We start from the raw sequence: 144,179 nt of genomic DNA, 5'->3' as shown, positions 1-144,179 counted from the left end.
GTACACTTGAAGGCAAGTAATGAGTGATGAAATAATTGTCCATGCACACCTTAAGGGATTGGGAAACTTTATTTGCCCTATCAAGATAGTGATGTGCCTTCTTGCCAATCCTAGAGAACAATAGGATTTGAAAGGCAGTAATCTACATAAAACATAGATTGAAAAAGTTAATGGAGAATACTAAAATACGAACAAACAAGAACATGACAATCATGTAAATAGCCAAATGACATACCTTGACACCAAAGCCAACATTATCCGCAACATCAATGCAATCTCCCGTCTCCACGATCCATCTACATGTACTAACTATAAGATACCAATAGCTGAATGCAATTCACATAAACAGACATTATCAACTGTGATATATTGCTCACCTACAAGAAACCTCTAGTCTCATTTGTCTTGCCAAACGCTCAACGAATGAAGTGGATATAGGTGAACACATCACCAATGTCCATCCATAATCATCCATCACAGATGAAGCAATAGCAAGTGAGCATGAGATATGCTCCTCATTTAGAATGTTCCATCCAGGGATTCCACCCTTGATTCCACTCACTATTGATCCTGTAGGAAGGTCAATCAAGCAAAAATCCACACTCCATGCAGCATTTTTTCCATTGCGTGACTTCTTCATGCCACCAAGTTCATGGTAAAAATTTCTTATGATTTGAAAAGCCCCATCATACTTGTATTGCTTAACTTCTTTTCCAAGTGATACATAATCATACTCCCAAACTTTGTAGTTCTCTTGTGAGATACGAGTTGCAAATGATGAGAAAGTGGACAAAGGAACATAAACCATATCCGTATTACACACTTTCTTGCTAAGAAGAGACTCCTCCTTTCGTGGATCATTGTCTACAATAACAAAGAATCCTAAATTAAATTTGTAGGAAGCTTCTAATCACTTTGAAACATGAAAGAAAGAGTTATAAGAAAATAGACCTGTGTTAGAAGTGCCCGTTGGTTTAGGTCTTCCACCTCGTTTGTTATTTGGAGTCACATGACTTGCCTTTTGCTTTTCTACTATTGCTTTTTGCTCCTCTTCAAGCCTCTTCTTTTGTGCCTCATCCATGTTGCCCGACGAACCCGAGTTTGACTTGCACTCACCTTTTAAATGGCGATCATAAGTTTCCTTCTCTTCCTCGATACATGTTCCAGCCTTCATCTCGATCCACCAAGGGCAGTGCTTCCTTTCCCACTCCGTAAGCAATATATGACCATCCTTATGCTTATTCTCTCTAAAAATATGAGAGGTGTACATGCAGTAAGTAGCAGGTGCAAGCATAGTCCAAGCCTTGCAAATGGATGGTACCACCTTAAGACTCTTATTTGCAGCCAGATAATGGAGATACCTAAATGATTTTTAGGATAATATAAGAGAATGCAAGGTATTACAAAGATATCTTTCAATTGAAAACGAAAGCCAAAACGCACCTGTAAACCAATCGTCTGCTGGCATTTGTAAGATCAACTTGCTTAGATGGAACAACAGCAACTGTCATCAATGAAGCAAAAGGCTCAAACAAAAAAGGCCTGTGTCTCACTATAATGCCATCAAAGTATTCCAGAATAGAAGGACTGTCTGGAAGTGTAGCTGCACCCTCAATGCTTGATGATTTCATCACTTGGTCAAGCAATCGCCCAGCATCTGCCAACACATGGTCCATCCATACTTCTTTTGCAAGCCAAGGTATGAAACCATGGTCAGTCATAGGCATCCCATAACTCTCCTTTAGATTGTCATCTGCACCAAGAAGAGAAAGAATAGATAGTTGCTTTGCCTTGGAACAGGTTGCAATTGATACTTGGTAAAGCTTCTCCAAAGTGATCTTCATTGATGTATCCTCAAATGGTAAATTCCAAAGGATATTAAACCACTCCTTGCCATGGGAAGGATTGACTATTGAAAGCATCTGCCAAATAGTAAAGTTTTAGAAGAGACTTTGATACACACAACAAACCATATATTAAGGTTTTCAAAGTACAAACTAAAAATTTGCAAGTTGTAACTATAGATTTATAATTTTCAAATCATATATTATGGTTTATGAGTTGTAAAATTAGAATTTGAAAACTATAAATTCAAATTTGCAAACTATAAATTCAAATATCTGAGATATAAAACGTAGAATTTTGTGGACTACAAATTCAAATTTGTGATCTATAAATACAAAATTTGGTAAATTGAAAACTTACCCGTGTAATTTTTCTTCGATATGTTGCTCCCACAGTCTTTTTAATCTCATGAATCTTGGACTCTCTCTCATCCTTTGGCATGGAAGAATGCAATTTCTTGCATTGAGCCTCAAAATCTGATTTCCATTTCCCCTTTCAACATAAACAGATAATCTCATCATAATGTTATTGGAACACAAAGCAAAGTCACAAAAAAAGAAAATATATAAACTAAAGAACTAATACTTACAGCAAATACCATCCTCCCAAGAATAGTTTGGGTGAGGGGATACCACACCCTTCGTCCACTTCCAATCTCTTTTTGTCTTGCCAACTCAATAGCTTTTTTCTCCTCCTCACTAAAATCCTGAGTAAAATATTGAGCATCACAAGATACGAGTGTGCTTGTGTGGTACAAATAATCCTTGAGATTAGTAACAACAATTGCATCTTCATTAAGCCTGCAACCATTGACTTAAATGGATCAAAATTGGTTTCATTTACAAGCACTTACCATCTCAATATAGAAAACATAAACAACAAGGCTTACAAGTTAAATCTTTGCAGAGCAGCAACAAGCTTAAGCTCATCCTTTGCTTCCGGTTCAATAACTTGAGCTTGCACTCTAATGTGTCTAGACTTGATATTTGTGTAAAGCTCTTCTATGCTTTCCATCCAAGATGCTGTACGATGATTTCCTTCCCACACGAAGAACATTTTGTTTGATAGAAAGCTCCATGGTGTGCCAATTATCTCTGATTCAAACTCATCATTAACTAAGCTCCAATTCTTGTCCCAACGTTCTCTTGTGACATCATCAACATCCTTCGAAGACCCATCAGGCATTTTGATAGATAGAATAAAAGATCCTTTTGTCGGAATGTATCCCTCTATTTCAAATGCTCTTTTCAAAATGGTCAAATCATTCCTAATTTGGCGCACAACTGGGTTTATGAGACAACGACACAAGGGAATTCGAGGAGGTGGAATTTCTTTAGTTACTGTAAGAAGCTCTAAAATATCTGCACCTGAAGGTCTCTCAACACACTCTGGAATGATATCCTCCACATCATCTTTAACTCCTACTTTGTTGGATGGTTCATCTATAGTTTTATCCTTGTTGTCCTCAGGATCCTCAATATCATTTTCAATGTCAACTTGCTCAAGCTCCTTCAGTTCATTCTTGACCTCTGACTCTTGCTTCTTCCTTTTGCCACCTTTCCTTGTGATAGGACTAGACACATCACGTTTCTTTCTCTACACATTTGAAGAACTCAATTACAAGATTTGCAAAAATGCAAAGGTGAAATGCAACTAGAAAAAGAAAAAGAATCCAAACTTACTGGAGGCATTTGTTGCACAACTTTCAATAAGCTCACCTGCACAAGAAGAAAAGCAAATAAATGACATAGTGAAACCATCTTTGAAATGATTAAATGAAAAATGACAGAGTGTAACCATCTGAAAAATGGCGAGGGCGTAGGCGTTTGCGAAGCGCGAGACCGGAGGAGACGAAGTGATGGAGGGGGGAGTCAAGAATGCAGATGTCGCAGAGACGCGAAAATTTCCTATTTGCGCTGATTCGTGCTGCCAATTCTTCCAAGGCGTCACCAACGGAACTCAAGCGATCCTCGCAGAGCCAAGGAGGCAGCTTGACAGAGACGCAAAAAAAATCCTATCTGTACTGATTTGTGCACCAATTCTTCCAAGGCGTCACCAAAGCAACTCAAGCGATCTTGACAGAGATAAGGAGGCAACGTGACAAAGAGAAAAACAAACCCAAGAATGCACGAGATAACAGCTGCCACAACAACGATGGACGATGATGCTTCGCAACAACTACATTGGCGAGCTTCAACGCCCATGGTAACATATGCAGCCACGGACTACAACAAAGTTAAATGCCCATCAGCACTAGCCTAACAGGTAGTTCTCCTTTTACTTTCAGCTTGAGTGTTCATTTCTTAGTTTCTCCATCTGCTCTCGAGGTTAGGCCTTGTCTTCGGAATTCTCTTTCCGTGAAATTCCTTTCAGATTCGTCTTGCAAAGTACTCAAATTGCAATGAGAATATGGGTGCGGTGCAATTACATCTGTGCAGTTATTCGACGATGCTGGCTTCCCGTGTCCGGCGTTCAGAAATCCCTCCGACCATTATCTATGGGTTATAAATGCTGGGTTTGAAGAGGTGAGTCTGGCTCTGTCTATCGAACGCGCAGCCATGTTTAGCAATATGTGCGAGCTTTTTGGGAGTGTGTTGAGTAGGAAATTCATCATCGAAGTGCCCCTTTTCAGATCTGTGTTAGAGTGCGACTGATTTGGTGAGCATTGCAAATCGACAAATCTTACATGACTTTCTCGCAGGCAGACGTCAATGATGAAGAGTCGGGGATTGCAGCAGGAAATGAGACTGCGTCTCAGAAGATTCAGCGCCTTATCAATGCCTATGGCGAGTCAGAAACAAGGAAAGCTGTGGATTTTAGAATTCGAGAAGCGTCTAAGAAGGTATTGTTACTATTGTATCTCATCCTGAAATGAAAGCTCCATCGGATAGTCTATGGAACAGGACTCAACAGCCAAACTTACAATATCGGTGTTTTTCAGGAAGGCAACCTGCTCAAAGGTTCTGAGAAAGTCAATTTCTTCAAGCAGACATTCTATCTCACTTCGAGATCGTTCGTAAACATGCGACGAGATGTGAGCTACTATTGGTTCCGATTGTTCGTTTACACGATGCTATCAATTTGTGTTGGGACGATCTATTACAAAGTCGGGCTCTCTTACAACGCTATTGAGGCAGGGTTCAGCACAACGGGAGAAAAGGATCTTTCATTGTTTTTTGGAAGTGTTGAGGGAGAAGAATGCAGATGGAAAAAAAACTCCACCCGTGACAAAGAGAAAAACTTGACAGAGAGAAGGGAAGAATTCCTATGAGCGCTGCTTTAGAGAGCCTGCGGATGATGCCCAAAGCTTCCAAAGGCGCGGGCAGCTAGCTGGAAAGGGAAACTATTTCGAGCAAAATCCAGCTAATGGAGAATTAAGCGAGGGAAGGCGGAAGAAGGCAGCCTAGATCTACAAATGCAACAAGGGGGAGGAGGGAGAAGGGAACGATGGAGGAGACAGAAACCATGGGCTCCGTCTAGTCGATCAAGCTGAATCCCATGTCCTCGTCACAATAAGGAAGTCTCCGTAAAGAAAGAGACTATAACTCAGACAAAAATACAGGTCGACCAGGCTTTACCTTTTTCTCTTCAACGGGAGGAGGCGGTGCAGCAGCCGCAGCACCAGAAGGAGCAGCACCTCCGCCGACAGCAACAGCAGCTCCGCCACCACCTGCGATCAAGAAAATAAGGGACCAAATCCCTAGCTCTGAAGCAAATGTCCTTCGCGTAAGGCATGACCAACGATATACTCACCGGAACTGACGTTGGTGATGAGGTCTTCAACACTGTGCTTCTCGAGGAGCTTGGCGAACAAACCAGGCCAGTAGGATTGAAATGCAGCAAAAAAGATGATACTAGGAGGGGATGTGAGGCAAACCGTCGTCGAAGAGGATGAGAGAAGCGTAGGTGCAGGCGAGCTCGCTGATCGACATGGCGAAGGCTGTGTGAGTGCCAAGCTTTGCAAGGGAAGGCGGAAACTAGTGTTCAACAAATGCCAAGCTTTGCAAGGGAAGGCGGAAACTAGTGTGAGTGCCAAGCTTTGCAAGGGAAGGCGGAAACTAGGAGGGAGAAGGGAACGATGGAGGAGACAGAGCTTCACTGAGAACACTAGTGAACACTAGTTTCGCTGGCGAAACTAGTGAACACTAGTCTAGTTTCGCCAGCGAAACTAGTGTTCACTAGTTTCGCTGGCGAAACTAGTTCGCCACTATTTTCAGTGGTGAACTAGTTTCGCCAGCGAAACTAGTGAACACTAGTTTCGCTGGCGAAACTAGACTAGTTTCGCCAGCGAAACTAGTGTTCACTAGTTTCGCTGGCGAAACTAGTTCGCCACTATTTTCAGTGGTGAACTAGTTTCGCCAGCGAAACTAGTGAACACTAGTTTCGCTGGCGAAACTAGTTCGCCACTATTTTCAGTGGTGAACTAGTTTCGCCAGCGAAACTAGTTGTGAACACTAGTTTCGAAACTAGTGTTCACAACTAGTTTTGAGCGAAACTAGTGAAAGGGAAACTATTTCCAGCGAGGGAAGGCGGAAGAAGGCAACAAGGGGGAGGAGGGAGAAGGGAACGATGGAGGAGACAGAGAACACTAGTGAACACTAGTTTCGCTGGCGAAACTAGTGAACACTAGTCTAGTTTCGCCAGCGAAACTAGTGTTCACTAGTTTCGCTGGCGAAACTAGTTCGCCACTATTTTCAGTGGTGAACTAGTTTCGCCAGCGAAACTAGTGAACACTAGTTTCGCCGGCGAAACTAGTCTAGTTTCGCCGGCGAAACTACCGGCGAAACTAGTGTTCACTAGTTTCGCCGGCGAAACTAGTTCACCACTGAAAATAGTGGCGAACTAGTTTCGCCAGCGAAACTAGTGAATACTAGTTTCGAAACTAGTGTTCAGAACTAGTTGTTCAGAACTAGTTTCGCCAGCGAAACTAGTTGTGAACACTAGTTTCGAAACTAGTGTTCACAACTAGTTTTGAGCGAAACTAGTGAAAGGGAAACTATTTCCAGCGAGGGAAGGCGGAAGAAGGCAACAAGGGGGAGGAGGGAGAAGGGAACGATGGAGGAGACAGAGAACACTAGTGAACACTAGTTTCGCTGGCGAAACTAGTGAACACTAGTCTAGTTTCGCCAGCGAAACTAGTGTTCACTAGTTTCGCTGGCGAAACTAGTTCGCCACTATTTTCAGTGGTGAACTAGTTTCGCCAGCGAAACCAGCGAAACTAGTTGTGAACACTAGTTTCGAAACTAGTGTTCACAACTAGTTTTGAGCGAAACTAGTGAACACCAGTTTCGAAACTAGTGTTCACAACTAGTTTCGCTGGCGAAACTAGTTGTGAACTTCACCACTGAAAATAGTGGCGAACTAGTTTCGCCAGCGAAACTAGTGAACACTAGTTTCGCTGGCGAAACTAGTGGCGGAAAATAGTGTTCACTCACTAGTGAACACTAGTTTCTACACTAGTGAACACTAGTTTCCGCCACTAGTTGAAACTAGTGTAGAAACTAGTGTTCACTAGTGAGTGAACACTAGTTTCCGCCACTAGTTTCGCCAGCGAAACTAGTGAAGGCGTAGGCATTGGCCCGAAAAGCATTATGAAAACTAGCATCCCTAAGAATTTGACAACAGACCCGATTTATAAACGTTTTTTGATTACGGGCAAAACCGACCCGCCAAAATATTTATACGTGTAAACATTCTCGCCATTTTCGTTAGTATAGTACATGAGATACATGATTGCAGACTGTTAGAAACAAAACGAAACATATTAGAGATAGCAAACTAGAGAAAACTCAAACTAACGACGGCAGGAAACACAACAGATGCTCCTAACGAAACTAGTGAATACTAGTTTAGCTGGCGAAACTAGTTCGCCACGCCACTAGTTTCGCCAGCGAAACTAGTGAACACTAGTTTCGCTGGCGAAACTAGTTCGCCACGCCACTAGTTTCGCCAGCGAAACTAGTGAACACTAGTTTCGCTGGCGAAACTGGCGAAACTAGTGAACACTAGTTTCGCTGGCTAGTATCGCCAGCAAAACTAGTGAAGGCATAGGCGTAGGCGTGGGCGTAGGCACGTGGGCGTAGGTGTAGGCGTAGGCGTAGGCGTGAGCGTGTTCACCGAAACTAGGCGTGGACGTGGGCGTAGGCGTGGGCGTGGGCGTAGGCGTAGGCGTAGGCGTGTTCACTAGTTTCGCCAGCGAAACTAGTGCCAACGAAACTAGTCTTCTCTGCCTCCCCTTCTCTTTCTCTGAACTAGTTTCTCTTTCTTTGCCTCTGCCTCTTCTTCTTCCTCTCCCTCTCCACCCTCCTTTCTTCCACTTCCGTTTCCCTTCGACCTTCCTCCTTCAATGGATTTTGCAATTGTGTCCAATGACAATAGGTCGAAGACACTGCAAGTTGCAACAACGAATGGTGTTGCACGCATTAGTAGGGAATACCTTCACTTAGCATTTGGACTTTCACCGAGCTCAATCTCTTTGCATCAACTACTTGATAGCAAGTGTGACGACTTGTCCTTTGAGGTTCCCTTTGTAGGTGAGGAGTCCTTGTTTCATCTTGACACTCAGTTTGGAACCACCTTCATTGTTAGAGGTGTAAAGCTTTTGACAGAAATCAGTAAGGAAGTGTCGGATAAAAAACAAGTAGATGAACAATCCGATAAGACCATGAGTTTGGTTCCTCTCTTGAAAAACCTTCCTGCAAGAAGTGCACTCAAAAAAGCTATGGACATTGTAACAACAATACAAGAAGTTGATGCACTTCCAGTAAAGTATGATGGCAATATTTTGTTTGAGCTTCCCGCTTCGGACCTCCCTAACCGTGCTGAGGGGACAGAAACCAAATACGACAGCCATGTTTGGACGGATGATATAACAAGTAATATGACAGGATTTGATGGTTTAGTTAGAATTCGAAGATGTGGTGGGCATCTACAATGCAAAAACATATTTTGTCCTTACTTGGAGAGAACCAAAGAGGCCAATGAGAAGCATTGGCAAGGGAGACTTTCACGAGTGTGTCCTCAAAGATCATATGTTGGCGAAAATAGTACTCTTAAGTGTTTGCATTGTGGTGCTCGTCCTTTCTGCGAGCAAGAGTGCCCATGTAGGCTATTCTTATGTTACCCACACCCCAAGGGTGATACACAATTTAAGAGGTGTGTTATACACTCAGGGTATCATTTGCATCCCGTTGGTGAAGGAAGTTCTAGAGGTGCTGTGAAGGAAGTTAAGGCTAGGTTGACTAAGCTCATACAAATAGATGGGATGGGAAGACCTAAAGCCTTGCAAAAAACATTAGCAAAGAAAATAATATTGGATGCCGTCATTCAAGATGATCCGAAAGCCATGAGTGATGCTGAATTGACATCATTACTAGAGAAGATTACTCCAACTTTGGACAAGAGAAGGTATGTGCATACTTGTCCTTTTAATGTGATTAAAAGTACTCAAGTTTTTTTGAAAAATAAGTAATGGGATTTTGATGCTACATGTTCTTAACTGTAGGCTCGCACGTTGGAAAAGGGAGGCCCAAATTGAAAGTGGATCCTTTGCAGATGGTTATGATGCTCTTTTACAACTGAAAAGAAAGTGTGTATATGATTATTTTCAGAGCATGGTGTTCCCTGGACAACTTGAATTTTCTTCATTTGAAAGATGTCATGTTTTCAAGATGTCTACCAAGGGACATGGTAGTGGTGTTGATCTAGTGAACAAGATGAGGCCAGGTGGAGAGTTAGGATCGTGCTGGGTTTGCTTTGATTTTGTCAAACGTATGCATGATTGGAATACAATGGCATGCCATGTTTACAACCCTTTTGTTCAAGAGCTACAGACTATTGCTATTGGGGATTTCAAGGTTGAGGATACAGAAGCCCAGATCCTTTTTTGGGAAATGTTAAATAGAGTCATGGAGAAGGAGGGATTCCCAAAGCCTCAATTTAAAGGGTTTATGGCTGATGAGGCACAAGCAAATTGGCGTGCAATTAGAATGGTATTCAATGGTGATGCCAATAAGGTGCTCAAAGAAAAAGAGAGATCTTGCTTATTCCATTGGGAGCAAAGCTTGGAAAACCATGCTAAGTTCCTTCCATCATTTGATCGTGAGGAGTTCAAGCTAAGGTGTAGACAGTGGAAGAATGCTCCATCTCAAGAAGCTGCAGACATCGAGTTGAAAAACATCCGTTCGTGGTTCAAGCATCATGCACATAAGAAGGACATCTCCATTTTAGAAACATGGATTGTGTGGTGGCATGCAAGAGTGGCTCATTGGGGAGAATACATTCTCAAGGTAGGTCTATTGTTATTTCATTCACAACTTTATTGTTTTTTGATTATTGGAAACTAATCTATGTTGTGGCACAGGGCATGGAGGGATCTGACCAGTTTTTAGTTCCTAGAGCCAACCTTGCAGAGTCAGTCCATGGAAGTTGGTTGGCATCGAATGACGGAGTGAAATATGTCACACTAAAAAATGCTTGTGAGACAGATATGACGGGTGCTTTGCTGCAAACTGCAAGATACACAGAATATCTAAAGGGACTACACTTGGGTTGTGGACCTAGTTTGGAAAAGCTATCTCGAAGGCACTCTTATGGGGACATAGGGAGCAACTCATGCAAGTTCATTGATCTCAGTAATGAGGTGGCTAGCAAGGTGGATGCAACTATTGGAGGTCAAGATTGTATGGGTGATTTGAAGACTGTGAGAAGGAAGTGGTCAAAATCTTTCTCAGAAGCAGTGTATGCAAATGATTCACATCGTCCAGAATACCAGTATGTAAATCAGCCAAGAAAGAGAAAACAAAATACCACGCCAATCTTGAAAACAAATCAATATGTTGAAGAAGAGGTAGTACACAAGACTATGTGGGCTATAAGAAGAACTAATGCAGGTAGTGAGGTGAGGTGTCAAGGATACTTAGAGGACAAAGGAATCAAATGCCACAAATTGATAGATCACAAGGGTAGGACGGGAAAGAGAGGTGTTCCTGCACCTAGCTTTTTTGGGAGAATCAACACCAAAGCAGGCATTCGAAGGCAATTGATTTGGTTTTGTGGGGATAACATGGACCACACATGGACACCATCAAATTGCATTGAAGGAAAACCACCTGAGGTGCCGAGGGAGTGGCCTATTGAGAAAGGGACAAGCCTGGATGAGGAAGAAATGAGGTTATTAGTAGCTGGAGGATTTAGATTAAAAAAGCAATGCACTAGGGCCAAATCTGCTGATTTAACAAGTAGACCGAGCACAAGGGATGGCATGGTTGTGGAATGGGTAACTGAGGTGACATGTGAAATGAGAACAAGGATAGCTAAGTCTATTTCCTTGGAATGTGTTGTTCACAGTGTTAATATAGTTGTCCCTAGAGAGCATGTGGAGTACCTAGTTTCCACTCCAGGATCACGTAGAAAAGGGAGCAAGTACAATGTTGTGGTTTCAGTGTTTCCATCATGCACATGTCTGGACTTTATGGGCCATTCTCAAGGGCAAAACAGATATATCCCATGCAAACATCTGTATTACATTTATATGCAATACTTGGGTCTAGATGAGAAGATACACATGTTCATTCACCAATCTGCACTAAGTAGGCAAGAACTCTACCAAGCTCTACCTGCTTGCTAAGAAGGGCGTTTATCTCTACTTGTGGTTATATTAAAGGAACTTGCATAGGTGCATACAAATATTGTATGACCATTGTAGCTTGTGTTGACTTTTTGGGTGCATTTTGATAGTCATTTGCTTGACACAATATAGCTATATGTATGTAAACAGTATTTTGTTGCCCACAGCTTCTTTAAGAGTTGTGTATGAACAATGTATTACTCACCACACTATAGTTTTTGGTGACCTTTTGGTGTGTTTGAATGGTCCTTTTATAGAAATCTATCCATGTCTCTCAATTCAATCTTCCTGAGATTCTAGACCATTTGACTATAAATTGTTTGGAAGAAATATTATTTTTACTTTATTTTTTTGCACATGATGTTTATTGAAAAAATATATATATTGAAGGTATCAAATTAGACTTAACTAAAGGTCCACTGCTCAGATCGCTCGTATGTTTTTGCTCGGAAAATGCTCGTCCCCCCTCCACGGATGCGTCAATTTTACGAGCAAAAACCTATGAGCAGGTTTATACGAGCGTGTTTTTCAAGAGATTTTAAAAATAGTATTTCTTTAGGAAACATGGTTTTTACACTTTTATTTTCATTAGAACTAGATCCCTTTATCATAAAAATATACAGACTAGTCACTCATTCATTTTTACATAACATAAATCTTCTTATTCATAGACATCCCTTTGTACCCTTGTTATTACCTTAAAAAAGTATTGAAAAATAATTCATTTAAGAAACGTCCCTCATAATCACTCTCGATATAATAATATTATACATAAATAATTACTTATTAAACACATTTATATCATATGGCAATATCTTTCAAGTGTTTTTATAGTATTAATAACAAGATATTTATGGACATGTTTCTACAGAAGTTTAAATTACTGTAAATAAGTATTAACTTAGGCTTGTATATCACTCTCATAAAATACATGTAATATTTAATACTATATATGCAAGGTTTTCCAAAATATAACCCCATATATGTGCTCGAATGGGGTTTTCCGATCAATTTGAGTGGTTGAATGACTATATTTGGACATTGGATGTGAAAGTTATGTCACTTTTAAAAGTGCTGTCCAAGGTAGTTTCGCCAGCGAAACTACCTTAAAAGACCTTGTTCAAAGGGGTTTCACTGGCGAAACTATCTTGATGGCTTGCTTCAATGAGTTTTCTTTGGAGAAACCCTTTCATGAAGATAGGTTGAGAGAGGTTTTTCAATGTCACCCCCTATTAAGTAAAAAGTTGTAAGAAGGATCATAAGGTAATCTACATGTGGGTTTCTTCAAAAGCCATCCCATTATGTTCTCACCATTCCCAAAGATTCAAATAAATATTCATGTATAAAATAGACATTCCTATAATACTTTTCATATTTCTAAGTGAAACTATGTTTTCTTCTGATCCATTTTTGTCATATTTTTGCATAGTTGGAAGCTTTTTTTTTCCTTCGTTCGGACGCTCGGAAGATTTCGCTCAGAAAATGCTCGTCCCCGGACTCCCCTTTCTTTGGTTATAAAAAGGAAGGACTATTGCTTGATGGGGAGACCTCCTCGCTCATATAGCCACCATGTTGGAAGATTAAGCCATTTCCCTACTCCTATAGTGTGCAAATCACTTCCTCACTCCTTTCCTTCATTCTCCCCCCTTTCTTCCATGATGTTCCTACCATCCCTCTCCCTTCCCCACCTCTTACTTCCCATAGTCTCATGGTGTATATGTTCTCCCCCCAGTCTCCCTCTTCCCTCTCATTTTCCCACATGTCCCTTTTGCTTCCACTTCCCCCTCCCCTTTTCCCCCTATCTCACTTGTGTATTTCCATCTCCCCGATGAGTCATCTCCTCCCTCCTATGCTCTCATCATGAAGTTTGTATGCATGGATGGGCCGTGATTGTGCCATTTTGGAGGTTTTCAAATCCCACAACAGTACCCAAGAACAACAAGTTACGAGTCTATGTGGATTGCCAAATGCTCAACGCCATAAGAGTGGCATACCCCTGTCCTATACCCTTCCTAGATTCCATGCTGGATGCCATAGTTAGCCATGAGATGTACTCTTTCCTTGATGGGTTCATTGGCTACATCCAGCTTTGCATGGCCGAGGAAGATCAAGAGAAAATAGCTTTTATCACCAAATGTGGGGTCTTTGCATCTAGTTTTATGATGTTTGGCCTCAAGAATGCACCAACGGCCTTCTAGTGACTTGTGTAGGAGATCTTTGACGAGTATTTGATGTCCTTCATGTGCATTTTATTAGACAAATTCAACGTTTTTGATGATTAAGAAGAGAAACTCCATCACCTTGATATGTGCCACACTAAATACTGCATGGATCAATTGTCGCTCAATCCGGTTAAGTGCACTTTTGTTATCCAGAGTAGCAGAATGCTATTAAAGACAAGTGCACCCTTGATCCATCCATGGTGGAGCATATTTGTGAGGCCAACCGCCCCACTACTATCAAGCAACTAGCTAGGATTAATTGAGGGTTTAGCTTGCTAGGCACGTGTCCTTTGACCATATGATTCTTCTTCTTTTTTTCATCATGATGGGTGCTTAGCATGAAGTTTAATTTTTTGTCTTTGATCTTTTAATCCTTATATTTATCATTCATGATTCCAATTATAAGGGTCCCACAATGGTACCATATGGTGGCCTAATTATCAATATGATTGTGTCGCTACATTGGATTTCCTCATTAATCTTTCACTTACTAGGTAATAAAATATGCCTTAATCTCAGTTGTCTTTAGTCTTCATTGAATTTGTTGGTTTTGGCAATTTGTTTCCCTCTTGATCTTCAAGAATCACTATCCTATTATCATGATGGTGTTTAATTTTATATGGCGAACCCATAATCAATTAATATTTTCTATCTATAGAGCAATGCCTTCTACAAGTTTTCTCTTTTGGATGTGTTGATCATGCCATGCCTTCCTCTTCCTTTGGATTCATTAGGAAAAGACAGAGCTCATTTTGGGGCCTTTTAAGTTTGATAAAAAATAGAGATCCTCCAATGAGAGAGAGGCCAATGTTACATTGGAAATTTTATTTTTTTTCAAATAAATAGACTTTATCTCTCTAGAGACGCTTGACAAACTGACATTTTGAAGTTCCCACTCTTGTTTTCTAGTGTGTCATAAATGCTACACCAAATCCTGGAATATATAAACTGACATTTTGAAGTTCCTACTGAAGCAATTTTTAGTGTGTCATAAATGTCTTCCTGGAGAGGTCAAAATGACCAAAACAGGCACCTAATAGGAATGTGCTTAAAAGAAAGCGATTTGGGCACTTGGCCTAGGAAGTGATTTGGGCACTTGGCAGAGCAGGAAAACCCCCCCAAAATAACTTTTGAATCAATAAATTTAGCCTCCTGGAGGGGTCAGAATGACCAAAATAGGCACCTAATAGGAATGTGCTTAGGAAAGCAATTTGGGCTTATATTATATCTCTAATTGAATGCTCGACCTTATAAATTTGTGCTTCTCACTTTAGAAATTTTTAATTTTAAGCCAAGAAAATTAAAAAATCATGAATTTCTTATAGGGCCCCAAAATGAGCTCCAATTTTTCCTAATGACACTGCAATTAGGCTACCCTTATGATTAAGAAATGTTGACTATCCTACATGCATGAACATACCATCTCTTGCTATTATGAGGCTGCCGTGACAAATGGAGGAATGAGGATGGCGAATGGATTTTTCGCAACCATGATGACTATCTCTAATTGAATGCTCGACCTTATAAATTTGTGCTTCTCACTCTAGAAATTTTTAATTTTAAGCCAAGAAAATTAGAAAATCATGAATTTCTTATAGGGCCCCAAAATGAGCTCCTATTTTTCCTAATGACATTGCAATTAGGCTACCCTTATGATCAAGAAATGTTGAAGATCCTACATGCACAAACATACCATCTCTTGCTATTATAAGGCTGCCGTGACAAATGGAGGAATGAAGATGGCGAATAGATTTTTCGCAACCATGAAATTTTGCTATTATAAATTTGTGCTTCTCACTCTAGAAATTTTTAATTTTAAGCCAAGAAAATTAGAAAATCATGAATTTCTTATAGGGCCCCAAAATGAGCTCTGATTTTTCCTAATGACATTGCAATTAGGCTACCCTTAGCTATAATTCATCAATATTTTTGTTAATTCATGCAACTTGTTCTTCAAGGCTTCATCCATTTGTATGATGCATTGCTACCCTTAGGCTTGGTACAATAAACTCCACTAGCACTATTGCCACCTAAATGATTTCTAGTATAAAAAGTGTATGCTTTATTGTGACCTTCAATCATGTAGCTAGTGATCCTAATCATTGCAATTTTTGTTCTTCACCTTGTGAAGGATGTTCTTAAGAATTTTTTTCATGGCCTTTGCTTGACCATTAGCCCTTAAATAGTAAGTGGGAGACTTATTATGTGGAATTAGGCACTCCCTCAACATGATTTATATCAACAAATTATTAAAGGGAATAGGGCTAGATATGGCATGATTACAATTGGGAATTTGGACTTGAATATGATATTCATATACAAAATCCTTGATGTGCTTCATGCAATGTTGTTTGGGATTTCAATAAATTTTTCATACTTGCATTAATGTGTCATTCATGGATATCATTTTTGTTCACAAATATTGTGACAATAACATCATGACATTGGTAACCAAGAAAATTATCCCATATTACCAATGCTTTTCAAAATGATGGTAGTATTGTGGTTTGCCGCAATGGTTTGTTTAAATAGTACTTCTAATAATAACAATAATACTATCAATTATGTGAATAATACTAGCAATAGTATGCCTCTTATTAATGGTAATATTTCTTATTTCCTATAAATTTCATGCTCACAAAAGCCTTATGAGATTTGTAAGCGATTTCCTCTCATCAATATTTTCACTACAATTAATTTTTGAGAGAAGAAGGGTGAAGGAGAAAGTGTTTATTATGGTTGCAAAATTGGTTGCCTACTCTAATATCTAGCATATTGGGGTAAGGCTTACCACAACTACAATTGAATGTGATTAAGATTATGGAGAGGATTGAGCTAATGAGATTGTCAAGAAATATTTTTTCCTTTGTATTGGATTCAATTTCTAAAGCCACTTCCACCACTACACTTTATATTTATGTAAGGTGCTAAGTAAGGTGCTACTAGTATTTGGAAAGATTGGATTGATACATGTCTGTGATTTTGTGCATTTTGTTTGAATGGAGACAATAAATAGCCTATGGTTTGCCATGCTCCAAGGGTAGCTACACCCACGTGATGGTTAAAAGACAAATTATAGGAAAGTGGATAAAGGGGGAAAAGAACAGTTTGGGAAGTTATATGTGATAGATTCAATGTACCATCTCCCATCATTCCAACAAATCTCCAATCATTCAACCTCACAAAATTATTGAAGCTATACAAGTTCATGTTATTGGTATTAGTGCTCTCAATCTAGAAATCTATAAATTCCTAGGAGTGGAAGCCTAGAGCATGAGGCAACCATCAATTATAGAGAGTAATCAGATCTTGGCCTTGAATATGGATTAATACATTCTTGATCAATTAAATTATTCATAGAGTATGGTGGACAATGTAGACATGCAAGATGCATGGAATTGCATCACATGATATGGTGTAGCCTTTCAAACCTCCTACTTGTAATGCCTTTTTAGTAGTTGTACTAGATAGAGCATATGCTAAGCTAAAGGATCACACCAACCACTATATCTTTTACTCTCGCATAACACAAGATGCACAATTTTTTTTATGGATGGAAAAATATAAAAAGTTATATGTTACTGAATATGATGAATATATCACTGAGAGGGGAGGCCTTTCATAAGTATGATTCAAAAAATCAAAGACATTTCATGGTTTATATACCAAGTATTTTGACAGGAAACATAAAGGACATAGGCCTAGACAAAGTTTCTTTCTAAAAAAGAAAGAAATTATAAGGTTTACATACCAAATATTTGGCAAAAACCATAAGGGAGATAGGCCTAGACAAAGTTGTGCAAATCATCATGGACAATGTGAAGAGGTATAAAAAGGTTAACTAGAAAGTTTTGACATTTGTATGCATCACCATGCTGTAATCATGCATTACAGATGATGCTGGGAAAATCGTTATATTTTTATGATCATGTCAAAGGCTGAAGTAAATATATTGCTCAAGCATTATGCCCACAAATGCAATTTCACACATGACTTTTTTGATTTTGGCATTCCATTGTGATGTATTTCAAAGATGGATGTCTAAGCCAAGGATTAGAGTGACTGAAAATGAATGCAACGATATGAAAAAAAAAATATGCTACCAACATTATGGAAGTCTTTAGAGGATGTGATGATGATAACAATGCCTATCATGATTTCACCGAGAGCTCTAAACTAAAGGCCCCATGCCACCCATTGGAAAAGATGGATACACTTTTGGAGCATAGAGAAATTGCTTATTGCTAGAAATTTGGTGATACATCTAGATGAGAAAAGTTTTTAAAGGCCCTTAAATGCACCAAAATCCAAGGATTTGTGAAATATCTTTAGAAAGAAAAGGGATAAATCTCAAATTTCACTGCATAGTATTAGGTACCTCCTTGATATGGAATGGCATAACATAGTGCTTGAAGAGGCTCTTGAGTCATAAATGGCTTCCATAATGTGGATGTAGGATGATACATTTACTAAGTTTTGTACCTTCTAATAGTATTATAAATCCTCCCTCATTCTCCTCCCCCTTTGGAATGTCCTTTCCTCTTTAATGCCCTTCATAAGTGGTCCCCCCTCCCCAATCTCACACATCACCTTCCCGCCCCCCTCTTTTATTTAATTCAAGCTCTCCCCCTCCCCACCAAGGTGAGACTAATTATTGCCCCCCCTCCCCCCTTTATGCTTGAATATTTTGCTATCAAATACCACTCCCCTCCCCCAACTAATTAATTAATATGATTTTTTGAATGTTAGGTGTGTTCCAATAAAAGAGCCATCATACATGTTCGCTCAGTGTAATGGAGCCCCAATCATGATGTCTACGTTAGATCTGTCTCTGATTCAAAGTTATCATAGGTTTGGAACATTATCTACACATACCATTGTGTAAGTACCGTATCCACATACACCACCATCATACATACTATCCTTGATTTTGCAGGACATCATGTCAATGCATACCTTAATCCCACCTTAATTCAGCTAATTGCATTATCGAAGATGATCACACAACCATCACTATATGTCATTAAACCTGTGTGTGAGTTTCCTCATAGAGATCAGTGTTAGTTAATTCTTACATACATGATACCCACACACTTTACCTTCATATTTTCAAAATGAGATTACTAGGGTCAGCCCCAACCACATTGCCTTCATCAAAGTACATTATTTGAATTTACCTCTAGAACATCTAATGCACATATCATTGTGCTTGTACCAACATCACATAGTGATCTCTCTCTCTCTCTCTCTCTCTCTCTCTCTCTCCCTCTCTCTCTCTCTCCCTCTCTCTCCCTCTCTCTCTCTCTCTCTCTCTCTCTCTCTCTCTCTCTCTCTCTCTCTCTCTCTCTCTCTCTCTCTCCCTCTCTCTCCCTCTCTCTCCCTCTCTCTCTCTCTCTCTCTCTCTCTCTCTCTCTCTCTCTCTCTCTCACACACCTGCACGTGCATGTGCTAGTTAAGTTATCATTTTATTGGCAATAATACAAGCTTCATGATAGCTTTGTGGATAATATTTTGCTATTATGGAACATGATTTAAGGTTGAGGTAAAACTTTGTAACCATATATCTCATAAACCCTTTTTACATGTGGTTTTTCAAGCTTACTAATTGAGTTTGGTCTTTGGGCCAAAAACAAGCGATATATTTTGACATAACGCCTTGTAAATAAAGGCCATTGATGCTACAAGTGGGACTTGCATGATAATGTGACTTGTAAAGTGACTTTTTCAAGGCTTGAATATGAAGATGAAATGCATGATGAGTGCATGATCTAGCACCACCGACTGCTCAGGTCGAGGCCTTCCATAGTGAATTTTATTAATACTACCATCCGTGAACCGAGTGAACATCAACAAAGGTCACCTCATTTTTCAATTGCCAATCCACTATGTACATTGGCTGCCAAGTTCAAGGTAATGAATGAATCAGCTGGCCTCCAAGAACTATCAAAATGATTCGTGAACTAGAGATGCAGTCCTTTGACTTTATAAACTACCAAAACAACTACTTTCTGGAAGCAGCTTTTGACATCCAGAGAAATAGTATGGTGAGCGACACTGTCTTTTTTCATCGTCAGATATTTAGCTGTGCTTATGGCCATTTAACAATACACATGCATGCACTAGTTAAGTTATCATTTTACTGGCAATAATACAAGCTTTATGATAGCTTTGTGTATCATATCCTGTTATTATGGAACATGATTTAAGGTTGAGGTAAAACTTTGTAACTGTATATCTCATAAACCCTTTTTACATGTGGTTTTTCTAGCTTATTAAATGAGTTTTGTCTTTGGGCCTAAAACAAGGGATATATTTTGACATAACTCCTTGTAAATAAAGGCCATGTCTATCTTTTGATGTTACAAGTGGGACTAGCATGATAATGCGACCTGGTAAACTGACTCTTTGAAAGCTTGAATATGAAGATGAAATGCATGATCTGGCACCAACTGCTCGGGTCGGCCTTCCATAGTGAAGGTTATAAATACTACCATCCATGAACCTGGTGAACATCGACAAAGGTTGCCTCATTTTTTAATTGCCAATCCAGTACGTAGTTTAGGGCAACTACTTTCTAGAAGCAGTTCTAACATTCAGAGAGATAGTATGGTGAGCGATACTATCTTTTTTTCATCGTCAGAGCTTTGGCTGTGCTTATGGCCAGTTATATGTTGCATAAAATGAGGACATTGCATGGGTAGATTACTGATATGATTGCCAGAATAAGTTCATAATAGCCACCCGTCGTGTGTAACTTGTTTCATAGATAGGCAATAGACATCCAAAATTTGCTCAACCCTTCATGTGCAGATAAAGATATTGGCAAGATAAATATCTTCCAAAAGTTGCAAAGTAGCCATCACTATTCTCTCACTATTCTATTCGAAAGTTGTGTAGCCAGCTTTGACTTCTAAATCCAAACTAATGTCGTAGGTTAGTGCTATGTTTTTCTTTTTTCACGAAAGAAATATGGCTGTAATGAAGGTGATGTTGCATAGCATATGATAACAATTGTTCGTCTTCATGGGCTAACCATTTGTATGAACCGAGTGGCTTTATGGCTAAGCATGTTTTTCTTGGCAATCGTATAATAGTTCATACATGTACGTGGATGGCCGACTAATAGCAACATGATGATCATGTTTGTTAGCCTCTTGAGCTTACACTAAGGGCATACAATTGAGATCCAACTGGATGTAGACTACTCTCTACCTATGAGAAGTCCATTATGATTTGGATCAATTACATACAAGGACTAGTATAATTTTTGGGGTATGTGCAATAACCAATTGACATTCGGCTTTACACATGTACACATTACTATAATGTTGATGAGTGGCTCTACATAAGGATGCATTTGATTCTACATATGTTAGCTTTAATGAAGAACAAGGCATGTAGGCAAACTGGGTAAAGACCCAAAAATAAGTAGATACTATCCATTGGTTGAATTGGCATGATATGCACCTGATATGGGAATATCTTATCTTAGCAGTAATAATATAATATTAGATAGCTTGCTTCATAAGCAATGCTTGCTAATGCTTTTCCACAACCCACTATTGATGCATTCCAATGGTAGCAGGAAGTGTGATACATATACATATCAGTTGCTTGAACAGATTTTTGGTCAACTATAGAGATATCAAAGACAATCTAGCTATGATTCTTAACATACTTTATAGGCACAATATGTGTGTGTAACTTAAGGTAACTTATGAATGACTTGTTGCCATGTACATGGCATTTTTGAAATTTCCATGATCCTAATTATTTTAGTGATATGATCTGAGTAAGTACGTGGTCCTATAAAAGAGACAAGTTGACTTCATGTAAAGTAGAAGAAGTTTGCTCTACTGTTAAGTTCTGATTGTGTTTAAAAGCCTATGCACCATGCAAGAGTAAGTGCATGGTCCTATAAAAGAGACAAGTTTATGTCATGTTTCAAAGCAAAAGAAGTTTGCTCTATTGTTAAGGTATGATTATGTTTAAAAGCCTACATACCATGTAAGACATGGATTGACACAGTCCCTCGTGCATGGGTTAACATTGGAAGTCCCTTTCAAAGAGGGTGTGCTAACTAGCACCACACATATGGAGCATCTTGAAGCCTATGAGTCTAGTGTGGAGGTGCCACATGATGCACCACCAACTACAGTTATTGGAATTTGCAAGTACTTGTACGCATTTGACTTTGCGATTATTGTGACATCGATAACAAATGGAGCTATGCCTTGAAGCTTGCAATTCCACACTAGAACATGCTTGTTTTAACATGTATTTTTTGTGGATGGATGCAGGTGAGTGGAGCTCCTTCAACATCATGTGGTATTTGTGCATTTTTTATTACTTTGTTGGACAGTCTTCATCGAAGATATCAAGTGTCTTCCAATCTTGTATTTTCATACCTAGTAAATGATTTGAAAAGATGATGTTGATTTTAAATATCAACGCACACACACATAGTGTGTGTGTGTGTGTGTGCACGCGCATGCGCACACATGCACAAGGACTGCTCAAAGCCACATTGCTAAACTATTATTACAAAATAACATTCAAGGTCAAGCTAGCCTCTATAGTAGCTACACACTGCCCAGCCCCAAAAAGGGTCCATCAATTAGCAAGGGTCCACCAATTAGCAGGCCATCCTTTCTACTAGTCATTGGAACCATTTTCATCTTCGCCATTGTGGCACTTGCCCGTGTGGATTTAAATTGTGAATAAGCTTTTACACGTTATTTGAGATACTAAACTTATATTGACTATTTTTCCAACCTCCATTTTGATGCTTATATCAATGACTATCAAATTTATAAAAAAACATGTCAATAGAAAGCATCATATGAGAATGTTAACCCTGTGGCAACAAGGGCCAGAAGTGCAGTCTAGGACAACAACTATGAGAGCATTGTGTGTGTAGAGTAGCCGGCAAAGCTTCGCTTGTAATATCTTAAGCCTGAAAGATGGTATGATAAATCTTAAAGGATGAGGATAGCCAAAATCCTCTCCAGAAAAGATCCAATCATACTTGCAAAATCAGAATCTAGAGAGAGAAAGACTAAAAGCCTACACTTTCGGAGGTCCCTCCACTTTGTGTAGAGACCCAAAAAGTCCCTCCACTTTGTGTAGAGACCCAAAAGGTCCCCCCTGCTTTGTGTAGAGACCCAAAAGGTCCCCCCCAAAAGTGGAGGGACTCCTGTCCAAAAGGTCTCCTACAAAAGAGGTCCCACCACAGAGGTACCTACGGATTGTGTAGAGACCAACATGTATAAATATCTCTCAATGGAATGAAGCTCCCACTCTTTGGGGTTCAGTGTTCAAGCTCACTACTGTGTTCATGCGATTGATCTCCATTGCATCCATGCTCTCTTACACTATTGTGTTCTAGCATGCCCTTACCCTTGCACTCTCTACCCTTGTCCTCCCTCCTCCCTCCTCCTTCCTCCCTCCTCCTCCCTCCTCCTCCTCCTTCCTCCCTCCTCCTCCTTCTCCTCCTCCTCCTCCTCCTCCTCCTCCCTCTCCCTCTCCCTCCTTCCTCATCCACTCTCCTCCCTCTTCCTCCTCCTTCCTTGTCCCTCCTCCTCAACCCTTATCCCTCAAATCTGCAAAGGAGGCTAGCTCTCCACTCCTCAACCTTGGACTCCTCTTAAACCCTGCAACCCCCTCTAAACCTTGGAACTCCTATAGTTAGCTCTTTCAACCCTGTCCCCCTTTCGAACCCTGAAATCCCCTTCTAAACCCTTGAATTCATGTGGAGGTGAGAGCCTTCATTAATCGTTATAATCAATCCCTTTTTCTCATTCACGCGCATGAGATCTACTTTCCATGCTTTAGCCTACACCTCTCACCAAAACACGACCCGAGGACCTATGCTACACTTATGAACACCTATGCTACAACGAGCAATGACGCGACTGTAGGTGACCAACACCCTTGGAACCTACACATGGGTAAAACAGGGACAACATATGGTGCCGCTGCTGGATAGGTTAGTGCCTGAAGCGAATGTGGAGCACATGCTTGCATGTGTGAAAAAGAACCCCCTTCGAAAAACCATTCAAGATACATCCCTCAAGGCAAAGGAGTAAAAAAATGCTTTCAAATAATTCAAAAGGATAGTGTTGACTTTACAAAATCACATTAATACACTAAACATCCAAAATTAACCCTTAATCCCCCACGTCCTATAAAAGCAACACCAACCCCCCTCATTTCTTTCCCCATACTTTTGATAGCCACTCCCTTCTCCAAATTCCGTTAAGCCTCCATATTTTTTGTCTATCTCTATTTTTCCGTCCAACTTCCGTCCACCATTTCCACCACCACTTTTTTCATCAACCCCCCCTCCACCAGCACTTTTGCCATCAACCCCTCTCCCATCTCCATCTCCACCTCCCATCATCTTCCTCCCCACCACCTCCACTTTTTCTGTCCATCCCCCATCTCCCCCACTCAAGGTAACCATCCTTTTCCTCTCCACCATCTCTCTACCTCTCTCTACACCCCATCCCCCCTTTTTTTCCCCCTCCACCTCCCATCTCCTCCATCCCCTATCTCCACTCCACCATCTCTCTACCTCTCTCTACCCCCATCTCAATCACCCTCCACTCCACCATCTCTCTACCTCTCTCTACCCCCACCTCCTCCATCCCTCATCTCCATCACCCTCCACTCCACTATCTCTCTACCTCTCTCTACATCCCATCTCCCCTTTTCCCCCTCCACCTCCACCACCACCCCCCTTTTCACTTTCCCCCCCATCTCCATCTCCACCTCCACCCCCCATTCCTGTCCCCCCCTCCACCCCCTTCCCTCTTTCCCCTCCATGTCCACCACCACTCCCCCTTTTCCCCTCCCCACCACCCCCCATCTTTTTTCCCCCTCCACCTCCGCCCTTCCTCCCTCTCAACCCCCACCATCTCTCTACCTCTCTCTAAAAACCCCCATCACCCTCCACTCCACCATCTTGCTACCTCTCTCTACATCCCCATCTCCCCTTTCCCGCACCTTCACCTCCACCCCACCTCCACACCCCCCCCTTCCCCCCCCACCCTTTCCAACCCCCCCCCCTTCCTCCTCCCTCCACCCCCTCCTCCCCACCCCTACCCCCACCCCCTCTCCACCTCCACCCCCTCTTCCCCCCTCCACCACCCCCCATCTTTTCCTACCTTCACCTCCACCCCACCTCCCCCTACCTCTCTTCCTCCACCTCCACCTCCCTCCCTTCTCTTTCCTCCACCCCCCTTTCTTCTCTCTCTTTCCCCCCTCTTCTCTCTCTCTCTCTCTCTCTCTCTCTCTCTCTCTCTCTCTCTCTCTCTCTCTCTCTCCTCTTTCCTCCCCCTCTCCCCTCTCTCTCTCTCTCTCTCCCCCCTTTCTTCTCTCTCTTTCCCCCCTCTGTTCTCTCTTTCTCTCTCTCTCTCCTCTTTCCCCCCCTCTCCCCTCTCTCTCTCTCTCTTCCCCCCTTTTCTTCTCTCTCTTTCCCCCCTCTTCTCTCTCTCTCTCTCCCTCTCCCCCCCATTCTCTCTCTCTCTCTCTCTCTCTCTCTCTCTCTCTCTCTCTCTCTCTCTCTTCCTCAACCCCCCCCTCCCCCCTCGCCCTACCTATAAGGCCATAAGGCCTTAAGGGCTTAGCCCACGGGTAGCTAGCCCGCAAGCGCGGAGCCCACGTGCCACGACGGCGGTGACTCCAGTAGCGTGTCTGTCGCCTCCTTCATAATCCGTTCGCCCCACCCCGTCCATTCATAACCCCTCCCCCCTGCAAAACCACCCCTCCCCCCCCCCTCGAAGGACTTATCCCAATGTATGCAAATCAAGTAGGACCCATCACATATCGAACACCCATCAAGTGTTTTGGTCATGGAGAAAACCACCGCATAGCAGAATGCCCACACAACGGTAACCCCATTTCATTCCAACCTATGTGCATGGAATGCGGAGTTGGGCATGCTTGCATGGATTGCCCACTAAGAACAAAGCCTCAACCAACCACAGAAGTAAAACTTGAAGTACCTTTGGGGATGATAAGTGTGGAAAATCATAGTGTGGCAACACAAAGTGTGGCATCATAGCCAGTCTTGATCATAACACGACAACAGAAAGAAGCAGCACGACAAAAACTCCTTTCACTCAAAAAGCAAAGAGCCCTCTGGCAAAACAAGCCATGCCAATCCCACAACAACACAGTGAGACCATGCCTAGCACATCCACAAAAAGTGCCACCCAAGGAGCCAAGGAAGCATACCCCAATGCTGAAACTAAAAAGATGCGCTACCAAGCCTTGAAGCAATGGGTTCAACAAGAACAAGAAAAATTTGAGGCAAACAAGATGGTAGCAATAGAGGTCCGAGCACCATCAGCACCTAGCATTGACACAGTGATTGATCCCAACAACTTCCAAGAGGTAATAGAGCAACATGCAAAACATCCCCAATTGGATGGCACCACACTAGCAAGCTTGATAAGCTGCCCAATCACAATGCCAATTGGGACCTTATTATGAAATTGCCCTACAATGTGGGAAAGTTTCAAGGGATAAATCGAATCTTCACAATACTTCCCCCCACCTGAAGCAGAGGAAAAGGTAATTTTGGTAAAATTTGATGCTCGAGATGACATAAAAAATGTAACCATCCCATTGAAGCATAAAGCCTTTGGTCAATACCCGGCAATAGTGGATGGTGGAGCCGGAGTAAACATTCTGGCAAGAGAGCTATATGAAGAATGGGCCTACCTCCAATGCAGAAGGCCACATTTAACATCCGTTTAGCTGACCACATGAAAATGAAGCCACTGGGTATCATTGACAATGTGTCAACAAAAGTTATTAGAGTAAGATTCACGCTCCAATTTACTATCTTGGATCTTCCCAAGGGCAACATAGCATACCAGATATTGTTGTTGGGAAGACCATGGCTTCAAGAAGCATCGGTACTCCATGATTGGGGCACCGATAGGATCACTATCCAAAATAGAGAAACTGCTGTCAAGATAAACTTGGGAACAGGGGAAATCAAACCCACTATTCCTAGAAATGTTGAAGACACTTCTTCCACTACAGCCACCAGTCATGCATCCCCTGTACCTACTAATGCACTAAAGCCCATAGAGGGGGATACACAAAGTGACATCAATAATTGGATACAAATGTTCGCTACAATAGATAATTGTAAAACAACACATCTAATGTTGCCAGATGTGGATGCCCAAATGATACAACTAGAAGCACCAATCTGGGATGATGAATCAGAAGTAGTGGAAATGCCAGTCTTCATGACAGGCGTCGAATGGGACAGTGACCCTGAAGATTCCATAATAGAAGGCTATGGTGTCGACATAGAGCAGGATCTGGAAACAAAAGCTGATAATGCAACCTTGGAAGGCTAAGTATTTGACAATGACTTGGCAATCCTACAGGAACTGATGGCCATTGAATACCCCAAGATCGACCCTCTAGCACAATCCAATAGCAATCAGTCCAGGAAAAAGAAGAAGGGTGTACAGTGCCAAAAGGCCAAGATAGAGCACTTCAACGAATTCGAAAGAATGTAGACCAGGGTGGTAGAATTGTACTTAACTAAACCCACAAAAGCACCTGAGTCCCCAAATTTTAAATGGGATCCTAAAGGGCTTGAAGGTGTTTGTATGGCCTAAGAACCACTCCTTGGGAGTGAGACTCCTATTGAAAATCCATCACTAGTCTCATAAAGCAAAAAGCTTAGAAAGTTCAAACCCAATGTGAGAATGAAGAGTGAAATGGTGAGTAGTAACAAAAAAGAAGAACAAGGAAACACGGGTGAATTAAACCAAATATATTTTAGTGGAGCTAACAGCCAAGCAAGCACCTCAAAATGCCATAAAGGCCTAAGGAAATTTCCCAACTACTTCGAAAACTACACTAGAGGAGAAGCAACAATAGTAATGCCTAGGCCAGTCAGGGAATCAGAGCTCAAAGAAACAGAGAATATTGAGGATACCCTAGTTTATGAAGGACCAGCCAAGACAAGGAAACTAAATCTTGCCTTGGACGGTGAAGAAGAAAAGCCTATGTACATTGGTGAACAGCTCACTCTAGAAGAAGAAAATGAATTGAAAGCATTGCTAATGGAATATAGAGATTGCATGGCTTGGTCCTACAAATAAAATGAAAGGGATTTCCCCAGAAGTTGCAGTACATACCATACCAATAAGGGAAGGATCCAAACCAAAGGTATGTGGACCTTACAGGACAAATCCCAGGTATGCACCCATGTCTATGAAGAACTAGAAAAACTACTAGAGGCTGGTTTCATTTATGAGATCGAGCATACTGATTGGGTGTCATCAATTGTGATTGTTCCTAAGAAAAACAAGAAGCTCAGAATATGAGTGAATCTCAAGAATGTCAATGCAGCAACAATCAAAGATCATTATCCCCTACCATTGACTGAAACAATTTTAGAAAGGGTAGCAAGATTTGAAGTGTATAGCTTCTTGGATGGGTTCAGCGGGTACAACCAAGTACAAATTGCACCTCAAGATGGGGCAAAGACAGTGTTTGCCATAGAATGGGGCATTTTTGCATACAGAGTCATGCCATTTGGCTTATGCAATGCCCCATCTACTTTTCAAAGAGTAATGTACACGGCCTTCAAGGAATTTCTCAACAAGTTCCTACAAGTCTTCCTCGACGACTTGTGCATACACTCAGGAAAAAAGGATCACTTGAAATGCCTTGAAGAAGTGCTTTAAAAATGCAAGGAGTATGGAATCTCTTTGAATCCTCTAAAATGCCAATTCTTGGTCACACGGAGTAGTCTTGGGACACATAGTCTCTCGACATGGGGTTGCAACAACTAACATGGACAAAATAAAGATCATCATGAAACTCCCCCCCCCCCGCTAAATGCTGCGGGAATTCAAGTCTTCATGGGACATGTTGGATACTATAGAAGATTCATACTGAGGTATGCCATGATTGCAAGGCCCCTATACAAGCTCCTAGTCAACTTCATCTAGACAGACGTCTGCGAACAAGCATTCGAAACCCTCAAGTAGAGATTGATCACAACCCCTGTTCTAATGGCACCAAATTGGGACATAGACTTTCATGTACATACTGATGGTTCCAACTATGTAGTAGGGAGTGTGTTATGTTAACCTGGCAAACACAACAAAGACTACCTAGTATAGTTTGCAAGCAGACAGCTAAATGATGCGGAGGTGAATTACACCACAACAGAAAGAGAAGCCTTGGCAATGATCTACAGCGTGAAGAAATTTCGACACTATCTATTGGCTGTACTAACTTTGGCTTCTACACAGATCATCAAGCCTTATTATATCTTGTGAATCGGCCATGTACCACAGGCCGGATCACTCGATGGCTTCTCCTACTACAAGAATTCAATTTCAAAATCGTGGTGAGAAAAGGAGCTCAACATTTCATTGTCGATCACATGTCACGAGGATAGGACAAGAACCGGGAGGAATAGAAGATGACCTTCCAGATGCTGCATTATTTCAAATAGACGATGTGCCTGATTGGTGTGCAGACATCATTGGGTACTTAATGGTAGGAAGACCACCTCTTGAAATGAAAGCAGTGGATTCTAGAAAACTAATTCTAAAAGCTACAACCTATCAACTCATTGCAAGACAACTATACAAGATGGGCAAGGACTAGGTTTTAAGGAGATGTGTGATGCCACATGAGATCATGCCAATCCTCAACATGAAGGCATTGCAAGTGGACATTTCCAAGGGGAAGCAATAGCAAGAAAAGTCCTTCTTGTAGGATATTGCTGGCCAACACTTTGGTTAGATGCCTATGAATATGTCAAAATCTGTGATGTATGCCAACGAACTTCTAAACCACAATACAAAGACTTCAATCCCCTAACAATAGTCGTTGCACAAAAGCCCTTTGAAAAATGGGGGATTGATTTTGTGGGTCCCCTATCCAGTAGCAAAAGGAACACATGCATGCTACATCATTGTGGCCACAGATTACTTTACTAAGTGGGCTAAAGCTAAAGCCATCAAAAAGGCAGATGCCAAAAGCGCAACAAGGTTCTTGTATGAGAATGTGATCACCCGATTTGGATGTCCCATTGAAATTGTGTCAAATAGAGGCACACATTTTGTTAATGAGGTCATCCAAGAACTCTTCTCTGGCTTTATGGTGATCCATAGAAAGAGCACACCTTACTAACCCCAAGGAAATGGACAAGCCGAATCCACCAACAAAATTCTATGTATTGTCCTCACCCAGGTAGTAGAACCAAAGCGTTTTGATTGGGCAAAGAAACTAAATGCAACCTTATGGGCATTCAAAACCACACTCAAGGTTAGTACAAGAAATACACCTTTTCAATTGGTGTACGGCCTTGAAGCTGTGGTCCCACTGGAATTTGTAATACCTAGTCTACGCATAGCAATACAAGAATGTATGGGAGATCATGCATTGCTGAAAGAAAGACTCTACCAATTAGAGAATCATACAGAGACCAAATTAGTTGCCTACCATGCCATGACAATAGAAGGAAGGCATGGTTTGATAGAAACCTCAAAGGCAAAGACATTAAGGAAGGTGACCTGGTTCTGCTCTACAATACCAAAGTCCATAAGGGCAAGCTCAAATTTCTAGGTCAAGGACCTTATAGAGTCAAAAAAATGAATCCCATCAGAGCTATGTTGCTAGAAACACTGGATGGAGTCTAGTTCATAATAACAATAAACGAGAGTCGACTAAAGCGCTATGACATTAACATGCAAGCCATCCCCGATAATATTGAATATTTGGGGGTCCCAAGTCTTCCATAGTTAGGACTAGATTGTTTCATGAGCACTCACTAGCATATGTACACCTTCGCACATATAGGTAGTTTCAATCGATTTCAACCTAGGGCTCAAAGGTGATGACTGATTCCTAGCTACCCTATGATTCCCTTAGCAAATTAAGCATATAAGAGGAATGCCTACCTCACTAGTCATGCATAGCACACCCACACATTTTGAGCACCACGAATAGATTGCACAAATAAAAGCCCCGAGATACTTGTTTTAAATCCACACACATGACACCCTCATCACAAAAAGAGTAAAATGCATTAGCCACTCACAAAAGAAACATGCACTCTTGGCACATGGCACTATATTGGCACTGTCAAACTGGGACCTGATTCATGTGTGCAATGCTAGGATGAAGACAATCCAATAAGGTGGGGAAAAGGTCTATAACGCCATCGGCAAAGTGACACCATGCCAAATGGCCTGAGCCTCGACCTCAACAGTCATCCTCAAATCACCAACCTGAAGAAGGACAGTCCAGAATCACCATCCCAAAGGTCAGTACCAAAACGACCATGACTAGTGGTTCTGGACAGTGATACTGATGAAATGCAACATCCCAAGAAGAAATGCCATAGAACTAGGGGATACTAGAGGCAGGAGAAATTGGGCCATAGCAATTGACTATGCAAGATGCACGTGCAGAACACCTTGAGGACCAGACCAACAAAGAGCTAGCAATAGATGGAACAATACAGCTTGTATGGCCACGAGTCTCAATGTTCACCATGTCACCCAATGCTTACTTCTTACAGTCAAAGGGACTAGGTAGTCTTTTTGAGAAGCTAAAATCCTTCCCACCAACACCTACTATGACAGAATACATTTGTCAATTCATAACATCATATAAAAGCAAAGAGTTGGAGAAAGATAAGTATGGAACAGTAACATGTAAAGAAAAGACCTTACAGATCTACCTCAGTAGATCCACTATGCAGGAGGCTTTCTCATTTCCAGATGCACAAGAAGAATATCCAAAGAATTTGGATGCAACATTCTCTAAAATTCAGGATTTATTCCCACCTAACACAAAGTCACAAAGCGGGGAAATATGCCATGATATGATTCTAGACCCCATATGCAAAGAGGCAGCTAAGTTTTTGGCTGACATTTTCAATCATTCAAGAGTGAGAAAAAACTATATGTCAGTAAAAAATCTTACACTCCTTGGTAGAGCAAAACTACAAGATTGGGCTCAACACATATCCTTGCTACTGTTGCTAACCAATTATGTATCCACTACCCATAATGGCAAAAGATACATTGCCCATCTATTGGCCATAATAATTGAGTTTGCAATAGAGCAAGAGGATGACTCTACACCCCTCTCAACACAAGATATAGAGGACTTTAAAACATTAATATTATTGCCAGAATGGGAATTAGACCCTCCACCTACTCTCAATGAGGATAGCATGGAAGGGCAACAATCCGAACAAACTCCAAAGAATGACAATGTGGAACTTTGCCAAAGAATACTACAACTCATTTCAGTCTTGCTCCCACAACAAAAGGACTCGAGCATGGAAATCCAAGAGGATACCGTTCCACATAATGACTTTTCAAGAGAGCCAAATAGCATACCTCTCTAGGAATCACAAGTCACCAATGTTGATGACTCCACGACTCTAGAGTCACAACCCCCAAATGTCTCTAGTGGCACCATACAACAGATGGCTGTTCAAGACATAGATCAAAATTCCACATGAGCACATGAGAATCAACTGAATGTCCAATAAAAGCAAGGCCATAGCACATTCCAGATCATACAATATCATAGCCAACAGTTACAACAATGGTCTCAATTATTTGCTACCATGGTGTCAGATGAGCAAGAAAGGGAAATGGAAAGACAGATGCTCCCCTCACTCCAATCCAAGTTGCAAAGTGTCAAGACTGAAATTATGAAGCTCAAGGAAAGCATGGCAAAACAAATGCAGTAACAACTCCTTGCACACAATGCTCTAGCAAAAAGTAGAAAGGATGTGCTACAAGCCACAGTTTCTCTCCAAGATAAACACCTACAGCTATCTGATGCCTTGAACCAAAAGTAAAAGGTTGATTTATCCCTCTCCCATATGCAAGACACTTGTGATGATATCAAGAAGGAATTGGTGCAATTAAATGAAAGATTACTACTTAAAGAGGATCAGCTCCATGCCACATTAGACACAAACAGTGAGTTGCAAAACAGCCTCAAAGAGGGTGAACATCGAATTTAAGCACTAGAGAAGGAAGGCATGGCATCAAGGGAGATACTTGTGCACACCAAAGCAGAACTAGATGCACAAGAACAAGAGATACTCCAACTCCACGCGCTTAATGATCAATTTCCAACGCATCCAAAAGCAGCTCAACAATTCAATAGTCTAAAGCTTGCATCCTCCACTTTGTGTAGAGACCCAAAAGGTCCCCCCACTTTGTGTAGGAACCCAAAAGGTCCCCCCCAAAAGTGGAGGGACGCTTGCCCAAAAGGTCTCCTACAAAAGAGGTCCCCCCACGGAGGTACCTACAGATTGTGTAGAGACCAACATGTATAAATATCTCTCAATGGAATGAAGCTCCCACTCTTTGGGGTTCAGTGTTCAAGCTCACTATTGTGTTCATGCGATTGATCTTCATTGCGTCCATGCTCTCTTACACTATCGTGTTCTAGCATGCCCTTACCCTTGCACTCTCTACCCTTGTCCTCCCTCTTCCTCCTCCTCCTCCCTCCTCCTCCTCCTCCTCCCTCCTCCTTCCTCCCTCCTCCTCCTCCTTCCTCCTCCTTCCTCCCTCCTCCTCCCTCCTCCTCCTCCTCGTCCCTCTCCCTGTCCTTCTCCCTTCCTCCTCCTCCACTCTCCTCCCTCTTCCTCCTCCTTCCTTGTCCCTCCTCCTCAACTCTTATCCCTCGAATCCGCGAAGGAGACTAGCTCTCCACTCCTCAACCTTGAGACTCCTCCTAAACCTTGCAACCCCCTCTAAACCCTAGAACTCCTAGTTAGCTCTCTCAACCCTATCCCCCTTTCGAGCCCTGAAATCCCTTTCTAAACCCTTGAACTCCCGTGAAGGTGAGAGCCTCCATTAATCATTTATAATCAATCCCTCTTTCTCATTCACGCACGCATGAGATCTTCTTTCCACACTGGGTCCACGCTTTAGCCTACACCTCTCACCAGAACATGACCCGAGGACCTATGCTATACTTGTGAACACCTATGCTACAATGAGCAATGACACGATTGTAGGTGATCAACACCCTCGGAACCTACGGATGGGTAAAACAGGGACAACCGAGAATAAGTGTGTACTAGTGATAATGGGTAGTAGAATGGCCAAGCAATGAACAAGTAGAAAGTAGCAAAGCAAGGAGTAGTTGCAATAGGGAATAGAGTACCAACACACTAGGAGAGAGAGAGAGAGGGGGGGGGGGAGGGGCAGAGGGAGGGAGGGGAAGGGGGGGAGAGAGAGAGAGAAAGAGAGAGAGAGAGAGGGGGGGGGGCGAGGGGAGGGAGGGAGGGGAGGAGGGGGGGGGAGGGAGAGAGAGAGAGAGAGAGAGAGAGAGAGAGGGAGGGAGAGAGAGTGAGAGAGAGAGAGAGAGGGGGGGGAGAGAGAGAGAGAGAGAGAGAGAGAGAGAGAGAGAGAGAGAGAGAGAGAGAGAGAGAGCTAATGGTCTTAGGTCTAGAACAATTGTAATTTTACATCATGGTTTATCATTATTGGAGATAAAATTTAATTAAAAATCATGCTTAGGATCAAAATTTTTAAAAACATAGTATAAAGAGAGAGAGAGAGAGAGAGAGAGAGAGAGAGAGAGAGAGAGAGAATGGTCTTAGGTCTAGAATGATTGTAATTTGACATCATGGTTTATCATTATTGGAGATAAAATTCCAATTAAAAATCATGCTTAGGATCAAAATTTTAAAAAACATAGTATAAAAAGCAATGCATTACTAGCATGCAATCTGCACACACCCACACTCTCAACTATCACCTTCTTCATAATTACTTGCTAGATATCATTAGGTTGTTGGTTTGAATAACATTTGAATTTTTCTTTATCTCTAATTATAAGGAGACATGGTGATAGCCCAAAGAGACTATACATAAGTCAAAGAATGTTGATAGCAAAATGTACCATCGAGGAATGGCACCACCTCATGCTTTGCAAAAGCCTATGGTCCTCAAAAGCAAGTAGACATGCCCAAACATGGAAATTCAAATAGTAGTAGGATGGCTTTTGTAGCAAATAGAATCACATATTGCTAAGTACAGGATGAAGCTCATGAGTCACTAATTAGAGAAGCAGGAGGGAGATTTGTAGATTTGGTGTGGCCACTTGCATAATTATAAAGCACGAGAGACACTCTATGATTTAGTTCAATTCTTGCATTTGGGATGCTATAATCGCCAATCAAATAGCTATGCATAATATCCTAGCACTGACATATTTTCCTACCACTTTGGGTCCATTTAAATAACTATTAGATAAAATTTTCAAAGGGACCAATTGAAGCCTTTAAGAATATGCTAGAGCCAACCACCTTATAAATAAGCCCATTTGTTGGTTGATATCATTACCCTCTTGGAGATTCATATCATTACCAAGAAATTAAATTTTGGAGCCTGTAAGAGTATGCACCTTGTACTGAGTTAGTTTATTTACTGGGCTTATTAGCTTCTATAAGAGGTTTACGATAGAGTCAGCAATTCGATGTGTTCAAGGCTCAAGATTTACAATTCCACAAACTACAATAGGTGAGGAAAAGCTGTGATAAACTCCATGTGTATACTAATGCATCCAAGGATAATACTCATCAAACTAGAACAAATACTTCATTACCTAATATACTACTCTAGAAGGATGACAAGCCTCCCTATATCAATTCATGAAGAGGGGACACTTAATATAGATTTTAATGTATAAAATGTTAGAGAAAACAAATTGCATTATGTCAGTGCATGATCTAGAGAGGACCCTAATCGCTTGTAGGGACCTAGCCTTACCACATATAAAAGGGTGGTTGTCTCATTGTTTATCCTCAAGCTAATAGGATGATAGGGAAGTTAAATGTGTAGCTAGTCATATTTGCATCTCTCTTGGTTCGTGTGTCTTATGCTCTCTCCTCGCATCCTCTTCTCTTAGATCCATCATCCTACTCTCTTAGATCCTCCAACAAACTAACACTTTTGTACTTCCATCGCCCTCACATAGTTGAGGTTGTTTCACTACTCTTGTTGTAGCTCATAGATGCCTTGTGAAGCTTTTCATTTGCTACTCCTATGCAACACATCATTTTAATTATGCCTCTCCAAACATCTCTTCTTCAATGTTGTGAAACTTAGGAAATCCTCTTTATAAATTTCATGCATTTTTAAAGCTTTATGAGATTCATTCGAAGTAGATAGAGCACTCTTGGAGCAACAAGTCTTTTGGAGGGAACTCCATGTTTTTAAGCTCAAGGAATTTCTCTTTTGGTTTTAGTCAAGGATCCAAATCTAGAAATCATTTGTGTTTACCACTGGTTTGGTAGCTGGACATTCATCTATCCTCATACATAAAAATGCCCTACAATATAACCATGTTTGAGGAAATTTCACAAGCTACATATGAAGAATTTCATATGCTATCTTCATCATGACACTTCTTGTGATCAAAATTTCATTAAAAAAATATTCTATGGTAGAACGGTGTGTCCTAGGATTAAAATTTGTAAAGTTTTGTACATGCTGAAATAATAGTGCTCAAAATAGCACCCAAAAATAATAGCTTTAGGTTTTGGTTGAAAGTGGTCTTACAAGGACATAATGCATAATCTTTTGATCTATCAAGATAGCAAACATACAACTATGGTGGCAAAGAAAATGGAGGCTTTGTCGTAGTGTTTTGTCTATAAAATTATTTTTCCCATGGCCTTGAATAAGTTGATAATATACATCTTAATGGGTACTTACATTGAATACTTACATCTTAATAGGCACTTACATTGAATAGAGGTTAAAAGCACAAAAAGCTGATTTTTGGACTCCTAAAAAAGAGGTTGTGTTGTCCCGTTGAGTTACCAAACTATAAGCAATTGACAAGTGCTCGTTTCCTACAGTTACTAGCCTTTAATCATCAACAAGACTAGTTGGCCACTTGCAAGTGCACGAGTCTCAAGACCTTACAATATAACCTTGTGGAGAGCCATATGCTATTAAATCAAGCCATCATAGCTAATTTGCAACACAACCAAGAACATGTATTTGAACTATTGTACTTGGCAAGAGCTCAAAAGCCCACAAAAATTATCACTATGATCTAAGTGGAGCTTAGGGAGCAAACACTCAATGCAAACCTATGTATACACTCCTAAATGCCATCTTTAGCCTAGCTATTTGGGCCCTCAAGAATTGGGAAAAAATAATGTCCATAGTTTTTCATCATAAGCATACTAGACCTCCATAATGCATGGTTTGGAGAACTCTATCTTGTACATGATTCATCATGACAAAGAAATCCACACAAAGATCCAAATCATTCTTGGAGTGTTGACACATAAATCTTCTTCACAGATACACGATTTGTCAAATGTTGATGTTAACTATTTTAAATCTCTCGATTTCTTAACCTTAATTATTCATAACCCACAGGAGTATTTGTTAGTTGGAAGCCCCTTGTGTTGTATTTGGAAGCTCTCTTTTAAGTCTTCAATATGGCTTAACTAAGTAAGAAGTGTTAATTGTTTACGTCAATGTTCAAAGAAACAAATTTAGTAATCATAACAACAATACTATGAGCTCTTGATATTAGGCATTGGTTTGTCGAAGCTTGTGTCTTGAGTTATATTTCTCATCTACCCATAGGCTACATTGGAACCCAATAAGATTTAGATCATGGAGTAAACACCAAGTAGATGAGTCCACCAAAGGGTCCCTCTTCAGAACAATTGAGGCCATGTTAAACAAGATGATTGGCCCCATAAAGGATCACCTAAACTCTCACTCCAACACCCAAGTTATTATGAACACATTTGCTTATTTCTTGCCTTCCAAACTGACAGAAACATAGCCACCCTCAAGTAGGGCCAATAGCCCATCCAAGTAGAAGGCAGCCACTCGAAATCCCTAGTAGGATGGATTTTCAGTTCAGTCGAAACTAGGTTGCAAACCCACACTCCTTACCACCATTTGCAATCTTAGCTGCACTTTCCTAACAACCTGGCATTCCAAAAAAAGATGTGATCACAAAGAACACATATTGGAGAAATATTCATCCAATTGGTCAATCTACCTTGAATTGGGAACCAATATGAAGAATCTTCCAAAGTAAGAAACTGGTTATCCTCGGCATCCTAGCCATCCAGATCTCCCTGCATCTCCTCTCCAACCACGTTGGGCTTCTTCTTAAATTCCATTTACCATTTAGTTTACCCAAAAGCTCATGATTAGTTGCCAATTGATGATAGACAGCTTTGGCTCATATCTTTCAAAGATTAACCCCTCCCACAACCCATTGATTATGTACCCAAGTTGGGGAAGGGAAGGCCTTGGATGGCCACTCCTGAGGGATATCCCCCCACCAATCTAGCAAGAAGTTTAGCCTCGTCACTAGTGAGCTCATAACACTCTTTAACCTCAACAATAGGTTTCCAAAAACCTGAGTTGACATCCCAAAGGTTGAGCCAACAATGTACCCCCTTCCTTTGTAGAGATCTCGCCTTGTTCAAGTCACGAACAACCACCATCTTATCCCCAACCAACCTAGCCCATCACCACCAAATTTTTTGTAGCAGATTGGCATCCCCCCATAATCTCGGCTGGTCCTTCCAAACCACAATATCACCCAATTTCTTCCATGCATCAATCAACCCTGCAACTAAATCCGAGCCTCTGATTTCAAGTGGGAACTGCCTGACAACATCTTATCTTACCAAGTAAGGCCCTTCAGCTTAGACACCTTTAGCTGATCCTAAGGAATATAGTGGAGCTTGCAAGAGCTTCCTTCTTCTATCCAATAAAAAACTCTAAAGAGCTTCTCTATCTCCTGCCAATGGGTTTTTTTAAAATTCCACACTAAAGCCACATAATTGGCAGGAGTCAAAAGAACATGCTTGATGACCAACAATCAGGCATTCCATCCAAGACTCAGACCATGCCAAGTTCTCACCTTCTTGGCTATTTTGTATTTGGACCAAGCAAATCTTTGCCTTAAGGCATGCCCCAAACCCAAAGCCCCCCCCATATACCAAATAATATCACCACGTTGAAGCCATATAACTGATACTCTGTCAACCCAATCTGGCCTTGTATCCAAATAGGTTCTTACCTTGCATAGGAAGGCCACATTATGACAATCTTCTTGCACCGTTGTCATCACTATATCAGCAAACAACTGATATAGCATATGATTCCCTAAAGGGAGGATTACCCCTTTAACTAGACCCTTTTGCACACCATCGTTCAAGAGACCCATCAATGAAACCATGCACATAGCAAACAATAAAGGAGCCAATGGGCAACCTTGCCTAATAGATCTTGGAAGATCAAAACAACCAACAACCATCCCCCCATTAAGGCATAGAATGGCTGAGGCATTGCCAAATAATGCCCTGACCATCTTAGCAAGACCCACCCAAAGCCCATATGAATCAAGACAACATCAATAAAGTCCCATAGGATATAATCATATGCTTCATCTAGATTCAAGCCAAACAAGATGCAACTCTGGTCAAAGGAACATGCATAATCCAGGATCGAAGATACATTCAGAATATTTTCAAAGATGGCTCTCCCTTTGATGAAACCGTTTTGCTCCCTATCAACCAACAACTGCATACAATTCCTTTGTATTCTAAGGGAAAGCACTTTGGCAATAGTTTTATACAACAACATTATAATGGGATGACAATCTCCTACTCTTAGCCGATTCTGCCTTTTAGGAAACAGTTTCATAAGATCAACATTAACATCTGCAAATAGGCACCCAAGAGCGAGCATTAACATTAGTAGATAGGCAAACACTGCATTAGCCATATTAACCAAATCAATCTTACTATGATCCCAAAAGACACGGTAAAATTCCACAGTAAACCCATCAGATTCTAGAGATCTATCATTCTCCATCATAGAAAGGGTGTCCCATAATTCCTAAATGGTGAGTCTCTGAGACAACTTCATTTTGTCCTCCTCTATAACCTGCACCTTAATCAGCTCCAACACTTTTTGAACATTAGAGTCCCACTCCTCATTCTGAAAAGTAGGCATACCCACAATAACATTCGACTAATTCGTGAACACATCAGTTATGTGCCAAAAGTCAACAACCACATTCCCTTGAGCATCATGAACACGATCCACACTACTTCTTAATTATGTTTTCTCCTCACAAATTGAAAGAACACCTTCAAAGGGGCATCTCCAACTTCCAGTCATAATTGTTGACTCAAAACTCTGGCATATTCAACCCTACATAGATGAGAGATTAATAGCTCATATTGTTGGGCTCTAGTAAGTCTTACTTGCTTATCCCAATCACGGGCTGCCAAATGAACCACTCTAATCCTCGTGTCCTAGCGTAGACATGGGTCTTCCACCAACATAGTACTCTCTTTCCACTTAGCTTCCACAAAAGCACAAAAAATCCAATTAAACATATGAGCCTTGTCAAAGTTAAAAGGCTTGTCAAAAGATTGACCCACCATTTTTGGAGTTGAGAAAATCCATTCAATGGGAACATGATCTGAGACACTCATCTAGATCCACAAACCACCCTTCAAAGGAGAATGCATATACCATCCTCATTTGAGGCATAGAACATATCTAGTATACAAGCACAAAAATCATCCCCCTTTCTTCGGTTATTCCAAGTAAAACTCTCTAGCCCCTGAGCATTGAGCTCAAGATAGTCCAAAAGACCCCAACCGAGCATTAAATCCTCCCAGAGATCTTTTCCCACTCCAATAATACCCCTCCCCGTAGAGGATCTATCAACCCCATGAACCATCATATTCCAGTCCCCACCAAGCAACCATTTAGAGCTAGACATATTAGTACTTAGGTCTCTCCAACAGACTCTCTTGCCACCCCCACCATTAGGAGCATAAACAATCACAACATGAAAAGTAAAACCATCAATAGAGACCCTCTCTCAGTCCATGCTGACCACTAACTAGAATAGTAATACCTCCCCTCCCATGAATAGGACAATTTACTATAACAGTAACCAACCTGCTTAGAGGAATACCACAAGGAATCAACATCCCCACATTTCAACTCTTGAAGAAGGACCACATCAGGATGTCTATGATTCACCAAACTCACACAACTTTGTTTCATAAGGCAACAAAACCACACAAATTCCAAGAGACCACCAAACCTAGTGTAAGCTCCCTACTCCCTTCAGGGACAAAGCTAATGTGGGAACTCCACCCAAGCTAGACACTCATGAAAAATGAATTTATTCACACTAAAAGAGGGACTCCAAGGAATAACCAACACCACCACACTAAGATCGACCAACAAGCTCATTTCGCATAGCTTCCAACACACATCTATGGAGAAAGGAATCTTTACCAACATATCTTGCAGAATACCCAGATGACGGAATATCACACCCATTATGAGAAACTGCTCCAACTTCCCCATAAACGGCACCCTCCCCTTGTAAAGAATAAGTAAACCCCTCCTCTTGATAGCCTCTCCAACTTCGGTTTGACAACCTACAAAGGTGTTTCATGAATGTTTCTTACCACCACAGCTCGCCAAACCCTTTCTCTCCGCTTCCATGGCTTTTTTTAAGCATTGCTCAAGCTTCGTCATTTGACAAGGCTAAAAACCCACTCAAAAGCTTGTGCGAGAAGTCATGTCTGTATACGAGAGTGAAACATCATACTCCTTCCCACTCTTTTTAGCACTTAGATCAACCCCAACCTTAAAACCCTCATTGACATCTCCTGATCCTTTTGCCTTTGAACCCTCACAACCCCCCCTTCACCACTCACCTTACCTTTCATCAGATCCTCGTGATGACACTTCACACCCCTCTCAAGCGTCACACCTCCATCACCTCTCTGTGTGGTTACCATGCACAAAGCCTAAGGGCACCCAATTTATTCATTTTTAAAGACGCTCTTTGAACTTTACTCTGGAAAGCAAAGTACTCTTGGAGGAGTGTGGAGTAATTTACACCTAGGTATCCATAAGAAAAGTAAATATGGCAATTCACACTTGCATACGCATGCACATGTACATGCACATGCACACTATGCATGTGTACATATGCGCATGCACTAATGCTCCCTCCCCCCGCCGTTCTCTCTCTCTCTCTCTCTCTCTCCCCCCCCCCCAGCATGAGTGCACAATCTAATCTTAATTTTTGTTGTATTCAAAATCTATTTGGTGAAGTTCATACGAGAAAACATATTTCTCAAGGCCAATAGACCAAAACCGAAGAGTACTTGTGGCTATAAAAAAAAAACACACACCCACACCATACTCACACACCCATGGGGTTCATAAACTAAAGAGTACCTGTGGGGTTAACAAGGTGAATGATATATATCTATCATTCATTAGGCCTGCCCGTGGGTGAGTGAAATGCTTAAGAGAGCATAAAATTGGAGGCATGAAAAGGAAAGAGTGTACAAAGAGTAGTACATGCAAATGGTCCAATAGTCAACAAGATGAATTTGAGAGAGAGAGAGAGAGAGAGAGAGGATGAAGTCACTAAATGCATGCATTAAAGTCTCTTACAAGGAGCATACTTGGACCAATCACCTTTGTACCAAAGTCATAAATACCATCCTGCCAAAGTTGCTAGCAACCAATAGGAAATTCTCACCCCAATAAATAGAAATAATCAGGATTTTTAGCTTTGAAAACTCGAACTGTTGCTAAGGCTACCCAGAGGGCAGTCCAAAAAGCAAAGAAAAAGAAAATGGTGTGGAGGAAGACTTTAGGAGATAAATGTGGGGGTTAAAGGTCACTGTGCCTTTACCCCGGTTATGTACAATACTCAAACACATATATAAATGAATGAAAAAGAAGATTAGGGTGGTTTTGCACCCACCAAAAATTGTGTGGCTCTCTCTGTCTCTCTCTCTCTCTCTCCTTCTTCCATTCTTGCTTCCGTTGAGAGCACTCTCAACTGGTATCGGAGCCCGGGTGATCTAGCTGAGCGTGCGTGAATGCTTGAAGCTCAACAGCTCTGTGGGAGGAAGGAGAAGCTCTGTGGGAAGCTTTGTGGGTGACTTTACTTGCATCCGAGTATGTAGAGACCTTGGAGGAACCTTTGGAAAAGCCACTTTGGTTTTGCAAAGTGGTTTTGAGAGCCTGTTAAGAGTTTTCAAAAAAAAAAAGTCGTTTTTTGAGCTTTTCCCTGTTCCGTTTGATGACAGAGACTCCATATTGACTTGTAGAGGCAATTATTGCTTGCTTTTGGTGTCCACTTCACTTCAAGAGCTTGGAAACACCTTCATTCTTGAATCTGGGATCATTTCATTGGATTTCTGACTCACTGTGTTAGTTTCTGCGTTTTTTGCCCAGGTGCTGGAACTCAAGTTTGAAGCAACCATTTGCAGATCTGTCGGTTCCGGTGGACTCAGGAGGTCCTAAAACTTCTATGTTGCTCATCATTTGCACTCCGGTGGAGTTTACAAATAGCTCTGTTTCCAAAAACGTTTTTCAGTCCGTGTGTTGGACCCAGTGATTGAGACCACGGTTTCCAAAACCGTCTGTCCCATTGCGTTCCGTACGCCCAAAAACCCCTACCTGTCAGTTCTTGCGTGATTCGGTGGAGGATTTTCAGAGTTATAGATCTCTGTGTATTTGATTTCGTCTCTCTGTTATGTATTTTTCATTCTAAAGTTTTGAAACCTTAGATTTATGCCACATGGCAGTGGATAAGTGTTGACTCCCATTTCTCACTCATCGGTTGGGATTTTGGAGTTCTAGCAGAAGAGAGATATTTGCAGATTTTCTTGCTGATTCCGATTATGCAATGGCGCCCATGTTTTGAGGCATCTCAGGTTCTATTCTCAGTAGCGGTCATTACCGTGGGACTATGATTTCTTGAGCATACCTTATGCAGATCACTCTGGTTGCAGTTTGAGTAGTGTGCACTCATTCATGGTGTGCATTGGGTTGCAATGGATGACTTATAGGCCATTTGGATGCATTACGGTCTTTATTGGATGCGCTGATAAGCCCAAATGGCCTTGTGGGATGCTATTTTTATGGACGCTTTGCACATGGATGCTATTTTTATGCTGAGGGACAGCTTTGACACGTTGCAGGTGATGCATTGATAGTGCTATGCTCTCTTGGATGAGATATTATTGATGCATATGCCAGTGGACGGTGTTTATGCTTGAGTCATTTGGCACTTATTAGCATTTTCTTTTGGGCCAGATTTGCTCATATGGATGCATAGTATATGCACATGAGTTAGATGCATCTTTTGATGCTTTGGTCTTTGAGTTTTGGTGATATTTTACTCTATTATGGCATACACATTTGGGTGCACCTAGTATTTGGTGTGATTCTCTCTTGCAGGCACTAGCATTTGGGATTTTATTTCATTTGCATCATGGCATCCTCTTCCATGAGTTTTTTAGCATTAAAAAGTTTGATGGGACAAACTTTTCTTTGTGGAAAGAACAAATAAGGGATGTGCTTATTCAAAAGAAGCAGATTAAACCCTTGGCAGGGATTGAAGCTAAGCCTGCAAATATGTCTGAGGATGATTGGAATGAGTTGGATGCATTAGCAAAGTCTACTATTAGACTTCATCTTGCAGAGTCAGTTTATTTCACAGTAGTAAATGAGCAGACTAAATCAGCCCATAAAAGAAGGGGAAAGAAAGAGTTTGAAATGCTTGATTTGGTGCATTCAGACGTATGTGGTTCCATGCCTACATGGTCATTAGGCGAGGCTGAATACTATGTGACATTCATTGATGATGCAAGTAGGAAAGTGTGGGCTTATGCTATAGCTCGGAAGAGTGATGTGTTCCAGGTATTTCAGAAATGGCTGGCCTTGGTTGAGAATCAATCAAGTAGAACACTTAAATGCCTACGGACTGACAATGGTGGAGAGTATCTCTCTCATGACTTTTAGCATTTCTGTGATACACGAGGGATTAAGAGGGAGCTCACATCCCCTCGTACTCCAGAGCAAAATCCAGTTGCAGAAAAGATGAACCGTACCATTCAAGAAAGGTTGCAATGCATGCTTTCCAATGCAAGTCTTTCTGGTGGTTTTTGGGTTGAGGCAATGAAGACTATAGTGCATGTGATCAATAGATCACCTAGTAAGAGTTTGGATGGTGGTATTCCTGAAGAGGCATGGAGTGGCAAGAAGCCCTCTTACTCTCATTTGCGTATATTTGGGTGTGAGGCATATGCACATGTGCCAAAAGAGCTTCGAAAGAAGCTAGATCCTAAGTCTAGGAAATGCATCTTTCTGGGTTATGGTGAAAGTGGAGAGATGGGCTATCGTCTCTGGGATCCAGAAGCAAAGAAGATCATACGTAGCCATGATGTGGTCTTCAATGAGAAGAAGATGCATAAGGCACCCATAAGGGATGTGGAAATGAGGAGAATCACTTTCCAGGATGTGAATCCACCTGCATATGTTGATAGACAGCAAGCTGTCCATGCACCAAAAGTGCAAGAAATGGTACCACCAAGTACTCCCACAGGTATACAATCAAGGGTAGATGATGGATTATCTATTGGTGGAAATGATGAGCCAAATGTGGCTGATATGCAGATGGGACAGCAAGCTGAAATGCCCTTGAGAAGATCATCTAGAGTGTCTAGACCACCTGATAGGTTTGTTCCAGGGGTAGACTATGTGATGCTTACTGATTGCGGGGAGCCTTCTTGCTACAAAGAGGCTATGATGCGCAAGGATCAACGCAAGTGGGAGTATGCTATGCAATCAGAGATGAGTTCACTTATGAAGAATAAGACTTGGGACTTGGTTTCTTTGCCACATGGAAAGAAAGAATTGCCATGTAAATGGGTCTACAAAATGAAGGTCACAGGTGATGATGTGCCTAGGTACAAGGCCCATTTGGTTGCTAAAGGGTTCAAGCAAGAGAAGGGTGTGGACTTTGATGAGATATTCTCTCCGGTTGTGAAGATGACCACACTTAGTTGCATGCTTAGACTAGTGGCATTAGAGGATATGGAGCTTATGCAGATGGATGTCAAGACAGCTTTCTTGCATGGGGATTTGCATGAGGAAATTTACATGGTGCAGCCGAAAGGCTTTGAAGAAAAGGGCAAAGAGCATTTAGTTTGCAAGCTGAAGAAGAGTCTCTATGGTCTTAAGCAAGCGCCTAGAGAATGGTATCAGAAGTTTGATGCTTTCATTCGGTCCCAGGATTTTAGAAGGAGTGAAATTGATCACTGCCTCTACACTAAAAGGGCTAAGGATAATAGCCTGATAATCTTGGCACTATATGTGGATGATATGCTATTGGCTAGCAAGAATACTTATGAGCTAGATGCATTAAAGGCCAAGTTGCATGAGGCCTTTGATATGAAGGATTTGGGACTTGCAGGTCATATTCTTGGTATGCGCATCACGCGTGATCGGAGTAGGAAACTCCTTTGGCTTTCACAAAAAGAGTATGTTACAAAAGTATTACAACGTTTCAATATGGAGGGGGGGAAGGCAGTGAGTACTCCATTGCCTCCATATGTGAAACTGAATCATATAGATAGTCCCAAATCAGATGAGGAAAGGGCCATGATGGCCAAGGTTCCTTATGCATCAGCGGTTGGGAGTCTTATGTATGCTATGATAGCTACTAGACCAGACATTGCATTTGCAGTGGGAGTTGTTAGCCGGTATATGGCTAATCCAGGAAAGAGGCATTGGGAGGCAGTTAAGTGCATCATGAGGTACATGAAGGGTACCAAGGAGATGTGCATCTGCTTTGGTAAAGGAGACATGCATGTACTTGGGTACACAGATTCAGACTATGCAGGGCATGTGGATAGTAGGAGATCCACTTCTGGTTATGTGTTCACCTTTGCAGGTGGTGCAGTGTCGTGGATGTCTCGTGCACAGAAGTGCGTTGCTTTGTCTACCACAGAGGCTAAGTATGTTGCAGCCACAGAGGGTTGCAAGGAGGCTATATGGCTTGATCGGCTAGTGGGAGATTTGGGGATTCATACAGGTGTACCGACATTGCATAGTGATTCCATGAGTGCTATTCCGCTAGCACGAAATCCGGTCTTTCATGCAAAGACCAAACACATTGAGGTCAGGTACCATTTCATCAGGGAGGTACTTGAGGACAAGCGCATAGAGCTTGTCAAGGTTCATACAGATGATAACCCTGCAGATATGCTGACGAAGAGTCTACCTAGTCAGCGGTTTGAGTATTGTCGTGTATTGATGGGCATTGGATAGTATGCTCACTGGTTATTCTCCCTTAAAGGCACATTGTCCTTGAAGTGGGAGGTTGTGGGGGTTAAAGGTCACTGTGCCTTTACCCCGGTTATGTACAATACTCAAACACATATAAATGAATGAAAAAGAAGATTAGGGTGGTTCTGCACCCACCAAAAATTGTGTGGCTCTCTCTGTCTCTCTCTCTCTCTCCTTCTTCCGTTCTTGCTTCCGTTGAGAGCACTCTCAATAAACAGGGGAGAGAGAGAGAGAGAGAGAGAGAGAGAGAGAGGGGGGGGGGGGGGCTTGGGGCGGAGGGAGAAAAGGTGGTAAGAAGGAGGAGATAAAGACGGGGGGAGAGAGAGAGAGAGAGAGAGAGAGAGAGAGAGAGAGAGAAAGAGAGAGTCAACCACTTTATAGTCTGCATTCAAGTCCAATGAAGAAGAGTCAAACATATTGCCCAATAGGAAAAATGCACTTCCAAAAATTCTATAAATGCCTAATTTCTACTTTGCCAAATTTAAACATATTGCCCAGTAGGAAAAATGCACTTCAAAAACTTCTATAAATGCCCAATTTCTCCTTTGCCAAATTTGAAGCATTGCTAAAAGGCTACCCAAGAGGGGAGGCCAAAAACCGAAGAGTAAGTGTGGGGCCAAAAAGTGCCATAAGACGCTAGGTGGCTACTCCGTGGCAATGGTAAAGAGAGAAAGAAAGAGGGGAGAGAAAGAAAGAGGCTTTCGAAAAGTGAGAAGAAAACTTGCAAAATGCAAAAGCATTCTCCACGAAGGATGAGTGCAAAAGAAGGGGAAGAAGAGAGGAGTGCAAAGAAGGGGATGAGAAGAGGAGGGAAAGCCAACAAAGTGAGAGTTTTGAAGAGAAATGCTATATAAAGAGAAAGCTCAACAGAAAGTGGAATTAGGATACACGGAAGGCTGTGCCCTTATCAAGAAAGCCACACAGACACCGTCTCCTCTCTGTCTATATATATACTTGTTTTCACAGCAACATACTTTCAATCGCTCAAGGCTTTTCTGGTTGTCGGCGAGCCTCTTCATTCCAGGCATCTACTCCTTTCCTCCTCCCGCATTCTTGCCCTTCTCCTATTTTTGTGCTTACAATTTGTCACCTGCTCAGTCCTTACCACCCGTTGGGGAGTTCCTTCGTTGCTCCCGCTTCTTCAGTTGCGCATTTTTAGGTGCCTTTCTTGAACTTCCCCTCTCTTTGTGAAATTGCCGCTTCAGGACCTCTCTTTTGCAGTTAGCTTTACAAGAGCTCTGTGTGGAAATTTGTCTGTGTTGGGCGATTTGGAAATCTGCTGGGTTCTTTTGTTTCGGGGAAGACCCGGAACTGCGGTGCCTCGAGGGTATTTTCAATGAGCTTGTATTGGAGGAAGAGCTAACATTAGAGCAACCCAGCCGAACGAGCCGACACCTAAATCATTAGAAATGTGTATCTTGAACTCGTTATTTTGTTTGTAGGGTAGCGAAACAGTGAGAATTATAATGCAGCATATTTCAACGACTTTTTGTGCTCTCGTTCTAGGCTTTGTCATGGGCGACACTTTAATCTCGAGAAACTCTGTACGTTTCTGTCGGTGAATGAATGAACAGGAGAAGTGCACACAGCTGTAGGCTAGAATGGCTTTGCATGTGTGGTTGGTGTTTATGACTGTAAACCCTGGCTTTTTATGTGTATATACTGTTGATAGCAGTATGAATGGTTGCCAAAGTCTTCCACTGAGTGCGATGATTCCTGCCTCTCAATCCTTCTACGTATAATGTGTGGAAAGTACGTAGTATGCTTAGGTAATGATATAGGTAAGTTGCTTGCTGATTTACATGTGGCAAACAACTGTCAGATTTGAGTTTAACGTGAGCGAAATTCCTTCTAATTTCTGCTAGGTTTTAGGATATGATTAAGGGTCATAAAGCTTTTGATACAAATTTCATCTGTTGAATATTGTACAACGCTTATATTGTAGTCTTTTCTGTTAATTGGCTTGTTTTTATGGTTAGTGTCTTCTGCAGTCCATCAAAAGTTCCATCAGTTAGATGCTAAAATTGTCGTGTTATTTAATTAATTATGTGAGATGTGCTGCTGATTATGTATTTGGGAATCTTTCTTATGGATATAGTAAACATGTTGCACTTGCATATTGCATGCAACCACTGAGCTTAGGAGGAGACCCAAGTGGCCTAGCATCATTGCAAAGTCTTTTTGAACAAGTAAGTGCGTATAGAACTTGCATAGGATATGTGGCTTTATTTGCCAGTTGGCATAAAGGACAAACATAACTTTACCTTAAGTGTATGGAAGAACGTACTCCTCAAGGTAGCTATTGTTATAGCCATTCTTACATCTTGCATGCATATACAGGCATTCAACTTGGTTTGGAACGCTAGTTCCCCATTCTAGATGGTAGACGGGTCCATGGTAACTATGTTGCCAACCCCTGCTAGAGTATGTGTATACCCCTTCTAGAGTTGTTTCCAATCCATGCTAGAGTACGTGTGTACCCCTAGACCAATAAGTGTCCCATACAAATACAAGTTTAGACCAACTGTCCTAACCTTTCCAATGTTAACCACGTTGACTAATACCTATTATGCCTAGGCCAACATGTAACCTAAGCTAGGTGCAAGCTAATCAGAGTAGCTCCAGATGTAACATTCTGTGAGCCTTGTTCTTCTAAGAGTCAATGTATAGAGTTGAGAACACAATGTTGTAGGGCAAGGTAAGCTTCCATGCCAAATGTCTTTGAGTCGTATGCATCCCCAGCTCGTCCTCATGTGCGTTTACCCCTTTATTTTTCCTCTACCCATGATGCATCACTTGGAGAGAACAAGGAAAAGGATCTAGATTAGAATTACCTTATGAGGAGATGGTTGTGTTGCAAAGCAATAGTACATTGAGGAAAATTAAAACAAACCGAGAGAAAAAGAAACAAGGGAACATGCAAGATTCAAAGAGATTACGTGCACATATGGTTTGATATATATTAGCTTATCACGCCCACTATCTTGTTTGCAAACTTCAATGGGGATCATAAATAGTGTTGCCATGCTACGAAGTCCAACATTTTGTTTGGAGATTTGAATGAGAATCATAAATAGTGTTGCTAGGTGTTTTCAAATGCCCTAAATGCGTTCAAACGTTTTGAACTAACTCGGGAAAAAAGTTACAAAATTTCCCCCAAAAAACCGTATCTTTTGCATACATATGTGTCAAAATAGACATTTATTGAGTTTCTAAAATGAAATTGTATAGTCGTCACGAGTAGTTGTAGCTTGAATGAAGAGAATGTGGAATACTATTTGTTTTGCTTGCTAGTCTTTGTTAAGTCTGAGTCTGTGCTTCACCTCCGGAGTGTTGATAGAAACTTAGTACAAAGATCTTTGGATGCTCAAGTAGGTACAGGTGTGTGGATATGTACATGTGAGAGAATATGTTTATACTATGGTCTACACTGACCTTGGGTGATGATGATGTCGGTGGGGATCTAGCGTTCTTGTTATGTGACGGATTTTATGGTTTTCAACCTTGTGCATGATAGTCATGAGATTGAAACTGCACTGTGTTTTGTGTTTTTAGAGGATGAGTTTGGGCATGTTCCCTAGATTCATCTAGATATATGTTGCCAGTCATATTAGCAGAGATGCAAATTTCATTTTTTCTATCTTAAGTGTTGCATTGCCCTAATAGCTAGATTGTCTCATTTTTTGCTTAGGAATGCTCGTTTGGGAGAGACTCAAATGAAATTGTATAGTCTTCACAAGCAATTGTAGCTTGAAAGAAGAGAATGTGGACTACTTTTTGATTAGCCTTCTCCTTTAGTGCTAGCCTTTGTCATGGCTGAATCTGCTGTGACTGTCATGAGATTGAAACTGGACTATGTGTTGTGTTTCTAGAGGATGAGTTTGGGCATGTTCCTGCATTCATCTAGGCATGTATTTATTGACACTTAAATAGCTTAAGCGTTAACATTCAGGAGAGGTTGGGTCTAGTTGGAGTTGACAACATGAACTAATACAACCACTACTACAAATATAAACCACCCTCTTTTCTTGAGGTGTCACGAGCCTTTCGGTAGGTGGCATTGATGCTTCAAATATCATGACCTTTTCAATTGGCTGAATTGAGCCACCCAAACGACAAGGCACACTCTCCTTGAGAAGATCTTGCCCTTCCTTTAGAAGAGTGAGCCTTGTTTTTGCATGTCCTTCTCGTACCATAGGAGGTCGAGGAGTTCAATGCAGAGTTTCAGGAGTTATAGTCATCCTTAGATCATACTAGAACGGTTACAGTCATCCTTAGATCATACTAGAAGGGCCACACTTGATCTCTTATAGACTTTTTGGTTTTGTACTAATTCCATTATAGTTAAGATTCATGTATTGCAAGGTCGATGGTGTGGTTGTAAAGTTGCTAGCCCACCAGCTCGATTTTGGTATTTTAGACTATGCAAATGGTTCCTACTTACCCTCTAGGCCCTCTCTATCTAGAATCGAGGGGCTTTTAAGAGGGTGCATTTACTCCTAATGTAGTGAGGAGATTAATATTGACAGCAATATACATAAGGCTATAACATATAACATTTGCAACCCGAAGATATTCCTTGCCCTACTCCTAATACTATTCTTACGAGCTCATCATTGATTATCATTTACATAGTGCTGGCAAAAAGCTTTTGTATTAGATCCAATCAGAATTGTTTCGGAGTTGGTTGTCGTATTCTTGTCACTTGTTTGAAGAGGGGTTTAAGCCCACGTGTTTTGCTAGGTGTAGCGAAGGAGGCTGGGCTGATTTGGAGAAAGGGGATAAGATAGAATTGGCAGAGGGAAGAGAGAGGAAGAGGGAGAAGGAGTAAGTGAGGAAAGGGGGCGAAGGGAGAGGAAGAGAGAGAGAGAGAGAGAGAGAGAGAGAGAGAGAGAGAGAGGGTGAGGGGGAGAGAGAGATAGAGAGAGATTTGGAGAGTGAGTGAAGGCAGCATGTAGGCCTTCCCATAGGATTTTGCCCTCAAAATTTCACATCCGGGCTGTTGATAAAAGTGCAGCAAACAGCAACTACTAATCAGCTTGGTAGGTGTTAGGGGTGGTCCTAGACAATGTCCTAGACAATGCTTTCTGGCTGCCATGAATTCTCATTCTCAGGGAGTCCCCGCCACTTGATAAGATACTCTATGTAGACCTTGTTTCGGAGTACATGGCTCTGAAACCCATGATGCGCTCCGGGACATAGAGCTTGTGACCCTCCTCATCCATAGGTGGTAGCTCAGAAAGAACTTGAACATACTGTCCTACATGCGGCTTTAGCAAGGACACATGGAAAACATTATGACTTTTGGAGGTACTGGGAAGCTCCAACTCATATGCCACCTCCCCAACTTTGCGGATGATCTTCTAGGGACCGTAATACTAGTGAGCAAGCTTCGTGTTGGTGTTACCTTTCAGCGAGGCATAAGGGTTCTTATGGAGGCACAAATGCACACATTATTTCCTTCTTCAAAAGACAGATACCTCCTGCGTTCATCCGCATACTTCTTTTGCTTGCCTTGGGCATCCAGCATATTCTTCTTAGCCAATTGCAGAAGGGCATCCATTTCTTTCCAAGTCACTTCTTGCTTGCTGATTTTTCACAGCCATGTCTGAAATAAAAGGCGGCATCCCAAACTTGCATCCATACATTGCTGCAAAAGGGCTCACCCCAATGGAAAGATGCTTGGTACTGTTGTAACAAAATTCAGCAAGAGTCAACCACTTATCCCAAGACTTCTGTGTATCATGACAAAAGTGCCTCAAGTATTCCTCCACCTATTTGTTCACCCTTTCTGATTGTCCATTTGTCTTAGGGTGGTAAGCAGTGCTAGGTGTGAGGAGAGTACCCAGTGCTTTGGATAACTCTTGCCAAAAGTGACCCATAAATTTTGCATCTCTGTCATTGACAATTTCTCGAGGGAAGCCATGATGCTTAAGAACATGCTCAATAAATTGCCAAGCAACATGTGATGCTGAATATTGGGTCTTAGTGGGTATGAAGTGAGCTTGTTTTGTCATTTATCCACCACCACATAAATGCTATCCCATCCCCTCTCTGTAGAAGGCAACCCTGTGATGAAATCCATAGCTATGCGAGTCCATTTGCCTTTTGGAATAGGTGATGGCTGTAAAGACCTGCGGGTAGCTGGCTGTCCATCTTATTCTGTTTGCAAGGCAAGCATTTAGTGACATATTTAAACACATCATGCCACATGCCATCCTAGATGAAGCTCTGTTTGATCTTTTCATGTCTTAGTGATACCCACGTGTCTTGCCATAGGAGATGAGTGCATTTTGTACAAAACCAGTAGTGTATACTTGGACTCTGGTACAAGATAAATTCTGTCCTTGCAGTACAACAGCCATTATGCAGCTTAAATTCAGCATGCCCTTGCGGCTTGAAGGATCGTGTAACTTTCCAAAAATATGGAAGCTGCCTTTGAATTCTGCATATATTCTTCCTGAATTCCATGAATCCACTCTTGATAGATGGTGGAAATGGCAGATAAACTACAAGCCCACAATCTAGACAAGGCATCGGCAACCACATTTTCCTTCCACTTCTTGTACTCAATGTTGAAATCGTATGACTGAACTGCAGCCAACCACCTCTTCTGCTTCATGGACAAATTGCGCTGTGTAAGAATGTACTTGAGTGTCCTATGATCCGTCTTAACCTTAGTCTTGCCACCGTATAGGTAGTGGTGCCATTTTTGGAAAGCATGTAGGATAGTCAACATTTCCTGATCATAAACATGATAGATCAATTTCTTGGCCTCAAATTTTCTGCTCTCGAAAACATGCTTGGTCTACCTCAGCCTCCTGCAGCGTGGTCACCTCTTGCAATTATCTAATCTGTCTCAGTAGTGTCTCTTTGTGCTGTTGCATCTCCATCAAATAGTCCAATGCAAACCTGTTCATCGAAGTGGATCAACCATGAGAATGGACCAAAGCTGTGTCCGTCTTGAAAGAGGTAGTGGTATTGTCCCCGGACCTCATAGTAGGCTGGACAAGCACATGAGAAGTGCTCCTTTGTCTCAACCTCCCCTAGCGTGCATAGCCTACAGATCTGCAATTCTTTGGGTGTGCCTGTAGCTCTCCTTGCCTCAATCCTCAATTGATGGGACGAGACCTGCATTTGCCCAATGGCAATCCTCAGTGCATGTAAGACTCCTTTGCTCTCTAGGTAACGGGGTCTAATGACGAGTCCATCCTCCAATACTCTCAAGAAGTGGTCATGGTAGTACTGGATCTTGGTAGGGAACTCTTGGTTCCTCCTAAGTCTGAGACGAAGGGAGCTAGAGGAGATCTAACCGTATTATGTGGTTAATGTCATATTGTGGAATCAACTCGGGCGGTGCATCCATGCTGTACTCGAAGGAGGAAGCTGGACCATCTGAATACCCTGACTAGAAAACCATGTGGATACGCATGCATACCATGCTGTGTTGACCCTGCTCTAATTGTCTAGATGACTCTAGTGCCAGCCTCGGTAGTCTCTAGTTGGGTAAGGCCCAAACTCTGTGGTTGAATGTCATTGTTTGGAAGATGGCATCAATTTGAAGTGGTTTCATAGCGAACTCTTCTTGTACAATCTGATGAGGTACAGAGGGCTTACTCAAATCATCCTAGATTCCATAATCACCTGTAGGCTCTCAAATCTCCTCCAGTCTGTCGCGGAGAGATCACTCCCCCAAAAAGGTGCTGCATATGTGCTAGTCGGCCTCACTAAATCGTCAAAAAGCTAGCCCTTCGTCGATGGATTGTGAAAGTGCAGATGTTAATACATCTTTCTTTCTTTCTTTCTGTCTGCAAAATATCTATAGGGCCTCCATATGTCTCTGCAATTCCTTTGCTAAAGATGATAGGAGGACTATGCCATCCGCATATAGCAGGATCTGTACCATCAAGCCAGCTAGCAGTGATGTCTCACCTCCTAGGCGGTCAATAAAGGATGTGATCTCATCAATATAGAGCTTGAGTAGAGTCGATGAAAGGGGGCATCCTTGGTTCACTCCAATGGTGCTCTCAACCCAGTGTGATAGGCCTTTTGGGGCACAAACTCTCCCTTTGACATACTCATATAGGCTCATCACTCACCAAATCATGACCTCTGGAATCAGCATCTCCTGGAGTCTCCTGTGTGTCTGTGTGTGTGTGAGAGAGAGAGAGAGAGAGAGAGAGAGAGATCCTGAGAGAGAGAGAGAGAGAGAGAGAGAGAGAGAGAGAAGAAACCTGATACAATGATATGAGGGATGGAGCCGTAATGCGGGCGTCAAGACCCATGATGAGTATAAAAAAGAAAAACCCATAATCATGATCATAACCATAGACATCACTATAATGGCATCAATACATAGAGAGGAAGACTCTTTGAGGCGAGGAGTTAATCCCGAGAAGGGTGTGTTGTGTGAGGCTAATGTGTTGAAATAAAACATGTGATAGAGCATTGGCGCGTGTCGGCATGCTATTGTGGTCTCTACTGTCACGCCTGTGGGTCGTGCCTACGGTCTAGTGAGCATAGAGGGAAGGTCCCCCAATGTGATCTGCGCTTTGTTCATGAAAGATCATTTGAAGAACTTGATGATTTTCAGAGATTGAAGATACGGATAAGGAAGTCGAATCCTGATCAATTAGTGAATAGTGTCAATTGTTGGAACCTCCGATCATCGGGGGGAATGCAAGGATAGCTTGCGGATGGCCAATAGCTTACATAGGGATTATCGCTGAATGAATTGCATTGCCGATATAGAGCCTGGGAAAAAAATTGTACGTATAGCTAGTCTGTGGACGGCTAGCCACTCATGGAAATAGCAAAAATCAATTGCATAATCTTGCATGATAGAAGCACAGCCAAAATTTTAAAGTTCTCTCCAATTTCCTCACCTGATAAGGCCTTCGCAGTAGCTCTCAAGTGTTGTAATACTTATGTTGATAGCCTCTTGAAATGTCTATGGTGACCAAAAATGCAGCCTCATGATACCTCTTGCTCACCTTCTCGAGCAATTGGGCCTTCTACCTGAGTGCAAAGCTGCCATAGATATTTTTCTATGTATGGTGAACTGTGCAATGCTATGGATTGAACTATCTAAAATGGCCCCTATGTTGGCTTTTATAGGTTGGTGCATAATGTTAGATGTGGCGTAAGTATTCTCGAGCTTGTCTTGGGCCTCCTTGGCTGAAGTAGTGAGGTCATGTTGATGAAGCAGTTTGTTAGCCAGCCTCACACCAATAAGCACTAGTGCTTTGTCATTCTGTTCATCCCTAGCTGAGAGTGGTGCTGATGAGTCTTAGCCCTAGTTGCAGTCAGTTAGGTCAATTGGTAGAGTTAGTACATGTACCACTTAGGACACTTAGTCCAGTTAGGGCACTTTGCCCTAGGGTTTTGTTATATTGGCTTTCTCTTGTACCTTCACTCAGTTTTGCAGCAATTCATTACAGCAGCTCGTTTTTGTCTTCTCTCCTTCATTTCTTGAGCTTCCATTGCTTGCCCTAGCCTACACAAAGGCATGCACACCTTGCAGGAGTTGCTGACCAGCTAGCTATCAAGCCGCCAAGTGCCCAAAATCCTGAATAGAAGTTTAAGGAGGATGGAAATAGAGGCGGCTGGCTGTGGAGGCTGTAGACAGGCATAAACGGAGGTGAATGGGCTATGGAGGAGGCTTAATGAAGGCAACAATGGAGGCGGAAAGAGCTGAGAGGAGGAGGCAGCTAGAGACGAATTAGGGTTAGGGCAGGAAGATGATGACGTGGCAAAACGTCTATGGTAGGACTTACCTGCTCTGATACCATGTTAGAGGCATGGTGAGAGTGAGAGAGAGAGAGGCTAGAGAGTGTAGAAATGATTCACAAATGTAGAAACCATGGAAGGCTTTCACTCATTCATCAACGTCACCAAATGAGACGAGTGAAGTACAAGCCTTAAAGATTACACCGTCACACACTTGCATGAAGTGCATATGGGATAAGTCCCATAGTGATACGTGACACTCACACATGAACTAGTTCTAGATCTCCTAGTACAACACATCACACCACACATCTCTCACATTCTTTGGCTATGATATCTCCAACAAATTTTTCAATGTCTAATACAAGCAAAATGATCTATGATATTAGAAAGCACATATTGTAGTCAAAGAACCAAGGGAAAACCAACAATCTAAAAAAGTACCAAAGAAAACCTAGTTTCCATGTGAAGTGTGGTCTAACAGCGAAATAGCTGCAACATCTCCACCAAGCTATAGTCGACCCGACGCGAGAGACTTATTAACATTTGCAACATACAAGACTAAAAGATAGATACGTTGTGTGACCAGAAATTCCCTATGGGGGAACTAGAGGAGGGGGGGGGGTTGGAGAGAGGTGTCTATCAATGCTCAAATGCATTAATAATATTCAACAATTATTGGGAAGTCATCTGATAGGAATTAAATGTGGTTGGATGCAGGGCCTCTTCTTTACCCCTTCATGACAGAGCTGTTCTTCCAATTGTAATGCATTGAATTTTGGCTTATGATGGAAGATTCGAACAATGATGCTGATATTCATTGGGGTGCCATCAAAGAGAGTACAGACGAGGCTAGAATTTTATATTCTTCTTTCTTTAGTGAAGGTCAAGAGTTTGCCCTTAATGACAATGTTGAAGTGTATGACGCCATCCAATCGGAACCACATATTGGTAAGATAATGAAACTATGGGAGGAAAGAGGAAGCGGCAAGAGGAAGGTGCTGATTCAATGGTTTCTTAGGCCTAAGGACCTTCCACAATTGGATGTAGAGGAAAACTCTAAAGAGTTATTTCTTGCATTTGGCAAAGGAAAAGGTGTTACAAATGAAAATGACTTGGTAAGGCTGCTGTCTTGTGAGCTTTGAAAGGCTTGTTTTCCTTCTTTGTTCTTGATTGTAAACTGTGGCATATTTATCTTGCTTTGGTTGGGGAAGGGAAAGGTCTTGTTGTTAATGTCTTGCTTCATAGTTTCTTCTATGCATGTTTGGAATCCCTTTTTTGTCAAAAGAGAAGGTAGAGCCTTGCTTTTTGTTAGGAGTTGTCGAGACACTGTGCATTGAAGATCATGCTTCTTTGCTTAAGTCATTGTCTACATACAAAAAAGATGTTGTTCATTAGGTGTGAGCTCCATTTTATTCAATATTCTCTCTGAATTGGAAAAAATATAAAATACGAGTAATATATATACCTAAATAAGTGAATGAATGATTAAATTATGTATGACATGGTTAACTCAAAATAAAACATATTCTCAATGAGCATTTGTAAAATTCGATACCTTCTAGTCTTATGAAGGATGATTTTGTGTCATGGCTAGAGAAATCAATATAGTTAGCATAATAACAAAGTATGTATGTACACACACACACACTTTTTTTTTTTGGGGGTAAATACACATACACACACACACACACACACACACACACACACACACACACAAGCGCGCATATAGAGATATGTATATATATTTATATGTATGTGTGTGTGTGTGTGTGTGTGTGTGTACATACATACATACGTACGTACATACGTACATATATGTATGTATGTATGCATGCACATGCACATGCACATGCACATACACATACACATGTTGAATGGTGAGCTTATTCAGTTGTTTGTCATCAACACACATGCAAAATGCAAGTCTTTTTCTTTTCAGGATTGTTGGAGAAGCAAAACATTAAATTTGTCCCACCATGTGGTGTTTGATGGGTATCCTCGATGAAGCTTAATCTATAGGGGTTTTTGTCTGTGGAATAAGCTTAATTTTATGTTGAACATTCAGCTTTGGGGGTAACCATTAGGTGACTCAACCCTTACTGATGAGGAACGGAAAGTTTTGATGTGTTAATGTTGTCATTTCCTTGTCTTGGATAGCCAAAGAGTTAGTTGATGCATTCGCAATGGCTCTATCAATACACACAAACATATATAAATTCACATGAAGTTCTTTGAACTTTCATACATGAGAGCGTTGCAAAATCATCAACTGGCAAACAGCTACCAATTTACATGGAACGGTGTGTCGTATACACTTTTGAGGACAAAAAAGATTTTCCTTGACATCCCTTAACATCTGAAGAGCAATGATACTTGAGCTAACTTTATTCAACTGAAAGTCTAGCTACTTTGCGCGCTCTTGTATTTGAAGCTCCAACTATGTGGTCCTTTGGTTATATACCTTCCTTGGGCTCCCATTTGGCATCTTTACCATCTAAGCTTAGTTCATTTAGTCTTTCTACTGACTTATCAAGGCAAGGATGACCTTCCATGTCACCATCACAGGCAGTGATGACCCCTTTTAGTGGGGCGTTTCTCAGCGAAGACATGGAGCAGCTTGCCCTCAAAAAATAATTACCCCACCTATTCACCTTTTGCTTTCAATAGTGCTATTGCACTATTGAGTTAAATGTTTTTTTGCTTGTTTTGAAACCGTTTAGGCTATATTTTTGTGTTCCCTAGGCCTATGGGCGATCACGGGCATATTTGGCACTTGTTTTCTATACCTCAACAAAACTTTGGGTCTTTGAAACTTGAGCACGTTTTTTGAAACGTTTCTAGTGACTATGACTTCAACGTGTGGCCGGCAAGACTTGTGGCTGGATATTGGCCATGGAGAGCATGCCTTAACTTCAAAACTCATACTGTTTTGTCTCATTCTTGTAGTAAGAGATGAGAAGGAAGATTTTACCCATGCTTGGGCCACCATCCACGCCAATGGTAGTACTTGGCTGCTTGCCACCAACTCTTATTTTTGTCATCCTTTTTGATGCTAGGTAATTTGTAGAAACTTTTTGTTTAAATTTCCTTTGAAACATTGGCTTCTTGTGGAGGTACATGAGGCATAGAATTCCTAGATCTTGGATGTAATATCTTCATAACTCAAAAGTATGCAAAAGCTTCGTTCGAAGTGGTGGCATCCTTGCCCTTGCCTTTGCTTTGATTCTATTCTTTCAAGCCAAAATATGTAGCGTTTGACTCGTACAAACTGGTATGGGGATCTTCATCACCACTTCACAAAATTTATTGGTATACTCTTGCATTGACAAGTCTTTTGTGAGAGATATGTATGTACATTCCAAGGCTTGGAAGCTACATTGGGTGAAAGAAACTATTTCTGAATTCTGTTTTGAAAATTTCTTAGTTATTAGTGCTGAAATGTAATTGATAAAGAGAATGAAAGAAAGAGAGCTCCTCCGTAATTTTGACAACAAAAATTCAACTTTGCGAATCTCCTAGTTGACTGAAACCATCTTCAGCATTCAAATCTCTTAAATACTGCTTTGTTGGAGAGATCTCTTCCAAGTGTTTATTGAACACTAACTAATAATAAAACCGATGGTGTGATCACTGATTAGCTAGAACCTAGTGACTAACACTCAAAAATTGTAGACAGGGAACCCTTTGCCAAGTGCGCTCGTCTAATGCTATGCTGCTGTCATAACTGCCAGTAGTTGATGTTGATTATTGGTTCTCGATCAAGCAAAATTTCTGCTTGAATAAACCACCCGAGATCAAAGTAAAATCAACCAAACAGAAGCCTTTGTACTAATTTGGTTGACACCTTCGTATTGAATAAACCACCCAGGATCAAAGTAAACCAACCTGACACCTTCGTATTGCAGGCACACCTGACCAGGAGCAAACATTAAGGGAATGAACTCATAGACAATGTCACCATTTGTTTCAAGGTTCCTGACCAGAAGCAAACATCAAGGGAATGAACCCATAGACAATGTCACCATTTGTTTCAAGGTTCCGATACCAAATTGTAACACATATGTCCTGTCCAAAGAAACTTTCAGCCAGCAAAGCATGATGTTTCTACAAGCTTGTAGAATCCTTAGTGACAAAGAAAGACCTTGGGTTCGTTCCCTATGGCATCTTTGGCAGCTCGGCAACATGGGCTGGATATGTAACTGCCTCGTGAATACCTAGTATTCACGCTTGGTTTAAACAAGTAATCCAAATAAGCCCAAACAAGGTTTCACTAATGAACGTATACAATATTCATTCTTATATTGACTTTTCGGTTTCTATGGTCTACCTTAAGACACGTATGAAGATGGATCTATGAGACTATAAGAAACCTGGTACAACAAGCTGAAAGAGTGGAGCTACTAAAACGAGCATCTTCACCCATGCTAGATGCTAAAAAGCTACATAGTCCTAGAAAGCATCAATGCGACATAGTCATAACAGCAATATCATCACCATCATCATATTTCGTCATGTCTTGTGCCAAGTCTAGCCCGATACAATAGATACCGGAGCTCTAAAAGAGAGGTCATGGGAGGGGAGCTTTAGAAGAGAGGTCATGGTGGACCCCAAGGCTGGTGAGGCTTCGGTGGTATAGGATCAAAATGAGCACTAGCGGCTATTGATGGGTGGGGTCCGGCGTTTCCTCTTGGCTGCAGCTTTGCGCCTGACTAGTTCCACCGTAACTTTTGTAGGTCATGCCCCGGGTTTGAACATGGAAGGGATGTCTCTGAGCGTGATCTGTGTCCCACCTTTGCCGGGTATGTTGGGTCGCTAGCTCTGGATCTTTGCCTCGCCGACTATGTGAAGAACGAGGGTTTGTGTGATTCGGCTGAGAGAACCTGGGTGCTCCGTCCTTGCCTCTATAATTTGAGCAAGCACTCTTGATGCTTAACTACCTCATGAATGAAGGTGGCTAAGCATCTCTGATCCGGATAGGAAAGGAAGTGGGATAGGAGTCCAGAGCTATCTCTGAAGAGACAATAGTAGTGGCCTTAGATCTTGTAATATAAATACCGCGCATCTGAAGATGAAATGCTCCTCTAACTCGATGACCTATGTATCACATAAGGCACAAATCCGTATCTCTTTGTGTACTCACTCAGCTCGCCCACTCTCAATATGGAGTTGATGTAATGAAACCCAAAACTACCCAATAGAGATCCTTAATGAGTGAGGGAGATGAATCCGAGTATATCCTGGGAGTATATTAAAGTCCGCGGGGGACCCTATAGGATCTATGGGACTGGCCGATCACCATCAACTAATAGGGATCCCTTACATCCAATGAGAGAAAATATTACAACTTGTCATGTATTGAGTACTTGTTGGGCTAGCTGGTGTGCTAGACCCAGTACCTTATTGCTGTGTTCCAAAGTCTCTTTCAATTAGCTTCCTAGCTTTTTGGCTGGCTGCTAGATCTCTGCTGTCTCCATACCCTTCTCCAGTGTGTACATAGGCCTCTCTCTGAGAAAGAAATTAGAAAGAAAGAAATATGTGTTAAGGTCCTCGGGAGGCCTCACAGGCCTGTGGGACTAAGTACAGCAATTGGAAATGAAAACTCATACAAGCCACAAAGGGCTGAAGCAAAGGGCTTGCTAAGGCCCTTGCTGTGTGCTATGCTAAGCTAAACTATAGATCTCAAAAAAATCTCAGAGACAAAAACTCAGTAGCTGAAAGCCGGCACTGTGGTTGCAAAGCTATCCCGGATCTGCGCCTGTCGGGCTGAGAGAGAGAGAGAGAGAGAGAGAGAGAGAGATGTCTTCAGGGGCCCTCATGGGCCTAGGAGACAATACACTCAAAAATAGTATCTCATACAAGCCACCATGGGCTGATGCAAGGGCTCGCAGAGTGCTAAGCTGAGAGAGAGAGAGAGAGATTTTCAGGGCAGTACTGGTGTTATGCTTACTTTTTCTTGGGCCTCATAAAGTGATTATCTTTTGGCCTTGTTGACTTAATATTGCTGTTTGTCTCCAGGAGGTCGTGTCTGGTAAATGCACGGTTCTGTGCACTAGCAAGGATCCACGGAACAGGCAGCCATCAGTGAATGATCTGAAAAATGCAGATTATTTTTTTTCAAAAATATACAATGTGGATCGTGGACACATTTCTCCTATACAGGGAGTGGTTGATAAGCTTGGACGCGATGGTGAGGTTCTGTAATCTTACTTTTGAAGGGGCATGCTGTAGAGGTGCAGAGTCTTAAGGCCATAAATAATTTTGGTTACCATCAAATTGGTCCTCATACACTGCTTTGATAAAGTAGGTAGGATTGATAAGTCCTTGTGAACACTGAACACTTTCTTATGCCTTTTTGGACTTCATTTTTGTATGTTGTCAGTTGTTTTCAATAAGCAGGAGTGGCTTGTGGAAGGTATTAAAACTGAAGTCAATATGGCTGAGCTGCCCAAAGCTGACCAGGAGAATGGAAAAGAATCCAGTGTTAGTGAAGGAAGCTCTGCACAGCTTTCGAATCTGGTTGATGTTTCTACAAAAGTGGAAGAACAATCTGCTTGCAACTTGCTGCCAGAGTTGAAGAAAAGACCAAGAGATACAGAACTGACCATAGAAGCACAAAAGAAAAAGTTGGTCCATGAAACACAGAAACAATCAGCAGCAGGATCTTTGAAAAGATCCAGTGGAACGACAGATGAAGTTGGAAGGAATAAGAAGCCGAAAGTGCTAGAGAGTCCTGGGCCTACTGCTCTGAAGGAAGTTCGGGGAAAGGTTGGTGGAAACCCTGTAGTTTCTCCAGATGGCTCTACAAAAATTGTGAAGCCGAAGAAAGATCTCCCTGGCAAAGATCAATCTCCAAAGCCTGAAATATCTTTAGTTGTGACTGACACTGTACAGAGCAAGATGCAAACCTTGAAGACTGAGGTGTTGTCTTTAGATAGCTCTATAAATGTTGGAAAATCAAAGGAAGAGGTGCATGGTAAAGACCAGCCTCGAAAAGCAGAAAAATCTTCACAACCAGTGGAGGACAAAGTAAAAGCCTCAAAGGTAGAGGAAGAAATACAAGGTTCAAAGGTAGAAAAAACTTCACCTTCGAGGGAAGGTTTGACAAAACCCGTTGGCAGCTCAGTAGTTTCTTCGGGTATAAAAAACACCGCCAAGTCTAAAAGTGGTAAAGGTGAAGATGACTCATTGTCCATGCGGGCTGACAAAAAGGGAACCCTTAGTAAGGACATCAAGATCAATGCCATAAAAAAGCTTAAGAATGAAGCAGGTACAGAAGGAGAGCAAAGTTCGGTGGCAAAAAGTGAGCCAACCAAAACGGATATAGGCCTGGTTTGTGCTAATTTCTTTTGATTTTTTTTACTTTATTGTATGTTCATTTGGGAGAGTTTTAATCTCTGTGGATATGGGCGGTTGTTTCCTAAATTTAAGCGGTAGATATTGAAGCATAACCTGCTATAGACCTGAAGTGTATCGGTTCTTTATCTAGGGCTTTTGTATTTATATATTTGTAGAAGGAATAAAGAAGGCTCTCCTGTTTTGATATCTGGATTCTAAAGTCTATTTTAATCATGGCAGGAAAAGAGGCGCATTTTCAAAGAGCTTGTAAGTGCACCCGGAAACATTTTTTTTGTTCCAAGCTGTGGGCTCTGTTTCATCTCGTCTTTGTTGCTAACTCATTTGTGCTTGCTGCCAGTCATGGGAGGAGAATTTGGAGCAGGGAATTTCTTACGGAAAAGTTATTCTGCTGCATAACTTTGATCCGTGGGCCACTTCTGCAGATGTTCGGGTAAGTGCCAGCACTTGCACATGTATAAGTGGTGGGTTTTGAACTCATGATGTAAGACCAGGACGAATGACATTTTTTGTCGTCAAGAGAAAAAAGGGATCCTTGATGGACTTAACTTTGAAGAAGGGGAGCCACACCAAAACGGAGGTTGAGATTGAAGTTTTCCTTTTATATTGGGGGATTATTGAAGCATAGGATAATACTAGGGACTTTTTTGGAGACAAAGCTGGACCTTTGATTCTTTTGGATACCTATGAAGATGGGATTGATAGGTTTGATAGAATGGAGACACATTTTGATATCAAGAATTGTATGGCATTAGTAATGCCAAAAACCGTATTTTTAGTGCTAGATCAACATGCCCATTATTAGGGATGATTGACCTAGGTTTATGATGTTATTTGCACATTTATGATTACCTTTCTATTTTTTGAGGAATGCTTAAAAAAATTATAATGACTTTGAGCGTGAGTGGAATTGGAAAATTGTAACTATTTGCCTGGGCTCATGCTTTTAAAACACTACGATAAGAAGCAGAATTAATTGTTATGGAAATATTTTACCTGATGTTCTAGTAGATTTAAGTTCAATTTTCCCAAATGATTTAGGAGTTGTACTAGTCATAAAGTTTTTAAACTCTGATCTTGCTTGAAATTTTGACTTTAAAGGAATTTTTTGTCTTTATAACAGACAACATATAATTTAAAGAGATTTGAAGTTGTAGGTAGGAAAAGTGTTTCACAAATTTCCATTATAGACATGGAAAAGATAGATGCAAACTTTTAGGAATTGGAAATCATCTTTATATTTTGTCTTTTGCTGGCTGAAATTAAGTCATTGATTGAAAAACAAAAATTTGCACAAATGTTAAACCCCAAGATAACAAGACATTATAAGAAAGACAACTCTCAACTGCATGTGCTTACTGAACAGTAAAGAGAGCAGCCAAAACAAAATATATATAAGAGTAGATACCAAGGTCAAAAACTTCCAACGGATGTACCAACACCTCCAATAAACAAATTTTGAGGTAAGGTACCGAACCTGGCTCTGATTGCTGCACCCTCTGAAGTGGACGATTCCTCTTCTACCACGTGTCTGTGTGGGCTTCAGTAGCTGCTCAAAGGTAGAGTGCTCCTTCAAAGTTCTGCTCTAGGGTCTAACTCTAGTCCAACGCACCTCCTCATGCTCTCCTACAGTGTGCAGGTCTGGACCTAGGTGTGCTAATAGGTGAAAGAAAACTGAGTTAGAGGCCTTCTAGACTGACGGTCCCTCCACACACAAACACAGGTAGGATAGATGCACACACACATGAATTGCTGCAGTGGAATATGCCAACACTTGCTAGAATGAAAGCATGCAACTGGAAATGCAGCAATTGACTACCAAACACATAATGAACCTCACATATAACAAACCCTAGCTGAGGAGGCGAGGAGAGAGAAGCTTTGTGTGAAGCTTCTTGGCTCACCAAGCCAAGGCTTCAGCTCCATCTTCTGTGGCACATTGACAAAGTATGCCCATTCAAAATGCATTAAACACATGCCATAGATGCAATACCTGCATCTGATTGGCTGCCTTGTAGTCAAAATGCATTAAACACATGCCATATAGATGCAATACCTGCATTTGATTGGCTTCCTTGTAGTGGGAGTGTAAGCGTTTGCACCCACATTCTTGGAGTCTGCATGCACGTACACTCATGAGATACTCGTGCACGTGGCCGCCTTGGCAAGCCACTTTGATTTCAAGCCCCATGGTAGGAATCTCTCACAGAGATCTTTCTTGAATCCGTGAGGGTAACTTTGAAGTCTGAGGATTGGAGTATAAAGTTGCACGTCCAAAACGCGGTTGATTAGTTCATTGGCTCACCAGTTCAATGGTTCAACGGACTAGAGTTGTTTACAGGCTCAGATGTTCAGGTGAAAGGTCTAGCTGTGATGCTGTTGATCTTCCACACAGAGTCTAGTTGATGCACTACTCGCACACTGACATTTGTAAGATAATTTTGGGTGAGATTTTGCCCAAGAATACAAATGAGAATTCCATCATGTGTCTCTTTTTCGTCCATTCTTAAGTGTGAACATGAGTAATTCACATATGGCGATCTTTCATATGCGTCTTTGCATGGTTCCTAACTTGAACAACAGCATGAACTAGTGGGTTACGTTGACGAATGTTTCTCCCACGAGTGCACACATTTCTCCCACAGTCGAGCAGTTTTCACGTGCTAGGATTCTGAACGTGAGAACAAGCATGCAAGTGAATGTGAGAAATAATCCATCAACATTTGGCAATCATTGTGGGACTGCAGCTAAGAGAAAAGCGATTTGAGTGCACTGGAATTTTGCCTTGCAATCGTGAGTTGAGTGTACAGAGATTGTCCATGTTCTCAAAGTAAAAGGCACGCTTGATGTTGGGGTACATGTCCCATTTCCATCGGTTCGTACCAATTGCGGCACAGTTTGTGGAGGTTCTCACCAACTACGCGGTCACTAGCATGTGCACGGAAGAATGTAGAATTGCACTTAAAAGGATAGCTGCTGCATGAGCAAATGTTGGACAAGAGGGTTGAGAGACTCTAGGGTTATGCAGCTCGCTGTGTAGAACACTTGCAGTATGGTTGAGTGGACATGGCACACAAAGCCTCATTGGAGACTACTTTAATGCCGAGCTAACAGCCAAGAAGGTCTTGCAAGCAGGGTTGTGGTGGAGGACTCTATTCCAAGATGCTTGCAGACTCAACACTAGATGTCATGTTTGTCAGAGAGCTGCTCCAGCTGCTACTTGTTTGCAGGGGACCACACAAGTGGATCGAGGTACAGAAACGGATTAAACGGGTGCAGCTCAAGTTTGCACATCTTGGCATTGTCCATCTAGACGTTGTCCATGTCATTCAGCCATAGAAGGAGGATGGCGCTTGTACTGTGATGGATTAATGCCCTTTATCTTGGGCCTCCTAAAGTCACTTTGGCAGACATAGACTCGGTTGCCCCTTTCCTCACGTCTGAGCCAAGCATCCAATTGCCACCAAGTACAAGCTAGGCTATGGCTTGTGCGCACCTGGGTGACATCCCCGACCTGGCAAGAATTCCTTGCCCGAGTATCAAGATTGCTATGCCGGTGCCCAGTGCCCCACATTGGAAGCCGTGGATATAGCTATAGCATGTGTTAGGCTAGGGTTTGCACCTATTGTTGGGCTCTATGATGCTGGTAGGACATCATAGTAGATAGTCCCTGCTATATGTGATGGGCTTTATGGTTTGCAGCCTTAAATGGAACTGCTTTAGTTATTTTATTTTCAGAGGGTTTGGGCATGTTCTTGGGTTCATCCAGAGATATATATTCATACAATATTACAAAACCAAGGGACTCATTTTTAGATGCTAATGAACCAAAGCCCAATCAAAGCTATATTTAATGTCATTTGGCTTTAGCCGTAGAGAAATTTCTGAAAAGATTTTGAGCCACGTTTTTATCAGTAGAATGGCATAAGAAATGAGTTCCACCCTTGTGCAAGATTACAGATAGCAAGCAGGTAACACTCAGAATCTCAGATGTTCTTGTAGAGGCTTCTTTATTGAGTTTATGTGAAGTGTACATGACATGAGTTTTACTGGAATTTTTTTGAGGTTTATACTCTTCTTTCAGGATAAATCTCACCTCTCTTGGCAACATGTAAATCATGGAGGGAAGAGTGGCTGACTTTGTAAACGATTATGGGCCTCTCTGTCCTTGGCTCTTTAGCTACCTTGAAGTTGATGTGTAACTGTCGTGTGCTTAGGAGGGAAAGTTTTCTGAAGAGGATGGTATGACATCTTGGGCTCTACAGGCTGATCAAGGAATTGTAGGATGGCTGCTCGATACTCTTGGGACCACCTACAGCTGGTTGATTTGCAGTGTAGTTGTGCTGGTTGTGTCACATGGCATGATGCTTATTGATGCTGGTCTTATCTGGGCCAAACAAATCTAGGCAACGACCTGCATTGCATATTGCAGATGTGTATCTATGGTGAGTGCCCTTGCTTGGGGTATTTGAAATGAACATGCACCAATGGAAATCTCTGCTTGTCTGAGAACTTCTCTCGAGTTATCAAGTGCAAAGAACATTTCTATTGCTCCAGCTTACAGGGAACCTGTGAGGGAACATGTTTGCCATTGCAAAATGCTGTATTTGATTTTGAAAAAAGAGTCAAGGACTCAATTCCGTCGCAGCATTCTTCATGTTTTCATGCTTGAACCTGCTGCAATATCCAATCTAGACACCCACTTTCTGGTGAGGTTTACATTTCTTGCCTGTTTCATGCTCCGAAGGTTGCTAGAGAAGGCCAAGCAAGATATTTTTGTAAAGAAACGAAGTCTTTTGCCAGGCCCAGCCAAGGCTGTTGTCAATTTTTGGCAAATATACTGTCAATGCTTCTCTGGTTATTGGGTAAAGAGGAGGGATGCAAATGCTTCCTTTAAACTGTATGGATATAAGCTCTCACAATGTATAGGAAGCATCTAGAGAGCGTCACCTTCAAGGAAAAAGTGGCAAGACGTTCACCTACCATGGTTAGGCTTCTTAGAAAGGATGGCCACATGGACATGCATATTCTCTACTGTCTTCAGAATCACAAAGCAGAATCAATATGATGCCAATGCAGTTGCATGCAGTAGTTGAAGTTATGTTACAGATAGTAGCATCTTTTCCATTCCCTAAAAGCTACTGGCCTTCTGTAACCTGTTAATCATCCTCTTTCAACTGCCTCTTGGACTTCTTGCAGGATGCTTGTTGTCTTTGTTTTATCACTTATTGGCTATTGACTTGCTTGTATTACAGAGCGTTCAGAAGGTGCGACTCTTGCTTTGCGTGAGGATGGGGAATTTTGGAATAGCCAACACATATCTCCATGATTATCCACAAGTTTTTTGAAGGTAATGCTCATGATGGTAAAGGAACCTGTCACGGTGTATTGTCCATTTAGAAGCATGTTGGTTTACAAAGGAATGTTAAGGACTGGATGATTCCTTTGTCAACTCTGTGGTAATTGCCCAGACCTTCGGGAGGTCATAATGTCATCAATGAAATTTAAGGACAACAATGTGTAAAGGAGAATATCCTTTCCATGGAATCTTGTTGCCCCAAGAAAGCTTCCTTTGTGTTGTGAATGGAGAAATGACATGATGCCAGAAGGGAAGAAGCGGTGATTTTCTTAGTGCAACCCTTCTTTCCTGGAATTTTTGCTGCTGAGGAATGTTCCTTTCTTTATACTTGAAAAAAGGAATGTTGGATTGCTTACCTTTTCCAACTTTGTCTCTGAGTAAGACTGATGAGCTTGCTGGAAAATGGACCCTAGAATGATACCATTGTTTAATAAAGTGGTATTGGTAAAAGCAGACAGTTGGGAAATACATCCAGGTGGAAAAGGATGCTTCTATCCAACACTAAGCAGGGTCTTGGGTCTAGGAGACGTTGTCCTGTCTGGAAATCAAAGCATGATGCTGCGATTGTGATTCTGCAAGAGAATGGTACAAGGCCTTCAAATTTGGGGCTTTCAGATCATGTTACGCCTGCTTAATTTGCTTTACTGATTTTTGGAACATGTTTATGAAGGATCACCACAAGAGAATCCTCCAGTTCAAGGATGATGCATTGTTGCCTTCTGTAGGTGGTGGCTACCAACTATCAACTGGGGCGTTAGGGGTCTGTGACTTTGACACCTTGAGTTTTATGAGACTTTAACCTTTGGTAATTTGTAGGACTGTATTTATGAAGATATGGTCATAACTGACACCCTTCATCCAATAGCTGTGTAGAGCTTGATTTCTGATGTCTGGAAGTTGAAAGTAGAAAGTCTCACCACAAGATGGATTTACGTCTCTCCGACCTTCACTGTGGGGCTTGTCTCCAAGTTGCAAAGCAAAATGAACCTCCTATCAGCATTAGGAGTTTGTTCAGCTGAACTCCATGCATGTAAATTGCTCAGAGATTGTTCAGCGAACATCTTATCAATCAGAGGTGGTGCAATCTGCTCTCTGTCTTCTCATGTGCAGTCTCATTGGGATACTTCTTCTGTGGAAAGGAGTCTCATATTTGGTGACGATATAGTTGGCAACATGACTAGACATTGCTATCTTTGATTTGAGGACTTCAATTCGTTTTCCTTAGTTAATCTAAATGTCTTTAGAAGAATCTGTTTTGTCATGAAATCGAAAAAGTTAATGTAGCCACTAACTGATTTCTTCAGTTTTGATTCTTGTAACAGAAAGTTTTGATTCTTGTAACTGATTTCTTCAGTTTTGATTCTTGTAACAGAAAGTTCTCTTGGTGCCAGCAGTATCTTGTTGCAAAATAATTTGCTAACTCACCATCCTTCCTTGCTGAGCACATGTTTCACTCCTCTAGCCAGTATGCCCCCCCATACATTGATATATGGGAAATTCCTATAAATTCGTTGTGGAGAAGAGAAAAGGTGTGAAAAGGAAGAAGAAAAGGCATGATTAAACTAAGGGATAAAGGGAGGAGGGAGGAGTTTCAATTAAGAGGGACCACTTAAGAAGGGGGCATTAAAGAAGGCGGCACATGCTAAAGGGGGAGGGGGAATAGGGACAATTTGAAGGGGGCTTTAAAGAAGAAGGCACGCACTAAATCTGGAGGGGGAAGAGGGACCATTTATAATATTTAGTTAGCACTAGGTATGCTCTTCCACTCTATAGCTTAGTGGTAGGGCTTACATGTGGGAAAGACAACATTGTGGGTTCGAAGCCTACCCTCTTGAATAATGTGCACTCCTCTTAGACATAGTTTAAAATAAATAAATTAATCCAAATAAATTAATTAACCCATGGACAAACATAAGTTAATTAGCCTCCATGGTCCAAAAAAATAGGAATAAAATAAAGTTTAGCGAGTAGGTCCCCCCATACATATATATGTATACACACACACACACACACACACACATATATAATATTATATATATAATATATATATAATAATAATAATAAAATATATAATATAATATAAAAAATATTATATATTATATAATTTAAAAAATATATTATAATATATAAATTATATATATATATATATATTATACATATAAAATAAATAAATAAATAAATAATATTATTTATATTATAAGAACCACACTCTAGCCAATTTCGCTTACTCTCATACATTCCAGCAAATCAACTGCTGAACATGCTTTGATTTGCAATCATAATCTATCCTTCTAAGATCTGCACAAGGATTCCTTTGCCATGTCTATCTCTTGTCAACATATCAGCGAGGCAAACTTTAACATGGTTTTCTGTTGTATTTTGCCTTCTTGTCAAGGTACGACACACTACTGTACATGAGAGACTTTTTCATCACTTGTCAATGCGGAACATTGCTGTCAGGTTGACACACTATTGTATGTGAGAGACAAGTGGATTCTGGGCTTTGATCATTTGTCAATGTGGAACACTGTTGTTTGCACTGAAGAAAAGGCAGTGGAATCGTTTCATCTCAGAAGCTACCTAGTCATCTCACAAAGCTCTCTGTTTGTATTGGGAATGCACGATAGCTCTGTGTGTCTTCGAAACAAGATGTATCTGATCATGCTTTGCTTCGTTATTGTCCCATACATCTAGTTAATTGAGCGTTTTCAATGTGGAACACTGTTGTTTGCACTGAAGAAAAGGCACTGGAATCGTTTCATCTCAGAAGCTACCTATTTATCTCACAAAGCTCTTTGTTTGTATTGGGAATGCACGATGGCTCTGTGCGTTTCCGAAACAAGATGTATCTGATCATGCTTTGCTTTGTTACTGTCCCATGCATCTAGTTAATTGATCATCCTTGGATTTCTATTGTTATCCACCTGGGGCATCGTATGTGTGGTTTACAACTTATTGCCCGCACCTACCTTTCTTTCTCAATGATGGTGTTTGTGTTGGGGCTCTTTTATGTATGTGAATACCATCGAACAAAATGACTAATTCGTCAATCCATTGGATAACAAACACTCGGGATTGTGATCATTTCTGCCAAGCTGCAAACAATAATTTCAGACTTGTCTTGAAGTTTTTGGGAGCCCCTACTACCGGTTTTTGTGGCTGTTCTTCTCTTCTGTGACTTGTGCAGCAGAAATCGTCCTCTTTGAAGGAGTTTTGATCCTGTTAGCTCAGGTTGTGAAGACCATTGTCTGGAGCACATCCGGTGCTGCCATTCGGTCACATTTGGGGAGCATTTGCTGTTTTATATCAGAGAATTTTCGGACCATTCAAACAATTAACCTTTGTCCTCAGGTTTTGACAATTGGGAAAGATTTTTTAGGTGCATCCTCAAGCCAAGCATTGGCTTTATATTTGTGCATTTGTTTGAGATTGGCCCATAATCTAGGTGATTTTTTGGTGTACTTGCTCAAGCGGATGAGTTGGATGGCACAAACTATTCTCTGTGGAGCTTTATGGTTAGAAACCATTTGGTTGCCAGAAGGACTTTGGGACTTTGTCACTGGTGATGATGTCCATCCCGCTCCTATTTCCCCAACGCTCCTCTATAGCAAAGGGGGGAGGGGGGTCGTGGACAACAGGCTCAACCATAGGTATAGGCACTCGGTGGTATCACACCGGAGCAGAGAAGATGGATACACGTGATGCACAAGGAACACTTTATTTTGCTTTCAGTGAAGAGGTCAATTATACCTCACATTTGGTCCTTCAGATTTGGCCTTACTTGGGACACTTTAGAAGTGATATATCAACACCGTAATGAGGCAAGAGTATCTCTCTTGATTTGATATGAATGAATGAAGGAGATTCTTTGGGAGACCATGGCACGAAGATTCAGGACTTGCATGAGCAACTTCTGAATATTGATGAATTCATATAGATACGTAGCTTGTCTCCTTATTGGAGTCTTTTCATAGATCGTGTCATGACATGAGCACCTAGTATTCCCCAAGTTAGTATGCTTATCAATGGGAGTATTTAAGAGAAGAACATTGGTTCAGACGGCTCTAAAATCGGAGTCATACTGAGTGAGATATGGAGGAAGAGGTTATGTCAAAATCCTTGTACCTAAGGCCTAAGGAATAACCTAGGTCTTAAGGAGAATTGAAAGGGCACATCTAATGAGGGGTAACCACTTGTGTGTGTCACATCCCATTTTCCACTCCTTCCATGGGAGGAATCTCCTCTCTCTCATACCGTCACTTAGTAGTACCCACCCAAGAGAGCACCTAGGGCTCACTTAGGATAAGTCTCATGCACATAGTTAGTCAGTCTAGAATAGGAAATGAATAGGATAGGTAAAGAAGTACTAGACATAGGGGTCACGGGGATGCTTATTGTAGCATTAAGGCCGGAGGGCTTGGTAAACAGCCATAGAGTTCTAGAGTGTGCACAAATGGGGTAGAAATCAAGAATTTGAGGATAACTAGAGATTCCGGTCCATTACACTGGGTATCAGAGCCACTTTTTGGGTAAAGAGAAGAGAGGCGGAGCTTGGATGACCTGTCTAAAATATTAGAGGATAATGTCTCAAATAATTTTGAAGTGAGCAAGGGACGATGAACGGACAGTCGGGATTGTGCTGATCAGAATTTAAATGCAAAAACAAGGTCTTGCACATTTGGGAGACTACCATGAATGTAGTTTGATACAAGGATTCCCTAATTCGACTTGGAGGACTTAATGCTCAAGGCAAAGGACATGTGAAGAGGTGTGGACGAAGCAATTAAATCAATTGTTGAGCACAGTGCGGAAGGTTTGAATTTGGGTCTTCAAATGTGTTGTGCAACTTCTAAAAGAAGCCAACCGAGCATTTAATTGAGTTAACGGTTGGAAAGGATCGATATGGTTGAGGCAAATCGACCACAAAAGGTATGTGGAATGACGATCAAATATCAAGCAAAATGATTGAAAGAGGGAAATCAAGTGGAGAGGCTTGTTCAGAGGCATTGAAATTCCCAGGCCAATGAAGGTCAAAATCACACAAGTGTTATATAATCGAAGCGGCAGATTGGGTGTGGCATTGCAAAGATGTAATACATGATCTGCTCGGAGGTTTGAAGGGAATCTCGAGACGAGCAATCAGACGTAGAGATCGAGTGCTTATCAACAACGACTAAAGGTAAATCGATAGCCTTGGTTTTTCTAAAGGGCAATGAGGGCTTGACGATCCAAACCACGATGAAAGCTCAGCCCATAAGCTGTGCAGTTGAGGATCACAATCTGTGGAAGGTACTCTCAATTCAAGAAGTTTGATCGGAAGGGAAAACCTTGGTTCGAATGAAAGAGCGGACTCATGGCCAAGTAATCAATCAAACGATTGTCCAAATCCATTGCGAACCAATGGCCATAGGAGCAAGCAAACAATAGAGTGATTCAAACCAAGGGCAACAAGGGCTTGACGATTCAAACCATGATGAAAGCTTAGCCCATAAGCTGTGCAGTTTAGGATCGCAATTTGTGAAAGGTGCTCTCAATTCAAGAAGTTTGATTGGAAGGGAAAACCTTGGTTCGAATGAAGGAGCGGACCCATGGCCAAGTAATCAATTGAACGATTGTCCAAATCAATCGCGAACCAATGGCCATAGGAGCAAGCAAACAATAGAGCGATTCAAACAAAGAGAGGTCTCACTGATTCAACACTTAAGAAGGATGCTCAAACTAGGGCAAAGCAACTTGCTTGCCCACATGGATGAAAGTAGGAGTACTTTGATAGATGGATGCAACGACATTATTATATGCAAACGAGAAGATCAAGTAGTAGTTGGAGAAGAAGACAGAGAGAAGACGCCAAAGAAAGGTGTGAAAGAGGAAGAAATGGGGGAAGAAGAGGGAGAAACGACTCTACATTAGGAGTGTTTGAGGAGGGCGATGGAGAGAGAAGCATGAGCGATTGGTTGGAGGTTGGATGCGAAGAGGAAGGTGCTCGTTTGAAGTAGAAAAAGATGATTGGTATCTGTGTTGATAAATAGATTGGTATTTGCATTGATGAATTGAAGGGTTTTAAGCAAAATCGCCATGATGCTGCATCGATGGTACTAGACTTGCCGACATAGAGGTTTTGAGCAAAAGCGCCATGATGTTGCATCGACTGCACTAGACTTGCCAACCCAAAGCCAAACCTCTCTTAATCCCTTGTGGCCTTCTCTTGGTTTAATTGAGAGCCAAGATGTGGGAGAGGCAAAAGGCTATGCAAGCTGAATGCAAAGAATGCGATTCAGTCTTCTAGCAGCAACATTGGAGAATTTGTAGTAGGTCTCAAGCGAAATCGAGGTCTTGAAACTCGAACGACGGGGATGAGATTGGGAGCAAAGGGACAGCAACATCATTGTGTTCTAAAAGAGGGAACTCTCTCATTTGAATGTCTGCAATTCAAATGGCATCTAGGGAAGGGATGGATGGGAATAATAATGAAGACTTTTTGAGAGAAATATCTCTACCAAAGGGGTCATGGTGGATGCCAAGAAGACTGAAATGGTTAGAGCGGCCTACTCCCCAAGAACATTCATGAGATGAGATCTTTCTTAGGAATGTGTAGCTACTAGAGGCCTATGATAGCCTTTGAGAGCTGAAAGCTTCAAAGTGCTGAATGAAAAGTGCAACACGTATGAAAAGGAGTTATTGGCTGTTAATAGTGCATGAAAATCTCCCATCATCTGGACAACTTACATTGGAGTATTAATTTGGGAAGGGGAGCTGAATAGCCCCTTTTTCTTTTAGTTTCAAAAGAGAGTCTGATTGAGTATGCTTGTGCTTTCTAAGTTAGGATTGTAATTTTGCCTCTTTGTAGGAAGCGATACATAAGTGTAAAGGGTCCATTTAGCTTTTTATGTTTTAAATGAGAGAGAGAGAGAGAGAGAGAGAGAGAGAGAGAGAGAGAGAGAATTCCAGTTTTTTGGAAGATTTTGTTTCTTGACTTGCTTGTTTATTTTTGCTTAGTCACCTTCTTCCTGAGAGAGAGAGAGAGAGAGAGAGAGAGAGAGAGAGTCTATTAACGTCCACTGGAGACCAAAAGGTCTATGGGACAGCAAGAAACCCTCTAGTACCTCTGCTTTAGGGAGGGCACATGGCAGCTCCCATGGAGTGCAAAAAGCAACCCATATTAGTTAGAGTACCTACATGATTATCTGGAAGAGTAAACAGCCATACATCAGTTTAAGACTGAGAGTCTTTTGGTTTTGATTCAAACTCTCTAATTAGTGCTACGCCTTCACGGTAAACAACCCATTTTCCATCCTTTCTGGCAGCCCTTACTTTAGCTAATTCAGTTGCCTTAATCTTGAGTTGAGCTTGTGTAAGCTCCTTTGCTATCGATACTTTGGTGCTCTTCAACTTGTAAGATTGTCGAAGAAGCTTGAGCCGCATATCTTTTGACTTCAGAGTAAGGATTGCATGACCTCTTTAGTGCAAAATAGAAGCTGGCCTACTCATCATCATTCACCCATACAATGTTGGGCAAGCTTGCTTTTATCTTTGTCAATATTTCACTATATAAGTCCTCCTCTTTGTACCAATCTTCTGGGAGTCCCCCTATTCTAATCTTTAGCACATTATCACATCTAGCTTTGTGTTCTTTAATCTCTACTTGAATATCAGACTTACTTGCTTTGTTGTCCACTTCCACAATCACGTCCTTCTTAGCAGTTTGTACTTCAGTGTGAACAAGATCTTTGACTATAGAGACTAGCTGCGGGGAATCCTTACAAGATTTTATAGCCTCATCAATTACTGCCTGCTTACCAGTCCCTTTCAAAATGTGAAGTCGGGCATTTACTTCCAGCTCCAATCGTAGTTCTCTCACTGCCTACTGCAGTTAAAAAATCTGATCCTGTTGCCCGAGGATGGGTCGTTTTGAGCCTTCTTGTTAGTAATTCCGTGCATATGGAGAGGGTGTCGTGGCTGCAATTGTAGAGTATCGAGTCCTGATGGATGTTGAAGGAGTTAAGGGAGTTGAGGGGGACTTGGGAGGAGAGGGTAGGCTAGTCCATAATTGGCTGTGTGTTGAACCCCCTAGCTTAACCTAACCCTCGGGTTGGGTTGGGGGTTTAGCCCAACTTGGGGTTAGGAAGGACTAGGACTAGGTCTAGGGCTAGGGCTAGGTACGGACGGGAGGAATGGAGAGGTTTTGACAGGGTGAGGTACGAAAGTAAGACTCCGGGCTGTGGTATGGACGGAGGTACGATGAAGGTACGGACGTGCTGTGCTGTAGGTACGGGCTGTACGGAGAGGTTGAGCAGCTGGTTGTAAGGATGTACGGAAGGAGAGGCTGAGCGAATGTACGGAGGCTGAGTAATTGTACGGAGGTAGGGACGGGGAGGCTGAGCTGTACGGAGATATGGATGAGGAGCTTAAGCGTTGGTGACGGGAGAGATAATTCCAGTTTTTTGGAAGATTTTGTTTCTTGACTTGCTTGTTTATTTTTGCTTAGTCACCTTCTTCCTTTCCTCTTTATTTCTTGTTTCCTTTCTCTTTTGTTTATTTGACGTATTTTAGGAAGCACTAGGTTTGCCCAAGAGACTCCGCGGGTCTTGAGAAACCCAGTATAGTTGTGTATGCTTGGGCACTGATGACGACATAAGTGTTGCTTTGCTTGCTAAGTATGTCTTCCTTTTGTTTTTCATAAAAGTTTGTGTTTACCTCTTTTTTTCTTCTCTTTCATTTTCTCTTTTATTTTCTGTGTAGATTTTTGGTCTTTAGAACAACAAAAACTCTAAATTTGTATGATTGGACTTATTCTAGTCTTACAAAGATATATATTAATTTGGGAAGTGGATTTAGCTTGCAATAGTTATTGCTAGCGACTATAGGAAAATGCTCCTATTCTTACCCTTCCTTTTGATTATTAAACGAAACGAATAAGATACAATGAACCTACTGATTAGGTTTGCATTAGAAGCTTGATGCTGAGTAGTACGATAGCAAATAAAAGAGAGAAGGTTACCATTGACTATATCTGCATGTAGTCCACACACTATTTATGATGGGAATTTAACCCTGTTTACGTATTAGCTGAGGACAACTAAAAATTGAGCAAGAGGGAATGCCATGATATGAGTACCTAGTATTACTGAAATTAGTATGCTAATCAATGGGATAAGAACATTGCTTCAGACGGCTCAAATCGGAGTCATAGGTTATGTTAAGCTATAGGTCATTGCCTAGGGGTAAAAAGGGGTTAGAATAGTTATAGTGTAGGGAGAGGGGTCAAGAAACCTTACAAAGCCTAGTACCTAAATGCTGGAAAATGAACGGTCACCTCGCCACTTGTGTGTCTCCAAATGAGGAGTGCATCGGGGGGTCGACCAGAGAGAAAAGGATGTCTGAGGGGCTGCCACATGGACAGCAGCAAGGCTGTCATGTGGACAGGACATCTAGAAGAATACCTGGAGCCTTCAGGGAGCTTGGATCAGTGCCGTGGAGTAGGCGACTGGCAGAGGCATGTCCAGGAGCAGAGCAGTGGCTGGATCGAGCTCCAGAGAAAGTCGATGAGGCTGCAACAGATGGTGCCTATTTACAAGCAGATGGCGAGGCATTCGAGGCATGGATCTGGCCTGGAAGAGGTGGATCTGGAGCCAGCACAAATGGCGGGATTGCAGCAGATGGAGTCGGCCATATGGAGGAGCTGGTTGGGCTGGTTGGAGCCAGCCAACTAGGCCAGTCATAGGGCAAACCTAGAGGCTGGGCCCCTGCCTTGAAGTGAGGGCCTTTGGTTTTGTAGCAGGCTGGTTGGCCTGTATGGGTCGGCCACACGCAGGCTGCTGGTTGGTTTTTTTGGGCCCGTCCTTGGGCCTATAAAAGGTGGTCCTTGTGGCCTCATTTCAGTATCACCAGGAGCAGCCAATACACAGCAGACAGGAGCAGCAGCTAGGGCTTCCTTGGGCCTATTCCAAGAAGGTGAAGGAGACCTAGAGGAGCTGCAGACTGAGCTAGTAGGTGCTGCTCACTTAGGCTGGTTTCCAGGCAGCAAGGTGGAGGGATCCTTTGGACAGAGAGTCTACATACGCTTAGTGGAGCATGCGGGCTCAGAGATTTAGAGATGCTAGGCATTTAGCAGGAGAACCTTTGGTATTGTATCTTGTCCAGTTTGTGGACGGACGGAAATATAAAGTGTTGCCTCTATATTTGTCTCTGAGCATTGTCTATTTGCTAGTCGAAGCATACATATGAATGCTGTGAAGTACACACACTTGATGAAGTCTTGATTCCATAGTGAACACTTCCGCGTGTTATTCCTGGGCTAACTATTAGTCTCTTCTGCGGGATACCCTTTGTGTGAGAGAGTGCACTTTTCTAACATTAAGGTCTAATGTTTAATCTAGGTCTTAGGGATAATTGAAAGGGCATATCTAATGAGATGTAACGACTCGTGTGTGCAGATTCAATCTTTCACCTCTTCAATGGGAGTAATCTCCTCTCTCATAACGTCACTTAGTAGTACCCACGTAGGAGAGCATTCCTATGTACATAGCTACTCAGCCTCGAATAGTAAATGAATGGGATAGTGAAAGAAGTATCGGACATAGAGGTTATGGGGATGTTGACTGCATCATTGAGGCTGTAGGAGGGCTTGGCAGCCATAGGGTTCTAGTGTCAACATAACCTGGGTAGAAATCAGAAATTCTCTGATAATTAGAGATTCTGAGTCATTACACGTTGTTCAATTTGTCCATGAGGGGGAATTCAACCCTCTCACCTTTCAGTGTTGGAGTAGAAATAGAAGCAGAAAACTGAGAGTAGAAGAATGAAGTGCATTATCAAGAAAACTCTATTGAAATCGTCACAGGAGTCGAGGAAAAAATCCTACTAATAGTGCAATTGGACTAAATCAGCCGCAACCAGGCCTAACACACTCAGCCGCTAGCCTTGGCAATGTCCCTAGCTAGACTTCCATCTGACCTGTAGAGATACACTTGAGAAAGGACCCAAATACTACTACTCGCTCTGGGCGGCCACACTCACATAGAAGCCCTCTCTCCCTACTATACATACAACAGATGAATAACTTTAACATCCCCTCTCAGCTCCTGGATATTCAATCAACCCAAGGGAGTTGGAATGTTCACTGAGCAGCTGTTGTGGTAGAAGCTTGGTAGACAGATCGGTTGTGTGGTCCACCAGTGTTGAAAAACACTGCCGAAATCCGCAATGGTGCCAATAATGATGGCAAGTGCCTCCACATCACATGTCACCCAATCTCTCATTGCTACAAGATCCACCGGTTTCGCTCTTCACGTTATCAACCATGTCAAGCACATTATGCTAGTAAAGGGATTTGGGAGCATCTGGCGTCTCTCTACAACAAAGTTTCTTCGATGAAGCAAGTCTTCCTTGAATTGCAAATGAGAGTGCTGGATCCCGCTATATCAGCCACCATCCAAGAGCATATCAACAAATTGCACGTGCTCCAATAGGAGGTACTCCAAGAAGGCAATGAGATCTCTTCAAAGGACATGGCCATCACATTGTTGTCCCATTTATCATCCGAGTATTCATCTTTCTACTCTTCTCTTATCACCAGTGGGAGATCCCACGCTCTGACCTTGGAAGAGCTTGCATCCATGGTGCTTGATTAGGAGGAATGATTTTAAAACCCTCCTCTGGGCGAATGTGCAGAGGTTTTGGCTGCCACACCAAACAAAGGATGCATTAAAAGCACTGGTAAGTGGAACTCTTGCTCTCAAAGAGACTGATGTAGAGAGAGAGTTCTTGAAGGTGTAACATACATGCACCCATTGCGGTCAGAAGTGGGTGTTTATTGGATAAAGGGCCTTGAAGAAATCAAGGCAAGGGTACTGATTCCTCGGCTGCAATTGTCACCCCCGCCTTCGCTCGTTTGCAGGTCACAAACTCTTCATTAGCTTCAGGAGGAGAGGGAGTTGTCCTCAAAGTTGGTGAGACAAGGGAGTGGATTCTTGATAGTGGTGCCTCTAGGCATAGTTCCAAGACTTTCGATTGAAGTCAAGCAACATGTCCGTTGACAACACTGAAATTGTAGAGTGTCAACTATCTATCACCTATCTCTGGTCTCACTGCAGATATCACGGGAGTAGCACCTTTCTTCTCCTCCCAGCCAACTCTGCCAAGACTTCAAAGAGAGAGAGAGAGCTATTTCGAAATTACGTAAAATCACAATCCTTATCTTCTCTCACTAGCCTTAGCAGACCCCAAATCCCTAGATAGATCTAGATGCCACATGTCATCCATATAGGGCCTTCCTAATGCAACATTTCACCCCTCTCTTGGGATGCATTAATTCCTTGCCCCTAGGCACAATCTTTGCACTAGGCCCTTGGTCTCAGATCTATCCAGTCTGGTGCTATCAGCCCTCACCTAGGACCTTGACATTAATCCCTCCCGATCATTTACATAAAGCGCAAACACATATATTACAAAGATAGATCCTATAAGGGAAATGTCGACTGATTCTTCCGAGGTCATGCTACCTCGGCTAGAGCGTAACATTCCTTCCCTCTTCAGACATTATATGGATTCCCAGGTAGCTTCGGATAGAGGCTGACCATGCCATGCAACCAACACCGTGGGTATATTTGCATTGTTCCCCGGTCCAGGATTCTTGTTGGTTTGCGCCTTGCAATATCCTCTATCTCCTGAAACAAAACCACACCTTCGATTAGTGAGTCACCTGTATGTAAAAATTTCTTTAAACGTGAAACATGAAAAACCGGGTGCACCTTACACCCCTGTGGTAATTCTAATTTATAGGCTACACTGCCTATTCTCTTTAGAATTAACCACGGCCCACAGTATCGAGGTGATAACTTAGCACACTCTCCTGAAGTCAACGACTTCGAGTGCGAAGGAATTCTGAGAAAAACTTTTCTCCTTCTTCAAATACTCTTATAGACCGATTTTCATCCGCATACACCTTGGCTCTATCCATAGCCTGGCGGATGTTAGCTCTCGCAAGTGCTAGCATCTCCCGCATCTGAACTACAAAGTTCGCGGCACTAGGCACTTTCTGAGGTACTCCAACTATAGTTGGATTAGCTGGTCTATAACCATAGTTCAGCTCAAACGGACTGAACCCAGTAGATGAATGTTTCCTATCATTGTAGGCAAACTCCAACAATGGCAACCACTTGTCCCATGTATGTTGCCTGAATGACACATATGCCCTCAGCATATCCTCTAAAATCTGGTTGACTCTCTCCGTCTGACCATCCGTCTCAGGATGATCCCCACTACTCATTCCCAACTCAGTTCTTAGTGTCTCAAATACCGCTGTCCAAAAGTGACCGGTAAACCTGACATCTCTGTCTGACACTATGGATCTAGGCAATCCATGCAGACGAAATATATGTCTAATAAACAAATCCGCTACTTGCGGGGCACTAATAGACTCTCTAGTCGGAATGAAGTGAGCCATCTTGGTTAGACGATCAACCACCACAAGGATAGAATTATACCCTCCTTGTGTTGCAGGTAGCCCTACAATAAAATCCATGGAAATGCTCTCCCACTTACTTAGTGGTATTTCCAAGGGTTGTAAAAGTCCGGGTGGCTTCACCCGCTCGGCCTTACTTATTTGACACGAGAAACACCGTGTCACATACTCATGAATATGCTTTTTCATCTTTGGCCAAAAGAAATCTCGCTTCACGAGATCATATGTCTTCTCGACTCCTGGATGTCCCGCACACGGGCTATCATGGCATTGTCGAATGACTCTCTGCCTGAGATCATTCTGACCAGGTACTACAACCTTGCCATTTCTAACTAGCATACCATCCCTTATGGCATATCTTGCGTAAGTTTGGCCTTTTCTGGATGCCAGGTCATCCTTTTCACTTTCCTCGGGTTTTAACACATGAGCCTTAGGCCATAAGCTCTGGACAAACTCGTCCACCTTCTGAGTTTCTCTGATCTCGGTCATTAGAGCACTCTCTAATATCGTGAAACTCAGGTTGTGCATAATGCGAGACAACGCATCAGCAACCTTATTGTCTTTCCCTCTTCGGTACCGAATCGTTAAATTAAACTCCTGCATGAGCTCTGCCCACCTAGCTTGGCGGCCCCTCAAGTCAGGCTGTTTACAGAAATGTTTCAGAGTATCATGATCCACATCCACATAAAACTCTGAACCATACAGATAATGCCTCCATGTTTTCAAAGCATGGATAACAGCATACAACTCCAATTCATGAGTTGGCCAATTCCTTTGAGAGGGAGAAAGCTTCTTGCTTTCGAAGGCTACTGGCCTTCCCTCTTGAAGGAGAACTGCTCCTACCGCAATGCCACTCGCATCGGTTTCTAGGAACAACGGTTTCTGGGGATCAACTATTTTTAACACCGGTCCTGAGACCACAGCTTGTTTTATGGTGTTAAAACTTTCTTGTTGATTCTGTCCCCAAATAAAAGGTACTTTATCTGAGGTCAGATCAGTCAATGGCGATACTATTCCGGAATATCCTTTGATATGCCTTCGATAAAATTGGACAAATCCCAAGAATGATCGCAACGCGGTCAGACTCTGAGGGATTGGCCAAGTTAGTATCGCAGCCACTTTCTTCGGATCCATTTCTACCCCCTGTGGAGTAATTATGAACCCTAAGTACTCAAGCCTAACCATACACAGTATAGTTTTCTTTTTATTCACGTAAAGACTGGCTTTCCTCAAAGTACTGAACACTATTCTTAAGTGTTCACGATGCTCAGTAACACTTTTACTGAATATCAAGATATCGTCAATGAAATGTACTACGAACTTTCCGATATACGGGCGTAGTAAATCGTTCATAAGCATGACGAAGGTCGCTGGAGCATTGGTAAGTCCGAAGGGCATTACCAAAAACTCATAATGACCAAACCTGCTTCTAAAAGCGGTTTTATGCACATCCTCGGCTCTAATCCGGATCTGATGATAGCCGCACTTAAGATCTATCTTGCTGAAAATCACGGCTCCATGTAATGCATCTAGCAAATCATCAATCCGAGCCATCGGATACCTGTGCTTAACAGTGATATTATTCAATGCTCTGTAATCTATACAGAGGCGAAACGTATCATCTTTTTTTCTCTTTAATATCACTGGTGAAGCAAAAGGTGAGAAACTTGGTTGAATCTGCCCCAACTTGAGGTATTCTTCCAGTTGCCTACGCACCTCCGCTTCTTCAGTAAAACTCATTCTATAGGGAGGTCTATTTACAGGTTCTGCCCCCGGGATCAGTTCAATTTTATGCTGAACTTTCCGCTCTGGAGGTAACCCATAAGGTAGTTCATCCCTAAAACATTCAGAGAACTCCTCTGTTATAAGGTTAGCCAGCTTGGCCATCTTATCACTTTGCATAACATCAGTGCTAGCCGAAGACTCATCCACTGACTCTACCGATGCTGTGCAAAGGTATAAAAACTCTACTTGAGCCTTTCTGATTTCCATCACGGATCACGGAAACCAACGGTCCCTGAGGTATATCTTTTTCACCTCGCAAGACATAAAGCGCATCATTCATCTTGAATTGATACACGTGCTTTTTCCAATCAATGGATGGATTCTTCCTAGAATGCCATGCCATTCCCAGGGCTATATCCGCATGAGCAAGCTTGGTTATTTCAAAATCAAGCTTCTCAGCATAGTCCTGAATCCGAAGCTCTAGCTGGGTAACCCTTTGGTCCCATACTTCAGTTGAACTTCCATCGGCCATCCTGACTGTATACGCATAGTCAGATGGACTTGTCTTTAATTTCAGCCTTTTCACGAGCTTGGAGTTAATCACATTGTGAGTTGACGCTGAGTCAAACAACACAATGACATCATGACTGGCCACTTGCCCTTTCATTTTGATTAACTCCGTATCATTGAAGGCTGTATACCCCGTTGCTGCGGGCTTAGATAGGATGTTATCAGGTGCACTCGTCACTAACTTAGTAACAGAGACACAGAACAAACAAGGTACTAACCTCTGAGAAGATCCCGCTAGCTGAATCTGCATCTCTTCCGCTCTGGGACTTCCCTGCATCTCCACGTCGCACTCTGAGATCACCATCTCAACCATCCGACGATCTTTATTACGTGGACAATCTCTCCACTGATGAGGTTGAAGGCAACCAAAGCATAAGCCTTCTCTCCTCGCTTTTTCCCTTTGTTCTGGGTTCAAGGGAGACTTAGACCAAGCCCGGGCTGCCATTGGAGTTACTTTTCTCTTCACTCCAATGGTGGTACTTGGTTTAGGAGTTTCAGCCGGTCTCGCCTGCTTGGCTTGACCACTCGGCTGCGAACCACTCCCTCTACTAGTCCACTTCTTCTTAAACCCAGATTTCTTCGGATACCCATACTGGGTTCCGACCTGTGCAAACCCACTTGGCTTGCTGCCCTTGGCATCCTCGTAGTTCAGGGCTATAGCTATTGCATCATCTAGCGTGTTCGCGTACTTAGCCCGAACTTCCATTTTTATTCGATCATTCAATCCAAATATGAAATCTTTCACTTGGATTGATTGAGGCAGGGGTTCGTCAACCTTCATTACACTCTCTCGAAACTTATCAGTGTATTCTGCCACTGATAAATTTCTCTGACGAAGGTTCCTATATTGATCCCAAGCTCGGGACGCTTCGTCAGGAGGTAAGAAGTGTTTCCTGAACTCTCTTTTAAACCCCTCCCAGGTAGTGGATGCTATGCCATCTTTTTGTTGTTTAATCCACCACCGATCCGCAGCCTCACTAAACATATGGGTGGCCTCGCGGATCTTTTTGATGTCATTTCTGATCTCACAAATGGCGAACAGACTTGGGTGATGCAAACCATATTCTTGGCATGCGGATTATTCGTGACAGGTCCAAGGGACTTTTGTTTTTGTCACAGAAGGAGTACAGTGACAAAGTACTGCAGAGGTTTAAAATGGAGGGGGGGAAGTCTATTAGTACCCCGTTGCCTCCACATTTAAAACTCAGCAGTAAGGACAGCCCCAGATCAGATGATGATAAGGCTGAAATGGCCAAGGTTCCGTATGCATCTGCAGTTGGTTCTTTGATGTATGCCATGGTTGCCACTCGTCCGGATATTGCTTTTGCGGTGGGAGTCATCAGCAGGTACATGGCAAATTCAGGCAAGCGGCACTGGGAAGCAGTGAAAGGTGTCTTGAGGTATCTCAAGGGTACCAAAGACTTGTGCATATGCTATGGTAGGCAGGATGCATTGGTGCATGGTTTTACAGATTCAGACTATGCAGGGAATGCAGATAACCGGAAGTCTACTACCGGTTATATTTTCACATTTGCAGGAGGTGCTATATCATGGGTGTCTCGGTTGCAGAAATGCGTTGCACTGTCAACCATTGAAGCTGAATATGTTGCAGCCACTGAGGCTTGCAAGGAAGCAATATGGCTTACTCGGCTGGTGGGAGATTTGGGCATTACAGGAGATTTTGCATTGTGATAGTCAAAGTGCTATCATGTTGGCAAAGAATCCAGTCTTTTATCAAAAGACCAAGCACATAGATGTGAAATACCATTTCATCAGGGAGGTACTGGAAGACAAGCGACTTGAGCTTGTGAAGGTGCATACTGATGATAATCCTGCAGATTTGCTCACTAAGAGCTTGCCTACAGAGCGGTTTGCACATTGCCGCCACATCATGGGATTAGGATGAGACCATTCTTATTTTATGGTCTTGTATACAGTAACTGTATATTGCTGTAATTTTTTATTCTTTTCTCCCCTTTAGGCACATTGGCCTTTAGGTGGGAGGTTATTGGGGTAAAGGCACATTGCCATCCTTTTGTTAAAGATATGACACCTATGACTGTCTTAAGACAGTCATAGGGTGAAAGCCTAATCCTAATAAAACCTATGAGTTTGTGGTGTGGCTCAACACTTCACACCCACACTTTTGTGTCTCCCTCTCTCTCTCTCTGTCTTCATCGTTCCACTCCCTCATTCTTTCCCTCTCACTTGTTTCCCTTCTCCTATAGGAGGAGCAGAGTCACACAAATCGTGCTGCCTCTCAAATTGGAAATAAGGCTTTTGTCGCTAATCACAAAATAAAGGGAAAGAATGGGCAAAATTACAGTAAACCCAAGCCTTTTGGAGGCTGCTGGACACTCATCTAATTCTGCCCCGTCTGATGCAAAGAAGAAAAACAGCAAACATTGTAATTATTGCAAGAAGCCAGGACATGGCATTTCTGAATGTCGCAAGCGCATCGCTTTTGAAAAGAAAAAGCAGCGAAAGGGACTTGCTGTCACTACTACTGCTGCTGCCCCAGATCATGGTCATGAGGCAGCAAACATCGCTCACCATGAGTGGGATTTCACGGTGACATGCCAGTATCATCCAAAAAAGCATGCTATAGCCTTGTTTGTCTTAGATTCTAAGTCAGATTGGTGCTTTGACAGTGGTGCTTCCAAGCACATCACTTCTTGCAGATCACTCTTTCAGACATTGGGGGCTGCTCCACATGGTGGCACAATGACATGTGCCAACAATGCATGATGTCCCGTGAAAAGGATTAGCAAGGTTGAGGTCACTTCAATTTCAGCTCGAATTATTAACCTTAATGTTACTAATCACAAACCAAATGGTCTTTTTAGGTCCGATTCGAAAGATTTGGGTTTAGGCAAGTCTGACTTATTTATTGGAAATTGATACGGTCACGCTCATGGACGTTTTGTTTGTCCCAGGTATTGAGAAGAACCTCATCTCCATTGTAGCCATATCCTTGAATGGCTTTCGGGTTCTCTTTGATGGTTATTGATGTGCCGTGTTTGACAACCGGTATGATGAAAGCATAGTACTTACAGGGTCACTTTCTTCTGGGCTATATCATCTTAATGTTTATGACAAACAGCTTGCTATAGAGGCAAATTTAGTGGCTGAATCTGTAATTTCAGATTCCCACTTATGGCATGCGAGGTTGGGTCACCTCAACTACAGAAGCTTGGTTAAAATGCATTCACAGGACATGGTGGTTGCTCTCCCACCCATACACACACCAGCTAAACATGTTTGTCAGGCATCCTTGTTGGGTAAAATGCACCGTTTCTCATTTCCAAAAGATGGGACAATTGGTGCATCCAGGAAGCTTCACCTTGTGCATAGTGATGTGTGCGGGGCGATGCGGACATCATTTCTTGGGGGCTACCTTTACTTTTCTACCTTTGTGGATGATTACACCAGATTTGCTTGGATTTATGGCATGAAGGCCAAATCTGATGTGTTCCCATGCTTCAGACATTGGCTTGCCGCCAAAGATGGCTGATCTAAACTGCTAAGGATCTGCTGCTGTTCAGGGCCAGATTTGGGGTGCGTAGAGGCTACTCTTAGGGTAAGTGGGGAGCTGAACTGGAGCTGGAGGAGAGGTTGAAGACTGAATGCCTGAAAAGGCCCCAAGGAGTCCTTATATAAGGCTGGTTAGGCTGTCCAATCACCCTTTGACTGGTCAAGTTTTGACTTTGACAAATCAACCTTTGACCAGTCAATTGTTGATCAGGCAGCCTTTGACTTTGACAAATCAAGCTTTGACCGTACAGCCTTTGACCAAGCAGCCTTTGACCAGTCAACCTTTGACCGGGCAGCCTTTGATCAGCCAACCTTGACTGGGCAGCCTTTGAATAGTCAACCTTTGCTGGCTGCCTAGATCTGGCCTTTAAGAATGCTTCCTAACTACTAGCCTAGGTTGAACCTAACTATCCTGACTAGTTCTCCAGTGGGCACACGTTATTTACGACCGATCCTAAGGCTAGGGGATTGACCTACGTAGCTCATGCCTGACTGTCCCTGGACTGAGGGATCACAATGGGTTCACGGCATGCGACAAAATCACCTATAAAGGGATCTACTAAGCACTTGTCGATCTAGCCAGTGTGTCGCAATGCACCCAAGTGTAGGGGTACATGCGACATTAAACAGCAAAAATCAGTCCCGAGATGCTTTTGTACACACTTAGTGTCCAGACAGCAAACAAGCTGAGCCTTTGCCAGCCCGCACTAGAGGTGCACATAAACAGATGCATGGCAACTATTTGGCTGTAGCTTTGGTTGCTATTGCTTGCAATGAGGAACCTTTATGTCACAAGAACAACACTTGGTATTTGTGTGACTTGCCAGCAGGCAAGCGTGACATAGACACAAAGTGGGTCTACTAGGTGAAAAGGAAAGCTGACGGCAGGGTTGACCACCTCAAAGCCCGCTTGGTTGCAAAGGGATATGCACAGCAGCACGGCATTGACTTTGAGGAGACCTTTGTTCCCATCTCACGTATTACTACTATCAGGTGTGTTATTGCTATGGCATCTCATCGGCATTGGGAGGTTCATCAGCTGGACATCAAGACTACCTTCCTTCATGGTGATCTTCAGGAAGAGATCTATGTCATTCAGCCACCTGGTTTTGAACAATTAGGTTCTGAAAATATGGTTTGCCGGCTCAGAAAATCCCTCTATGGCTTGAACTAGGCACCCTGGGCATGGTATGCGAAGATACATGCATTTTTGACAGCCCGTGGCTTTCAAAACAGCCCAACCAAGGCCACTCTTTATGTCCGAAAGAGTGCATCAGAATTTTTCATTCTGATTTTATCTGTGGATGGCATGCTTATCACTGGGCCAGATATGGAACAAATTGCAGATTTCAATGCTGATTTACAGCAGTCTTTTGCCATGGGTTGGTTGCACTATTATTTGGGAATACAGTTTGCATATGTTGAGGGGGTTATAACAATGTGTCAATCCAAATATTTATCGCTTCCAGTTCGAGGATTGCAAGCGAGTTTCTACTCCATTGGAGCTTGGCTTTCGTTTCTCCTCCGAGGATGGAAGTCCGCCCTTTGATGCCATCCCTTTATCAATAGGCTGTCGGTTGCCTCATATACCTTTGTCATACTCGGCCTGATCTTCAGTATGACATTTCCCTGCTCAGACATGTACATGCAGAAGCCTAGTACGCAGCATTGACAAGTAGTGAAGTGGGTCTTTCGATACTTGAAGGATACACAGCATTTGGGTTTACTCTATGGTTCAGAGGCCCCACTTGTTTTGCATGCGTTCACGGGCAGCAACTCGATTGGGCAGGATGTTACGACACTAGGGTGTCACTGCGGCAACTGTTTTATGCTTGGAGTTTCGTGCATCTCTTGATTTAGCAAGAAGCGGCCTACAGTTGCCACATCCAGTTGTGAGGCGAGTACATGGCATCTTTTACAGCTATAGTAGAGTGCGTTTGGCTTCGCTAGTTATGTAGATCTTGATGTCATTCAGCCCGACTCTACTACGATCTACACCAACAGTTAGAGTGCTTTGGCCTAGTGTTTCACACGCGTACAAAGCATGCATATTGAGGTCTACTATCACTATGTTCGAGCGATTGTCTGGTGGAGACATCTAGTTGTCCTATGTTCCCATCGAGGACGACCTAGCAAATCTTTTCACGAAAGCTTTACCACGGCTGAAGTTTGAGGCATTTCGACATGCTTTACACTTGGCTCCTTTTGTTACTTGCTACATGAGGGATCACGTAACAAAAGCTTTACCATGGCCCAAGTTTAAGGCATTTTGACATGCTTTACACTTGGCTTCTTTTGTTACGTCAGGGATCTGTACATATCGTGGGTTGCTATATCCCTCTGGGACGAATATGTGCAACCATGATGTAGTTTCCAGGTATTCTTGAGATATTTTCAAGATACTTCAGCCATACCATGGAGGGGGGTTTATTAGCGCTAAGCCCTAGTATGAGTCTTGTAGGTCAGGTCAACTGTATGAGTTGACTTCTTTAGTCAACCATATGGTTGACTTAGGGGCCATATAGGCCACCCTTAGTAGTTTCCGCTTATCCAATTGATCATTACTATGTTTTGCTCCAGCTTGTTGTTTGCTTCCCGTACTCCACTCCCGTTCCATTGCTTCTTGCACCCAACATCACTAGATGCTTGAGGGTCTGCACATTACCAATGAGGGGATCCGAGCACCAGTTGTACCGTAGATGGTCCTTGTGAGCAGATTGCTTCCCCTTGTACTGGACGCATGCAAGTTCATCCATTTGGTTACAGCATACCAGATTGGCCCTGAGGCTTCCAAAGGGGGTGTCGAGCTCGTAGGCTCTTGCTTGGCATGCTTATGAGGAAGTACAAGAGCATCATCGGAAGGAGTCTAGCCAGGAATCATAAGAGACAAAGACGTCAGCAAACGTGGCAGTTAGTGAAGAACTATTCTTGGTGACATCTCCATGTGTTACCGAGCTAAAGTATGCAGACCTCGCTTTGGCTAAGCTTTGAACTTATTTTTGTTTGGTGATTAATATTATTCTTGCAGGAGGGTGTTAGAAATATTAATCTCTAAGAAAGTGTGCCAACGTAGTAAGGGGAGGGGCACTTTTCCCTTTACAAGGTTTCCTTCCATATCCATAGTAATTGGTTGAGTTTGTGGGTGAGTTAGTCACCACCCTAATGAGGGTAGGGTTTTGTCTCTATGACCACCCTAGTTTAATCTCTCGTGTGTTATCGAGTTCTCAATACAGCTTGCTCCCGCTTGTGTTCTCCTTGCACCCTTGTTCATTTTTCAACAAATGGAGTCCAAGGCTCCTTCATCTCTTGGATTTTTGTCCACAGGCCGAGGCTTCAATTTCTTTGAGGCCAATACCAAAGAAGACCGAGTAAGGTAGATTAGATGTCATAATCCATAAAAATAAGACTTGGAGTTGGACGGCGGTCTTCGAGAACTAACCATACCTTGAAGGAAGGGGGTCTATGGCATTTGGAAACCCTACTAAGCCCTTCTTGCCATGCCTTGGGGATGGTTGCATCAGTTTACACTAACCTGGTTACATTGATTTACACTAACCTGGTTACATTGATTTGAGGGTCCATGAGTAACATGGTCGAGTTTCTCGCACGTATCCAACCCGCCACTGAATATCCAAGTCCAGGTTTGTCCTTGTCGAAAGACATGTTGAAAGATGGCCTTATGGCCATTTGATATCCATAGTAATGTCCCTACTTCCCGAGCCAATCCTTAATCATTTGCATCTCTAGGCGTCTATTAGAAGGTCAAAGAGGACCAGGTTCCACTCCTCCTTTATTGTGGCTCAAAAAGTAAAGTTCTAGAATGGTTGGGCAAGGCTCCCTCCTCGGCTGTTGATTCTGTCATGACAAGTGAAATCACTAATCCGTGATTAATAGACATTATATATTATACGCCAATAGTGTAACATGTATTTGTATTTATGATGGACACCGACCGATTTGTTATGGCGGTGGATCATCTCAGTAGATAGGACTAGTCGAGCTGGGGCCACTGCTTCAGACGGCATTGAATTTGGACATGTGATACTTATTCTATTAATAAAAATGTGCACACACGTGTCTAGGTCCTAGGGGCAATAGGAAGGGAAGGGTGCATTAAGGTGCATTGAATGGTAGATGCATGGGTCATAGGCTAAGGATAGGTGTAAATGGGAAGATGGAACTTGAGTGATCTCAAGGGACATTAATGAAAGGGTATCACCCTTTCATTGTGAATCTCATGTAGCATTCTTCATTCACATTGCATTCATCCGCCATCTCTCTCCCACCTTGCATGTAGGTCGAAATAGAAACAAGTACTCCCACGAGGGAGCTCTTCCCCATTGGAGGGCCAATTGGCATTCAAGTTCTGCATGCATTGCACACATTTGCATTCTCGAAAAGTCTGGTTCTTCACATTTGGTGTTAGAGTAGCAACAATTCACGAAAGGGACAGCAGAAGAAGAGGAGTAGTGTTGCGAAACAGAGGGCGAAAGAATGCGAAACAAAGCCGTTGGAAGTGCAGCGTAGAAGAAGGGCCTGTACTGAAGGCCACGTGCAAGCAAGTCCGCGTGAGAGAAGGCGTGTACGCCAAAGGCAGACCAACAGAGGGAAGAGGCGCCACGTCCAGAAGACGACGTATGGAAGATACGCCACGCTCTGACCAGCAGTGCACGAGAAGCGCAGTCTGAAATCCGACAGAAGCGTGGCAACAAATTGCGACGCAAGATTGGGCTCTTGGTTTTCATGTAAAGCAAGGGGCTATTGGTATGCAATCTTTGAATCACAGAGTCTCTGAGGTAAGGGCTCTCTCTGATTTTTTTTGGGTCTTTGGATGGGGAGCAGGGTGTCCTAACGGGGTGGAACAACCCCCCCCCCCCCCCCCCCCCCCCCCAAAAAAAAAAAAAAAACCCTTAAATCGTGGAAAAAAGAGACCCCCCCCCGTTCTCCCCAACAGAAAGTCAGATTGGAACAAGATTTTAAGGGGGTGATCCACCCATCAAGTACCCCCTATAACGGTATCTAGAGCTCCAATCCACTCAAAATAAGTAGCCCAAATGGAGTGCACCAGTTTACAGCAGAAATACAAGAAGAAAAGCTTAAAAGAGAAGGAAGAAGAGGTCATTTCAAGTGTTTTCTCGACACAAATGAAGCGGGAGTCGGATAAGTACCACCAACTCTACAACACTTGACTTTTGCTGTAAAATAAACCTTTTTCTGAAATTACAGCAAGTCATTTTCTCTCTTGTATTACTAAAAGGAAAGAATGGAAGGGGAAGGGATATTTAATAATGAAGTTATCATTTTTCCTCCACTACCAGAAGGAGATAGGGAGAGAACACCATCACTTCCTCCTGAAGAGGATGATGTAGATGAGACTTTTACACATATTGAGTATGATAACCCACGTATAGAATTACCTTCATCTCTCCTTCAAGAATCTCTTAATAGGGAGTTTTCCTTCAGAAATGAAGGGAGAAATGAGTTCATCCAAGAGCAAGGCGTTGAGTTTACGCCTTTAACACAAAATCCCGTACACATGGATTATAATCCAAGTGCAAGAGGGAGAGAGGAGTCAAAGAGGAGTCTCCCGTTCATAAGCTGGTTTCTGAGCTTAGCCATATGATTGAGCAGTCCATTATGACAAAATTAGGGATTAAGAGAGTGCTGAATTTTGGGGATGACGATTTAAGTACCCCCTCAAAGAGAGCTAAATTCCAACCCCTAGAGAGAATAGAGTTCCCAAAGTATGATGGAGCAAGAGAGGCGGATAAAATCCTCAATTGGATTCGCCATTTTGAGCTATATTTTGCCCATCAAGATAAGACCGACCACGAGAAGCTTGCTCTTGCCACAGTACATCTACAGAAGGATGCTTTGATGTGGTGGTCCTTATCATAAACGGGAAAAGAGCCTATTCTTCAATGGTCCAAATTTGTAGAGCAGCTTAAGGCTACTTTCATTCCTCCGAGGCATGAAGAAGAATTGACCTTCCGTCGGGAAAGGTTCAGGCAATTCGATAACGAGAGTAACACTGAATTTACAGCTAGGTTCTGGAAACTCTCTTTATAGTTACTTGAGAAGAGCGAGGATGATAGAAGGAAGAAGTATTTAGCCCAAAAGTGAGGTATGAGGTTGAGATGTTCAACCCAACCACCTTGAAAGACCTCACTAAATTGGGTGAGATTGTTGAGAGGAAATTGAATCCTCGTAAACCCTTCAACAAAGGAAAAGAGAAAGCTATTGTATAAAATGTTAACAGCCAATCACGTTCTGGATGGATATCATTTCCTTCCATGATTGACAATGAGAAGAAAAAGCTAATTAAGGAGGGTAAATGTTTCGGATGTAAGAAACATAAGCTAGGGCATCCATGGCATAAATGTCCTACTTTGTTAGCCAAAATTGTCAAAACCAATTCTGTAAAAGGGAAAGGCAAAGCATTCAAGCAGGACGGTGAGGCTTCTACCTCCTCATCCCAGGATTCTACGGTGAACATAGAACCAAGAGTAAATGCTATCCATTCAGCCAACACTGGTGTATGGATGTGTGAACTGAATAGAGATTAGGCATATTCATTGTAGAGTATGGACAGAGAATGAATATTTTTTCTCCTCCGTGTAGAGCGTCTGATAGGATGAATAGGGCTGAAATAGAAGAGTTGGAAAAAGAGATTGAAGGTCTATAGTTTCTATAGACTAAGTAGCTCTCCATGGCAAAATCATCTATAGCCAAGGTCTACCTAGTTCAATGAAACATTTGGGTGAGAGAATCGTTTTAATACTGACCAATTTGTTGAGAACGTGTTTCAGCTTATTGAGCAGGTTACTATAAAGAGATTTCAGCAGTTGGGTATTCAGAAGAGAATTCTGAGTATGAAGAGATATTGAAGAGGCACTGTAGCGGTACTTCTGCATTTTGAATATTCAGCATCAAGAGGAACCAGAACTGAGATTTAAGTTCTGATTCAGAAGAGATCGTGTACTACCTAGAGGAGACTAGTAGCAGATTATGAAGAGGGATGCAAATGCAGAAGTAAAAGAGATGCGTACGCAAGAGAAAGAGACAAGAGATGATCTAGAAGAGGACTTCTGCCCATTCAAGCAGGAGGGAGTGTCATGACAAGAGAAATCACTAATCCGTGATTAGTAGACATTAAAACATTATTATATATTAACGCCAATGGTGTAACATGTATTTGTATTTATGATGGACACCGACTGATTTGTTATGGCGGTGGATCATCTCAGTAGATATGACTAGTCGAGTTGGAGCCACTGCTTCAGACGGCATTGAATTTGGACATGTGATACTTATTCTATTAATAAAAATGTGCACACACGTGTCTAGGTCCTAGGGGCAATAGGAAGGGAAGGGTGCATGAAGGTGCATTGAATGGTAGATGCATGGGTCATAGGCTAAGGGTAGGTGTAAATGGGAAGATGGAACTTGAGTGATCTCAAGGGACATTAATGAAAGGGTATCACCCTTTCATTGTGAATCTCATGTAGCATTCTTCATTCACATTGCATTCATCTGCCGTCTCTCTCCCACCTTGCATGTAGGTCGAAATAGAAACAAGTACTCCCATGAGGGCGCTCTTTCCCATTGGAGGGCCAATTGGCATTCAAATTCTGCATGCATTGCACACATTTGCATTCTCGAAAAGTCTGGTTCTTTAGAGAATCATGATGGAGCTTGAAGGGCAAGGTACTCCTTAGGATTCTTAGTGTTGTTTCGGGACAGTAAGCACCAAAAGTCAGGAAGCAGTCAGGACTTGCCTTGCAAGCTAGCCGTCTTGTCATTTGGATTTTGGATTTTAATTTGTGACTTGCAAGCAGCTGGGGTCTATTGCCGCTACAATCTGATGTTTTACGTGTCCTAAGTATCTAATGTTTAAGACACTTAAGGCACCTGTGTCTAACGGTCTAACAACCATGCTCCGTGCAGCCCACTAATTGAGCGACAAAATCCAAGTTTGGCTGTCTTTTAACCACCAGCAAAATAATCCTAATTTTATTGTGTGAGATAAAATATAGTATATGATATCTGCTTGGGTACGTCGGAAGTGAATGTTTTCAGTTTTGCCTTATTTTGCATGTCCAAGTCCGATCCATTCAGATTTTTGTATCTTTTGTAGCTCTTGAATGGTATCTACTTTATCCTTTTTTGAATGGAACTTTGCAGGCCAATACTGTTTGAGAAGGTTGTAAGTGAGATTTGTAATCTTTATTTGGTTTTTAAATGCAGGATATGATGAAAAGTGTATTTGAAGGTTTTTCTGATGCTCGAGTAATTCCTCAAGAAACAATCATCCCATATGGTAATGCTTGCTATTCAGGTTTCCAGTCTTGACGTTCTGAGCATTTTACATGAAGGTGGCTCCTTAGAATGTATCTGATGCATTGTGAAATCCTTGTGTTATGAACTCATGGTTCAGGCCAAGCGCTGGTCATATTCGAAACCAAAAGCTTTGCTGATGCAGCTCTGCAAGAAATAGAGAGAAAATGCCTTGTAACAAACAGCAAAAGGTTGGATTCTGTTTTCCAAAATGTCAGGGTCCTTGTCACTAATATTTTATACAGAGCATGTGCAGGCTCTTCTTTTAAAGATATACTTAAGATTACCTTCTTAGTTGGTCATTTTGTCTCTTTGGCTTTGAACAGGCCCCTTATTGCAAGCAAGGTTAAGCCGTTCGATCCTTCTAAAATGTCAAGGTTCCCAGGTCATTTGGCATTAGAAAAACTGAGGTTGTCACGAGCTCTTCAAAGTGAGGATATGGTATGCTCCTTTTTAGTAATATTGTTGGAGAAAAAAAGGAATTTGGGCTTAGAACAAATAGGGTTCTAGGTATATTTGTAATGATAGAATCTCGCAAGCCTAACATCGATATTTGGTTCTTTCACGAATACTTTTGTGTTAATGGGCATGTGGATGCTTGGATGCAACAAACTTGCAAAAAGGTGCACGCATAGAGTAGCATTGAAACGATTTAATCTAATAGCCAAAGGAATGGATGTAAGCATATACACAATGGCTCAAGTACCGGAATTGAGTAGGAGGAAAGCAATGGGTGATTCCAATGCCTCTTCAGGGTTGATTCGAATCGTGCACCTTATCCTTAGGTGCCATCTCTCAAAATCCCCACACCTCCACCCAAAAAAGAGAGAAAAAAGCGTTACCTGAAGCTGCGTTGTCGTGATTGTTTCTGCCTGGCATTCCGCCTCTTACTTGACACTTCTCTCAGCCCTCTTAGCCCTCTCTCAGCCCCCTCTCTTATTCCCTTTGCACCCTCTTAGCCTTCTACTCACATCTCGCTTAGGAGTCAGCCCTCTTTCTCAGCCCCCTCTTAAGGCTTCTGGATTCTCAGCTCAGCTTCTCTATTCCTCGAAGATGCATGCCGTTATCAGATTCTCATGGTTTTTGATCTTGATGACTATTTATGGTCGAGTGTGGATGTTTTAGGTCATCTATGTATTTCCTATGCCTCTATACATGTCATGTGAATATTTTCCCTCCCCTTCTCCCTTTTTTTGAAAATTAAAATAAAAAAGTTGAACTTTTCTGAAGCTTGCCCCTTGAAATTTCCAAAAGTAAAAATTATTACCTAAAGACTTGTACATCCTTGCAGAGAAGGGCTGTGGCGACTTCCCATTGCTCACAGCCCAATACAATTGAGTATGAGATGGCCATGGAATGGAGACATCTTCAAGAAATAGCGCATACATGTCGAGTTGAGTTGTTTAAGGTAAGTTAGTCACTTTTTGTGTGGCATGATGTAGGAATAAGTTATCTTATCACATTCTGCGATATTTCCATTGCATGGTATGATAACATCGTTTTTTGTCCCCAGAAGCAAAGAAAGGATATTGATGATATAAGAAAAAGTGGCATCAAGAAAACCTGATCATGATACTTTATGCCTGTGAGTATATAACTGTTAGCAACTTCTTTTGTTGCGAGTGATTATTTGGCTTGTGATTTTTTATTTGTCCTATGTATCCGTCCTGTTTAATATGCTGACCTTATGTTTTGCTTTCTTTGCTTTCCATCAGGGACATTCTTAGATGTCATAAGCAATAAGTTTTAGCTAGTTTAGTGTTGCAGCCAAGTTTCTAATAAAGCTAAGAATTGGTACTCAGTAGAATGATGCTTAATGGTGAACAAAAACATAACAAACTTAAATAATTTTCTTTTCTGAGTAGAAAACAACTCCTTGCAGCCTGGAATGAGATCCTTTTATAGGTTTGGCTATCACATGAATATTTTTAAGGATTTCAACTTAGTCTGTTAGGATTGAATAAATGATTATGAACTTCCAATTGCATCTCATTCAAGTGCTAGCCTCTATGTAAATAGAAGGTTAGACGAGGTGCGCCTGCACTAGGCATAAGCAACGTTTTGTCAGAATATTTTGCACACCTATTTAACCCAGAAACATTAGAGCTTTCTTCCTTGTGCTATAAAATATGCTATCTAGATACATATATAAATAATATGTGCTTGAAACATTTTGTTATGTTGGGATGAGATGCGGAATAGATGGAAAAGTTGGCTTCATTGAAAATCTCTTACGATCGGAGAGGGACAGCAGGTACATGAGCGTGTGAGATAGATGACCTTACATGTAAACTCATGACTGATTACAAGACTGTTTCTGAAGGATTTGGCCCTCATGAGTTCTCCAAGACACCCTTATATGATTTTGTCGGCTATTAGAGACAATGAAATAGAATCTTGTAAAGTATCTGATTGCATGCGAGTATCATACGATGTAAAATACCACGAGATGCTGCGAAACATCAGACTAATGGAGAGAGGAGAAACAACCGCCTGAAAGAACCGCCTCAGTCTTCATTGAAGAGAACCGTCTCAAGAGGTTTGCCCAATTCGTCAGCTATGTCAATGCTTCATGCCAAGTGCACTCCATGCAAAGCCACGTATCAATACCATGCAATTTTTGTCATCTCAACCAATCATTGAAGAGTTGAATATCGTGGTCCAATCAAGCACGTCTTCAGTAACCGCTTGCCACAAAACCACATAGAGGCTTCCATCCAACACCCCCTTGATGCCAAAAGGGGACAATCACGAAAACATAACTGTCACCCACTACTAATGCTCACAAAGAGCTACAGCAATGACGGAAACGTGCTCACAAAGAGCCCAACAAGAATTTCTCACAAAGAGCCCAACAACCAAAAGATGCTCACAAAGAGCAGTCAACACTGCTCTTAAACTATTGTCGGCTGCAAAGCAAAAAACAACCAGCAATTGTAGAAGATACCTCACCCACACAAGGCTAGACCCAACGAAAAATCTGATCGAATTGGAAGCGTCTTCCACCTCTCCTGCAAAGTTGCCGACTCACTCTTCCAAGAGTCCATAGGACGGGCTTTGACGAGCTCTTCTCTGTATATTCACGATCAGCATACCTTTGGTGAGGGAAAACGATCACTTCCCAAAGAACCTGATTGTCGTCCTTCAAAACAATGGAAAGAACATCTACGTCTCGACAGCTTGTATTGATGCTAAGCTTTCTCTTAGCGCTTCTATGCGAAAAACCGAGTACTGGTGAGGAAATAGTCTATTGATCTTCTCTGAGATAATAGAAGTGATTTTGTTCTAGTATTGAGTCGCAATTGCTCCTCTCTCCATTATTCTGGTGTTTCGTAGCATCTCGTGGTATTTTACATCATATGATACTCGCATGCAATGAGATACTTTTAGAGATTCTATTTCATTGTCTCTAATAGCCAACAATGGTATCAGAGCGGGTTTCCAAGAGAGCTGTTCGTGAGGTGGTCGAAAGGTTGTCTGAGCGTATGGTTCTTGAGATCACGGTTCTTAGGATTGCAGAAGCATTACAAAGAAGTCAATTCTCGTGGTGACAACTATGAAGACACAAGATTGAAAGACTCTCTAACGGCCCTATAGAGCAGCTGCTCTTACGACTCCATTGGCTAGGAGAAATACATGCTGAAGGCGACTCTCATGAGCAAGAGTAGCTCAGATGGAGTCCTGGACAAAAAAAGAGACCACTGTGCTAAATAGAAGAAACCACCGCCTGAGAGAACTGCCTTAGTCTTCATTGAAGAGAACCGCCTCAAGAGGTTTGCCCAATTCGTCAGCTACGTTAGTGCTTCATGCCAAGTGCACTCCATGCAAAGCCACGTATCAATACCATGCAATCTTAGTCATCTCAACCAATCATTGAAGAGTTGAATATCGTGGTCCAATCAAACACGTCTTCAGTAACCGCTTGCCACAAAACCATCTAGAGGCTTCCATCCAACAGATTCATGGTTGCCTCGGTTAAGAACTGAAATCTCAATATGCTTATAAAAGTACCTTGCCAATTCCAAACAGAGAAAATCTCAGAACTTAGAAACTGTGAATTTAGAGAATATCCTGAAGATAGCTAGTGACCAGCCAGCAGGAGAAAGAGCTTAAAGCACCTTTTCTGAAGGTCTAGAGTGGGAGGAGGTTGGAGCAGCTCGGCTTGCAACTTGATTTTGCATTGGGCTCAATCCATTGTCATTGTCGATGCTTTGGTCATTTCAGCTCAAAGGTGGACTTAGCTCCCAAACTGAGCCACTTTGTTAGGTTTTAACAAGTCCTCCGCTTGGGACTTGGACAAACTGGCTCCATTGTGGTCATGGCCTTGGACGCCTAAACCCTAAACGCTAAACCACAAAATGGTCATTCAGCCGGCCCTAAGATTCGATACAAGTGCACATTTGAGAAGAGAACATGTGCACAAAGCCTCACCATCAAAGTTATCCTCCCCACCTCTTGATGTTCGCCCACTGTGTTCTAGCTTGGAGTATTGTCACCAAGTTATAAATACTCCAAAGTCAAAGTTTCAATTCTGCGTGCGGGCCGAAATGGACCCATGAAGTCCAGACCCCATTTTTGAAATGGCTCCAGTGGTAAGATGGGGTTGAGAGGCATACGATCGCGATCTGTGTGTTGACCCAATCATTGACAGAGATTGCAATTCTTTGTGAACCACCGGTCCAACTTCCGCTTGCTTATTCCCAACAAGCCCCAAAATTCCCTAGATGGATCTAGTATGCCACACGTCTTCATTTTAGGGTCCTTCCTTAATGCATCATTTACCCCTCTCTTGCGATATCATTGAAACCATTTGCCCCTAGGCATATTTCATGCATTTAGGTCCCTTAGCCTTAGATCCACCTAGTCTAGTGCCATGTCACCCTCACCAAGGACCTTGACCTTTATTCCTTTTTGATCATTTACATGCAGCTCAAACAAATATAATACAAACATTGATCCTTTAAAGGAAAATGTCGACTGACCCTTTCGAGGTCATGTTACCTCGACTTGAGCGTAACATTCCTTCCCTCTTCAGGCATCAGCGTCCTCGATGATAAAGTCTGGGAACACTCTCCGTAACTAGTATACGGATTCCCAGGTAGCTTCTGATAGAGGTAGACCATGCCATGCAACCAACATCGTGGGTATCTTCCGATTGCGCACTTGCATTGTTCCTCGGTCCAGGATTCCTGTTGGTTTGCGTCTTGCATTATCCTCTATCTCCTGAAACAAAACAACACCCTCGATTAGTGAGTCACATGTATGCAAAAATTTCTTTAAACGAGAAACATGAAACACTGGATGCACCTTACAACCTTGTGGCAATTCTAATTTATAGGCTACCTTGCCTATTCTTTTTAGAATTAACCATGGCCCACAATATCAAGGTGATAACTTAGCACACTCTCTTGGAGTCAAAGACTTAGGAACTCTGAGAAAAACTTTTTCTCCTTCCTTAAATTCTCTAGCGGATCGGTTTTCATCCGCATACGCCTTAGCTCTATCCATAGCTTGGCGGATGTTCGCTCTCGCAAGTACTAGCATCTCCCGCATCTGAACCACAAAGTTCGCGGCACTAGGCACTTTCTGAGGTATTGCAACTATAGTTGGATTTGCTGGTCTATAACCATATTTCAGCTCAAACGGACTGAACCCTGTAGAGAAATTTTTTCTATCATTGTAGGCAAACTCTAATAATGGCAACCACTTGTCCCATGTATGTTGCCTCAATGACAGATATGCTCTAAGCATATCCTCTAAAATTTGGTTGATTCTTTCCGTCTGACCATCCGTTTCTGGATGATCCCCACTAGTCATTCCCAACTCAGTCCTCAGTGTCTTAAATACCACAGTCCAAAAATGACCGGTAAATTTGACATCTCTGTCTGACACTATGGATTTGGGTAATCCATGCAAATGAAATATATGTCTAATAAACAAATCCGCCACTTGCAGGGCTCTAACAGACTCTCTAGTTATAATGAAGTGAGCCATCTTGGTAAGAGGATCAACCACCACAAGGATAGAATCATATCCACCTTGTGTCGTAGGCAGACCTACAATAAAGTCCATGGAAATGCTCTCCCACCTACCTAGTGGTATTTCCAAGGGCTGTAAAAGTCCGGGTGGCTTCACGCGTTCTGCCTTACTTACCTGACACGAAAAACGTGTCACATATTCATGAATATGCTTTTTCATCTTTGGCCAAAAGAAATCTCGTCTCACGAGATCATATGTCTTCTCGACTCTTGGATGTCCCGCACATGGGCTATCATGGCATTGTTGACTGACTCTCTGCCTGAGATCATTCTGATTAGGTACTACTACCTTGCCATTTCTGTTGCATAAGTTTGGCATTTTCTAGATGCCAGGTCATCCTTTTCCCCGGGTTTGAACACATGAGCCTTAGGCCAAAGGCTTTGGACGAACTCGTCCACCTTTTGAGTTTCTCTAATCTCGGTTATTAGAGCACTCTCTAATACCGTGAAACTCATATTATGCATAATGCGTGACAACGCATCAGCAACTTTATTATCCTTCCCTCTTCGGTACCGAATCGTCAAGTTAAACTCCTGCATGAGTTCTGCCCACCTAGCTTGGCGGCCTCTCAAGTCAGGTTGTTTACAAAAATGTTTCAGAGTATCGTGATCAACATCAACATAAAACTTTGACCCATACAAATAATGTCTCCATGTTTTCAGAGCATGGATAACAACATACAACTCTAATTCATGAGTTGGCCAATTTCGTTGAGAGGGAGAAAGCTTCTTGCTTTCGAAGGCTACTGGCCTTCCCTCTTGGAGGAGAACTGCTCCTACCGCAATGCCACTTGCATCGGTTTCAAGGAAAAACGGTTTCTAGGGATCAACTATTTTTAACACCGGTCCTAAGACCACAGCTTGTTTTATGGTGTCAAAACTCTCCTGTTGATTCTGTCCCCAAATAAAAGGTACTTTATCCGAGGTCAGATCAATCAATGGCGATACTATTTCGGAATATGCTTTGATTTGCCTTCGATAAAATTGGACAAATCCCAAGAATGATCGCAAAGCGGTCAAACTCTGAGGGATTGGCCAAGTCAGTATCGCAGCCACTTTCTTTGGATCCATTTCTACCCCCTCAGGAGTAATTATGAATCCTAAATATTCAAGTCTTATCATACACAGTATAGTTTTCTTTTTATTTACATAAAGATTGACTTTCAAAGTACTGAACACTATTCTTAAGTGTTCATGATGCTCAGTAATACTTTTACTGAATACCAGAATATCGTCAATAAAGTGTACTACAAACTTTTCGATATACGGACGTAGTAAATTGTTCATAAGCATGACGAATGTAGCTGGAGCATTGGTAAGTCCAAAGGGCATTACCAAAAACTCATAATGTCCAGATCTGCTTCTAAAAGCGGTTTTATGCACATCCTCGGCTCTAATACGGATTTGATGATAGCCACTTTAAGATCTATCTTACTGAAAATTACGGCCGCATGTAATGCATCTAGCAAATCATCGATCCGAGCCATCGGATACCTGTGCTTAATAGTGATATTATTCAATGCTTTGTAATCTATACAGAGGCGAAAAGTATCATCTTTCTTCTTCTTTAATATCATTGGCGAAGCAAAAGGGGAGAAACTTGGTTGAATCTGCCCCAACTTGAGGTATTCTTCCAGTTGTCTTCGCACCTCCGCCTCTTCAATAAAACTCAACCTATAGGGAGGTCTATTTACAGGTTCTGCCCCCGGGATTAGTTTAATCTTATGTTGAACATTCCGCTCTGGAGGTAACCCATAAGGTAGCTCATCCCTAAAACAATAAGAGAACTCCTCTGTTATTTGATCAGCCAGCTTGGCCATCTCTCCATTTTGAGCAACATCAGTGCTAACCGAAGAATCATCGACCGGCTCTACCGATGCTGTACAAAGAAACAAAAACTCTTCTTGAGCTTTTCGAATTTCCATCACGGAAACCAACGGTCCTTGAGGTATATCCTTTTCACCTCGTAAGACATACATCACATCATTCATCTTGAATTGATAAATGTGCTTTTTTCAATCTATGGCTGGATTCTTCCAAGAATGCCAAGCCTTACCTAGGGCTATGTCTACATGAGCAAGCTTAGTCATTACAAAATCAAGCTTCTCAGTATAGTCTTGAATTCGAAGCTCCAACTGGGTAACCCTTTAGTCCCATACTTCAGTTGAACTTTCGTCTGCCATCCTGACTGTATATGCATAGTCAGATGGGCTAGTGTTTAGTTTCAGCCTCTTTACAAGCTTGGAGTTAATTACATTGTGCGTTGACGCTGAGTCAAACAACACAATGACATCATGTGTCATTTAGCTACTTGCCATTTCATCTTAATTAACTTCATATCATTAAAGGCTGTATACCCCGTTGCTGCGGGCTTTGACATGCTATTATCAGGTGCACTAGTTACTAACTTAGCAACAGACACACATAACAAAAAAGGTACTAACCTTTGAGAAGATCCCGCTAGCTGAATTTGCGTCTGTTCTGCTCTGGGACTTCCCTCCATTTCCACGTCGCATTTTGAGACCACCATCTCAGCCATCCGACGATCTTTGTTTCGTGGACAATCTTTTCACTGATGAGACTGAAGGCATCCAAAACACAAGCCTTCTCTCCTTGCTTTTTCACTTTGCTCTGGGTTCAAAGAAGACTTCGACCAAGCCCGGGCTACCATTGGTGTTACTTTTCTTTTCATTCCAATGGTGGTACTTGATTTTGGAGTCTCAACTGGTTTCACCTGCTTGGCTTGACCACTAGGCTGTGAGGCACTCCCTTTGCTAATCCACTTCTTAAACGCAGTTTTCTTTGGGTACCCATACTGAGTCCCAACCTGCACAAACCCATTTGGTCTGTTCCCTTTTGCATCCTCATAGTTCAGGGCTATGGCTATGGCTATGGCTATTGCTTCATCTAGCGTGTTCGCATACTTAGCCCGAACTTCCATCTTGATTCGATTATTCAATCCAAAGATAAAATCTTTTACTTGGATTGATTGAGGTAGGGGTTCATCAACCTTCATTACACTTTCTCTAAACTTATCAGTGTTTTCTGCCACTGATAAATTTCTCTGACGAAGGTTTCGATATTGATCCCAAGCTCGGGATGCCTCGTCAGGAGGTAGGAAGTGTTTTCTAAATTCCTTTTTAAATCCCTCCCAAGTAGTGGATGCCACTCCATCTTTCTGCTATTTTATCCACCACCTATCCGCTGCCTCATTAAACATATGGGTGGTCTTGCGGATTTTCTTCATATCATTCTTGATTTCACAAATGGCGAAGGCCTCGTCCCATTTGTGTAACCAGGTGTCAATGATATCGGAACTATGATCAGACATCCGACCAGAATACTTTTCTGGCCTATAATTAGCAATATTAGGCACCTTAGCCCTTCTAGGCTCGACCGTACGAACACTGGACTCCGGTTCCATCGGAGATTTACCTTTCTCCTCACGAGATGGTCTGGCAGACATACTATGCACCATTTTCCTGAGCTCAGACTGCCCCACATTTGTTTGTAACTGCTGTGCTAAAATTTGTTGCAAGGCATCCTCTAACATTGCAATTCTGCCAGATAGTGTATGACTTGTTGGGCGCGACACCTGCGGGGTCGGCCAGACTCCCGACTCTACGGGATCCATCCTAGAAGCTTCTTCTTCTACTTCCATTTAGGTCAATGGGTGTTAAAAAAATAAATAAAAATAAAAATAAAATATAAAAACAATAAAACACCGCTTGAAACTGTAATTACAATTCAAAAGTCCAACTTCCAAATTTACAGCTAGCTAGGTATATATCACACTGTAACCAAACCCACTTCTCCCTGTACTAGGGAAAACTCCTACAATCCAAACTAACTCAAACACGGAGGCAAATAAACAAGCAAATACTCCAACAAAGCTTAGAAGGCATAGAGAGCTCCCTGGTTATAATTCTTGCTGCATGAAGAGATCAACTAGTCCCTGTAGTCCACTCCAAATCTGCATTTATGCCCTGCCTTGTGACCACAAACATACTATAGTATCTACCCCTTCACACGAGCTCACGATCAAGCACAACCAACGAAAGCCTAGCTCTGCGGGATGTGAGATGATGGAAACCCAGTCCCATCCACGTGGCTTTTCAGATGTAGCACCAAATCTATCAAAATAATGACGTTTCTGAGTCTTGGTCAGTTTCTCCATCGTGTCCTTTTTCCCACTATTTGAGTCTTTGCCGTCAATTGGATTTCTTGCAGCGCTCAGAGCTTCAAATAACAAAATATCACACGCAAATTATCACAAGAAAGTCCTGTGACAGCATAGTAGCTCTCTACAGGTGGTCGTAACTCCAGTAACCTCACTTTTGAAAAGAGTTACTAGGAAGTCTGAGTTATTGCGTAAGTGGCTCTGTCGTGCGCTGCTCATCAACGCTTACCCAAACCGATGAACTGAACTAAACGACACCAACTTTCTCAGCTTCACTATTTTCGTCTTCCACACCTTCAAATTATTGACGAAATATACGATACCACAATATACAACAGCTGACTTGTTTCTTGACTTGCTTGTTTATTTTTGCTTAAGTCACCTGCTTCGTTTCTTCTTTATTTCTTGTTTTCTTTCTCTTTTTTTTTTTTTTTTTTTGGACGTATTTTAGCAAGCACTGGGTTTGCCCAAGAGACTCCGCGGGTCTTTAGAAACCCAGTATAGCTGCTTATGCTTGGGCACTGATGACGACATAAGTGTTGCTTTGCTTGCTAAGTATGTCTTCCTTTTGCTTTTCATAAAAGTTTTTGTTTACCTCTTTTTTCTTCTCTTTCATTTTCTCTTTTATTTTCTTTGTAGATTTTTGATCTTTAGAACAACAAAAAATTCTAAATTTGTATGATTGGACTTATTCTAGTCTTACAAAGGTATATATATATATATTGAAGATAACCTGCGACTGTACGCGATCCTGCCATCCTTTCACACGCAACTCCAAGGTTGACGAACTATTGCAGATAATGTGAACCAGATGACGCAAACAGCCCGTACCATTATCTGCTCCCCATCCGACGATCTTTTTGCTCCTTAGCCCGTGAGCTTAAGCATACGCCTAGCCAGCCCAAAACCTCTCGTGATCCCCCTTTTCCAATCACCTGCGGCTCTGATACCAAATGAAACGCAAAAATCTGCTTGCTCCTAAACTGTTACGTGGAATCACGGGCACAGGCACTTGCATTTACCTCCCAGCCAACCTCGGTGGTAGCAAGCTCTTCAAAAAAAAAAATCAGATTACGTGAAAGCTTCAACTTCTGCTTGCTTATTCTCAACAAGCCCCAAAATTCCCTAGATGGATCTAGTATGTCCCTGTACTCCACTCCAAATCTGCATTTATGCCCTGCCTTGTGACCACAAACATACTATAGTATCTACCCCTTCACACGAGCTCACGATCTGTCAAAATAATGACGTTTCTGAGTCTTGGTCAGTTTCTCCATCGTGTCCTTTTTCCCACTGTTTGAGTCTTTGCCGTCAATTGGATTTCTTGCAGCGCTCAGAGCTTCAAATAACAAAATAGCACACGCAAATTATCACAAGAAAGTCCTGTGACAGCATAGTAGCTCTCTACAGGTGGTCGTAACCGTGATTGCTTTCGTACGCGTACGGTCAGTTTTTTCGTACGGACGTCCGTACGGATTTCCGTACGTGACTTTTTTTGGGGGTTAAAAAATCGGGATGCGTACCTTATATTGTTGTTGGGCTGCGATGTTCGAAATTCGAATCCGGATTCCGTACGACATCCTTGCGAAGGCTTCCGTACTGTTCACCGTCGACCGACGCTCTGCTTGCAAGCTGGCCGCTGCACACCGACCATTGCTGCCTCAAGAGCCTATTTAGGTTGACGTTTGCTTCTATTTAGGCAGGCTGCAGCCCTTTGCCCTCTTCTAAGCTTCTTCTGCACCTTGCTCAGTGCTGCCCTCTTCTTCAGTTGCGACTCCCGAGTCCCCTCAGCCCTTCACTCTTCTAAGTTCTTCAGTTTGCCCTCTTCTTCAGCACCTTGCTGCCCTCTATTTAGACAGCCCTTTGCCCTCTTATACTTGCTTTGGAGGTGAGTGGTCACCGTACAGTTGCAGCCCGCAGCTTGCCTCTACGCTCTACCTGCTCCAAGTGTCAAGGTAAATGCAATGGCTGCTTTTTTTTCCTGTTTTGCAGCAAGTGCTCTCTCTTTAGTTGATGCCATCTAACAGGGCAGCCTGCAAGGACTTCAAGCCCTCTTTGGAAATTGTTCCTTTGCCCAATGCCTTATTTGCCCTCTTTTGCAAATTTGCAGCTTGCAGATCTACAAATGGGAAGACAAAAAGGACCAGAATGGGAATTTGTAGAGGCCTTGAAGCCTTTGGGGAAGGGCCAATTCACTTGTAAATGTAAATATTGCCCTCATTCATGGGATGGAGGACCGACCCGTATAAGGGCACATTTTCTTGGGCTCACAGGCTTGGGGGTTGACAAGTGTACTGCTCCTCCTGAAAATGTGAAAGATACTTGTCGAAGATTGCAGGCAAAGGTGGCCTTAAAAACTGCTGCAAAACAGCTTGTTGAAGATGTGGCTGATTTGGGAGATGCCTCAGTGAGTGGTACTGCAAGTGGAAATGCATCTGGCAGTGCATATGAGCCAAAGCAAAAGAAGTTGAAGACGTCAAAGGGAACCTTGGAAAAGGCATGGGAGTCACAAGCGCGGAAGGATGCATACATTGCTCTCCATCGTTTTTTCTTTGCAGAGGATATTCCTCATTGGAAGGTGAGGAGCCCTTATTTTTTGGAGATGGTTCGTGCCATTGGCCAAGTTGGGCCTACCTTCAAGCCTCCATCCTATAATGTTTTGCGCACAACGGAGCTAACTAATGAAGCAGTATGCATAGATCAAGAGATGCTACAGTTTCGGGATAAGTGGAAAAAATATGGCTGCACCATAACTTGTGATGGTTGGTCTGACACTCGACGCCGGCCTTTAATCAATATTATGGTCTCATGCATATATGGTTCAGCCTTCTTGAAGTCCGTGGACACAAGTGGGCAGTATAAGTCAGGGGAGTACATCTTTGGGATACTGAAAGATGCCATTCGTGATGTTGGGGCTGAAAATGTGGTGCAGGTGTGTATGGACAATGCATCTAACTGTGTGCGGGCAGGAGAATTGGTGGAGGAAGAGTGGCCTCACATTTTCTATACTAGATGCACATGCCATTGCCTTGACCTCTTGTTTGAGGACATTGGAAAGCTTCCATGGGTAAAGCCAGTGTTGGTACATGCTAACATGATTGTGACATTTGTTACCCGGAAACACACCGTGTTAGCAATGTATAGAAAAAGCAAGAAGGAATTGGTGAAGCCAGCACAAACACGGTTTGCTTACATGTTTATCATGTTAGCAAACTTGTTGGATGAGAGGGTATACAATGGATTGCGTCGCATGGTTGTCAGTGATGAGTATTGCAAGAGGAAGGTGTCACGCACTGTGAAAGCACAACAGGTGTCTTCTATTATATTGGGTGCTTCATTTTGGCAAGATACAAGACTCATTGTGAAGCTTTGTGCACCTATTTTGAAGATCCTTCGCCTGGCTGATAGGGAAGGGGCTACCATGGGACTTGTATATGAACTCACTGATCGGATGGTCGAGAAGATGGCAACTATTGATGGGATTGAATCCTCAAAGCTGGCTGATGTTAGAGCCTTATGTGTTGACAGGTGGAATATGATGCATTCTCCATTGCATGCGGCAGCGTTTGTTCTCCATCCTATTTGGAGAGAGAAAAATCCAGATAGTGACAAGGAGGTGCACGATGATGGGTGGATGGATGCCATAGAGCGGTACACCAAGTATGATGTTGACAGCCAAGGCACCTTATGTGATGAGTTGGATATTTACAAATCCATGTCAGGCACATTTGCTCCTGCGATTGCAAAGGATGAAAAGAGAATGCACCAAGGGGTGAAATGGTGGGAGACATTTGGGGCTCACACACCAAATTTACAGCGGTTAGCTCTTCGAGTGCTCTCGCAAGGCACATGTGCTTCTCCTTGTGAGAGGAATTGGAGCACATTCTCTCTTATCCATACTAAAAGAAGGAATAGGCTGCTTCCAAAGAATACCGAGAAATTAGTATACATCCATACTAATTTGCGTCTCATTTCCAAAATCAAGGAAAGGGGATTTGAGAAGATAGAAGTGACCCTAGAAATGATCAACAAGGAGAAGGATGATGATAGGCTGCTAGCGAGGCAAGCAGATACAGAGGGAGAAGGCATTGCAGCCCCTATTGTTACACTTACAGGAACGATGGATGTTGCTGCAGCTTCAAGCAGCTCTAGTCTTTTGGAGTTCCATGGCGAGGCAGATGAGGATGATAGTGATGAGGAGGAGGAGGAGGATGAGGAGGGTGCAGGCATTGATGCAGATGATGATGAGGATGAGGATGAGCAAGAGGATGAGAATGAAGATGCAGCTTGAGGCTGTGGCACACTGGCAGCCTTTTCTTTATGATGTTTTGCCTTTCATGTTTTGGTGTAGTTACTAATACGGTGTACCTACTTCCTTTGAAGTTTGATCATGATGTTTTGGACCTTTTGAAATTTGGTGTAGTATTGATTATTGATCTATGATCTATGATTCCATCTATGATGTATCAAAATCTAGAATCCAGATGACTACGGTCTCTGGAGGCTGGAGTCTTTCATGAATGAAGAATCACGATTCACGACTCATGACTCATGACTCATGATTGACGACTTTAAAATTAATACAATTATACAAGTTTCAAGTTTCAGTTTAATACCTCTGTGTCAATTTAATGTGTACAATGATCAATGATCAATCTATATTTTTCTGAAATTTTTTGGATAAAACTAGGGTCACGTATGTTTCAGCCCCAAGGGCTGAACCATACTCCAATCATACTTCCGTACTCGTATGACGTATGCGTATGGTAACGTATGGAAAAAACTATGGTCGTAACTCCAGTAACCTCGCTTTTGAAAAGAGTTACTAGGAAGTCTGAGTTATTGCGTAAGTGGCTCTGTCGTGCGCTGCTCATCAACGCTTACCCAAACCGATGAACTGAACTAAACGACACCAACTTTCTCAGCTTCACTATTTTCGTCTTCCACACCTTCAAATTATTGACGAAATATACGATACCACAATATACAACAGCTAGTCCCTTCCCGCGATGCCAAGGAGTCTTGAAGATAACCTGCGACTGTACGCGATCCTGCCATCCTTTCACACGCAACTCCAAGGTTGACGAACTATTGCAGATAATGTGAACCAGATGACGCAAACAGCCCGTACCATTATCTGCTCCCCATCCGACGATCTTTTTGCTCCTTAGCCCGTGAGCTTAAGCATACGCCTGGCCAGCTTAAAACCTCTCGTGATCCCCCTTTTCCAATCACCTGCGGCTCTGATACCAAATGAAACGCAAAAATCTGCTTGCTCCTAAACTGTTACGTGGAATCACGGGCACAGGCACTTGCATTTACCTCCCAGCCAACCTCGGTGGTAGCAAGCTCTTCAAAAAAAAAAAAACAGATTACGTGAAAGCTTCAACTTCTGCTCGCTTATTCTCAACAAGCCCCAAAATTCCCTAGATGGATCTAGTATGCCACATGTCTTCATTTTAGGGTCCTTCCTTAATGCATCATTTACCCCTCTCTTGGGATATCATTGAAAGCATTTGCCCCTAGGCATATTTCATGCATTTAGGTCCCTTAGCCTTAGATCCACCTAGTCTAGAGCCATGTCACCCTCACCAAGGACCTTGACCTTTATTCCTTTTTGATCATTTACATGAAGCTCAAACAAATATAATACAAACATTGATCCTTTAAAGGAAAATGTCGACTGACCCTTCCGAGGTCATGTTACCTCGACTTGAGCGTAACAGTTTGCCACTTTGAAGTGGATGTATTGGCAAGTCTGAAAGATCTCGGAGGTTGGTTTGTGGGGTTTTCACCGAAGTATTAAACGCGGAAGTGCTCCAGCTGTTGTAAGTGGATAACTATCACAGATCTCAGTTTGCTGACTGTAAGGGGTGGAAGGAGTAAGGTAAGAAACATGCTGTTGTTTGCAAAGTTACCTCGGAGAGGCATAATCCTAAGGTGGCTAGATTGACAAGAGGGGTGGTATATCTGTTCTTTACAGGACGGATCCCCTCCTACGAGGGAGCTTGAAAAGTCTTGAAATGTGAGCTGCCTGTTGTTGGATAGGATGCTAAGTTTTTGGGAAAAGGTTTCTTCCTCTTGCATTGTGTCTATGAAGTTATTTGAAATGAGCTAGTGGGTCGATCCTTTTGGTTTGCTGGTGCTATGGTTGTGGGTTTTCCTTGGCATCCCTTCTTCAACATTGATGAATTTCTGCTCCACAAGTGCTCTGTGTGGTTGTGCTTTTGGGCCTTCCCCCTTGACTTGGTGACACCTTGGAGTACCTTTCATGCTCCCTCGGGAAGTTGCTGTTTATCCCTCCTTAGGCCAGAACCCCTCAGGGTGTTTGAGCTGGTGTGGATTCTGTTGGATTGGGCTTAGCTCCTGTCGGACCACCTGGATGTTGAGTTGTCAGTTCGGTTGTTGGATGGTTGGTGCATACTCAGTAGGCTCGCGATCTGGCCCCTTTCTGGATACATTTGTGAGGAAAGGCGATATTTCCGGTGCGTGAGGAACTACTTGTTGCTAAAGATGCAGTTTCCTGGTGAAAAGCAGGGAGTTACAAGTGGTGGAGGAGGTCCTAAGGGTGGCTGAGTGGCCCACTGACTGCATCCCATGGAGTGGTTGGCAGTGGGGAGTCTCTGGGGGGTTGGGATTTGAGGAAAATTCTGCCTCTTACAGGTGTTTGGTGAGCAGAGATCTGCGGTGGAGGGCTGAACACCAAATGGAAGCTGAGAAGGGGCTGCAGATGGTGGTGGGATATCTGGATACACTGCCGTTTTGGTAGTGCAAGGGTTTTGCTATGGAAAGCTCTCCACAATTGGTGGCCTGTTCGATGGAGTGGTCAAGTAGGTGCCCAACCATTATGCAAGTGTCCTAAAGAACATGTGCAGCATCTGCTGTAGTCCTGTCTGGCTGCCAGGTGGATTGCGAATTTGCGGTGCAAAGAATGGGTTAATGCAACGTTTCTTGTGTATTAAAACTGGAAGGCAGTTTTATTAGGTGACCTGCTTGGATTCACCTCTACTGCCATGGCTGCATGGCTCTACCTGAGGATGTATGGTTTCCAGGCTCTCTGGGAGTTCAGGAATGGGCTGGTCTTTTATTCTACTGTATGGACTTGTGCTGACCTGGTGAAGGTTGGGATGAAGCGGGTGCTATGGCTCAGTCGCTGAGGGGTAGGGATCTAGGATTTGTTGGCCAAGCTCTTTGAGAGTTCAGCTTTCATATCTAATGGAGAGTGCTCAGTTACTGCAGTGTACGGGTAGTCTGCCCCTTTCATAGTTAGCCCCCCTTTTAGTATCAGGTCTCCTGTTTTGTGGGATACTGGGATTGACCACCCCCTAATAGATATCGCTTTTCCTTATACTAAAGAAAAATGTTATTTGAATCATGCTCGATATAGTGAAAAGAGAACCCAGAACCTTGGTTTTACCCTAGTTGACCTTCATTTCTCGGCTCTCACAAAAAGCCTGCAGGCTGTCAGATGGGTTTGTAGTCCCTTTGCTGTGTTTGATATCAGCAGCTCATCATGTGTAAATAGAAACATGGGTATGACCTGTTGTGCCCGAGTCAATACTCAACCTCCTAGTATGTCTACAAATTCTGTTTCTAAATCACTCAAACGTTTAGCGTACGTGTGCACATTGGCACGACAGGCATACCCAACTGCTCGCGCACATGCACATAATTACTCAGTTACCTTCGCTACTTTTCTCTAAAATACATGTTTCACTGGCATATGCACATCTGCATGCCCAATCTCTCCCCTGTGCATGCAAGTGCGCGCACAAGAATGGCTTACAGGTTTGTCACATAAGAGGTTTGTGGCTAGAGTTGTGCATGTGCATGTCCCCCCCCTTCCCCGCACCCAATTTGTGTCAAGTGGGATAGGTTAGGTACTGTCTTGCCTTCATGCAGCTTCATGGCCCATTTCACGAGAGGTGCTTGGAGGCTGTCCCTTTTTTCCCCGAAGATTGTTGCTCTTTCACAACACGGCATGATTTATGCTTTAATCTCAACATTTATGTAGCCACATGAATAGATGTTTGCTCATAATTTCATGGAATGTTCTTTCTGCAGGACTCAAGACCTGGTAATTATGAACGAAGTTAAAGGGGGAATGTAGTTCCAGACAATGTCAACCTTGTTTTGAGACTCATTTTGAATGTCTGCAATTTAAAGAGATGCCTTCATCCAGAAGACCACATCATTGGTCTTTGGTGCAATATTAACAATGGCTTACATAGGATGGTGACATGTACTGTCCTGGACTGTCCTGGAATTGTAATGGCTCCAAACAATGAAAAGGTCCGGCAGAATTGTTGCTGCACTACTGCTGTCCTTGAAGGTAGTGGCTGCAACAAGGAAGCTGTTGCTGTGCTGGTGAAGGCTGTAATTTCCATCTCATAATAGAATGCAACATTTTTGTGAAGGGTATATATGATGCTTTCGTTAATGGATCTGCATGTTTGTTAAGTTGTCACTCCTAGTTATGTTTCAGTGCTTAGCTGTAGACTACTTGAAATGATGTTTGTTCTCATAAAGCCAATAAAGCCAATTCACCTTGCAAACATTTAAGGTTATAATGGTTGTGGCATATACAAGATGCTTAAAAGGAATTTAAGGGAGCTTGTAGTTTGTACTTTTCTAAAGGGAGCTTGTAGTTTGTATTTTTCTAAAGCCTTGAAGAGGCATGTTTTAAATTAATGGGGTGGGAGCTGCATACACAACGTTTTGATCCAACTACTAGAGCTCAAGGGTTGTCTTAATGACCATTATGCCACCTTAGGCTTGGGAACCATTATGCCACCTTACTTTGGTGACCACTTCAGGTAACATTCATTCCAGACCATTATTTGCCACTAAACGAGAGAACATGAAAACCCTAAACACCGAATTTATCTACGTACATTGCGTTTTTGTCATCGAAGTTGTCGCATCTCGCATAGGGATCAAGCATATCCATCGACTCCTTCAACCACACCTCCCCAACCTCGTCAAAAGGAAAATCAAAGGATCTTCCCACCTCCCTCGAAAGAGAAAAAGATCATCCTATAGGCACATGATAAAAAATTCCTATGTTAAGCCAGACCCTCCCTCCCATTGGTGCAAATTAACAAAAACACTCCTTAGATATATAGAATGTATCTATTCTATTGGCCCTTACTCCAAGAGAGCCCATTCAACCCTTTAGGATTCTAAAAAATCTATCCAACTTTTATCAAGACAACCCTCTTCCCATGCTTCTAACTCCACACTCGTCATTCCCCTAACAACATGAGATCTATCCCCTCTGAGCATTCCCGTTGAACTTGAGCATCATTTGAAGCATAATTGCATTCAAAATTATGCTGGAAACTTGCAATCACTATTGATACAAAACTAGCCAAGAATATCTAAAAGCAACTCGTTGCCCTCTAGCAACCTCTTCACAAGCACTGCAACTCCTTTTCCTGTCATAGGAGAATTCACAAACACTTCACAGACAATTGGAATGAAATCCGGTCACACTCCTCCGTTTGGTCTTGAGATAACACAATTTCTACATTCCATCTGTAAACTACCGACACCCCACCTTTTTGCTTTGCTTTATCACAACATCCCTTGACAGTCTGTTTCCCCTTCCCCATCTTACCATTGTGTGATTGCTTTATAGGCATCTCGTAGGAAGTTAAACTGGTTCTCCTTTCCACCACCTGATTTCTACTCATATTCTTAGGCCTTTTTGAGATATAGGTGTATTTGTGAGCCCTCATTGAATGGCTTCTTTCTCTGTGATTTTTCTTCTAGTAGCCTTTTCTTTGTGGTTAGCATCAGGGAGTTCCTCCTCTTCTCCATCACTACACTTTGTAATCATAGAGACTCTAACATACCCTTGGGGTGGAGGAACACCCCAACCATCTTCCTTCTGAGGCAACACTTCACCCTGAATTGCTTTGTTTGAACCTTCTTCAGCAATAGCCCGCATAGTTTCTTTCTTGCAAGCATCACTCATAGATTGCGACAATCAGAAAGGGAAGCAACTACTCAGCTACCTTAGATGTCATGGTAGAGACCGGAAAGCCCCTTGCATGCTCCTCACTCGTTGGCTCCTCCTCTTCTCCATCACTACACTTTGTAATCATAGAGACTCTAACATACCCTTGGGGTAGAGGAACACCCCAACCATCTTCCTTCTGAGGCAACACTTCACCCTGAATTGCTTTGTTTGAACCTTCTTCAGCGATAGCCCGCATAGTTTCTTTCTTGCAGGCATCACTCATAGATTGCGACTATCAGAAAGGGAAGCAACTACTCGGCTACCTTAGATGTCATGGTAGAGACCGGAAAGCCCCTTGCATGCTCCTCACTCGTTGATGCCCAGCCTCACCTTCAGAGCCGTATGGCTCCGACATCGCCCCTCGTGCTAAAGCCATGAAACCAGTTGTTGATGAAGACTTGTACGGAGGGTCGACGGAGATGACTCTGGTCCAAGACTCACATATAGATAAAACACGTGCTGGAGAGTGGATTGATAAAGCGGATTAGATCATGCTCGCTTGTCTGCAACGGGAGGTTCGTCATAAGGTGGATTCTAGCAATGATAAGGGAGAAGGAAATGTCAAGGTCCACAAATTTGCAGTGGACATCCAATTGGCAAAGCTTTGCAGAGCATATAACTTTTTACAAGCCTTTGGGTTTTTAATGCTATTCGTGGGAAAAGTCCATGTGGAGGAGGAATTTCCACATTGGTTTTTATAAGTTTTTCAAGAACTATACATTGCAAGATTATAGGTTCGTTGGGAAAGGATTTTATCAAACATTTGTCTCATCAATGGTAGAGATGGACTGGATCCTCCCCTGTTCAGTAGGATTCCGAGGAACCTGGTTTACACTCTTTTATGGAGTGCAACATTCAGAGCAAATGATATGCTTTTGCATGAATGCCTAGTGTGGGTACACTTCCTAGGCATTAGCGAACTCCTTTTTTATGACATTGACTCCATAGCCTTGACGTTGGGACGAGTGTTTTATGTACCGTTGTCACAACCGAAGCGAGTAGTCCCTTAGGCTTGCATCATATGGAATAGGAGGCAAGCCCCTCCCACTCTTTTGGAGCTCACCATTTCGAATGGTTGGGAGCTCAACATCATGGTCAACTTTGGTCCATTTCGAGATGCTTGCTGTCACTGTAGGCAATCTGGTCACCTTGCGTAGAATCCTCCCAATTGCTCGAATTCTGATTCAGCAAAAGAAGCCAAGGAGATGTCTTCCCTCACATCTCCTAACCTAATTCAACACCAGATGCCACCCTGTTAGACTACAGTTGAGCATTGCACTTTTGAAGTGGGTTTTCAAGAGGAGGGGGGGGGACTAGGGAAACAAAAGGTGCAAAACCAAGCAACCAGTCATTGACAATACACAAAAGAGCTTCAACGGATTCACGGATCCTCTGTCAAGAATCAAAGGAGACCAACGAAGGCCAATAGACGGCAGGGGCACGGAGTTACGTGAGAACAGTCATAACCCAGGAGGAGGCACTCATGCTTCAACAACCATTCTTTGAGGCTGAATTGCACTTTGTTGTTAACTCAAGGCAAGGGAAAAATCTCATGGTCTCGATGGCATTCTTGTGGATTTCTTCCAATATTACTAGGACCTTTGCAAAAGTGATTTAATGGCACTCCTAAATCATTGCGTGAGGGAAGGAAAATAATTGCATGAGGGAAGGATGGTTGCCAATCTCTATGAGCCAGAGTGTCATAAAGCTCATCCCAAAGTCCATTAATCGGACAAAGCCAGATGATTGGCATCCACTTACAATGCTAAATGCGGCTTACAAAATCTTTGCAAAAGCAATGGCTCTACACATCAAGTTTATACTGGCTCGGGTGCATACATGATACGATACTTGAAAATGCGCCAGTACACATGGCATAACCGGCACGCTAATGCCACTTGGAGGGTTGCTAGATTGGATCACATATATTTTTTGGACAAGGCATGGTGGATTCATCCCACACTACAAGGGGAATTGATTCAAGAAATATGGAGCTTAGATCCTCTCCCATCAGAATGACTTCACTGTGGCAAGACCTGTAGTGACCAACAGAGGACCTCTACCTTACAAGATGAATACCTCTGTGTGCAGCAAACTTGAGTTTGATTAGGCTATCACATGGGCTTGGTATAGCTTGCAAAAGAGTATTTCTTGACGAGTCTGAAGATGGGAAGACTATCTTAGATAGGCTAAAGGCCCAACGTAGGGGGTCAACTGAAAGTCTGGCTAGTCAGGCATGCTTGGCCATACTAGCAGCATGAAATGAATACCTCTAGGATCAATTCTTGTCTCCATTGCTATGTGCTCTTGATCTTTTTCTTTGCAAGATGGAGCGCACTAAGCTTGTTGCGGCACAAATTCAATCAGGATTGAAATGGATGACTTGGGTGATCGACCAACACGATTCTTCTTTAAGCACATAAAAGAAAAGGGGCTTAAAGAGAATATACAGGTTATGTTGTATCCCGTATGCTTTTTTTCTTGTATCCTCACCTATTTTCTTTTTAGTAAAACTCTTCCCTTCGCGCAAAAAAGAGAGGTGAGACTTCACCCAGCTCTGGTTCTTTGGAACCTTCGTTAGCTACATTCATCTTAGCCACAATCTCAACAGCTTTCCTAACCTACAATTCTACCTGAGTCTTCCCTTTCCTTTCCATGGTTCTCCGAGGCTCATCAATTGTACTAGCTGAAGCAGATGCCTTCCCGTCCATTGTCTTTTCCATATTCCTAGGAGGATTTCCCACTGAATGTATCTTTTCATTACCTGGTATTGCTTCAGGAACCTTTTGAACCTCTTGCATGCCACCCACTTGTAAGGCCGAAGATTCAGGATCCTCTAAATGTACATTGCCTACCTCATCCTTCTTATCCCCTCTAGCGAGCTTTGTATTCTCATCTCAAGTAGGACAACTCCTTGCAAAGTGGATCACTTTTTTGCAAAGTAGGACTACCGTGCAAAGTGGCTCGTTTTTTGGCAAAGGAAACAAGCATCAAGAAACAAACTGGAACTAACCTTTTGTGTGACCAGCAATTCACCTAATAGTTGGACCTCGATATAATCTAGAGTGTCTTGCCCCCCATCCCAAAAAATCCAAGCATGTCTAGGACCAAACTCCTTCTAGGCTTACGGTGGAATGAATAGAACTCTCCCTACCACGTTAGCCACCATATCCAAAGATTTTCCCATCCATGCAGGCATCCTTAGAAACTCAACCCATATTTGACATTCTCTTAGCATAAACTTGTTACTCCATGGGATATCCAGTATTGCAACATCGGGAAACATGTACGAGTGACCAAGCACATCATTCCTTATTGCTTTTAAAACACAAACCATCAGAAGGAAACCCCACCCAATAAACCAAAAACACTTGAAGTTCTTGCAAATTCGACACCCATCCAGTTTTAAAAAAACACACACCCCTGCTAACCAGTTCCTCAACTTATGGTTTAATAGTATCAAATTGAAGATGACAAAATGACCTATGCTCTCTACATTTTCCATCAAATCCTTTCTTGCAGGGTCGTTTTCTTTGCTAGAAATATCTACACACACAACATTCTATGCCTCTTCGTTAGACAAGGCAGAAACCCCCACACCGATTTCCTCTTTACCATCTTAGCATATGGTTTTTGAGTAGCCTTCTTTCACTTTGCCTCATCAACCCCCTCTTAGCCTCACCACCCGTGTTCTTTACCTCTGAGTTAGCATGCATCATCTGATCTTCTGATCCTAGGATCGTACCACTGGGCAACATTTCACTGAACAACTCACCACCCTTGACTAGACCACTGCACGTCAAGCTCTCTCAGGACTTCGTGCAAGTGTAATCCTCACACCTCCTCTACTTTTGGTGAGTGATAGCTTGCATGCTTGAGGAGTCGAGCCAGACACGTGAGGATTTATTAGTGCCTTATGTTTAGTCACAAGGGTTTATTAGTGTCTTATGTTTTGACTAAAGCTCAAGAGATTTATATTGTTCAAGTTTTAGTTGTTTAACTTTTAACAAGGTGATTATTATTTTGTTAATGTCAAAGTAAAGGGGAGAAGTCAAGTGGATAGAGAGAATATATGAGAGCTCCTCCACAAATGACTAATTATACATTACATTGTGTTGAGAAATGAGGTTCTATACTTAAGTGTATTAGGGTTTCCACCATGATGCATTCTTTGATATGGATTAGTGTTTTGTGCCGATGTGGCTTTTTTCTACATAATGCGTACATTATGTGAGCTTGCATGCTCAACACCATTCCTTAAGGTTAATATCATGGGGTAGACATTTTCTATGGGATTATAGAAGAAAGGAATATTCTTCTCTAGGGTTTAAAGAAGGATCATGCATTGTTGTCCATCACTTTCCCTTGATAAGAATGCCATCGAGTGAAACCAAGAGCTTTCTAAAAAAAATATTTCTTGGTTGATTTGCTTAAGATATGTGTCACGTTATCTTTGTTGTCACAATGTTATACTATGATGCAAGGATGTTAGGCCCCTTGATGCTCTATGCCAAGCATGGGGCAACTCTATGGTGTAAGCCCAAGGAATCAAACTTTGTGGTTGTATGGGGGAAGGCATGGTCTACCTTTGGATGCCGAATTTGGCCTACTTAGGAATTTTTTAGGGGAAGGCCAATGAGAGGGTTATAGTTTCCAAAAGTCGTGAAATTTAGTGGTGGCATGGGTTATTATTAGACCCACCACTATGCAAAGGTTGGTTTCATTTGCATAAAACATGGGACTACATTGTTCTATTCTCCCATCTTTCAAGTCCCTAATCCCACTAAGGGCTCAAATCCCTGGGACCGCAGTACACTTTCAAATGGACATTGTTTGGGACAAAGATGACTTTTAAGGTATATATTTTAATCTTCTTTGAGAAAAGACATTATTATTGGAGAAAAATGGCACAATGGGATCCAAGAAAACTCCTTTAACTATAATAGATAAAGGATGGAAGCAATTGATGCAAAATAGGAGGATTCTCTAAGACTTGCCTATGTTGACGTTCCTGGAGATTAGGTCATTGTGCCTTTGCTGTCAGAGGTGGAGCATGAATTGCATGCCAGAGAGATGGAGGACAAAAAATTTGTTAGGATTCGGAGTAGGAAAACATGGCTTAAATTGGGTGAATGCCCTTCCAAGTTCTTTTCCCAGGTAGTCAAGTGTAAGCAACAAAGAGAAGTGATTGACTGAGTGTTGGATGCCAATGGGAATTTAGAAACAAAGTTTTGGCCTATTGGTGAGATTTTTGAGAAACATTTAAGTGGTTTGGTAGTAGGCCCCATTGTGCATACATTGTATAAAAGAGTTGGCATTAAGGATCCGTGAGGTTTGTATGCATGTAGTGGATTCGGAACAAAGTCGATTTGTGAAGGGCAACATTTTGGACGTGAGTGCTGCTCTAGACTATGCTTCTGTGACTCGCTAAAAATGCATTCTATCTGGATTGGATCTTAATAAAGTGTATGATTGAATATTTTGGGACTTCATTCTAGCAGTCAATGGATAGGCTAGGACTTGGAGAGCAGCTCATCAGAATGGGTCTCGATGCTATTTGGGAAATGCCTTAGCTACTTTATGCCTCAAGGGGGGAATAGTGAGGTATTTTAATCTAACTCAATCGAAAATGTAGGGCTTGCCCCATAGCCCTCAGGCTGTTTACTATCAGTTCGGTTCCTCTGTTGCACCTATTAAAGGAGCACGAAAGGTAGGGCTTCTAGAGAAAAATGGCTTACCATCAGTGTAGTGGGTCTCAGTGATGACTCACATGTCGTGGGGTCGTTGAAGATATGCTGACGGAGTCTCCACTTCTAGCTACTCCGTGTGGGAGCGATGCATAGCACGAGTCATCTGTAGGTGTCATGCAAGCGGCCTCCGAATTGTTGCAATGTGGTTTCACGCGAGCAAGAGGGAAGAGGAGGAGGAGAGGGAAGAGGGAGAAGGAAGGGAGAAGGGAGGAAGAGGAGAAGGGAAGAGGGGAATGAAGGGGGATAGAGTGACAACCACAAGGGCACTAGGATGGAAACAAGAGAACACCCAAAACACTCTCTTGGAAGAGAAGAGGGAGCTTGTATTCAACTTGGTGCAAACAACAATGAAGACCAAAGTCAACCATTTGGTCTTTTATACAAGTCACCTTTTGAAGAGAGGGCCAACCCTTTTCCTTTTTAGCACTCTCCCTCTCTTTACAACCAAGGGCTCTTGGGCCCATAGGGTGCCAAGGCATATTGCTATTCTTACCAAGTCTCCCTACTAGCGGAAATAGCGCTCGTGTTAACTATATTAAAGCACTTGGGACAAGCCTGGCGTTAGCAGGTGTTCCTAACCAGTCCCCAAATAGCGCTTGTGTTAGCCTCGCCATTCCTAGGCTTAGGTGATTTGGGGCTCAAATTCCCTGAGTGCCCTCACACCTTCACCTGTTTGTGGTCATGCATGATGCATGAGGCTCAAACCTAGAGTGGCGAGGCTCAGCTTCCGTGAGACACTCAATGGTAACCTTGTCTCGAGATATTTGGGGAACAAACTCCTTGAGTTTGAGATGTACTCCTTTCATGGTTATTTTCGTTGGCGTGGCTATTTTCGTGGATGTGGAGTTAAAAAGTGCACGGCGCTTGCACTCCTCATGCTTCCATGGATGTGGACATGAAGTGTGCATCTCCTTGTTCTTGGCGGTGGTAGTTGGAACATATAGCCTGTGCCTGGAATCCTTGAATCCTTGGACTTTGGATCGGACTTTGGGTATTTGGGGATCAAACTCCCTGAGTTTGAGCTATACTCCTTTCATGTGCACATTGCTTGTAATCACTGACCTTGGTGTATTTGGGTATCAAACTCCCTTGAGCTCACATTGATTACCCTACATTTGGTAGCTATACTCTGTGGATGTTAACATGCCCCCTGTCTTGTTGCCGATCCGTCCTCCGCGCTGGAAGAGGTTGGTGGTGAAGATTGACTGTAGGATCGCGTAGCCGTCCAGCTGACTTGACGTGAGGCGAGTGCGGTACATGCGGTACTTCCAAAAATGTGTGGCATGCATATCCTCATAAGTGTAGAGGTGATGACCGTGGAGATTACGGACGAAGAGATAGAGGCGGATGTCCCGGAACTGAGTCACCGACGTCCGTATTGAAGACAATCTGGTTGTTCAAATTGTGGTTAAAAAAACAGCAAAAATGGACTCTAATCACTTGGTGCTAACCGTGTGTACATGTGCGGTGTGTTCGGTTGGGACCAGTGGACTGTGGGTGTGTCGGGTGAGATGCCTACTGTACTGACTCATCGTCCAGCTTGTTCTTTACTTTGGATGCCAGGGGCACATTTGTGTCGGACTTCGTTGTTGCTGCTGGGTTCGTCTTCTTTGGAGAAGTGAGCTTTCCTAAGTCTACATATGGGACTGGCAGTTGGGTTATTGAGAGAAGTGGGATATGCATAAGAAGACATAAAATGGGTCATGGGAATGATGTAGACGTGGAGCTTTTAAAGAAGACTTTGATGTGCTTTGCTTTTTTCCAGTAGTCCTCCTATATAAGACATTGGTAGTCATCTTGCTTCGTCCCCTTGGCAAGACTCTCATGACAAACACTACTTCTAGCAGTAGATACTCTCCAAAATTTGGACCCAAGTGTGCTTGCAGGGACACTTGGTGGTTGCACAATAGAAGGAAGAGGAGCCATGCTCTGCTAAAGAAGCAACTAAGTTAAGAATTTGGCTCAAAAGAACTATGAGATGACCATGCCCCAAGGATCTAAAAGAAGTGCAAAGAGCAGTCGAGCAGGAGACTAAAAAGAAAGAAGAGGTAAATGGAGTACAAGATAATTAGACTGATAGTCCTAGAGAACCCTTAAACCTAGTGAAACCTATACAAATTATACACCTGGAGGAATCTAGAATTGGAAGACCTATACCTCAATCTCCCCTTGCAAAAAATGATGCGGATAATAGGGAAGATGTTATGAAAGAAGAGAAGAACCTGGAGGAGGAAGACCCAATCACTTTTAATTAGGCAGATGCATCCTTTTCTGTGTTACAAAAATTTTAGGCACAGCAAAGATTACAATTCATTGGCATGGACAAAGTCTATATTGAATGGTGGTAGTTGAAGGATAACAATGATATCCTTTACCAGTGTTTGAAGCAGGATTTATAGTTAAAGTAGAAGAACACAATTTTTTGGTTTGGAAACAATGAGGAAAAGTCTGGGGTGGAACAGTCAAGGGATCAAATGAAAGGTAAGTTGAAAGAGAAGGATAAAATGAGCAATCTCTTTAGAAATGGTCCCTAGAAATACTTAATGGAAATAGGAACATTGGCAGAGCAGAACAATAACATAATTGTAAAAAAAGTATTGTTTAAATAAAAAAAGGTTCATGAAGAAGTAGTAGAACTGTTTGGGACATTCATTTCTAATGTAGAAATGACAGAGATGCATAATAAGTTATTTGAGTATATGATAGATCTTTGGTCATAATTGAGCACCTGGCTATTGCACTTGCACTGAACAACCAATTCAGTTTTGGGACTAGCATACATAAAATGTGCCTAAATTTTTACTTGAGAGGGAAGTAAAAAATTAAGAAAAAAGGTTTCATGCTCAGATCCAAAGCATCAAAAATCAAGAGTTCAAAACAGATAGGGTCTTCTTTGTAGGAAAATCCTGATGTGGCTCAAAGAGAAACCTAAGACATCATAAGAGAGAGAGAGATGTGCCATTTTATTTGAAAACTGAGTGATCTTGTGAATTTTGAATTATCTCTGATAGTCTAGCCTTGAAATGTATATCCAATTGGAATAACATTTTTTCTTCATTCATATCAATGTCTTGTACTCCGTTCACAAGTACGGGCCGTGAACACCTTCATTGAGAAGACATTTCAGTTGTGGTAGGATTTCCACGAGAAAAAGACCAAGGTAGATATGCAAAGCCCGCTATGCCTGTCAATGATAGAGATGTTGGAGTTTAGCTAGCTTGGAGGATACCATTTTTGTAGCAACCAAAATACTAGCAAATGTACTGCAATGCAGGGATAGTCACATACACCCTACGTATATACCCTTGCATAAAAAATGGAAATGGAGCTTCTTCCTCTTTCAAGAAGATGTAAGCAAGAGACCCAAACATCCTCTAACATTTTCTTGCTTGACTTCCTAAAAGTGGCTACTGCATACGAACTTACATATCATATATAACAATTTATTAATACATATGCCAAATTTCAGAATCCCGTAGTCATAGTCTCCATCATCTTTTTTGGCTACTCATTATTATCCTATGCAAATTTCTTCAGTGAGCTCCAATAGTCAAATAATTCCAATCAAATATAAGGCACGTAAGCAAGGGTGTGGAGCTTTTTTACGTTATCAAGTAGTTACATAATCACGGGCCTTTTTTACATTAATAACATGTGTCAATAACAACTTCACATCATCATGTTATTAAGAGCTTCGTAACAAGTCGGTGTGCAGTGACCTGATAACTTGCAAAAACCCTGGTGAGATTTGGCAAAATCTTGTTGAGGCCCATCGGGAAATATGCTATTCCCATCGGGCCCGTCGGGAAAACTCAAAAGCCTGCCGAGGCCCGTTGGGATAATCAAAAATTCTGGTGGGCTATTTATTATATATGGTGGCCTGCAGTAGGCTCCCTCACATTATCTCCCTACAACCTACTTGTCCTACAGCCTTCAGGTAAAATTTAAACGTTTATCATTATGTTATTTTGAATTTTAATTTCGTAGTTTTGATTCGGCTTTGTGTCGCTAATTCAACATAACGAGTCGTCTCACTAGTTTACGTAGTTAATGTAAAAATGTTTGGTCTGATGTCATACTTTCGACATATCAGGTTGTTCAAAAATACTATAACTAGTAAAATAGTAGGCCATATATATGGTACCTAGCTATCGGCCCTTTGTCATTCATTCGACAAGATGGGTTGTTCGCATAGGTACGTTACTCTCCTTGGCACTTGGTCATCTTTTCGGCCATGTTTGTCATTGAGATGTAACACCTTCCTTTCCAACCAATATCTAGGTATAGTTCGGCAGTTAGTCGTTCATTTGACTGTGTGTGTTGTTCTTAGAAGTGTGCACTATTGGGTAGAAGTGGACTCGGCACTTGGTTGTTTAATTGGCCGTGTGTGTCATTTTTGGGCAATGGGGAGTTATGTAGGGTTTGTTTAAGTTATGTAGGATTTCAACACTTGGTTGCTTATTTGGCTGTTTGTGTCGTTACATCAGGTCGTCTCTACACAAGAGCTCGGCACTTTGTCATTTGTGTTGTCTCTCCTTGCATTTTCATTCTTGTGTGTGCACTGTAGTGACGTCAGACAATGCACATTTCATCTACAATCTACATCTACATGAGCAATTTGTGCTTGATGCTGCTCACATGCATGGGAAATAAACTCACTTATGTTTTCTTCTTTAAAGAATGATGTGACCAACTAACTTTCTCTCTCCACATGATTTGTACTGTGTACATGTTTTAATTTTTATATAGTGTATATGTACGTGTTTACTATGCTTATGTTTGGACATCCTTGTTTTCTCACCTACAACAATCTTGTTATCAAGAACCATGCTCTTTGTCTCATTGTCAATTGGTCTTATTGAAAGAATCCAAGAGCATGTGCCTAGCGTGCCCCCCGCCAAGACCGCTAGCACCTCACGGAAGTGCACAACCTTCATGGCCACTACGGAGGCTCTGGCATGTGTGTATGGCAGGTCCCCACCCCTGCCATAAGGCACCCTTGCCTAGCCAGCCCTCCAACCTCCACAAAAGGCAAGCTTGGGGGAATTGAAGATAGGAGGGGCAACTTGGACTATTTATGTCCCTTCATCTTCCACACACCTTTGTATGTGGGATAATTCAACCCTTCTTCCTTCTTCTTATCCCCTTTGTCCATGAGAGATTTGCACCTCCAACACCCCCCTCCAATCGATCATGGAGAGAGGTGGCCGGGGATCAGACCCGGTCTCTGATACCATGAAAGAATCCAAGAGCATGTGCCTAGCGTGCCCCCCGCCAAGACCGCTAGCACCTCACGGAAGTGCACAACCTTCATGGCCACTACGGAGGCTCTGGCATGTGTGTATGGCAGGTCCCCACCCTTGCCATAAGACACCCTTGCCTAGCTAGCCCTCCAACCTCCACAAAAGGCAAGCTTGGGGGAATTGAAGATAGGAGGGGCAACTTGGACTATTTATGTCCCTTCATCTTCCACACACCTTTGTATGTGGGATAAGTCAACCCTTTCTCCTTCTTCTTATCCCCTTTGTCCATGAGAGATTTGCACCTCCAACACTTATATGCAGAATGGGTGATGTCAATTACGAGAGAGATGAGAGAAGGGATGTGATGAGAGCTCTTAGGTTGGAGCTAGTCAATGAGATTAGTCGCATGTTGCCGCCTGCTATTGAGAGCACCATTCAGAATGTCACATCACTCAATGACTTCACTCATGCAATTCTGAGCACAGAAAAGATGCGACTTCAAGGAGAGGGAAAAGGAAATTTGATGGAGGCAAGATTATGGCACCCGGAAGTGGTCAAACACATGTGTCTCAATGCCATTGGAAATGTCACTAAGTGTCTCACTGACCTAGGACTCCAACGATTAGTCGAAGATATGGAAAGAATATCTTTATGGGATGCTCAATGGGTAGAGGAGAAGCGTAGGAGCAAAAGAGAAAAGGACATTGAGTCACGGTTGTCACTGAGCAAACGTCAGTGCAAAGCATTAGATGAATCTGGTAGAGGTGGCAAGAGAGAGATAGGTGTTGTAGGAGCATCATTAGGTGATACATGGGGGACACTTGCAACAGACGACAAGAAACAATGAGTGTATGGTGATCATTGTAGTGCCATACGATGCTATAGTATGGCAAGAAGAGATTGGGAAGGGTGCATACAGAGCTTGTCACATGGTCTAGTTCATTGGTGTTTCTTACTTTCCTAGTCATCTAACATACTATGCAAAGAAATACTCAGTAAGTTCCATAGGGAAACAATTTGAGGCTTTTGACATTGAATAAGGGATGCAAAGATTGCACCCTTGTCTCATTCGTTGCATAGGTAAGACAGGCGAGATTCCATGGGTAACTATGTTTTCAATGGCGGTACCCTAGGAACATGATGATGCAATTACCTTTTTGCAAAGGTACATATAGGCGTGCACATCTCAAGCTGAAGCAAGGAGGAGTGGTCAGAAACCTGGGGGAGGATCCAAAGATTGAAGCTAATGACATGGCTAGATTACAAGAGTTTCTAGACAATATTCCCTCAATTGTGCATGCCCTTGTGGATGCAGTGTCTCTTGCTCATATAGCAGCGATCGTGCATTGCGATCTACATGTTGAAAATATTGTACTTGGACTTTACGAGAGACCACTACCCCAGAGTAGGTGTCATTGATTGGGGTCTCATGCTAAAGGTTGGTGAGACTAGACTACCTTCTAATTTTATTACCAGGCCCAAGGGAATGCATGAGGTAGAGTTCGAGTTGAGGAAAGCTAAAGCGCAATGAGGGAGGGAGAGACTAAGAGAGTGGGTGGCTTCAGAGATTTTGGATTTGACATGCTCCAACGCATACTCCAATGCCTCCGATGTATACTCTCTTGGTTGGATCATCAAGCAAATGTTCACTTTTTGGAAAGAGTGTCTAGATGTATATGTGAAAGTAGACTACCGCTTGCATACAAATTTTGTTCGAATGTCTCATATAGATATTATTGTGGATCTTATGTTGGAAAAGAATTGTTTTAAATTTCTATTGTTTAAATTAAATTTTTTAAATGGTATCTAAATGAATGCTCATTGTTTTAAGATTAACTGGTATTTAATTATTTTACATTTGTATTGTTTAAATGGTATTGTTTAATTGGTATCCAATTGTTTTAAATATCTATTGTTTAAATTAAATTGTTTAAATGGTATTTAAATGGACGCTCATTGTTTTAATATTAATTGGTATCCAATTGTTTTAAATTTGTATTGTTTAAATTAAATTGTTTAAATGGTATTTAAATGGATGCTTATTGTTTTAATATTAATTGATATTTAATTATTTTAAATTTATGTTGTTTAATTTTTATCGCATATTTGCTTGTGTACTGAACATCATGTCATTTTGTTTTGTAGACCCATGTCATCACAATACACGCATACTTCCATGGCTGAAGAATAGGACCCTAGATGTAACAGTGCTAGGGGAAAAAGACAATTGACTAGAGAGGATTTGGAAGAGGAGGTTGCAACAAAGGAGAGAGCTCAAAAAGCATTCGAGTGAATGCGAGTCTTAGCCATGGGGATGGATCCAATCAGACTGGCTCCTGTTGTTGCCAGAAATAGCAAGTGGGCCAACCCTGCATCCCTTCAGTGGAAGGAAATCAAGAAGCAGGTTTTCGTTGAAGATGTGCGTTCAATATGGTGGGTGTCATTGAGTGAGTCTTGAAAGGGACGATGCACGAATGATGAGATAAAGGCAAACATTGAGAGCATCTAGCTCAAGTGTTTGGACATCCCCTTCATCACGCCGATTGCCCATTATTCTTTGCAAAAAATGTTATACATGCAATTTATCCGAGGCGTGAGCATGGACTTTAGATCTAAAGAGATTGTTCACAATGTACATGATATCAGGAGGGAGACATTCACATCCACATAGGAAGAGCTGAATCTAGCGCTTCAAGGAGCTGCCTTAGAAGTGATCTCTAATACGTGGGGCTCCACCACTCTTTTGCACTTTACAATATTTGCAAACCCAGTCGTAATACTTGCCATTGAAGTTATCGACAAATTGCCACTCAGCACCAGACAACTTTTTGCTTTGTGTTTTTTGACTAGGATTAGACTTTGCAACCGTTGCTTGTGGTCTAGTGCCTTGTGACGAGCATGGCTGACTGACTTGCACTAAACTAGGATCTGTACCATCTTCCATTGACTTCTTTATTCTAGTATAAGTCCTAATTATCACAAATCCCTCACGAGAGTCAATAACTTCTAACTTGTAATAATGACTAAGGATTCTACATCTTTTACATCAACCTTTATCACCACATAATTTTCCATGAACACATTTAAGCAATTAAATCATATTTCATAGACTTTACAGTATGAACATGCAACAATGAAATACTAAACTAACATTTTACAAAACCAATAGGCAATAGCACTTACATATACTCTAAATAATTAAAACATTGCAAAATTAAAAAAACATAAGCTTTTCCATACCTGAAACCTAGAAGTAGTCAATAATCTTCTCTCTTACCAATGTATAATTTGAGAGCCTCTCTATTGTCTTCACATGTGGTCCTATATAAAAATTATTATTGAAAAATACATGCATGTAGACTGCAACACAAGCCTAACAATACAAGATACACATGATTCAAAAAATAATAACACAATAGTGAGCTTTTCTTTAGGACATATACTGCCCAAAATAGGACACAATGCCCAAAAGACAACCACACAACAAAACACAAATGCAACTAAGACGAATGGCCTCCTCAGGGATTAGTTTTGCCCAACTCAATATAGGACAACTAACCCAAGATTCATCCACTGCACAATACTAGGACTACTACTGCCCAATAATAAAACTAGTAGCCCACAATACACAACAAATAGCATACAATCACAAGCAACACGTGAGAATAGATATTAGGACTACTCTTGCCCCAAGAAGGAAAAATGGCCCAAATACCTAAACACAAACTCTACAATTAACAAACTCAGTGTTGAAGGTCCTTGCAATGATATGTATCATGGACTACCCTTGCCCAACAAAGGACAAATAGCCCAATCTGCGTAACAAGCTAGGTCTCATCAACACTTTAAAGAAATGTCTGTATCAAGGACTAACACAGCCCAAGAGTAGGACAAATGGCTCAATCAACTAATCATTTCAAAGCTTAGTTCCAGGAACAGTGAACAACCAAGCCTTAGCAAGGGTGTGCTACCCAAGGAGCTATCTCTACATGCTTCTCCAAATCTAGGGACGTTTATATTATGTATTAAGAAAGCACGTCGGGATTTAGTCATCTTGTGGCGGGGCCCACTGGGCTATTGCAATAGCCCCCTGAGAATAAAATTGCCCGATGGGATAATTAAATAGTCGGTTTATTGGTTAATCTTTGATCAGTTATGATAATACACACATTATCAATGTGAGTTTAGAACATAAGTACGCAACGTTAATAACATGTTCACGTTTACGATAGTACGTTAACATAATCATTGGGACATGCAAAACACACATTTTTTGGAGCCACATCATTCTTTTTGTAGGATTTCATAATGGCTCTTGACCGACATTCAATTGTCCAAGCTTCCCAATTTAGATCATGGCTCAAGCACTCTTGATCCAAGATCAACAAGAGGAAGGGGCAAGTTAACCATCTTGGTTGAGATATTTTGCACCTTCCTACGTAATCTTGTAAATATGTGCAATGCGCTTATGGATTTTGTTAGGAATTTGCTTGGAGCCATAGGTCTCACAAGAGGATTGTAAATACTAGGAACAATAGAATAGAAGAAGTACGAAGAGAATGAGATCATAGAGTTGGCCCTCCCGTCAAAAGATGACATATAAACGGCCAACAGTTTGACTTTATCTTTTAGTTTTGTTATATGCAAGTTGAGGAATAGAAGTTCTCTCTTCTATTCCATCCCCTCTCCCTCTTCCTCTCCCTCTCCCTTTTCCCATCCCTCTCCCCCTCTTGCTCTCATGGATTCACTCTTGCAACAACTTCAGGAGCCATTTGGGAGATAGATTTGGACCATTTCATGCTCACATAGCTCCCAAAAGAAGTAGCTTGGAGTAGGAGGATCCATTTGCACACTTCCAAGACCCCCATGACACGTGAGTCACTGCTGAGCACTACACAAATTTCTAGTTTGCTTCTAGTATGTCCCAGTACTCAACACAAATTACTAGTAAGGTGGACAAGAAAGGGGGAGTTACATTGATTGATGTAAGTCTAATGAGCGATTGGAAGGTTGAATCTAGATTTCCTATCTTCTCCCACCGCCTGCTCACTCACACCTACTCCCTATCTTGTACCCTATGTGTGTGTGTGTGTGTGTGTGTGTGTGGATCTCTCTTTGTAAGGCTACTTCAATCCCCTCATCTTTGCCCCCTTGGCTTGAAAATCTCCAAACGCTCCCACTAAAAGCTATGCCACTTACTATCTACTACTTCAATCCCCTCATCCTTGTCCCATTGGCTTGAAATTCTCCAAACACTCCCACTAAAACCTATGCCACTTACTATCCATTTCCTGCTTTACTGATCCATCATCCATCCCCTATTCTCAAAATGCCCTGTCTGAAATCTCTTAATCCTTGCTCTTTGCACCCCCTCCTCCCCCTATTTATTTATCTTGATAGTTAATGGCACTCACTACTTTCTTGTTCTATGCTTTGTGTGTTGTATTTGAGTTTTTTTGTCATGTATGTGTGTGTGTGGCTGGTGTGTGCGCACTAGCTATACTACATGTATGCATGTGTACACGTGGTACATCATCAACACCTTTGAAATTATGGAACTTTACCTTGAAATTAGTGCTAGAATTAGATTTCTTTGCTCGTTTCCAGAGCAAGTTCCATCCTTGCTCCATAGCCAGGGTAGATATGTCTTCTACTTGGTAGAAGTGAGTCACCAGTTCTCCACCTATTATACCTAGGGTCATTGTTGACTTTTCCACATCATGGTATCTTTAAGCTTAAGAGGTGAAGGTCATTGTGCATATATAGGCCACGTAGAACTTTTGTCCATGATAAGAGAAATTTGGGAAAATTCCCTAAGTTGTTCCACGTTCACTTCAGGTCTTCGGTGGTGTCTCTCCATCCGAAACACACTGCTCTTCCTCTCAATTAATCCTTTGGCCACCTGCCATGTGGCTAGCTTTCTTACTTCATATCTTTCTCAATGTAATTCCTCTAGAATAATAGTTGAGTAGTATTGAAGTAATTCTCTTTGTGTTCATTTTGATGGTCCACTAGTAAGGAAATGGCCAGCCTCCACCAAAAATGCTCTTCCTCTCAATTGATCCTTTGGCCATCTGCCATGTGGCTAGCTTTCTTACATCATATCTTTCCCAATGTGATTCCTCTAGAATAATAGCTGAGTAGTATTGAAGTAATTCTCTTTGTGTTCATTTTGATGGTCTGCTAGTAAGGAAATGGCCAGCTTCCACTAAAAATCCAAGCTTTCCATAGATGAATGCTCTGTGGAGTGTCTAAAAGCACGTCTAACACCGCGTCTGTACTATGGAGTGCATCTAAAACATGCTAATAGATGCACTGTTAGATGCACTCATAGACGTACTTTTAGATGTGCAAACTGTGAGCTAATTTTTAAACCTATTTTAAGCGTGCTTGCTTTCCTTCACATACTTCTAGCATTGTGCGACTTGCTTTCCTATTAACAGACACAGCTCCGGGCATCCACACTTATCTCTAAGCACCCACACTCTTGTCCAGGCTTACACAATCATCCCCAAGCACACAAGAGAAGAGGGTGAACAAGGAAGACAAGAAAGAGAAGCAGCTTTGAAGAAGGACAAGAAGCTTCCATACCTCTATCCAAGGTAAGTCTCTTGGAGGTTGATCTTCTTTGGAAGTTGCTCTCTTTGGATTCGTCCTTTATTGTATGTAGGGAACGGATGTTTTTGGTAGTAGTGTTGTTCTTTTTAGGGTCGAGTGCATGTCCTTTTCAGTTTCTTTGAAAAAGGTGTCTTTCAGAGCGCGTCTATAGACACATCTAACAACGCGTATGTCCTTTGGGAAAACAGACAGCCATGCCCATAGACTTGATGTTAGACACGTCTATAGATGCACTCTGACAGTCTTTGTTATGTGTTCTTCCCTTTCCCCTTCCTTTTCTTTCTCTTCCCTTTCCCCTTCCCCTTCCCTTTCTAAAAAAAGGATTGCATATTGAATGATGGAAATAAGTGATTGCATAAATGATGAAAAGGGATTGCATGAATGAAGAAAGGTGTTGCATGAATGATGGAAAGGGATTGCATGATTGAAAAAAGGGATTGCATGAATGATGGAAAGGGATTGCATGATTGAAGAAAGGGATTGCATTCGTGAGGAAATAAGGGATTGCATTCTCTTTTTCTCTCCTTTCTCCTCTCTTTCCTTCTCTTTTCTCCTCTCTTTTTCTCTCTTATCTCCTTTCTTTTTTCTCCTCTCTTTTCGTCTCTTTTCTCATCTCTTTCCTTCTCTCTATTTTCCTCTCTTTTCTCTCTCTTTCCTTCTCTCTTTTTCTCTCTTTTATCCCCACTTTTTCTCTTTTCACTTTCTCTCTTTTTCTCTCTTATCTCCTCTCTTTTTCTCTCAGATCTCCTCTCTTTTCGCCTTTCTCTCTTTTTCTCTCTTTCCCTCCTCTCTTTTCTCCTCTCTTTCCTTCTCTATTTTTCTCTCTTTTATCTTCACCTTTTCTCTCTTTTTCCTTCTCTCTTTTATGCTCTCTTTCCTTCTCTTTTCGTCTCTCTTTTTCTCTCTTATCTCCTCTCTTTTTCTTTCATTTTTTCTCCTCTCTTTTCCTCTATTTTCCTCTCTTTTCTCCTCTCTTTCCTTCTCTCTTTTATCCCCACTTTTTCTCTTTTCACTTTCTCTCTTTTTCTCTCTTATCTCCTCTCTTTTTCTCTCTTATCTCCTCTCTTTTTCTCTATTTTTTCTCCTTTCTTTTCTCCTTTTTCTCCTCTCTTTTTCTCTCTTTTCCTCCTCTCTTTTCCTCTCCTTTCTCCTCTCTTTCCTTCTCTTTTCTCCTCTCTTTTTCTCTCTTATCTCCTTTCTTTTTTCTCCTCTCTTTTCCTCTCTTTTCATCTCTTTCCTTCTTTCCTTTTCCCCCATGTGAAGCTTCAATAGCCTAACATTAAGCAAGCAGATACAGACTTCTATCACTCTAATTCAAAGAATGGAGGAGTTTGTAAATGCTTGCTCAATGTCAGGCTGTCACTCTATTTTTTCTTTTGCATCTCGTGATGAGGGCATGCTTAATGGTAATCTTCTTCTTTTCTTTTCTTCATTTCATCATGTGGCCAGAAAGCTCTTTAGCCTCACCTGATCTTTGGGATGCCATCTTTTGGGAGTTATATAACATTTTGGGGCACCCTCGCACTCCTGCAGAGTTATACACATACATGATGGGTACTACAAACACCCCCCAAGAGTCGGTAGTATAGACTCCAAACCACCTCAACCCCACACCAGCTGAGATTACCCCAGTGGAGTTGAGACACCCCAGCTGACTATAGAGCCGAGCCCCTTCTCCCCCCATGTGGTCAAGAGGTCCTTATGCCTTGCAAAGCTGCCGACGTACTCCCATGCCATCGAGAGTCACTTCTGCACCTATGAGTGGCCAGTGTACTCTCGTGCAGTCAAGAATCGCTTCTCCAGCTACGAGTGACCAATGTACTAGCTCGACACGATAGGGCAACAGGCATAGTAGTAGGGAGAGCGGTGGGGGATGCATGGCACAGTGCTTTGGGGGGGTAGTGGTGGGGATGAGGACGATTCAGATGATGCAGATGTGCTAAAGGGTGATGGTACGATCTTCAATAACATTACTCAGACAAGAGGCATCTTGGTGGATGCACAGGGGAAGGACATCATGGCCTTCATGCGCTCTGTAATTGTTAACAACTACAGAGATTGCTTTATTCACTACAAAGACCATCCAAAAAAGTTGGCTGATGAGACCCTCGTTGCCGTTCACTCTAGGTATCCCAATCCCCCCAATGTGCAGTTCACAGATAAATGGGCCAAGTCAAATATTGTTACGATACTTAGCAATAAAAGATCTTCACGTAAGAGGCAGGCACTAGCCGAAATTGCAAGGAGAGAGGGAGGTCAACCTCCAAGGGGCCAGCCCCACCGCTCACAAGCGTGCGTGGAAGAAAGCAATGAAGGCAGCGAAGGTGGACCCCAGTCTGTAGCACGTGGAGGCACGTGGAGGCACGAAGGATCCAAATGGAGCAATATGGAAGCGTGCATTTTGAAGCAATGGGTGTTGAATCATGGGAGGCCCGGTTTGTAAGTATCGATCTCAAATTATATTGTTTATGTAGTTTATTAGGAGGTTGTTTCTTTGTACTAACCCCTCTACAAATTGTGTCATCTTGTAGCTTGATATTGTGGACAGGTACCCTACTCTTGTCGAGATAGCCTACCATCGCCACCATCGCAGAGGAGATACATGGAGGCACTTCTATGATGAAGGGTTGATTACTAAGGAGCAGTATATCCGGGCTACTAGAGCGCCTCCCTAGGTATTTAAAAGTAATTAAATAATGTTAATATTATAAATAAAGATTTGATTTTTCATACACTGATACACGTCCCTCATTTACAAGACTCTACAGCTAATCAGGAGGAAGAAGATGAGAAAGAAGGGAGCAAAGAAGGGAGCGAGGATGCGGAGAACTTAGATTAGTCGTAGAAGTAGTGCTAGCTACTCTTTTTTGTACTTGAAGCCACTGGCTTGGCTTCGTGCCTCTCTTGTATATACACTCCTCTTATTTTTTGTACTTGAAGCCATAGGACGTGGCTTGGCTTCATGCTATATGTACATATAAGCACTTTTTGAGCTATGAATTAATATACACTCCTTTTATTTTTTTGGTTTTCAATTTTCTTGTGCAACGTTCTATCAATGAATGCCTTGTGAACTAAACGTTTTGGAGTTGTAATGTTTTATTCGGAATTGTAATCGTCGGCTATAGATGTGCTTGCAATCATGCTAATTAAAATGTGGTTGGCTATAACAATTGAATTGCACAATGTGGAAATGGGATTCTTGTAACTACATAGCATACACAACATACAAAGCATTGTGTTCAACCACACAAAATTTTGCTTTTATTAACAATTATAGACGCACCTATAGATGCGGGTCTATAGACATGCCAATAGACGCGCAAATAGGTTTTTTAAAGGTCAAAAAACGCATCTGTGTGCGCGTCTGTGGGTGCTTTGTGTTGTTGTGGTGGCTCATGCCATTAAGATACTTGTTTCATGGTGCTACCATGTACCCCTTGGATGTCATCGGGTCAATGGCTATGAATAACATAAATAGAGACCCTTGATGATCACCCCTAAGGGGCAAAGGTTCTAACAAGCATTTCCTTCCACCAAATTAGAGGAGGGAAATTTCTTCCATTCTTTAAATGCTTGAGCCTTCTCATTGGTGGATGCCTAATTTTTGGATTAGATGAAGAATTATGCCTTAAGATAAAGGGGCCTTTTTTACACCAAATCTCTCCTAATGGTAGTAGGGCTAACATTCATAACTCTACATGGGAAAACATTCACCCATTGATCTACACTTTCATGACTATGTTCCTCCCTTAATTTTATGCCGATTCCAAGTATGCATGGGAGTAGAGGATGAAGAACCATATAGCCACTTGCAAATCTTTCTCTAGAGCATACAATCAACGAGCTTACCACAAAAGATGAGTACATGATCTAACTTTTATGTATATAGCAAAGATAGCATGGAGATAGTTCAACCAATTTCCCACCACCATCAAGCAATTCAAGATTGGTAGGGATCTTATTGGTTTTTTTGCATTTGTGTTAATGCATCATTGACAAACATTATATTCGATCCCAAATATCAGGATCATAACATCATCATGTTTTTAATCAAAAGAAAACAACTAGTAAGATTATAGGCAAGGTAAGGTGAACTATTTTAAAAGCGACTCATATTTGTATTCCAAAAGACATTCCTAAAAGTGACTCTATATTTGTATTTCAAAAGACATTCCTAAGTCTACATGCATAGTCTAAGGATACAAGGTTTTAGTTTAGAAAGTACATGGAATGTGCACAGGTTGGAGTGCACTTGCTTGGACTTATTTTCCACATATTGATTTTAATCATATGTGTGGAATCTAATACCATGGGTTGAATGTTCCACTATAGCTCTCACTTTCCCTCTCTTTTCTCTCTTGATTTTTTGTTTTGAATTCTCAAATGGCAACTATGAGGCTCTCCACCAAGACTTCTACAAACAACACTCATGCAACATACAATACTGACTACAATGCATTTACAACAACCATAGGGCTCCCATAGGGGAAAATACTCTATAGTAGCTAACTCTACCAAGAATTTTATAGACAACATTGAACCAACATACATGACTGACTATAATCCATTTACAACTACCACATGTAAAGATGCTCTGTAATAGCCAATGTGCATCTCAACAAAGCTACATAAACTAATAAATGAGAGTTGGAACATAAGATGCAAGCAAGCTTGAAACAATAACTGACTCAATGGTAGAGCAAGCAGTAAGCATTCAGGTGCCCATGAGATGCATGATGTTCAATGAAGAACTAGAGAGCCAATTGATGACACACAAGGAACACCAATAGAACTAGACAGCCAATTGATGACACACAAGAAACACCAATAGAACAAGGTGCAATCTTATTTCCCTAGGTCTATTAAGCAAGGTTCCAAGAGTTGTGCCACAAACCATGCAGGTAAACTGTTTGTTCCCATTTTATTTTTTGAAGGTCCAAACTTTGAGGACTAAATTCACAATATATGATAGCCATCCTCCTTGTAATGGTGATATGGTGGTATCAATGATCTAAGTAAGTAGAAGCATAGGCTTCAATTAGGTTATATCTTTAAAAGTTATAGCACGTAGTTACAATGTAGCTCATGTTGCGTATGAATGAATGTGCTCAAGTGGCATAAGGCGCCCAAGGCACATGAGCTAGATCTGTGTGTGTGTGTGTGTGTGTTTTTCTGATCAAAAAATCTAAACTACTCCACTATTGGACCAATTTCAAATGTTCAAGTACATCAAATGCAATCATATGTCATTGCCCTTTTCAAATGACAAATGGGAGTAATCCATTCTTGTTCAACCCCTTCAGATAGAGCATTAAAGTGATAATTAACATGAGTACCCACAATCATATTAATAAAGTGTCCAAATCACATAGAGAAAGTCAAGATTATTCCCTAACAATCAATTCAACATAGTTGGAGAACTTCTGTTGTAATAGTTCAATCCTATTCTATAATTAAGTGTCCAAATTACATAGAGATAGTCAAGATTATTCCCCAACAATCAGTTCAATCCTATTTTATAATAGTTGGAGAACTTTCATCGTCGCAAAGTGCTTGTTGTTATTGCCAATGTTGTATCTCAAGTCCATCGAAACACGCCAAAGATTTCAAATTCCAAATTAGATGGAAAGGTATGCCAACTCACCTGGCACCATCACAACAAAAATGGAAGCTAGAACAATGCATTTATGTTGTGGAAGCCAAGCTTCAATGCTGGCACACAGCTGTTATCCATGTCACCCTATTTGGATAAGCAATGAACAAATCTTGGAATTCTAATACTCAAGAAGTAAATAGCTATTGGCTTTTAAATTTAATGAAATGCTTATAAAATAAGAGAGACATCCCAAGGGAATAAATCAATCAATGTCGAGCAATCTCGATGGAAATCAAGAAGGTATCCCTAACAAGGACCTTCACTCCTTATCACCTTAAAAAGAACTTCTAGACTCTAATACATGTAAGAGAACAGTTAAGAGAGAAATTTCCCTATTAACATACTAAATAAAACTTGTCCAACTTGCAAAATACTTATCAATTTTTAAGGAGGGATCTTGCTAGGATACCATAATCCATTATAAAAGAATATGCTAGGATATTTTTTAAGTGCAAACCTTTTTAAGGCTTTTTAAGGGGATCTTCAAGGAACCTTGGCGTGTATGATCAATTCCTCCAATAACTAGATGAGATTCCATGAGAAGAACAAGCGGCATTCTAATTATTAAAACCATCCTAAGAGTACTATCCAAGTACCCTAAGTCCAAAAGAGGATTAAAAGCTAGTACACAGACTTATAGGCCACATGTATAGAATAGTCCAAAATATTTCCCTTAAGCTATAATCCCGTTACCATTCCTTATCCTGGCCAAAAGGCCGTAGACTATCCTGCAAGTTCCACATAGAAACTATCCATTGCAAAGACAATAATGCTATAGGATCTCCATGCTTGTTCTTCAATAGCACATACTATGGTCATCTGCATACAAAACGCTCTAAGATTTCACATCCAATTCCATGCAACCCTTAGAAAAGCTCTCTGTCCTCTTTGATAATCAATCGAATGTTCAGGCGGCTAGGCTTCTACAAGCTCTCTGCCCTCTTACCAATGCATAGATAGATCACCAAACCCTGTGCCTACGGTAGATCACGTCTTGCTCCCTTCCACAACCAAATCAACATGCTGCGCTATGCAAAAGAATGTATAAGCATAGCAAAAAGTGGGTAAGACTGGGGGTATATTAGTGCGATCTCACGCAACTTGCCCATCTCTGCAGCATTATGGGCTTCCAAAGTCCAAGTAGAAAGCAATGGCGATCCCTTGAATGTAGCAACAGCGTGTGCTATATAGTGCCTTGAAGTACATGGGTCCTGTATTTTCCTGCGCCATCGCTCGAAGAAATATAATGACCTCAAAGAAATATAACTGTGTAATCTTATGATCTGACTCAGTAGCCACGAATACACGGAAGGTTGGGTCGTAGCACAGTCATGAATACCAGGGCGTGTTATAACAGAGTTTTCTTGTAGTTCTAAGGGAAGCTATCATGCAGTCTTCAGAGGAGCTCTAGAGCCAGAGAAGAACGTTTGTTACAGCCACTGCGTGAGGAGAGTCACGCAAAACCTTCCGTCCCCCACTCGCAAGGACCTGCCTTTTCAATGAAGAGGTGATGGGCGGTAGAAATCCCAGAATATAAAGGAGATGAGGGGAAAGACGTCCGTGAAATCCACGATTCTAATGGCGTTGCATAGAGGAGCAGCGTTGAATAGCCTTCAACCAAGAAAAGACAAGAATTACAACCGCTTTCAAGATAGCACTGATCTTTTGTAAACCAGGGAGGATGTAAAGTGCATAAATCTCTCTGGAACTTGTAGATTAGAACACAATACATCTAATGGATAGGCCAAACGTAAGGGTTCCGTATTCGAAGGTCACGCCCTGTGATCACGACTGTCATGACAGGAAGTGTAAGGCTGCCAACTACAAGCAAGCCGTTGTGTAAACTACCAGGCTGAAATCGAGTAAGAAATTCCAATTTTGTAGTGGGTGCCTCACGTAGGACTAGCTAAGCATTGCGTGCTGGCATCAACGTTGTTCCAATCTACCTTGGAGACTCCATGTAGTCCATGCAACTCAGTATTTCAAATACCTTAAATACCGCTCGCATAGCAAACGCTAGCCTGTGTTCTAGATTTCTATATGCTGGCGCTACGTGATCACTATTGTCGTGGCGGAGAGCCTAAGGCAGGTTACTGTGAAGTATCCATTCATAAACCATATAAAATGAAGGGCTCTGAGGCGGAAGCCATGTAAAATGAAGCGCATCTCTGTCGGGGAGGCCAAAACAGTCCCCGCAGCCTACTACAACTTTATTCGGAGTCCCTTCATGCTTCGGAGTTCCAAAGCCTACCGGACCAGCGAAATACAAAGCTTGGATACCTAGTAATTGGGGTCCATTCGAATGAGAGGGAGACTGAGGGGATCTTCTTCATCATCTCCACGTTTCTGCTAATCTCTCGCCATGCAAATGCACTCCCGCGATGGCTTTGTGTAAGTCTATCTACTCAGTCCTTCAAATGCTCCGGTTTTCTTCTCGAGTTGAGGAAAAGCATCCAAAAATGTACCGTGAAACTTAGTTCCCAAAGTTGGAGGGGAAGGGAAGACGTACCTTCCCAGTGGAGTTAATTCTCCATATTGGCACGTTAGGAGCTTTCCAACTCATACCCTTTTGCCATAATATAAATGTCCATTTCTCGAATAATCATGCGGTCCTCAAGGATCTCGTCATATATTCTTCCATACTTTTTCAAGAGGATCCATGCCCTGTGCAACACACCTCCACTAGTGTCCAACATACCACTTCCCAAAAATCGTCCTTACAAATCTTCCTTGAAAATCCCTTTTTTTTTAAAATAAAATAAGTTTAATATTAAAAAGAGGGGGGTCACACCCAACTGGACCCTTACAAAAAAGTGGCCAACAAAGGGAGCGGTAACCCTAGGCCTACGCTATGCCAGTAGTTATACCCTCCTCCTAAAGGAGATAACCTATTTCCCTGAGATTCTGACTAACCAACGGGTGGGAAATTTCTATCGCCATGGCTGTGTCTAGAATGAAGGTTTTGGCAACCTTCCATAATACATGCTCTTTGCCACCCAGGCCTGGATTATCCCAAAAGACTACTTGATTCCTGGCAGTCCAGATGGCGTAGCAAGCTGCTCCTCTTAAAAAAGGCCAACATTCTTTGAACATTAATGAGTGTCCATAGGAGTCGCCTAGTATTGCAAGTTTCTAGTTAGCGACAATCTGAAATTGAGACATTAGTCCTGCTTTCTTGACAGCCGACCCAATCCTTAGCCACAATTGTCTCGAAACGGGACAGTGCCAAAACAAGTGAAGTAAGTGTTCCTCCGCTCTTCCACATAACGCGCATAGAGGGTTCACCTGGAATTTCATCGCTAATTTGGCTCTGATAGGGAGCCACTTGTTCATCAATTTCCAGAGCGTAAAGCTGAATTTTCCCAGCATTCCCTTGCCCCAGATCTCTTTGAGTCTTCCATGCCACCAGCCCGGAGCTCATCGGAGACCCCACTTCTTATTAAGATCCACTGTTTCTACTTTCCCTACCAACAGTTTCCTGTAAAGTAACCTTGGATGACAATTTTCTAAGCTGAGTCTTCCCTATATTCTAGTGGAGAAGTCTCCTTCCTTCAGCCTCTATGCAATTGGTAGGCCAATTTTCTCCAACTAGACTTAGAATTACTTTGCAGAATGCAATTTCCTATGTAGTCAGAGAGAACGTACAACAGATCTCCCCTAGCGTCCACCA

At 42.1% G+C, this 144,179-nt stretch overlaps 2 protein-coding genes and 1 pseudogene across 4 annotated transcripts; 2 read left to right on the top strand and 1 right to left on the bottom strand.

Annotated features, from left to right (window-relative positions):
- Window positions 1–5,384: 5,384 nt before the first annotated feature.
- LOC147903719 (large ribosomal subunit protein P1-like) lies at window positions 5,385–5,777 on the bottom strand (annotated as a pseudogene).
- Window positions 5,778–47,620: 41,843 nt separating this feature from the next.
- Window positions 47,621–115,630, top strand: LOC147903717 (protein ANTI-SILENCING 1-like). 3 transcript variants are annotated; one of them, XM_087400795.1, is made up of 12 exons: window positions 47,621–47,949; window positions 57,375–57,772; window positions 62,673–62,844; window positions 63,037–63,986; window positions 64,233–64,259; window positions 64,351–64,443; window positions 96,908–96,980; window positions 97,098–97,188; window positions 97,324–97,438; window positions 98,289–98,405; window positions 98,511–98,582; window positions 115,280–115,630. In XM_087400795.1, the coding sequence occupies exons 2-11, from the start codon at window positions 57,440–57,442 to the stop codon at window positions 98,562–98,564; spliced, it is 2,025 nt and encodes a 674-aa protein (XP_087256921.1). In that variant the 5' UTR covers window positions 47,621–47,949; window positions 57,375–57,439; the 3' UTR covers window positions 98,565–98,582; window positions 115,280–115,630. The 3 variants fall into 3 exon arrangements, 2 of the variants coding, with proteins under 2 accessions (XP_087256921.1, XP_087256912.1); XM_087400786.1 differs by having other exon boundaries at window positions 47,621–48,084; XR_015543883.1 differs by lacking the exons at window positions 97,324–97,438; window positions 98,289–98,405; window positions 98,511–98,582; window positions 115,280–115,630 and adding an exon at window positions 69,266–69,360 and having other exon boundaries at window positions 47,621–48,084; window positions 97,098–97,134.
- LOC147903718 (uncharacterized) lies at window positions 109,286–111,602 on the top strand. Its single transcript, XM_087372570.1, has one exon. The coding sequence runs from the start codon at window positions 109,293–109,295 to the stop codon at window positions 111,504–111,506; it is 2,214 nt and encodes a 737-aa protein (XP_087228696.1). The 5' UTR covers window positions 109,286–109,292; the 3' UTR covers window positions 111,507–111,602.
- Window positions 115,631–144,179: the final 28,549 nt, after the last annotated feature.

Source organism: Dipteris shenzhenensis, chromosome 3, assembly GCF_047967505.1.
Source record: "Dipteris shenzhenensis isolate YYH24624 ecotype China chromosome 3, Dip_SZ_1.0, whole genome shotgun sequence".
Lineage (NCBI taxonomy): Eukaryota > Viridiplantae > Streptophyta > Polypodiopsida > Gleicheniales > Dipteridaceae > Dipteris > Dipteris shenzhenensis.
Note: the sequence above shows the minus strand (reverse complement) of the source record. Positions and strands in the feature narration are given on the sequence as shown.

Excerpts from the sequence above, each read along its gene's own strand:
- LOC147903717 (XM_087400795.1), top strand. The coding sequence starts at position 57,440 with ATGATGGAAGATTCGAACAATGATGCTGATATTCATTGGGGTGCCATC. Across the intron at positions 62,845-63,036 it reads TGATAAGCTTGGACGCGATG|TTGTTTTCAATAAGCAGGAG; the intron begins GTGAGGTTCTGT and ends GTATGTTGTCAG. Across the intron at positions 64,260-64,350 it reads GGCGCATTTTCAAAGAGCTT|TCATGGGAGGAGAATTTGGA; the intron begins GTAAGTGCACCC and ends GCTTGCTGCCAG.
- LOC147903718 (XM_087372570.1), top strand. The coding sequence starts at position 109,293 with ATGCCTTATTTGCCCTCTTTTGCAAATTTGCAGCTTGCAGATCTACAA.